The 144,179-nt window shown below is 46.4% G+C and overlaps 1 protein-coding gene across 1 annotated transcript; it reads right to left on the bottom strand.

The window, feature by feature from the left end:
• Positions 1–42,144: 42,144 nt before the first annotated feature.
• LOC137525968 (up-regulator of cell proliferation-like) lies at positions 42,145–106,171 on the bottom strand. Its single transcript, XM_068247178.1, has 7 exons — positions 106,111–106,171; positions 93,084–93,483; positions 74,384–74,473; positions 56,565–56,642; positions 56,407–56,451; positions 49,312–49,356; positions 42,145–45,781 (listed from the first exon to the last, which is right to left on the bottom strand). Exons 2-7 carry the CDS (start codon positions 93,358–93,360, stop codon positions 42,963–42,965), a joined length of 3,354 nt encoding a protein of 1,117 aa, XP_068103279.1. The 5' UTR covers positions 93,361–93,483; positions 106,111–106,171; the 3' UTR covers positions 42,145–42,962.
• Between the last annotated feature and the right edge of the window lie 38,008 nt (positions 106,172–144,179).

The raw sequence follows: 144,179 nt of genomic DNA, 5'->3' as shown, positions 1-144,179 counted from the left end.
CCTTTACTCATTTATTACCCCCCCTCCCATCACGGAAACAAAAAGAAGTATTTTCAATCTCTCTTCTGATTATTGGTGATCTGCAGTATCACCAATAATACAGATGCTGTACATGATTATGTGGTGATCTGCAGAATCACCAATAATGCTAGTATAGCAATACACAGGACAACCAATGTGAGATAAGTGTTTGGTGCAACAGTAGTGAGGAGAGATAGAATCTCCCGAGGAGCGGGTAAAATTATGTAGAACAAGTATACTGATCACCCGAGGAGCGGGTGATTCAGACTGTACTGTAGCCACTATCACCTGAGGAGCAGGTAGAGAGGATAGTACTGTAGTGACTATTCACCTGAGGAGCAGGTGATTCAGACTGTACTGCAGCTACTGATCACCTGAGAAGCAGGTGATTCAGACTGTACTGCAGCTAGTGTTCACCATTAGGAGCAGATGATTCAGACAGTACTGCAGCCACTGATCCCCTGAGGAGCAGGAGATTCAGACTGTACTGCAGCCAGTGAACACCTGAGAAGCAGGTGATACTGGTAGAGGATCCCTCACCAGTGAAGGTCACTGGCAAGGATAGAAGAGTCAGACAGGCAGGTTTGGCAACGAGCGGACAGAGACGGTACAGAGACAGAGAGCTATATCAGAGTAGTGTTTCAGGCAGAGTCGGCAACTATATCAGATAGGCAAAGGTACAGGATCAGTAAGCAGAAGAATAGTCAGGCTAGCAGAAGGTCATAACAAATAATACAATTCAATTAGTACTTTCAGCTATCAACAGAATCTGGCTAAGTGTGGATCCCCAGCTCCTGCTGGTTCTAGCACACTTTGGGATCTGACTAGGTCTGAGTGCTAACACGTAGCATTTCGCAACAGCAGACAAGGAGCAACTGACAGGCCTGTCCTATATATACTCAGCGCGCTCCAGTCACTCAGCCAATCCAGAGCATAGCTGGAGTCAGCTGACTGAGTGATCAGCTGACTCCCCTTCTAGATGCATAAAGGTCCTGTCGATCGGGGCGCGCGCACGTAGCCCTCAGTCTATGAGCGATAGAAGGACTAGGCAAAGCACCAGCATGTAACTGCGTGGCGGAAACTGTCGGCTGCGACGTGGAGATAGCCGCCATGCCGCTTGCAGTTGCGGCAGTATCTCCTCTATCCAGTACTCTTCCTACCCGGTTTCTCAGGATGTAACTCGTGAAACGCTTTCTTTAACTCCTCCGCATGCATGTGACAATCCGGCACCCAAGTTCTCTCCTCTAGACCATAGCCCTTCCAATAAACCAGGTACTGTACAAAATTCTGCAACAATCGAGAATCCAGAATGTTCTCGATTGCATACTCAGGTTGATCGTCAATCATCACGGGGGGGGGGGGGGGGGGGAGTGAGGAGTCTACATGCACAGCGGGTTTCAGCAAAGAAACATGGAATGATCTCACACCTCTCATGCTGGCTGGGAGATCAACTGTATATGTAACATCATTAATTCTTTTAGACACAGGGTACGGGCCTATAAATCTTGGTCCTAGCTTGGGTGACGGTTGTTTCAAGGCTAAATGTCGAGTAGACACCCACACCCTATCTCCTGGGGAAAACTTCCACTCTACTGACCGTCTCTTATCTGCCTGTTTCTTCTGAGTCTGGAAAGCTTTCCCCAGATTTCTCTTCACTAAGACCCAAATCTCCCTTAATGCCCTTTGCCAATCTTCCAAGGCCGGAAAGGGAGAAGATACCACTGGCAAAGGAGAGAACTTGGGAGATCTTCCCAAAACCTCCTGAAATGGGGAGAAACCTGAAGAGGAGCTCTTCAGGTTATTATGCGCAAATTCCGCAAATGGTAGGAACTTGACCCAATCTGATTGCGCATCTGCCACATAACACCTAAGAAATTGTTCCAGTGACTGGTTAACCCTTTCGGTCTGTCCATTGGTCTGTGGGTGGTAGCCTGATGAAAACGAAGGGTCCATATTGAGCTGATGGCAAAAGGATCTCCAAAATTTCGACACAAACTGGACTCCCCTATCTGACACTACATTCTCCGGAATGCCATGCAGCTGGAAAATTTGCCGGATGAAGAGATCAGCCAATTCCTGGGCCGAGGGGAGTCCTTTCAGAGGTACGAAATGAGCCATCTTACTGAACCTATCAACTACCACCCAGATGACCATCTTGCCCTCAGAGCTGGGGAGTTACCCCACCAAGTCCATAGACAAATGAGTCCAGGGTTCATTTGGCACTGGTAGAGACTGAAGGGTACCCACAGGTGCCTGACGAGATGGCTTACTTCTGGCACACACAGAGCATTCTCTTACAAACTCCTTGCAATCGAGTGCCAACGATGGCCACCATACACATCTAGACAACAGATCCTGAGTTCGAGCAGCTCCAGGATGCCCTGCATTCTTATGGGTATGAAATCGTTTCAAGATTTGTAAGCGAAAGGGAAGTGGCACAAAGAGAACCCCTTCGGGTTTCCCTTCTGGGATGTCTTGTTGGCAAGGCCCTAAGGTAACTGCCCAATCCTCCCAGGTTTCCGTGGCCGCCATCACCAGTCTTTGAGGTAGAATGGTCTCATGGGCTGCAGGCTGAACTGTCTCAGGTTCAAAACACCTAGAAAGTGCATCTGCCTTGACGTTCTTACTCCCAGGAGTATACGTAATCACAAATCTGAACCTTGAAAAGAACAGGGACCAGCAGGCCTGTCGGGGACTAAGTCTTTTGGCCCCTTCAATGTACTCCAAGTTTTTATGGTCAGTATAAACTGTGATTGTATGCTCTGCTCCCTCTAGCCAATGGCACCACTCTTCAAAGGCTAACTTAATGGCCAGATGCTCCTGATTGCCAATATCATAGTTCCTCTCAGCTGGAGAGAACCTACGAGACAAGAAGGCACAGGGATGGAGCTTGCCTTGTAAACCAGAACGCTGAGACAGTACAGCCCCAACCCCAACCTCTGATGCATCAACCTCAACGATGAAGGGGAAAGTGACATCCACGTGTCTCATAATGGGAGCAGAACAAAATAGTTTTTTAAGCGTAGCAAAGGCAGACTGTGCCTCTACCGACCAATGGTAAGTGTCAGCCCCTTTTTTGGTAAGGTTGGTTAGGGGCGATACCACAGAAGAGAACCCTTTAATTAACTTCCTGTAGTAATTGGCGAAGCCAAGATATTTTTGGAGTGCCTTCGATCAAACAGGTTGAGGCCAATCCAATACCGCAGAGACTTTCTCCGGATCCATGGAAAGGCCGGACATGGAAATAATATATCCCAAAAAAGGGACTCGAGTGACCTCGAAGAGGCACTTCTCTAGCTTTGCGTACAATGAGTTCTGCCTTAATTTACGTAACACAAACTTTACATGTTTACGATGTTCCGAATATTCCCAGAACCTCCCTAAACACCTCATTAATTAATTCTTGGAAGATGGCGGGCGCGTTACACAGCCCGAAGGGCATGACCAGATACTTGTAGTGCCCGTCGGGCATGTTGAACGCAGTCTTCCATTCGTCACAGTCCCTAATGCGTACCAGGTTGTATGCCCCTCGAAGGTCCAACTTAGAGAAAATACTGGCATTGGTCACATGAGCAAACAAATCGTCTATCAAAGGCAGTGGATAACGATTTTTCGCTGTGATCTTATTTAACCCCCGATAGTCAATACAAGGTCTGAGCCCACCGTCCTTCTTCTGCACAAAAAAGAACCCAGCTCCCGCTGGAGATCTAGAAGGACGGATGAAGCCCTTGGCCAGATTTTCCTTAATGTTTTCTTGCATAGCCAACTTCTCTGGTCCAGACAAATTATAGAGATGACCTCTAGGAGGCATACAACCTGATCTTAACTCAATAGGAAAATCGAAACTCCAATGGGGTGGTAGTTTATCTGCTGATTTGGGACAAAACACGTCAGCCCTTTCACCTGAACCTTGGTGGCACAAACAGCAACTCTCTCCAAACAATGATGATGGCAATGGGTTGACCAGCTCTGTAGCTGACCTGACGCCCAGTCAATCTGAGGGGAGTGAAGTTGCAACCAGGGCATACCAAGGATAATAGTAGAGGTTGCCATTTGCAGGACAAAGAACTGTAATTCCTCTTTATGTAACACCCCTATATTACACAATACCAAAGGGAGTCTGGGAAAGAGGCTGTCTACACTGTAACGGAGAGTCATCTACCGCTGTGATCAGAATCTGACGGTCTAAAGGGAGTATGGGAATCCCCAATTTTTTTACAAAGTCATAGTCTATAAAATTGGCTGCAGAGCCGGAGTCCACAAATGCCTCTGTGGGTGTGGTCTGACCTTCCCAGGTAATGGAGCAAGGAAGGAGCAAACGATTATTGTTTAGAGGTAGAAACGGCTCGCCTAGGGTATTACCTCTGACTACACCTTGGCGACAGCGTGTTCCGACTTTAGGGCAATTCTAGACAATGTAACCCTCCTCAGCACAGTATAGACAGAGTCTTTCTGACCTTTTGCGATTCTTTTCCACTTGCGTCAACCTAGCGTGACCGATCTGCATCGGCTCGTCTGGAAGTGACGAGGGTGGAGAGGAGGCGTAGGAGACAGATCTAATAGCGTTTCTCCCACAAGTCTGTTTTTTATAGCGCAGGCGGCGAGCTACCAAAGAACTACTGCCAAAGACATTTCTTCGTCTAGGGATTTAGGTTCAGGATGTCCTGACATCAAATCAGAAACTGCATCAGGCAATCCTGACAGGAAACCGTCTAACAACGCATATGTTTCCCATCTAGCTGACGCAGCTCACCTCCTAAACTCGGCAGCATAAACTTTTACCGGATTACGGCCCTGCCTGAGAGTCTTAAGTTTCCTCTCAGCCATGATAGCAATATCCAGATCGTCGTATATAACGGCCATGGCCTTAAAAAAATCCTGAACTGAGGATAACGCCTCATGCTCTGCGTGAAGACTATATGCCCATGTTTGTGAATCTCCTGACAAGAGGGTTTTTTGTAAATGTTACCCTCTGGTTTTCAGATCCTGACAAATTGGGCCTCAACTCAAAATAAGATAGCACACGATTTCTGAAATTCTGAAAGTCAGTTCTATGCCCAGAAAACTTTTTGGGTACGGACATTCGAAGGTCGGTGACTGGAGGGGATCGCACTGTATCAATAGTCGTTTGAAGTACCTGAACAGTCTCAGACAGTTGAGTGACCTGAGTCTGTTGGGTAATAATCACCCTGGCAAGATTGTTTACCGCGGTGGTCAGGACTTCAACGTGGCTACGCAGTGCGTCCATAATGTTTGGTCTGCTGTTCTGTAACGATTAGTGTCAGCAAAACAGATTTTCTGATTATTTATGATCTGCAGTATCACCAATAATACAGATGCTATACCTGATTATGTGGTGATTTGCAGAATCCCCAATAATGCTAGTATAGCAATACACAGGACAACCAATGTGAGATAAGTGTTTGGTGCAACAGTAGTGAGGAGAGATAGAATCTCCCGAGGAGCGGGTAGAATAATGTAGAACAAGTGTACTTGTTCTACATTATTCTATACTGCAGATCACCCGAAAAGGTGGAAACTGCCGGCTGCGACGCGGAGATAGCCGCCATACTGCTTGCAGTTGCGGCAGTATCTCCACTATCCATTACAGCTTTGTTCAGTCAGGTTTTTTAGTCTCTTTCTGATCTCGGAAATATCGCTGTTCTCCAAACCAGGATTGGCCTCTGGAAACTTTTTCTTATCCGACCGACATCTCCATCTCTGCTGCCAGCATCTCAGCTTTCTCGATTCCATATTGCCAAACACTGAAACCGAAATACAAACAAATCAATTCTTAAGAATTTGGGTTTCGCCCTGTTCTGTTTCTGCTTAAACGGTCTCTAGGAACTGGTAATGTATCTCATGCAATATTTTTTGGTGGACATAATAATATGTTAGCAGATATCTTAGCAATAGGCATCTTAATCATATCCTTTTTATATGTAATTTTTGTATATTCTCTGTACATTATCACAAGAATACATTATATTTACTGATAATTCTCTTGTCTGCGTGTTCTGTTTATTTCAACCTGGGATATGCTAAAACAAATATATGCAAGTTTTCAGTGGCTTATTACCCATTGATATTAACAGATTAAAGTAGTAACGCTAAATGAAGAGTTGCACTTCTTTCTGTTAATAATCCTACCTAATGTGTAGGAGCTGGCATTTTGGCGCCCACCGTTGTATATCCCTGGAATAGAACAGAACTAATTAAGATATATTCTTTCTGTTTCGATAGTCAAGGAAACACTTTTTTGTGCACAAACTATAAAAAAGAATAATGGCTACTCCTACAGAGGATATTATAAATCTTTCTGCGCTAATAAGAGCGATGCCGAAGGAAGCTCAGAAGCTTAAATCAGGAGGGCTCCAAGTGTTATATCTTGCTTTAAGACAACAATACGAAGGGTTAGACAAACTTGAAGATATTGTTGGATTACAAGGTTTTTTGCAGACAACCGTGGAGGATAAAATAATTTACATTCCACTTCGTTTTAAAATGGATGCAGATGAATATGTTCTGGTTTTCTTGGAATTGCCTAAACTACAAAAGATTGAGTTTACTTGTGAAATTGATGCTGACACAGTTGCAGATATCTTTGAGGACGATATTGCAAAATTACTACCTTCCTTGGCTTTGTTGGGACCTATACTTTTGAAGAAACACTTTTCTGATATTGATATGGGATTGTTACAAAATGTTCATATACCAAAATACGAGGAATTACTGGATGACCTGTAGCAAACTGGATATGACTTTGTCCGTGGATTATTGGATTCTTTTCTCACTTTGCAGCTGCACGGCGACCCTGAAAATGCTTTGCCAGTTGCTTCGGGAATTCCAAACTCCTGCACGTAGGAGTGGGGGCTTGCTTCATTATAACACACTTTCTCCCTCTAACAAGCTTTTTTTGCAGCGAAAATTAACCCCTCCGCTCCCTGTGTTGACACCACAAAAACCACTTCAAACTACTTGGAATACAGGAGGCATGATGTGTGATTTAAAAACAAGAATGGAAGTTTGCCTTAAAATGATGGGACCTTTGCATAATAAAACTCCTAAAGAATTACCGTATTTTTCGGAATATAAGACGCACTTTTTCTTCCCCAAAACTAGGGGGAAAAAGTGGGTGCGTCTTATATTCTAAAGGTACGGTATTTGGGCCCCAAAACATACTTACCGGTTCCTGCAGCCGCGATCCTGTCCTCCTCCGTCTGACTGCCGCCATCCAAGGGTCATCTGAGGGTCCCAGCTGTGGTCATCTGAGGGTCCCAGCCATCCCATCCAGAATCCCGGCTCTTCAGTGTCCCAGTCGCCAGATCGTCTTCACTGCAGACAGCAGCCATGCGGTAATCACGCGCTGCTGCCTCGCCGACACCCTCCATGGTAACGGCGTCCTCTTCCTAGTTACGGTGCCCCCTTCTGTGTGACGAGCGGCGCATGACTTCAGGCGCACGTGCGCCGGGGTCACGCATGACGTCAGGCGCACATGCGCTGCTCGTCACACAGAAGGGGGCACCGTAACTAGGAAGAGGACGCCGTTACCATGGAGGATGTCGGCGAGGCAGCAGCGCGTGATTACCGCATGGCTGCTGTCTGCAGTGAAGACGATCTGGCGACTGGGACACTGAAGAGCCGGGATTCTGGATGGGATGGCTGGGACCCTCAGATGACCACAGTTGGGACCCTCAGATGACCCTTGGAAGTCGGCAGTCAGGCGGAGGAGGACAGGATCGCGGCAGCAGGATCAGGTGAGATGCTGCAGGGGCAAAGTGTAGTGTAGTTTGTGTTGGGTGCAGGATTTAGTTAGTGTAGTGTAGTTTGGGTTGGCTGCAGGGGTTAGTTAGTGAAGTGTAGTGTAGTAGTGTAGTGTAGTTTGGGTTTCTACAGGGGTTACTTAGTGAAGTGTAGTGTAGTTTGGGTTGGCTGCAGGGGTTAGTTCGTGTAGTGTAGTGTAGTTGGTGGGGGCAGCAGGGGTAAGTGAAGTGTAGTGTAGCAGGATTTAGTGTAGATGAGCAGTTCAGCTTAGATAGAGACAGTTTTGGGGGGTTTAAAGGTCCATAAGACACCCCTGCAACATAGACGCACCTAGGTTTAGTTTTTTTTATTTTCCTGATTTTTGCCTTCTAAATCTAGGTGCGTCTTATATGCCGGAGCGTCTTATATTCCGCAAAATACGGGTAAGTCAGAAAATAGCATTGCATTCAGGACAGCTGGACTTAATTTCCAGGGATTTAAATCTTGCGGATTTTACTCTACTCACTAACATGCTTTTACCCCCAGGTATCCTAGGTCCGCAGGAATCTTTTTCTACTTGGGTTGGTATATCTGCGGCCATCCAGAAGAGAGCAAGTGGACAGAGTGGAGTTGTTGATTTATCTACGAACGCAAAGGAGGTTCTAAAGACTTCTGGGATTTTATCTGCTGTGGATATAATTATTGCAAATACTGCTACACTGACACAAGTTTTGGATTTCTTGTGTGCTATAATTGAAGACACTGGGGTCAAAGGAGCTCTGACTATGAGGCTTGGCTATGGATTTACAACTCAGGATGTAAAAATGGCGATAACTGAAGTTTGGAGGTCTTTTCGTATGCCTCTTGTGCCAGAGGTCAAAGTGGACAAACATAAGCAGCTAAAGGACACTCCTAAAACTGTGAATCAAAAACCGCCACAACAACATCTACAACAGCAACAGAGAAATCCACCTCGTCAGCCTAGACCTTTCTTCAATAACAACCGATGGAGAGATGATCGCCGAGGATACCTGTCTGGTGATTACCGTGGCAATTGGAACAAGCAGTCGAGAGGGGGTCAGGCTGAAAGTTTTGTTCCCCCTCCCATGCCTGACCATTGGCAACGAAATAATCAAGGACAGAAGAACCAGCAATTCTCTGATGACAGACCCCATGTGCAGAAAAAGCCTAATCCAGTAAAAAATAAAAAACAAACTCCTGAGAATTACAAAACCAACAAAAGACTACAGGAAACTGCTCCACCTGTCTCATCTGTTACACAGCATGGAGGGAAGACACAGCCTACTGTTCCAGATAGCACCTGGGCTTGAGTGGAAAAGAGCACTTGTTGATACAGGGACGGAGGTGAATATACTAGCACAATACTTTGCTTCTTGGGTACCGGATGGCTCTTTTAAATGGCTAAATACTATGCATGGAACTTCTGCAAAACACAAACAGGGAACTATAACCATCTTTTTTAAGGGCATAAAACAGGCAAGAACTATCACAGTCCTGCTTTTAGAAAGATCTGTTTCTGAAGAGGAATATGACCTTATCCTGAAACCGGATGATGCTTGTTTCTTACCTGTTTTCCAGGATACTAACCATTTGTTTCTAGGTACTTTTTCCGAGGATATGAAAAAATATTACACTCCTGAGACGTTGGCCTTTTGGGACAAATTGGATCGGCATGATGCCCTGCAATTATATCCTGAACACTGTGGTATGGATTTAAATTGTGACATTATCCCGCAAATGATAAAAACTGAACCTGTGCCTCAAAAGCAATATCCGATACGGAAAGGACTTTATATGGCAGTTAAGCATAATCTTGATTTGCAGGTTATACAAGGAATAATTGAGAAAAAATCAAGCCCTTATAATAGCCCTTTAACCCCTACTTTGAAAAGTAACGGAAAAATCCGCCTTCTGGTGGACTACAGACATTTGAACCGCTGTACATATAGAGTTAGTACACAAAATTTGAATGCCACTGCTACAATCGATACCATACCCAGGAAAAAAATATAAAGCAATCTTGGATTTATCCAATGGATTCTGGTCTATACCCCTACATAAGGACTATAGTGATTACACTGCTTTCTCGTTTGGAGGATCATCTTATGTTTATAAAAGATTACCGCAAGGCCACAAAAATTCACCACCAATATTTGCTGGCAGAATACAGGAGCTCATGGCTGGAATCAAAGACACAGTAGTTTATATGGATGATCTTTACTGCACTTCAGACACTACAGGTGATTTGATGGCTACTGTTACTCTCATCTGCAAAACTTTAGCTCTCAATGGTTATGTACTTAAAGAGGAACTCCAGTGAAAATAATGTAATAAAAAAAGTGCTTCATTTTTACAATAATTATGTATACATGATTTAGTCAGTGTTTGCTCATTGTAAAATCTTTCCTCTCCCTGATATACATTCTGACATGTATTACATGGTGACATTGTTACTGTGGGCAAATTATGTAGCTGTTTCTAGCTGTTCTGCTTTAACAGACAGTTGTAAACAGCCATTTCCTGTCTGTGAACATTGTTACATTGTGGCAGTTTGCCCAGAGTACCGTACGGTACCAGAGCCTCTTGTGGGAGGGGTTTCAGCACAAAATCAGTCATACAGCGCCCCCTGATGGTCTGTTTGTGAAAATCATTATATTTCTCATGTAAAAGTGGGTATCAGCTACTGATTGGGATAAAGTTCAATTCTTGGTCGGAGTTTCTCTTTAACCCCTCCAAAAGCAGGATTGGATTCTGCAGTGTGGAATTCCTGGGCTTTGAAATCTCTTCAGATGGCAAACTTTTGACTAAAAGTTTTCAACAAAAACTTGTGGATATTACAAAACCTGCAACTGAGAAGGAATTACAATCCCTTTTAGGACTCTGTAATTTCGTCAGGAGAACAACACCTGTTTTTGCCTCACTTATACGTCCTTTATATGAACTGTTGAAGGGGGGATTTACAAAAGACAAGTGGACAGCGGAACATGATACTATGCTAACTGAGTTGAAACAGACTTTAGCAAGCCCTGAAGCTCTGGCTTCCAGAAATGATGCTGCAGATATGGAAATTCATGTTATGTCAAATAATGCTTTTTTCATGGGCAAAATAACTAACAGGCATGAAACACAGCCTATCTTATGGTTTTCTAAAGAAATGATGCCAGCTGAAAAGAAATTTGCACGGACTGAGCAAGTGCTAGCCTGCATACAGTATGCACTCAGTAAATATAAAGACATGGTGGGAAGGACATCTATATTTTTACTCCAGTCCCAGAGCTGCAGGCTGCAACCAAAGCATCTGTGAGTGACTCTAAAGCACTTCATGTCAGGTGGGTTCAATGGGCTAATTCTCTGAACAATGAACAATTACATTTCATCTATTCTAATCAAGACTTCTCTGATTTGCCGTTCTCTGAATCCGACACTGTTTATATTCACACCTTTGATGTAGTTTACTACATGGACGATTCTGCACGGCATGCACTTGGCACTAAATCTGCATATAAAGCCGCTGGAGGATTTTTAAAAGGTACATTTATTAATGACTTTTGTTGAAGAGTACAGAAACATTAAATCCTTGAGAGACAACAGTGCACAGAATGCTAAGATTATGGCAATGGAAATGGCTGTGACTGATGCTAGGCAAGTGCCTGGAAAGATATTAACCACTTCTGTGCCAGGGGGTGGTTTTGCTGATTGGTGCTGCGTGGGCTCTCCAGCCCGCAGCACCGATCAGCTGGCAGCCAGGGCGATCGGACTTCCCCCCTTTTTTCCCCACTAGGGGGATGTCCTGCTGGGGGGGTCTGATTGCCGCCGGCTGCTTGCGCTTGCGGGGGGGGGCTCTTCAAAGCCCCCCTCCGCAGCGCTTCCTGGCCTCCTTCCCCTTCCCTCCCTCTCTCTCCCTCTGTGAGCGGCGCAGGACGGAGTTCCGTCCTGCGCCGGATAGGCTTCAGCCTATCAGGTGCCGGCGGTCCCCGGCCAATCAGAGGCCGGGGATCGCCGATCTCCTCTACAGCGCTGCTGCGCAGCAGCGCCGTATATATGTAAACACCGGGGAAGATCTTCCCCGTGTGTTTACATTTACCCTGCGAGCCGCGATCGGCGGCTCGCAGGGTGTTCACGGAGACACGCTCCGTGAACTGACATGGAACGGCCGCTCATGCGAGCGGCCGTTTCCATGCAATCCACTTCAGGATTCAGGGGCGTAGTTAAGCGTACGCCGAATCCTGAAGTGGTTAATCTGCTCTGATTCCTGCTATGTGATAGAGGGAATTCACAATAGGGAAGTCTGGTTGAAAAACAATTTCCTGACCTGCAAAGGAGCAAAGGTGAAGAATATAGACATTTGGAAAAACATTTTTTCTCATGTGACAGCAAACATGACATTTCTGCATGTGAAGGGACACACTACTGAAGGCATTCATTCTCAAGGAAATTCCCTGATAGATGATGGTGTTCAAGCACTCACTAAAAGAATGACACTAAGATCTTCTATGCAAGACTTTGACAAAATCCTAAGAGGGGAAGAAGTTAAAGGTTACCCAAAAGACTTTGATTATGTTAAAGACAAAGATTCTTTGAACCTCTTAGTTGGAACTCAACATGGAATTAAAGTGTGTCCCCCACCAGACTGTAGAGATGAGATTTTGCTCAAATGTCATACTTCAAAAACGCCACACTTCAACTTACAGACCATGTCCAAGGCATTATCTGATTACTGGTGGCCCGGTATGAAACGGGACATGAATAGGACTATCCGCTCATGTTTAATATGCCAAAAAGTCACTACACAATACAAGAAGAAAGGCTATGTAGGTAGGCTTGAAATAGGTGCTCAGAACTTGTCTCTTCTATATGCTGATCACATAGGGCCATTAGAATCAGTTAAAGGATTTTCTTATATTCTTACAGTGATAGATTCAAAGAGCAGATATCTGTTTGCATTTCCACAGAAGAGACTGACAGTAGAGAAGACTTGTGAGTTGATTTCTCAACTATGGTCCATTGCTCCGTTTAAAAAACTAGTCACTGATAATGGGCCTGCATTCTCTAACAAATTACTGCGTGAACTGTCAGCTAAGCTGGATTATATTTTAGGACACTCTATACCAAATGCGCCTGAAACTAATGGGATGATTGAAAGGATCAATGCTGAAGTAAAAGACATTGCAGAAAATGCTTCTAGAAGAAAATTCAGACTGGTTAAGTCTTTTACCTAGAGCAGTGCAGTGCATCAATACTAGATTAACTAGCACTAAAGAAACTTCTAGTTTTGATAGTTTGTTCCTAGAGCTGTATATAGTCCACCAAAAATTGCATGACATGCATAACTACTGTTTTACTCCTTTAGGTCCAGATCAGAGTGCACTGTTGCCTCCAATTGGATCATCTGTGCTAGTGAAAACTTTGCACAAAAAGCCGCTTGAACCTGCATGGAATGGGCCTTTTTCTGTTGTTGACCACGTGGAAAACAAGGCAGTGATCGTTACTGATTCTTCTGGGAAACGACGGACTGTGTTTTTTGAACATGTCAAACCCTTCTTCTCACAGTAGACTGCTGGATGTTATTTTTACCAGAATAAGAAGATCTAGAGACCATGGCTTTGATGCTTCTTCTCCTGGAATTTCTGTGGATGTGTCACCTTCCTGCACCGTTGAGCTGCCTGTGTCTACTACGGACCATGGGATTACAAAATCATATTTTAAAAGGATCCTTTGGTTGCTTAATCCTTTTGACACATATTTTTTGAATTTGTTGCTGTATTGGCTATGGCTGTGGATTGTTCTGGTTTTCATCTTTGGAATACATATATTTTCTCCACTTTATGCGGATTACAAAATACATGGGAGTCCTGATGGGGAACCTAATACCAGGATTGCAAGGAAATTGCTTTATACAGAGGAGTTTGCATTTGTGAAAAGTCCAGCAGTGGTTCATGATAGATTGGCTAAGCCACTGCACTCCATTCCTGAGGAAACAATACAGAAAATGGTTTTGCGTTTTAACACGGAGGCCCTTTTTCCTGCTTCAAGCGAAAATAAAATAGAGTGTTTTGCACATACTGAAGAATTTGAAACTTACAGCTATTGAAAGAACACAGACATCTTGGAACAGAGAGGATTACTTTTCGTCCTGGTGCGATAAGGAATATGGGTCTCTTTATCTTTCCAAACAGGATGTACCTTTGGATCTGAATGAGGATTTGCCAGTTCAGATCTGTGCAAAAAATTGGAGGGATGGCAAGCCTGGATTGTTCCCTTGGTTACAGCATAATGTTTGGCCCAGGATTACTGATTCTTTTGTACCTCTGGTTCTTTTTGATTCTTGCCAGTTGGATTTATCTTGTCCTCTTCTTCCTCCGAATGGTACAGAGGCGGTGTTATTGCTTAAGAGGATGCTTCACAAGGTTGTGTCTACGGAATTGCCCTGGATTGACCTTTATTGCAGGTATCCTTAATTGATGCAACATCTTAGCCCTATTCTTCCATATGCTACTTGTGACAATTTTACTACTCAAGCTCTTCAATTTCATACAGTCAAGACGTCAGTTGCATGGCCAAAAAGTATGGCTTGTTCATTGCCTTGTGATCTTTCAACTCACCTATGCCGCATGAATCAAAATGGTGCACCGGAGAGTATGTGTGAGTCAGCCTAATGCATGTAGAAGACGACAGTGGTTTTCACATGAAGGTGGGATTTGTACAGGTGTTTTGCAAAGGAATTACTCTGGTTCCACTGTTATATCGGTAATTACAACTTTACACACTATTCCAGGTTATCTGCCACCACCTCTGTATTCTGAGACAGGGGAACTCACTAACTGGCTATTTCTCGACCTGCATATAAAAACGGTTAAAACACGCTGTATTCTGTCTAGCCAACAACAAACAATAGTAGCGTCTCTCCAGAGACCGGGGATCAGTTTCTGTGTATGCTGAATAATAGGGTAGCTGGAATAACAACTGACGATAGCGTCGGTTTATTGAAAGCAATATAAATAATTAATATATACAGAAAATTAATAAAATCAACAATTATTGAGACATGAGATAACACAGTATGAAAATAAAGGGGAGAAAAAATACTTAGTTTCATGGAAAATGTCCTTTTGTGGGAAAATCATCAAGTCCTTGATTTCAAGTTCCGCAGAGTTCTTTGTTTCAGCTAAGTTCAATCAAAATGGTCACCACTTGTTCCTCACGGTGGCCGTGTGTTCATGAAGGTGGAAAAATGGAGGAATAAAGGAGTGGTTCCTTGCAAACACTTTTGAACAATGCCCACCTTTGGGTGGAGCCTCAAGTACAGCCCAGGGGTTGGACAGGGGCGGTGAGCTCCCTGGAGGGGTGCTCTATGCCCACCAAATATGACATTTGCCATATCTCGGCTTACGCTTTCTGCACACACATGACCATCACATATTCATATTTCTCAGGACTAGGCCAGTTTATGATACCAAACTTGGGCATGTTTGCATGCCCGGTTAAAAAACGGTGGAATCCCCCGAGTTCTGGTTATGCCAGTGGCCCCAATTTAAAATCAAAATACTCACAAGATCCGGACCAGCAGAATGATATAACTTTCACATTTCTCACCTGAACGGTATTCTTTAAATATGCAAAAAACCATATACAACATTCATTTCTTCCTGCTTTTTGCTGCAGCCAGGATGTCTAGTTTCAAGCTGTGACTAGCCTTCTTGGGATCACTCTGTATGAAAGGGACCTTTTGGTTCCTTTAACCACTTCAGGACCACAGTCTTTTCGCCCCTTAAGGACCAGAGCCTTTTTCTCCATTCAGACCACTGCAGCTTTCACGGTTTAATGCTCGGTCATACAACCTACCACCTAAATGAATTTTACCTCCTTTTCTTGTCACTAATACAGCTTTCTTTTGATGCTATTTGATTGCTGCTGCGAGTTTTACTTTTTATTATATTCATCAAAAAAGACATGAATTTTGTCAAAAAAATGACTTTTTTAACTTTCTGTGCTGACATTTTTCAAATAAAGTAAAATTTCCTATACATTTGAGCGCGAAAGTTATTCTGCTACATGTCTTTGATAAAAAAAAAACCATTCAGTGTATATTTATTGGATTGGGTAAAAGTTATAGCGTTTACAAACTATGGTGCCAAAAGTGAATTTTCCCATTTTCAAGCATCTCTGACTTTTCTGCGCACCTGTCAGGTTTCATGAGGGGCTAAAATTCCAGGATAGTACAAATACCCCCCAAATGACCCCATTTTGGAAAGAAGACATCCCAAAGTATTCAGTGAGAGGCATGGTGAGTTCATAGAAGATTTTATTTTTTGTCACAAGTTAGCGGAAAATGACACTTTGTGACAACAACAACAAAAAAAAAAAGTTTCCATTTCTTCTAACTTGCGACAAAAAAAAAATGAAATCTGCCACGGACTCACTATGCTCCTCTCTGAATACCTTGAAGTGTCTACTTTCCAAAATGGGGTCATTTGTGGGGTGTGTTCACTGTCCTGGCATTTTGGGGGGTGCCTAATTGTAAGCACCCCTGTAAAGCCTAAAGATGCTCATTGGACTTTGGGCCCCTTAGCGCAGTTAGGCTGCAAAAAAGTGCCATACATGTGGTATTGCCGTACTCAGGAAAAGTAGTATAATGTGTTTTGGGGTGTATTTTTACACATACCCATGCTGGGTGAGAGAAATATCTCCGTAAATGACAATTTTTTTATTTTTTTTACACACAATTGTCTATTTATAGAGATATTTCTCCCACTCAGCATGGGTATGTGGAAAAATACACCCCAAAACACATTATACTACTTCTCCTGAGTACGGCGATACCACATGTGTGGCACTTTTTTGCACCCTAACTGCGCTAAGGGGCCCAAAGTCCAATGAGTACCTTTAGGATTTCACAGGTCATTTTGAGAAATTTCGTTTCAAGACTACTCCTCACGGTTTAGGGCCCCTAAAATGCCAGGACAGTATAGGAACCCCACAAATTACCCCATTTTAGAAAGAAGACACCCCAAGGTATTCCATTAGGAGTATGGTGAGTTCATAGAAGATTTTTTTTTTTTGTCACAAGTTAGCGGAAATTGATGTTAATTGTTTTTTTTCACAAAGTGTCATTTTCCGCTAACTTGTGACAAAAAATAAAATCTTCTATGAACTCACCATACTCCTAACGGAATACCTTGGGGTGTCTTCTTTCTAAAATGGGGTCATTTGTGGGGTTCCTATACTGCCCTGGCATTTTAGGGGCCCTAAACCGTGAGGAGTAGTCTTGAAACCAAATGTCGCAAAATGACCTGTGAAATCCTAAAGGTACTCATTGGACTTTGGGCCCCTTAGCGCACTTAGGGTGCAAAAAAGTGCCACACATGTGGTACCGCCGTACTCAGGAGAAGTAGTATAATGTGTTTTGGGGTGTATTTTTACACATACAGATGCTGGGTGGGAGAAATATCTCTGTAAATGACAATTATTTGATTTTTTTTTACACACAATTGTCCATTTACAGAGAGATTTCTCCCACCCAGCATGGGTATGTATAAAAATACACCGCAAAACACATTATACTACTTCTTCTGAGTACGGCGATACCACATGTGTGACACTTTTTTGCAACCTAGGTGCGCTAAGGGGCCTAACGTCCTATTCACAGGTCATTTTGAGGCATTTGGATTCTAGACTACTCCTCACGGTTTAGGGCCCCTAAAATGCCAGGGCAGTATAGGAACCCCACAAGTGACCCCATTTTAGAAAGAAGACACCCCAAGGTATTCAGTTAGGGGTATGGTGAGTTCATAGAAGATTTTATTTTTTGTCACAAGTTAGTGAAAAATGACACTTTGTGAAAAAAACAATAAAAATCCAATTTCCTCTAACTTTTGACAAAAAATAAAATATTCTATGAACTCATCATACACCTAACAGAATACCTTGGGGTGTCTTCTTTCTAAAATGGGGTCACTTGTGGGGTTCCTATACTGCCCTGGCATTTTACGGGCCCAAAACTGTGAGTAGTCTGGAAACCAAATTTTTTTAAGATGACTGTTCAGGGGTATAAGCATCTGCAAATTTTGATGACAGGTGGTCTATGAGGGGGCAAATTTTGTGGAAGCGGTCATAAGCAGGGTGGCCTCTTAGATGACAGGATGTATTGGGCCTAATCTGATGGATAGGAGTGCTAGGGGGTGACAGGAGGTGATTGATGGGTGTCTCAGGGGGCGGTTAGAGGGGAAAATAGATGCAATAAATGCACTGGGGACGTGATCGGAAGGGGGTCTGAGGGGGATCTGAGGGTTTGGCCGAGTGATCAGGAGCCCACACGGGGCAAATTAGGGCCTGATCTGATGGGTAGGTGTGCTAGGGGGTGACAGGAGGTGATTGATGGGTGTCTCAAGGTGTGATTAGAGGGGGGAAATAGATGCAAGCAATGCACTGGCGAGGTGATCAGGGCTGGGGTCTGAGGGCGTTCTGAGGTGTGGGCGGGTGATTGGGTGCCCGCAAGGGGCAGATTAGGGTCTAATCTGATGGGTAACAGTGACAGGTGGTGATAGGGGGTGATTGATGGGTAATTAGTGGGTGTTTAGAGGAGAGAAGATCTGCGGGCGATCTATTGGTGTGGGTGGGTGATCAGATTGCCCGCAAGGGGCAGGTTAGGGGCTGTTTGATGGGTGGCAGTGACAGGGGGTGATTGATGGGTGGCAGTGACAGGGGGTGATTGATGGGTGATTGACAGGTGATCAGTGGGTTATTACAGGGAATAACAGATGTAAATATTGCACGGGCGAATTGATAAGGGGGGGTCTGAGGGCAATCTGAGCGTGTGGGCGGGTGATTGGGTGCCCGCAAGGGGCAGATTAGGGTCTAATCTGATGGGTAACAGTGACAGGTGGTGATAGGGGGTGATTGATGGGTAATTAGTGGGTGTTTAGAGGAGATAAGAGATGTAAACAATGGATTTGGGAGGTGATCTGATGTCGGATCTGCGGGCGATCTATTGGTGTGGGTGGGTGATCAGATTGCCCGCAAGGGGCAGGTTAGGGGCTGTTTGATGGGTGGCAGTGACAGGGGGTGATTGATGGGTGGCAGTGACAGGGGGTGATTGATGGGTGATTGACAGGTGATCAGTGGGTTATTACAGGGAATAACAGATGTAAATATTGCACGGGCGAATTGATAAGGGGGGGTCTGAGGGCAATCTGAGCGTGTGGGCAGGTGATTGGGTGCCCGCAAGGGGCAGATTAGGGTCTAATCTGATGGGTAACAGTGACAGGTGGTGATAGGGGGTGATTGATGGGTAATTAGTGGGTGTTTAGAGGAGATAAGAGATGTAAACAATGGATTTGGGAGGTGATCTGATGTCGGATCTGCGGGCGATCTATTGGTGTGGGTGGGTGATCAGATTGCCCGCAAGGGGCAGGTTAGGGGCTGTTTGATGGGTGGCAGTGACAGGGGGTGATTGATGGGTGGCAGTGACAGGGGGTGATTGATGGGTGATTGACAGGTGATCAGTGGGTTATTACAGGGAATAACAGATGTAAATATTGCACGGGCGAATTGATAAGGGGGGGTCTGAGGGCAATCTGAGCGTGTGGGCGGGTGATTGGGTGCCCGCAAGGGGCAGATTAGGGTCTAATCTGATGGGTAACAGTGACAGGTGGTGATAGGGGGTGATTGATGGGTAATTAGTGGGTGTTTAGAGGAGATAAGAGATGTAAACAATGGATTTGGGAGGTGATCTGATGTCGGATCTGCGGGCGATCTATTGGTGTGGGTGGGTGATCAGATTGCCCGCAAGGGGCAGGTTAGGGGCTGATTGATGGGTGGCAGTGACAGGGGGTGATTGACGGGTGATTGACGGGTGATTGACAGGTGATTGACAGGTGATCAGGGGGGATAGATGCATACAGTACACGGGGGGGGGGTCTGGGGGGGGGGTCTTGGGAGAATCTGAGGGGTGGGGGGGTGATCAGGAGGGAGTAGGGGGCAGATTAGGGACTTAAAAATAAAATAGCGTTGACAGATAGTGACAGGGAGTGATTGATGGGTGATTAGGGGGGTGACTGGGTGCAAACAGTGGTCTGGGGGGTGGGCAGGGGGGGGTCTGAGGGGTGCTGTGGGCGATCAGGGGGCAGGGGAGGGGGAAATCAGTGTGCTTGGGTGCAGACTAGGGTGGCTGCAGCCTGCCCTGGTGGTCCCTCGGACACTGGGACCACCAGGGCAGGAGGCAGCCAGTATAATAGGCTTTGTATACATTACAAAGCCTATTATACTTGTTACATGCGGCGATCCGGGTGCTAGTAACCCGCCGGCGCTTCCGAACGGCCGGCGGGTTACAACGAACGGTGGGCGGAGCCAGTCCCCGGCGGCTGATCGCGTCACGAATGACGCGATCGCCGCACAGCCACTCCCGCAGCCGCCCCCGCCGATGGGCGTATTGCGGTCGTTTGGGCCCGGTCTTTGCCGCCGCCCATCGGCTGGGGGCGGTCGTTAAGTGGTTAATTAGCATCGGAATGTGAAATCAGCTGGGACAAGCTTTGCCTTTACACCTCTGGCTAACAGGTCACATGCACCAGGTTTCATGAAAAGAACCCTGCTGCTCTTATGAAGACAGCAGAGACCCTCCAGGCTGGACTGAATGGTATCCACAGACATGAGATTCTGATTTGGCAGTGCAAGGCAATCGAGGCAGGAGACCGATTGCGGTTGCGTTTGCGTTTCTCACGGCTGTTCCGTGACAGATGTGTAAACATAACTTCCGTGGAATTTATACTTCTGAACAATCACAAAAAGTAAAATTGATCATGAAGACATTGGTGGAACAAACTGTGTTGCATTTAAAAGTTGTGGAAGATGATCTTTTGCCTACATTTCCCCCATCCCTGCTGCCTTCTACTACTAAAAAACCTGCTGTTTTGAAACCATTTCTGGATATGGTTTCAAGCGGGGGTCGGAGTTCCCCTGTTTCTGAAATAGCATTGAACTATGTACGTGAACAAGAGGCCTTGCATCAGGTGATGATTTCACTTTTTACCCTGGCAGATGAAAATGATATACATTTGGCAGAAGCAATCCTTACTAACCGGAAAGCAATAGAAATCACGTTGAAAGAGTTAATTGCAGTGAGACAGGACATTGAGGAAGAACTTCAAACCCTTATTTTGTGGGACAGGTTCCAGCTGGTGTTCAGTGATCTAATTAATGGTAGAGTACCTTGGCAATTAATGGAAGAAGATGCATGGATTTCTGAATTGTCATCAAATACATTGAAACAAGCTTATATGAGACAGCATGCTAAACTTTTTGTGAGACAGCTAAAGATAGTAAAGACTGTGGGAAATGTTTTTACCACTGGGATGGCGTATACCTGTATCATCGACATGGATATAATCATTCCAAAACCTGATATGTTTTTGAACATTGCTGGAACATAATAATCACGGCATAGTATTATTTACAGAAACAATGGACAAAGTCTGAGCTGAAGGTTGATGTGAATTATATTTGTGTCAAGAACCTTGAGCCCACTTGGATACAAGCAGATGAGTGTTCCTCTACAGATACCACCAGCTGCAGAAGTATCAAAATTATTACCACCTCATGTTTAAGAGACAATGAATGCCCAGTGCAGATCACCCAAGTCAAAGACATTGTTTCTATCCAGCGTAGACTCTACAATGGAACATATATTATCCTTCTAAAAGAGGGGGCGTGTGGTCTGGAGCCAGGTGTCTCATATTTGGTAAACAGTACCTCAAGGTTCACTTGTGGCGAAATTCATCTGCTGCCTGTACCCCAACAAGAGGAGGTATATCTGAACCTCACGCAGCACGTTCCGCAGGTTCAGCACAGAGACATCAAACCTTAAACACATCTGTTTTACCTGGAATACTCAACTCTTTCGCTAATGGATCACTGACTTTAACTACTGCAGCAGGCATCTTAGTCACCAGGGTGACCTCCAAAGCAGGATCCTTTCTACGCGGATTGTTTTCAGTTGGAACACCAATACTTTTTATAATAATAATTGTTTGCTTAATAATTCTCTTCCGAAAATGATTCCAAGAGCTAAAGGAAAAAATGGCATCATGCTTCATTTACGATTATGATGCAGCTGGATTGTGGAGCCAATATGTGAATAATGTTTATGCAACTGGATATCTCACCGTAAGGGATTGAAGCCAGTTCTGGAGAACCAAGAATACCGGACATTCTGTATGTCTGAAGAAAGGAAAATACACCTTGACAAAGTAAAAACTGGAGTATTTCAGTGTTCAGTTGGATTGATGCATGAACATTGTCAAAGCGTGTTTTGGGATACCCTTTATGATCTACATCTGAAAAAGGATAAAGTTTGTGCTGAACAGAGTGGAGAAACTTAACGAGCAAAATATTATGCACCACTGGCTGGCTTGTAAGCCTGAGGAATATACTGCTTCAGCTACTACTGCAGTTATAGATGGCAAAGAAAGGGCATCAGTAATAGTAGTAGCCTCAACTTCTGCTTTGCCACAAAAGTATCCTGCCTCATCTGGGACTGAGAATGTGGGAACAATAGACCTAACAAGTGCTTCATCAGCTGCTGAAGAGGAAAGTGAGCAAAGGATTTCTGAGACTGAGAATGCATTGATTGAGGATATATTGCAAGCTTCCCCAGGACCTGGAGAGTTTGGAGATCTTGATTTCGAGATACCCATGCCTGTGGGTGAGGAGGAGGAGCTGCAATGTCTAGAGCGATACTTGGAAAGCGAAGACGATTATTCTCCTACCATTCCTTCCAAGAGAAGATTTGAAGATTGACACCTTCAGGGGGGGGGGGGGGGGGGATGTCAAATATATAACATTGCATTTTTTCCCTATTTCATTAATTTTTATCTTTTGATTTTCGTTTAGGTCATAGACTCTAAATTACTGTTGAAATGATTAATAATCAGTTCTTGTATACCCAGTTTGTGTATCTTGCTTAAAGTGTAATGATGTGAAATTATTCTCATTTATTCCCACGCTGAGAATGACCTAACCAATAGCTGAAATATTTTAGCAAGCACATTAGCTAATACTTGGCAGAGGTCTCCTAGTATGACTCATAGGTTAGAAAGAGAAAGTGAAAGCAAATTGCATTCCAGAAATTATTTCTGGTGATGTAATATGCTATGACATACGCGTATGTTAATCAGCAGGAGGAGTTAGATTTCTTGCTTTGTTCTAACATTATAAAAATAGGTAACGAGAGAGAGATTTTTAGGCTGCTGCTGCTTCTGCTTAAACGGTCTCTAGGAACTGGTAATGTATCTCATGCAATATTTTTTGGTGGACATAATAATATGTTAGCAGATATCTTAGCAATAGGCATCTTAATCATATCCTTTTTATATGTAATTTTTGTATGTTCTCTGTACATTATCACAAGAATACATTATATTTAGTGATAATTCTCTTGTCTGCGTGTTCTGTTTATTTCAACCTGGGATATGCTAAAACAAATATATGCAAGTTTTCAGTGGCTTCAGTGGCGGACACAGCCAGCAGTGGGCCCCTGTGCAAAATATCAATTGTGGGCCCCCCTGACCTGCGGCGCGCGAAGCGCGCCGCGGCAAAAATGGGCGTGGCTATAACCTGCAGCAAAAAATGGGTGTGGCTATAACCTGCGGCAAAAAATGGGTGTGGATAGAACCTGCGGCACGTAGCGCCGCGGCAAAAAATGGGCGTGGCAATGACCGGATAAGGGCGGAGCTAACTGTAATTTAAAGTGATCCCGGGGTGAGAGTGATATGGAGGCTGCCATATTTATTTCCTTATGCCCAGAAAATACGTGCAATGATGTCGGCAGATATGCCCAGAAAATACGTGCAATGATGTCGGCAGATATGCCCAGAAAATACGTGCAATGATGTCGGCAGATATGCCCAGAAAATACGTGCAATGATGTCGGCAGATATGCCCAGAAAATACGTGCAATCAGGTCGGCAGATATGCCCAGAAAATACGTGCAATGATGTCGGCAGATATGCCCAGAAAATACGTGCAATCATGTCGGCAGATATGCCCAGAAAATACGTGCAATCATGTCGGCAGATATGCCCAGAAAATACGTGCAATCATGTCGGCAGATATGCCCAGAAAATACGTGCAATCATGTCGGCAGATATGCCCAGAAAATACGTGCAATCATGTCGGCAGATATGCCCAGAAAATACGTGCAATCATGTCGGCAGATATGCCCAGAAAATACGTGCAATCATGTCGGCAGATATGCCCAGAAAATACGTGCAATCATGTCGGCAGATATGCCCAGAAAATACGTGCAATCGTGTCGGCAGATATGCCCAGAAAATACGTGCAATCATGTCGGCAGATATGCCCAGAAAATACGTGCAATCTTGTCGGCAGATATGCCCAGAAAATACGTGCAATCAAGTCGGCAGATATGCCCAGAAAATACGTGCAATCAAGTCGGCAGATATGCCCAGAAAATACGTGCAAGCAAGTCGGCAGATATGCCCAGAAAATACGTGCAATCGTACGTGCGATGACGGGTACATGAACTTAGCAGCAGTTAATTCAGCAGTTGACATCAACAGGGAACTTTGAGTAAAGCCCTGTCTCCTAATAAAAAATTATGCGCTATTTACTATACATATAGAAGATATTAGATAGTGAGCTCCTCTGAGCACAGTCAGTGTCGTGACTATGTACTCTGTAAAACGCTGCAGAAAATGTCAGAGCTATATAAATACATAATAATATGATAAGACATTCAACTATGACTATGGTAGGAGTAGTGTGAGCTCCTCTAAAGGACAGTGAGCGACATAACGATGTACTCTGTAAAGTGCTGCAGGTGGGTGGGTGGGCTAAACGATTACCTGGTCGGGAGGGTGGGTGAGCTAAAAGATTATCTGGTCGGGAGGGTAGGTGGGTGTGTGGGCTAATAAAATTACCTGTGAGGGTGGGATGTAGGATTACCTGGGTCTGGGTGGGTGGAGGATTACCTGGGTCTGAGTGGGTGGGTGGGCTATAGGATTACCTAGGTCTGGGTGGGTGGGCTATAGGATTACCTGGGTCTGGGTGGGTGGGTGGGCTATAGGATTACCTGGGTCTGGGTGGGTGGGTGGGCTATAGGATTACCTGGGTCTGGGTGGGTGGGTGGGCTATAGGATTACCTGGGTCTGGGTGGTGGGTGGGCTATAGGATTACCTGGGTCTGGGTGGGTGGGTGGGCTATAGGATTACCTGGGTCTGGGTGGGCTATAGGATTACCTGGGTCTGGGTGGGTGGGTGGGCTATAGGATTACCTGGGTCTGGGTGGGTGGGTGGGCTCTAGGATTACCTGGGTCTGGGTGGGTGGGTGGGCTATAGGATTACCTGGGTCTGGGTGGGTGGGTGGGCTATCGGAATACCTGGGTCTGGGTGGGTGGGTGGGCTATCGGAATACCTGGGTCCTTTGGGCTATAGGAATACCTGGGTCCTTTGGGCTATAGGAATACCTGGGTCTGGGTGGGCTATAGGAATACCTGGGTCTGGGTGGGTGGGCTATAGGAATACCTGGGTCTGGGTGGGTGGGCTATAGGAATACCTGGGTGTGGGTGGGTGGGCTATAGGATTACCTGGGTGTGGGTGGGCTATAGGATTACCTGGGGGTGGGTGGGCTATAGGATTACCTGGGGGTGGGTGGGTGGGCTATAGGATTGTCTGGGTGGGTGGGTGGGCTATAGGATTACCTGGGTCTGGGTGGGTGGGCTATAGGATTACCTGGGTCTGGGTGGGTGGGCTGTAGGAATACCTGGGTCTGAGTGGTTGGGTGGGCTGTAGGATTACCTGGGGGGGCTGTAGAATTACCTGGGGGTGGGCTGTAGGATTACCGGGGGGGGGGGGGGGCTGTAGAATTACCTGGGGGGGCCTTTAGGATTACCTGGGGGTGGGCTGTAGGATTACCTGGGGGGCGGGCTGTAGGATTACCTGGGGGGGGGAAGCTGTAGGATTACCTGGGGGGCGGGCTGTAGGATTACCTGGGGGGGGGGGGCTGTAGGATTACCTGGGGGGGGGCCTGTAGGATTACCTGGGGGGGTGAAGCTGTAGGATTACCTGGGGGGCGGGCTGTAGGATTACCTGGGGGGGGGGGGGCTGTAGGATTACCTGGGGGGGGGGGCTGTAGGATTACCTGGGGGGGGCCTGTAGGATTACCTGGGGGGGTGAAGCTGTAGGATTACCTGGGGGGGCGGGCTGTAGGATTACCTGGGGGGCGGGCTGGTCGGTCTGGGAGGGTGAAAGATAAGGTTACCTGGTGGGTGGACTATTTGCAGAGGCTGGGAGGAGGGCCCGATCACTCCCTCACCTCGGCGGGCCCCCCTCCTGTTATGCGCGGCGCCGAGCGGGAGATACAGCCAGCTATTAGTCTCCGGGCTGCAGCAGACACTAGAGCACCAGCCGCCTGTCCACTCCTGTCTCCTCCTCAGCAATACCGCTCTGCACGCACTGAATCAGGAAGTAGTGCAGAGCGGTATTGCTGAGGAGACAGGAGTGGACAGGCGGCTGGTGCTCTAGTGTCTGCTGCAGCCCGGAGACAATAGCTGTATCTCCCGCTAGGCGCCGAGCATAACAGGAGGGGGGCCCGCCGAGGTGAGGGAGTGATAAGAGTCGGGCCCCCCGGGGATAAAAAAAACTAAAAAAAAAACAAAAAAAAAAACGCCTGCAATACATAATGGGCCCCTCAAAAACGGAGCTTGAGGGGCCCCTGTGCGCTTGCACGGCCTGCACGGCCGTATGTCCGCCACTGAGTAGCTTAATACCCATTGATATTAACAGATTAACCTCCCTGGCGGTAAGCCCGAGCTGAGCTCGGGCTATGCCGCGCAGGAGGATTTCTCCGGCTCTACTGGGGCGATTCGCCCCATTCAAAGTGCTGTGCGCGCAGCCAGCACTTTGCTAGCCGTGCGCACAGCTTGATCGCCGCCGCTCTGCGGCGATCGGCCGCACGTAGCGGCGAAAGAGGGCCCCCCCGCCAGAGCCCTGCGCTGCCCGGACCAATGAGTTCCGGGCAGCGCTATGGGCCGGATCGGATGCGCCTAACGTCAGGACGTCGGCTGACGTCCATGACGTCATCCCGATCGTCGCCATGGCGACAGGAGAAGCCAAACAGAGGAACGCGTTATATACGCGCTCCCCTGTTTGCTATTAGTGCCGGCGACGATCGCACTAGAGGGACACATGCGCCCTCTAGTGGTGTTTCATGTAGCTACCACTCTGGTAGCTTTACATGAAACTAAAAAAAAAAAAATTTAAAAAAAAAAAGGATTTTTGCCCATGTGGCAAAAAAAATTAACCGCCAGGGAGGTTAAAGTAGTAACGCTAAATGAAGAGTTGCACTTCTTTCTGTTAATAATCCTACCTAATGTGTAGGAGCTGGCAATCCCCCACTTGTTGCTGCTACCTGCAGACTGCTTTTCAGTTGAGCTTACAATGCTCTTACTAATTTTCATTTTTACTTACCTAGAACTTCATTGATCGCAACCAGCTCTGCTAGAAGTCCTGTTTGTTGTACCCTCTGACCAATGTTTGCCAATGCTTATACCTCTATACATGCCCAAAAAATGTCTACCTCCCTGTAGGAAGGTGTGCTGTGCACTTTAACTACACAGGGTTCAGGGCTACGCATGCCAGCTTCATATGCCTGCATGAGAATCACTGAATGCCCACTAGGTAGGTAGTCCTATGGCAAACATTCTACTGGTAGACTCTGTAAATAGCAACTCCTTGCTTCTTTGTAATTGCCCCTTGAACTGCTTTCAGTTCTGTTCTTTATGTTAAAGGACTTACGAGGTGAAAATTAACTTCTGAGAAAAACAATTATACCTATCCTACTTCTCCTAAAAATGACTTTTTAAAATATCCCACAGTTTTATTTTATATTTGAATCTAGTTTTTACGTTTTTACTGTTTCATTGTCTCTGCTCAATGACACCTTCATTGGAGTATGCCAGAGCTCAAATCTATGAATTATTGACCCTTTTTATCTCTTTTCTGCTCTTAAAAGCCATTTATTGACAGAAAAATGTTTTATGGCTGTAATTGCTTATCAGTGAGGTTTATGCTATAGTCTGACCCAGTCCGACCCGGTCCCGACCCAGACAGAAATTGTCACTTGCATACTTGATGTTTAACTTTTAAAGGCAGAGAAAGAAAAAAAGGAACAAAGCATAGTTATTTGTGTGCTCGGCACTGTACATACACATGTCTATCTCATCATGTCACATGTCACCTCGTAACTTGTCCTTTAATCTTGATAGGAGCTGTAAAAAATATATTTGACCAATCATTGGCCAAGGAAATAACACACAAACAGCCCAGCATCGACCTCTTTGTAAATCTCTGGTCCTGTCCACGACAAAAAAAAAAAACGTTTACCGCTCTGCAGCTGCAGCGATGGACACCTGGATTGGTCAACTCCTTTCTTTCCACCACCTGTACACCCTTATGTACTGTTCCCCCTTTCTCTATTGGGAACTCATGCTGCACCGCTGGTTAACCACCTATGGACCGACGTAGTTTAATTCTACGTCCAGCAGGTGGCAGCACCGTTCTGACTGGACGTATCTTCTACTTCGATCCCTTTCAGGGCTCTCAGAAGCACTGCGGGCATCAGATGAATGTAACAAAGTTGTCATTAGACAGCTTTGTTACTAAGTAACAACCAGGAGCCTGGCTCCTGTACATGTGATCGCTGTGAGCCAATCACAGCGATCACTCTCACAAGCAGCTGGTCTGCCTGCCTCTCCCTGACAGAAAGAGACACGCAGTGCTCCACGGAGCAAAAATGTGAACTGTAAACACTTTTAAACACTATTATTAACCCTTTGATCCCTTCCCCAGTGACTTCTTAGTGATATATATATATATATATATATATATATATATATATATATAGATAGATTTCTTTGTGAACAATAGATCTATATATCTGTATATAGATCTATATATTTTCTGTACATATATAATATATAGATCTATATATCTGTTTATATAGATCTATATATCTGTGTGTATACAGTATATAATATATAGATCCATATCTGTGTATATTGATCTATATTTCTGTTATAGTTTGTTAACGCTATAACTTTTACCCAAACCAATAAATATACACTGAATGTTATTTTTTTTTTATCAAAGACATGTAGCAGAATAAATTTGGACAAACATGTATATAGAAATTTCACTTTATTTAAAAAAATGTCAGCACAGAAAGTTTTGATGAATATAATAAAAACTAAAAATCGCAGCAGCAATCAAATAGCACCAAAAGAAAGCTGTATTAGTGACAAGAAAAGGAGGTAAAATTCATTTAGGTGGTAGGTTGTATGAGCGAGCAATAAACCGTGAAAGCTGCAGTGGTCTGAATGGAAAAAAAGGCTCTGGTCCTTAAGGGGGGTAAAGCCTGCGGTCCTCAAGTGGTTAAGGTGCATCACTTAAAGGAATAATCCCATAAGTAACCCTGTCCAGATACCACCCTGATCCGCTCTTGCAAATCATTCCCCGGGAAATATCTGATATCTATGTGTCTCCATGTACTGTACCTTGCTTGAAGACACTTCCTATGACCTCAGTAACTATGATTGCCTCATAGCAACTGCTTGTTTCACATATTGTGGCATTCTTTTCCCCCATGCCTAGACTCTGGGAAAATAATCTGGAAGCAGATACTCAGTAGAGTGTCTTTGCCACCTCTATGGATCCCCCGATCAGCTGCCCCGTGCAAGGTGCCCGTTTGCACAGCCCTGATGTGGATCCCTGGCCCACTCGCTGACATGACTCTAGCTTGCCAGCTTCTATGAGCATTGAGGGCGTGCCTTTTCGTGGGCTTTTCCAGCACCCCCCCCCCCCTCCACCTACGTTAGCTTTATACATCACGAATGTTGGGGCAGCCCTTCCCTGAGCTGTGTCACCATTTTGGAAACTGGAAACTGCCAGACATTGATCGTAATACAAAACTTTGACAAAAAACAATGCAAACACATTGACATTTTTAAAACATGATTTACCCTTCAGGACATCTTACATTTCCTCGTAACATTCAGACACACAAATCCTGCATCTTTAAACTTCGCTCAAACTCTCGGGTACATACACGCGTACTCCTACTGCTATGCTCTCACAGCCATAAAAAAAAAGTGGCCATCTTGTGGCCATATAGTAAAACTACATCTACATACATTTTTCATATAAATTTACACATATTATAACATTAAAAATTAACTGTTTCGCAAAACCAAAAAATTACCCAAATAAAAATTTTAATGAAATTATAAGCTTGTAAATAGTGATTGACGCAAAACTGAAAATGCACCTTTATTTCCAATTAAAATATTGGTGCCATACATTGTGATAGGGACAAAATTTAAATGGTGTAATAATCGAGACAAACGGGCAAATAAAATACATAGGTTTTAATTATGGTAGCATGTATTATTTTAAAGCTATAATGGCTGAAAACTGAGAAATAAATGTTTTTTCATTTTTTTCTTACTATTCCTGTTAAAATGCATTTATAAAATAATAATTCTTAGCAAAATGTACCACCCAAAAAAGCCTAAGTAGTGGTGGAAAAAACAAGATCTAGATCAATAAATTGTGATAAGTAGTGATAAAGTTATTAGCAAATGAATGGAAGGTGAAAATAGCGCTGATGCATAAGGTGAAAAATCCCCGCGGGCTGAAATGGTTAATGTACTTTGCATTTGTTTGACTTTAGAAAATATGAAAACACTAGATGTTTACCGAAAAGGCTGCCTCTATGTCTGTACATCAGTGGACAGATAAACCCTCTGACCTTGTGTAAGCAGAAACACACTGTTCTGCAGTGATTCTAGAAATCCTCCTTAAAGGGAGACTCTGCAAATCAAGTCTTTTAACTAAACTCAGTTAAAGTAACTGAGGCCTACGAATTCAACATATAATACTTAAATTCTAACAGTACACTTTAAGCCAGGCTGGATATATTGAAACATCTCTTTTTCCAGGTGCACATGGCTGCTGTTGCCGATTTGATGTTTCACTGCCCTTTTATCAACCTTCACTGATTCACTGTGTTCTCCAGCCAGCAAAATGTCTTAGTAAGTCCATAAGATTTCATTTTATTATTAAATATTTTATCACAATCTATTTTTTACATTTTCAAAAAAATTTTTTACTCTGAGTTTTGAATTATGACTAAATGGCATGAATATTCCAAATCTCCTCCAGTACAGAGACCATTAGGACATATCTGCAGAGAGGAGGACATGTATAGGGGAAGAACGGTGACACAAGAAGTGATCAATAAGCTGATTTCTCTCTACCTTTACCTCTATTCCATATAGAATGCATCTCTTATGCTCTTCAGAGCTTGTTCTTTAGTAATATTCTTCCAGCTGTGTGGCAACTTAACTGGTTTTCTGTCATGAAATACCGCAAATTGCTCATTAAACTTCACAAAAATGTATTTCCAGTAATCTGAGGCTGTGGTGGTGGGATCTGGCTGGATGGCCCAGTCTGGGTAATATGAACGGTACTCTTTGTATGGATGCCAATTACACCCTGTGTCTGAATTACTAAATTTGGCATCAGATACAACCAATGTTGAACATATTTCACTGGATTTTTCTTCTGGCCAGATGTGTCTGGTAAATCCTGACAATCCTGCAGGTCTGTGGATAGAAGCAAAGTGCTGCTTGTGTTTAAAACCTCCATCCTCACAGAGGACCTTACAGAATGGACATTGCTTCCCACAGTCACACACCTTCCAGAACAATTCATCATGAGGCTTCACTGTCATATTGTATAGTAGAGTGGTGATATCCATATCCTGCAGCTCTGATAAGATTTGTGTCCATGTATCCACTAGGAAGAGCTGAATGTCAGAAGAGAACTGGGGCACAGGAGAAGTGTTCTGGAAAGTGATGACTTTCATCTCATTCTGTGGAATAACCAACTCATGTCATTTTTCAGCATGTGCTGAGAAATGCTTCTAAATACCGAGGCTTCAGTCTCTCCAAACAGAGATTTGGGTCATTCTCAGTAATGAACTTATCATGCATCGTCTGAAACTCTTGGGAGGCTCTTCCAAGAATGTGAAGCTTGATGTCCAGTTCACAATAAAAGAATTCAGGTTCTTTTAACATCTTTAGAAAGTACTGCATCGATCATGCGTAGTAACTCCTGGCAGTAGAAGTCATTATAGTCCTCTGCAGAGCTCACTTTCTCTCTGATGTATGTGTCACACTTATGTATTAGAGCAGCAGATACATCTTTTATATGTTCTTCGGGATCATAATTACTGTGGTTAATGTAAGTGACTGTGATGAAACGCGGAAAAGCCGCTGTCTCTCAAGGCGAGGCGGCTGTTTCCGCGTCCAGCATGGCGTCACAACGCGGAAAAACGCTGCATGCCGCTTAGGCAGAGCGGCGGAATCCGCATTGGGAACGGCGGAATCCGCATTGGAGGCGGCTCCCGCACTCAGTTCACTGGATACATTGCAAGACAGTACTGGTGTGGCTGGGACTGATAGTCCACCAAGATTCAGACTTACACGCGCGCGAGCACAGAGGCAGAGTTTAAATAGCAGTTAGAAGGGAGTCGGCTGACCAGCTGGGTCAGCTGACAAATTCCACTGCTCCCATTGAACCAGCAATTAGGGAGGTCCTGGAAAGGTCCTAGAGTATATATACTGCTGGTTGTTCACTTGCTCTTTGTCTGGCGTGCAATCACATATGTGGGAGCACCCAGATCCGTAGTCAGATCCGCAAGTGTGCCGGGACCAGCTGGAGCTGTAATCCTACACTTAGCTAGATTCTGTTGATAGCTAAAGTACTAGTTTGATTGTGATTATCTGTTATGACTTTTGCCTGCCTTGACTATCCTCCTGAACTCTGATCTTGTACTTCGATATTTCTGATACTCTGTTGCCGAACCCCGGCTCGTTCCTTGACTCTGCTTCTGCCTCCTGATTTTGTACCCCGATATATCTGATACCCCGTTGCTGAACCCTGCCTGTACTTTGACTCCGCCTTTGCCTCCTGATCTTGTACTTTATCTGTCCGTGTGTGTACTACCTGGCTTGTCCGACCTCGAGAACCGACCTTACCGTTAGAGACGGTTCCTCGCACTGTTAGCGACCCTTCCTCCTGAGGGTCACTTTCAGACTATCCTTCCTACTGTCAGTCTGACTCCTCCCGTCTTGGAGAGCTCAGGTCTGCGGAAGGAATCTGTGCAGTACTCCTTGCTGCACTGAGGCCTAGTCCTCAAAGTGTTACTGTTACACCAAACACTACACTCTACTCAGGTGAACAGAGGTTAGCTAGTATATCGGATTATCAGTGATACTGCAGATCACGTATAATCTGGTATACATCTATATTCCCAGTGATTCTGCAGATCACTGGTAATCAGATCCTCTCTGTGCTTCACCGATCGTTACAGAACTCCAGACCAAATACAAAATGGACGCAAACACTGATTGTCTGGGTGTACTTGCCACTTCGGTGGACAACATCAATCAAGTACTGGGCGCCCACATGACTCTTATTGATGCCCTATCAGGGTCTGTACAAACCCTCCAGACATCAGTGGATCATGTGCGATCCTCTCCTAGCTCTGACATACGTATGCCTGTACCTGAAAGCTTTTCCGGCCACAGATCTGACTTCTGGAATTTTAGGAGTATTGTCCTATTTTGAGTTGAGACCCCAATCTTCGGGTACTGAGACCCAGAGGGTCACGTTTATAAAGACTTTGTTGTCCGGCGACTCCCAGTCTTGGGCATATAGCCTGCCCACCGGAGACAAAGCTCTTACCTCTGTAGAGGAATTCTTTAAAGCTATGGCAGTAATTTACGACGATTCGGACCTTGCTTCGACTTCTGAGCGGAAGCTCAAGCTTTTGCGTCAAGGCGAAGGTCCGGTCGAAGATTACGCGGCCGAGTTTAGGAGGTGGTCAGTTACGGCCAGGTGGGACACTTACGCCCTATTAGATCGTTTCTTGTCAGGGCTGTCCGATGAGGTCTCTGATTTGATGTTAAGCCAGCCCGAGCCCAGAACAGTCGATGAGGCCATCTCAGCGGCCATCCGAATCGACCGCAGGCTGCGCTACCAAAAACAGACCAGGGGTAGTTCCCGTGTCAGAGGGGTATCTTACACTACGGTCCCAGTGACTCCACCTCCTACTATTTCACCTTCTCCCGTCTTGCCTCCATCCGAGCCGATACAGATTGCTCGGTCAAAATTGACCCAGGTAGAGCGAAGACGGAGAATGACCGAACAGCTGTGTCTGTACTGTGCTGAAGGGGGGCATATAGTACAGAACTGCCCTAACAAGCCGGGAAGATGCTACCGTTTAGGAGTGGTAGGGGGTAGCACCCTAGGTGCCCGGCTCATACCCTTAAACGAAAAACGTTTGCTCCTTCCCTGTATGATTACATGGGGGGACAAATCTGAAGCCACAGAAGCCTTTGTTGATTCAGGCTCCGCGGCTAACTTTATGAGTTCAGAGTTCGCCGAAAAATTGGGCATTCCGCTCACCTCAGTAAAACCACCTATCCAGGTTACTGCTGTGGACGACTCCCCGCTGCAAAGGGACCGTCCGCTGTCTCAGACACCAGAGGTGGAAGTCACTATTGGGGTTCTGCATAACGAAAGTCTAAGTTTCTTTGTATTACACATGACCACCTCCACAATTGTTTTAGGAATGCCCTGGCTGCAGCTCCATTTGCCACAGATTAATTGGGCTACAGGACAATTAACTAGTTGGTCAGACTTCTGTTCCCAACAGTGTCTAGGGAAGGTGACTTTAGGTCAGACCAAGTTGCATGTGGAGGGGGTTCCCGAGCAATACTCCGAGTTCTCGGATGTATTCTGTCCCAAGGCTGCTGACAAGTTACCTCCTCATCGCCCTTTCGATTGCCCCATCGATCTCTGTGCCGGTTGTATGCCCCCTAGGGGTCACCTGTATAATTTGTCTGGACCAGAGAAAATAGCGATGCAGGAGTACATTCGTGACAATTTAGCCAAAGGGTTCATTCGCCCCTCCCGGTCGCCTGCAGGGGCCGGTTTCTTTTTTGTTAAGAAAAAAGACGGAGGGCTGCGACCATGCATCGACTACCGTGGCCTCAATAAAATCACGGTGAAGAATCGTTATCCGTTACCATTGATAGACGATTTATTTACGCAAGTCACGAACGCTAAGATCTTTTCAAAATTAGATCTGAGGGGTGCATACAACCTGGTCCGCATTAGAAAGGGTGATGAATGGAAGACGGCCTTCAACACTCCCGACGGGCATTACGAGTACTTAGTGATGCCCTTCGGGTTGTGCAATGCGCCAGCCGTCTTTCAAGAATTAATCAACGAGGTATTCAGGGAGGTGTTGGGTAGATTTGTACTAGTATACCTGGACGATATACTAATCTATTCCAACAACCTCCCCGAGCACAGGGTCCACGTTAAATTCGTGTTGGACAAATTGAGGCAAAATATGCTGTATGCCAAGGTGGAGAAATGTATTTTTCGAGGTGACCACTGTCACATTTTTAGGGTATGTGATCTCCACCTCAGGCCTGTCAATGGATCCTGCCAAGGTCACAGCTGTCCTGGAATGGCCACAGCCAGTGGGGTTGAAGCCCCTGCAAAGATTTTTAGGTTTTGCGAATTACTATAGGAGGTTCATAAAGGGATACTCCACGATGATTTCCCCTCTTACCAGTCTCACAAAAAAGGGGGCAGATACCAACCACTGGTCTCCTGAGGCTGTGGCAGCTTTTTCTCACTTGAAAAAATTGTTTTGCTCTGCACCCATATTGAGACACGTAGACACCTCTTACCCATTCATTGTGGAGGTTGATGCCTCGGAAGTTGGAGTAGGGGCTGTGCTGTCTCAACGCTCTGGGCTGCAGGGGAGGTTGCACCCGTGTGCCTATTTCTCTCGGAGGTTTTCACCGGCAGAGAAAAACTACGACATAGGCAACCGGGAACTTCTGGCCATTAAATTGGCATTTGAAGAATGGCGCCACTGGTTAGAAGGGGCAGAACACACGATCACGGTGTATACTGATCACAAGAATCTGGAATACATCGAGGGGGCTAAGAGACTAAGTCCCCGACAGGCCCGTTGGTCGTTATTTTTTACGAGGTTCAGATTTATTATCACATACACTCCAGGCAGCAAAAACATCAAGGCAGATGCCCTGTCCAGATGTTTCGAATTAGAGACAGCACAGCCCCCCGCTCCTGAGTCCATCATCCCGCAGAGGCTGGTGTTAGCAGCCACAGAGACCTGGGAGGATTGGACAAAGGTTTTGGGTCCCTTTCAGCAGGATGTCCCTGAGGGAAAACCGGAGGGGATCTTGTTTATCCCACTGTTTTTTCGTCTACAGGTCTTACAAATGTTTCACGCCCATAAGAGTGCTGGTCACCCTGGTGCTGCCAGAACGCAGGATCTGATTGCCAGGTGTGCATGGTGGCCTTCTATGGCAACAGACTGCAAGGAATATGTCAGGGAATGTGCGGTATGTGCCAAAAGTAAACCCTCCCGGCAGGCACCTGTCGGTACCTTACAGCCTTTACCCGCCCCGAGTGAACCATGGACCCACTTGTCCATGGATTTTGTGGGTGAGCTCCCCAGGTCTGAAGGCATGTCGGTCATTTGGGTGGTAGTCGACCGCTTCAGCAAAATGGCCCATTTCGTGCCTTTGAAAGGACTCCCCTCGGCCCAAGAATTGGCTGACCTATTCATCGTCCACATTTTCCGGCTGCACGGCATTCCGGAGAACATTGTGTCCGATCGGGGAGTCCAATTTATCTCTAAATTCTGGAGGGCATTTTGCCACCTAATGGGCATGAAGCTGTCTTTCTCGTCAGGCTACCACCCACAGACGAATGGGCAGACTGAACGAATTAATCAGTCTTTAGAACAGTTTTTAAGATGTTACGTTGCGGAGGCACAGAATGACTGGGTGAAGTTTCTGGCTTTTGCAGAATTTGCGCAGAATAATTTAAAGAGTTCTTCTTCTGGTTTTTCCCCATTCCAGATTGTGACAGGGAGGTCGCCCAAGTTCTCCCCTTTGCCAGTTGCCTCTTCTCCGTTCCCAGCGCTGGAGGATTGGCAGAGGTCACTCAGGGACAATTGGGGAATTGTTAGAGATAATTTGCAGAAAGCGTTCCAAAGTCAAAAGGGTCAAGCGGACAAGAGACGTTCCATGGAATGGAAGTTTCAGCCAGGGGATTTAGTCTGGGTGTCCACACGTCACTTGACCCTGAAGCAGCCTTCTGCCAAACTGGGCCCCAGGTTTGTGGGTCCGTTTTCTGTGACCAAAAAGATCAACAACGTCACTTATACCGTTGATCTCCCCGCCAGCATGCGTGGGGTGAGATCATTTCACGTATCCCTGCTCAAACCTGCAGTCCATGTGGGCCCTACTCCTCCTCCTCCTGTCCTGGTGGATAGTCATCCTGAGTTCGAAGTAGAGAAAATTTTGGACTCTCGCATTGTCCAGAACTCGGTACAGTATCTGGTACACTGGAAGGGATATGGCATTGAGGAGAGACAGTGGGTACCGGGGACTCGCATGCATGCGGATGAGTTGAGGGAAGAGTTTCATGCCTTACACCCCGAGAAGCCTGGTAGGAGTTGTCCGGAGTCCACTCCTTGGGGGGGGGGGGTTACTGTGATGAAACACGGAAAAGCCGCTGTCTCTCAAGGCGAGGCGGCTGTTTCCGCGTCCAGCATGGCGTCACAACGCGGAAAAAACGCTGCATGCCGCTTAGGCAGAGCGGCGGAATCCGCATTGGGAACGGCGGAATCCGCATTGGAGGCGGCTCCCGCACTCAGTTCACTGGATACATTGCAAGACAGTACTGGTGTGGCTGGGACTGATAGTCCACCAAGATTCAGACTTACACGCGCGCGAGCACAGAGGCAGAGTTTAAATAGCAGTTAGAAGGGAGTCGGCTGACCAGCTGGGTCAGCTGACAAATTCCACTGCTCCCATTGGACCAGCAATTAGGGAGGTCCTGGAAAGGTCCTAGAGTATATATACTGCTGGTTGTTCACTTGCTCTTTGTCTGGCGTGCGATCACATATGTGGAAGCACCCAGATCCGTAGTCAGATCCGCAAGTGTGCCGGGACCAGCTGGAGCTGTAATCCTACACTTAGCTAGATTCTGTTGATAGCTAAAGTACTAGTTTGATTGTGATTATCTGTTATGACTTTTGCCTGCCTTGACTATCCTCCTGAACTCTGATCTTGTACTTCGATATTTCTGATACTCTGTTGCCGAACCCCGGCTCGTTCCTTGACTCTGCTTCTGCCTCCTGATTTTGTACCCCGATATATCTGATACCCCGTTGCTGAACCCTGCCTGTACTTTGACTCCGCCTTTGCCTCCTGATCTTGTACTTTATCTGTCCATGTGTGTACTACCTGGCTTGTCCGACCTCGAGAACCGACCTTACCGTTAGAGGCGGTTCCTCGCACTGTTAGCGACCCTTCCTCCTGAGGGTCACTTTCAGACTATCCTTCCTACTGTCAGTCTCACTCCTCCCGTCTTGGAGAGCTCAGGTCTGCGGAAGGAATCTGTGCAGTACTCCTTGCTGCACTGAGGCCTTGTCTTCTAAGTGTTACTGTTACACCAAACACTACACTCTACTCAGGTGAACAGAGGTTAGCTAGTATATCGGATTATCAGTGATACTGCAGATCACGTATAATCTGGTATACATCTGTATTCCCAGTGATTCTGCAGATCACTGGTAATCAGATCCTCTCTGTGCTTCACCGATCGTTACAGTGACTAATCTTTTGAAAATTCTGTTATCAAGATAGTGTTTATTTATATCTATTTTGAATTCAAGCTGAGCATTGTCTTCTAGGTTTGTCACACTCCATAATGCTTGATTTACAGCTGATCCCTTATTACTCATGTTCTTCATCAGTTGCTGCAGCACAGATTTATGGATAATGCGTCTTTGTAATTCCTCTATCCTTAGATCAGTCATTGTCTTCTTCCACATCTCTTCAAATTCCTTTACCAACTCTGCTTCACTCAACCTCTTATTCTTCTCTCGGCATCTCCTGAGGAGATCAGTGATTTTGCCTTGTATTAGTTTATGAAAATTGCTCTGAATATTCAGAATTTTGAACCTTCCTCACTAGAGTGGATAGAAACAGCCTCATCACACTTGCTACGAGCTTTTCTTTCCAATTCTTTACTCAGAGATGCTGTGCTCAGGACAAATTCTTCTCTGTATTGTTCTATAAGATAATCATTTTCACATGTGTTATCTAAGTAGATTTCTAGTGATTTCAGCATTTGGTTTTTACCATGAAGCAGCAAACTGCTAAGCTCATTCCTGAATCCTGAACACAGATCTTCATTTAGACTCTCTTCTGACTGATTTCTAATAACTATCTCTGTGTTCATCAGTCAATCATGGACAGATTTCCAGAACTCCCATTCCCACTTTGAGAATTGTACAGACAGTTTATAATGAGCATCTGCCACTAAACTGTTCCTGAAGCGGAATATACCGTATATACTCACAAGCAAGCTGACCCGCATATAAGCCGACCCCTCAACTTTTACCTGAAAAACCAGGAAAAAAATGATTGACCCTCATATAAGCCAAGGGTAGGAAATGCTGGCTGTGTGATTCCCCCCAGTGTGTCCTGGTATAGCTAGTATAGTGCCCAGTAAGGGTAGGTGGTGCCTCAGTATAGCTAGTATAGTGCCCAGTATAGCTAGTATAGTGCCCCAGTATGGCTAGTATAGTGCCCAGTATAGCTAGTATAGTGCCCAGTATAGCTAGTATAGTGCCCCAGTATAGCTAGTATAGTGTCCAGTATAGCTAGTATAGTGCTCAGTATAGCTAGTATCGTGCCCAGTATAGCTAGTATAGAGCCCAGTATAGCTAGTATCGTGCCCAGTATAACTAGTATCGAGCCCAGTATAGCTAGTATAGTGCCCCAGTATAGCTAGTATAGTGCTCAGTATAGCTAGTATAGTGCTCAGTATAGCTAGTATCGTGCCCAGTATAGCTAGTATAGAGCCCAGTATAGCTAGTATCGTGCCCAGTATAGCTAGTATCGAGCCCAGTATAGCTAGTATCGTGCCCAGTATAGCTGGCAGTTGGCTGATGGTGTAATGGTTAAGGGCTCTGCCTCTGACACAGGAGACCAGGGTTCGAATCTCGGCTCTGCCTGTTCAGTAAGCCAGCACTTATTCAGTAGGAGACCTTTGGCAAGTCTCCCTTACACTGCTACTGCCAATAGAGCGCGCCCTAGTGGCTGCTGCTCTGCTCTGGCGCTTTGAGTCCGCAAGGAGAAAAAGCGCAATATAAATGTTATTTGTCTTGTCTAGTATAGTCCGCAGTATAGGTAGGTAGTGCCCCTCCACCCAGAGCCGGATTAAGGCCAAATGGGGCCCTAAGCAAAGTAGAGGATTTGGGGCCCCCCATGAACTGTGGGTCGGCTCGCAGCCACTTGTACCCCAGGCCTTTCATGGCACAACCCACTGCTGCCACCTGTACTACTCACTGTTCTGGCACCTGGAGTGCGCTGTCACATTGAGCATGCAGCACGTTCAGGAGGAGGGAGGTGGAGGACCAATGAGGTCAGCAGCGTCTGCCAGCCACAGTGAGCAAGCTGACGTTAGTCACATAGTGCAGGGTGCACGCTGACTCTGTGGGCTGGAGTGGAGAGCGTCTTGTTACAATAGTAACGGCAACGATCATCCTTTCGGAAACCGTTCAGCGATGCCGCTGCGGCAGGCTGGCAGGTAAAAGAGCTCCTCCACTGCCAAATGATTACATGTTGTGGCCTCCTAGCCACAGCGGCAGCTAGGGTATTTGGCTGATCATCTTCTGACAACTCCACACCCCCCCCCCAAAAAAAAAATCATTTGAGGGGGTTAAATGTTAAGTGCAACAACGTTTTGGGGACATGGCCACTCTGACATTGGACAAGAATAGGCTGGTCGAGCACGTCGGCCGGAGATCTAGCAGCATGTCTGATCGATACATGCAATCACCCCAAATTGGTTGCATTGTCGATCGGGCATGCTCTTGGGGGCAGGGCAACGTTGCCAACCAGATTTAAAAATGTTGATGGACAAAAGGCTCAAAAAATCTAGACACTCAAAATTTTAGATGGACAAGGGCAGAGATAGTGGATGGAACTAAATCAGTCTAAGGCACTTTTTTTTTTACCCTTTTTAAGCTTAAAGAGAACCTGTAACAAAAAAGAAAAATGTTCCCCTGGGGGGTACTCACCTCAGGAGGGGGAAGCCGCAGGGTCCCAATGAGGCTCCCCCCCTCCCCTGTAGCTGCAGGCAGTCCAGCGCTGGCTCCTCCGAAGTGTCCCGGAATCCTCCCTCAACAAGCGCTGATATATTTACCTTTCCTAGCTCTAAGGGTATCGGCTCTCCGCCTTGGAGATAGGCGAAAATAGCCGATCTCCGTCGGGTCTGCTCTACTGCGCAGGCAATTTGTGCCTGCGCAGTAGAGCGGCCCGACAATGATTGGCTATTTCCGCCTATCTCCGAGGCGGAGAGCCGATACTGCTCCTGCACTGGAGCCAGGAAGGTGATTATTTACATCCCCGCTGTTTGTGGAGCTTTATCGCCGCTGCCGCGGGACCGAGGTGGACGGGGGAAGCCTCAATAGGATCCGGAGGATTCCCCCGCCCGAGGTGAGTACCCCCCAGGGGAGTTTTTTTTGTTGTTGCAGGTTTTCTTTAAAGGACAACTAAAGTGAGCGGGATATGGAGGCTGCCATCATTTTTTCCCTATTAAGCAATACCAGTCTCATGGCTGTCCTGCTGATCCTCTGCCTCTAATACTTTCAGCCATAGACCCAGAACAAGGATATGCAGATCAGGTGTTATTTAGACACTACTGCAGCCAAACAGACCAGCTAAGTTGCCAGGCAACTGGTACCCGAGATGTGGAAATAAAACGATTTTATACTCACCCAGGGCTTCCTACAGCCCCATGAGCATTGAAGCGTCTCTCACCGCCCTCCCAAGTGCCTCCGGTCTGCTGCAATCAGCCCTGGTAACTGGCTCAGTTGTGCCAGCCGGCTCTTCTGCGCATGCCCACCGTCGCCCATGTGCAGAAGTTCCGACTGGCACACCTGATCCAGTTACCGGGGCTGATTGCAGCAGAACAGAAGGCGGTGAGGGATGCATCAGTGATTATGGGGCTGGAAGAAGCCCCAGGTGAGTATAAAATCTTTTTATTTCTATATTTCACGTTTAATGTAAAAGGAAATAAATATGGCATCCTCCATATACCTCTCTCTACCATTGTCCTTTAAAGGTCGCTGTAGGGATTTTTGCATCTATCAGGCTTCGGGGAGCAGAAGAGATCACACTGAATGCTACAGAGACAGGGAATACAGGGAATCACAATGGGTGCTGCTGGTAGAAAGGGCAACATTATTATATACATGCAAAGCAACTACAGTATATGGAAAAATGCTATTGCAAGATGTGATCCAAAAAATAAATATGGCTTGAACAAATGCAGTCAAAAGTAATCCCAATAACTGTTTGTTACACATGCTGATAAAGTAAATGCAATGCCAGAGCCTTGAAAACACCACATCTAAGTTGGTGAAAGGGTTAAGTACCCCCCTCCCCTATATAACCAGAGAGCAGCCAGGAGGGGAATGCATAAGATAAGCTCCTCACCGCTGTGTGTGCAGAGCCCTCAGCCCAGTTCTCTCTGCGAGGAGGGGAATACGAGTGAAGAGATCCAGGACAGCCAGCGAGGGAAACTGCAATTTGAGCCTGCCGCCAAACACATGGAGGAACTAGGAGCTATCCGAGCACAGTAAGGAGAGAGAGTGGGCGGAGCTTATGTCCGTAGGAGACGTTCAGCCAGTCAGTACACCAGTCACTCACAGGCAGCGCAGCCCAGCCCACAGTGCTCAGAAGAATCAGCAGCTGCTGTGCTGTGCCCGAACTTCCGGAATGTGGGCTTTTTGACATCCTGGTTACCCTGTAAACCCGGAGCTCTCTGCCTATTGCGGACACTGTATAGAAACACCAAATTACATGCTGATGGGGCCCCTTAGACTCCGAACGGGGCCCTAATCAGCTGCTTGAGGTGCCTGGTTGAAGATCTGGCTCTGCCTCCACCCCCACGGCCGCCGCTGCTATTAGCTTACTTGGCGGCTTCCTCTATTCCCCTCTCAGTCTCCTGCTCGCCCTGTGTAAATAATAATTCATAGCAGATCGCCCCACGGCGGCTGCCGAGTGATGAGGGAGGAAGCCGTATAGAGAGCGGCTTCTTGTAGAGGGGATGTGTTTCGCCACGGGGGGGCTCTCGCGGACCAACATGACTCGCAAGCAAGCCGACCCCCCAACTTTTGGCCCAATTTTTGGGTGTCAAAAATTTGGCTTGCTTGCGAGTATATACGGTAAATGTCTCATGTTTTACAGCATTCCGTAAACTTCCTATCCACATTACAAAGTCAGGAATTGTTAAAGGCTTATGCTGTGATTTCTTGCTTTTTAGAAATGTTAATATATATTTTTTCAGCTCATAAACCTGCTCACTATACCCATAATTCACTGGGGCCATTGGTGGCACACCCAGCCAGAGTCCAGGAATGTACCAGTTGTCTTTCTCCAGATCATAGTCCATCACATCACTGAAGGCTTTTATCTCACTTTTCTTTTCCATTTCTGCATCTACCTTTGTAATTTCGTTCAGCTGTTCAAGGAGTTTCTCCCTGTCTCTCATATTCTTGTCATAAGCAAACACATCACTGACATTCTGATACACAAATTGACAGTTAGGCTTCTTCCGGATTTCTTTCATTCTTAAAAATACATGACCCACAATTTTTAGTATGTCATGCATTTCTGTTGTGATTTTCATGGAAATATTGACTAAGGTGATATCACTTAGCCCAGTTACTAGTGTTGCCAACTCATTGTCATGTTCATAGCTGTCCTTCAGTGAGTCCAATTTTGGAGCTTTTAACCCCTCTGTGTCAACAATCATGATAAACTCACAGTCCAGATCCACCTTGAAGTTTTTTTTCACAGGAAGAAGAGTCATGAAGGCCCCTCTTGAGCATTTGCCACTGGCCACCGGGAATTGCGAACCAAACATGGTGTTCAGAAGGGTGGATTTACCTGTACCTTGTACACCCAACACAGATATCACTCTCATTCTGCAATCCCCCCCTGTTTTCTTGTCTAGCTGAGTTAGGACATCTGTTATCCATTGCAGAGGGATGTTGAGAACATCACCGTCCATCAGCTCCAGTGGGAATCCCTCTAACAAGAGATCAGCTGCAATTCCTGGGAGTATATTAAATTGTCTTTGGCTTTCAGCAAATCTTTTTTCTTTATGCATGTAACATTCGGCCTCATAAAGCTGCCCCATCTCACGTAGAAAATGTTCAATTCCTAAAGAGCCTTCAGAGATTCTCTGGTCCAGTTTTCTGAGCTCTTCTCTGTTAATGGACTTGTTGTATTTTTCTCTGTATTCAGCTTCTAATGTTGATATATAACATCTAACAACTGAATCAAGTCCAAATTTCATCCATTTCAAGAAATATTGCTTTTCATTCTCGGACAAGTGAGTCATGGCATTAATAAAAAGCACAATACTGTCAGGCAGGTCATGACCGTATTGTGTCTCATGTAGTAAAAAATGTTTCTGTTTCAGTTCACATAGATATTGTTCTTCACCTTTGTCCCCCCTATTTACCATTCTGCACAGTTCCTTTTCTACTTCAGATATTTGTCTCCATAGGTCTCCCTGTAACCTCATTGTCTTTTGTTTATATTCAGCCACATCCCTTATTTCTTCTGTTATGCTATTAGCCCATTGTCTGGCTTTCTGGCATTCAGGAATGTTCTCATCTACATAGATGGGCAATCCATGAGTTTCGCTCTCAAGATTTCTCATACTAATTATGTTTTGATCATTGTTTAGTGAATGAATAAGTCTACTTTGAAGCTTATTTACAATTCTAGCCTCATTCATATCACTTCCATTTATTATCATCTTGAATCTTGGACTTAAATCGTGAAATGTCTTCAGTGTCTCTGTGCTCACCTGTTGGCCAGGACCTGGAGTAACAATGAAGTAATACTGGGTGTTGGTGGTGCTGCAGGATGCTAACAGTGTGAATTCCCTCTCAGACATGCTCTCCATGAATATAAACACAGCTGATGAGACTCGAGTCAGAAACATGAACTGGTTCCAGTTGGATTCCAGATCTCCACGTAGGTTGGTTACAGCAATAGGTTGTGGGAAAACATCAGACTTACCAGAGGGAAAATACCACGAAATTTCCACCATTCCATCACATATTTTCTTCCTGATATTTCCCCCTTCCATATTAATATGTATGAAGAAGTCATTAGTTTGCTGAGCTGGTTTAAGGATCTGATTCAGAATTTTAGATTTGGATAGTTTTGTTTTTCCCAGTCTGACAAAAGAGAAGATCGGCATGGAAATATTCAGTACACATTCCTCTCTAAACCCTTTACTGTCAGCCAATGACAGAGGTCTCCACATCTTTACTATGTTCCTCAATGACCACATCATAAGGGTGCAGTGTGACCCATCCCCAGCAGGGAGCAGCAGAGGAACTGCAAACTGGCACATGGCCATTCTTGTTACAATCTCCTGTTGTAAGAAAGCATCTGAGCAGTGCAGGAGGACACACAACACATCCAGCGGGTGGATACACTGTGATACAGAACATTGTAAAGGCAGATCAGAAAGCACAAACAAGTCATTTTCATAATGTGTCTCCAACATCTCTGTGTTTCTGGCAGTTGTGTTTAAAGCCATTATTTTGCGAAGGAAGCACCAGGGGAGATCTTCTACACTCTGATGCTGAATATCTGTGAGATCTTCTGCTCCGATGCTCCAAACATCATTCAGGGTCAGTTTTGAGCTCAGAAACTTCGTCATATTTAACCTCTGTACAAGATCTCTGAATTCATCGTATTTGTCTGAAAATAAAGAATATATAATATTATATTTTTTTTTGTTAAGATCACAATTTACAAACCCAAGCAGAACCCTGGTTGGAGAAACAATTTTCTCTTTTGAAACATTCATGATATACAGAATACATTGAGTTCTATTCAGCTCAAACGTTGTCAGTTTGCTGCACACTTATTATATTAACCAGTTGATGCATTAAAAATCCTGTTAGCTCCTGTTTAAAAGGAAGGTCTGAGGAACAAAAAAACAAACAACAAAAAAAAAAAGACATCCACTTACTCCGGGCTTCATCCAGCCCCTGGCAGCCAACCTGTGCCCTCGCCGCAGCTTTGTTGGCTCCCGGTCCCCTCCGGGGCAGATGCCAACCCCGCCAGGTCGGCAACTTCCTGCATCTCCCTGCGATCCACTGTGCAGCTCACTGAGTCACACTGACATCATCCGGGCTGTTCTGCGCAGACGCAGAGCTACTGTGCCTGCGCAGTACAGTCCGGATGACATCAGCGTGACTCTTAGAGCCACTCGCACAGGTGCAGTTTGCATCTTGCGCCAGAGGGGACCCCGGACCACCAGCATTGAGCAGAGCTGCAGGATGGGCACAGGACAGCTGGCAGGGGCTGGAGGAAGCACCAGGTAAGTGGATTTTTTATTTTTATTTTCAAAGTCCTCGGATGTGTCCTGTAAAGTGGGATTGTCAGCCACAAAATCAAATTTCATTTAAAGCACTGTATTTGTAATGCTGCCAGGAATCTCACCCTGCAGCGCAAGCACTCCAATCTATTCAGAACTGTCTCTGCTGTAGTTATCTTTTCTCAATCACTCAGCCTCTATTCTATGCCATTGCCAAGGAGAAAGCTTGTCACCTCTCCTCCCACATTCCTGCTCCTCATTGATTGGTCTGAGCACACTTCAGTGTGACAGGCTGAGGCTACAACATGATCCTGTGCTCACACGTGTTTACAAGCAAGCCAGAGATGACTGTGCATATTGATGGAGAAAAGAAAAAACTGAAGGGAGGAAATGACATCAGGATTTGTTTTCAGTCTATGGCAAAAAGAGATGGAGACTGCTAGGAACAGAATTCTCTTCATCTACTTAAAAAATAAAAAGATTGAGTATTTATCTACTGTACATATATGTGTGTTTTACTGGCATAGTATGGCTGATCCTGCTTCTTTAACTGCAAACAAAATACACATTTTTTGGTCGACTATTTTGCACTTGAAATTGTGGCTGCAGAGATGCCCTTAAGGTTTAGGAAGTTTGCGGCACGCTCAATGGAGCTTGCCACGAACTATTGGTTCGCAAATTTTCATGGTAAAATTCATGAACACGAAATTGAAATTGCAATGTTCAACCATCTCTAATTCAGGACAGCCACATCATCCCTGATTTACTTGAAGTTTCACACATTTATGCCCTTAATAACAAACACTATTGTAAATTAAGATCCTGTCCAGGTTATCACTTAAAGTGAACCTCCAGACTGAAAAATCTACCCAGCAGCACTGAAAAGGGTTTGTGTTTCTTTAACAGTTTCACAGTATCATAACTTTGTTTTTCTTACATAAGCCTTATTTTTAGCTACACAAAAGCTAAGCTCCGCCCCATCAAATAAAACTGCCCAGGCATTTTTCCCCTGATTCTGTGCAAAGCATGATGGGATTTCGTATGTTTTTATTCATGTTGCCTAGCAACTGGGAGGGGTGATCAGGACAGTTGAACCTGTCTCTCATGCTCCCTGTCACCTCCTTTCAACCAAAAAGATAGCTGCCCTCACGAAATCATGAACACATTTGCCTGTTCTTTTAAAACAGGGTGGGTAAGAGAGTATATTACCTATCTATTTTAATTAACATAACTAATGTAACATAATGATAGTATGTTTGTTTAGGCTGAAGTTGCTCTTGAAGTGCAAAATCCATCCCAGAGGTTCCTTGGGGCTGGAGAGCAAAAATTGTTAGTAGGGAAGGGTGAGCTCAGCTTACATGTCACCAAAATCATTCTCACGTGGAAATTTTCACTGGACTGGTTTTTAAAGAGATTTTATGGATTTTCCCAAGGTACACATTTTTACAGAAATGTGGACTTTCTAGAAAACGTGTTTTCTCATGCCAATTGATTTCAATGCATTAGATGCAAATGTGTTTTCACATGCATGGAAAAATTATAGTGAAACAAAAAAGGCCATATTCACTAATGGTCAATGAGAACTGGACATACTGAAGATTGCTGTTAAAGGACAACTGTAACAAAAGGTAAATGGAGGGTTGCCATACGTATTTCCTTTTAAACAACGCCAGTTACCTGGAAGCCCTGCTGATCCACTGCCTCTAATACTTTTATCCATAGCCCCTGAACAAGCATGCAGCAAGATCAGGTGTTTCTGACATTACTGTCAGATCTGACAAGATTAGCTGCATGCATGTTTCTGGTTTTATTCAAACACTACTGCAGCCAAATAGATCAGCAGGGCTGGCAGGCAACTGTTATTGTTTAAAAGACATAAATGTGGCAGCCTCCATATTCTACTCACTGCATTTGTCCTTTAGCCTTTGCTTCAGTCGTAATGGATCCTTTTTGGATTTTTGGACGTTATGGCTTTCAGTGTCTTATGTGACACAATTTTCACCACTTCCTGACCTGAACATAAATAAGTTACAACGAGGGAAAGCACAATGTTCAAGTTAAATAGATGCAGCCCCATGACATTTGGTGCGACAAGACGCCAGGTAAAATAACCTTAATAGGAAAACAGACAGCTCTACAAACCCCAAAAGATTTGTATCCCTTTCTATACTATCCACAACTGAAACTTTTTTCCCCTTAGGATTTTGGCAGTAAGGAACTGGTGGTGGAATTTAGGCACAGGTTTAGTTAAAGTTTGAATATTGGAGCTCTTGGGTAAAAACATGTTCTGAAGAAATGTGTTCCTGTTGTTATTTTGATTTTAGTTAAAGCGGACCCAAACCAATTTTTTTTTTTAATTCAATCTATTTAGTTGCACCATTCTGACAAATACAAAGATGAATAAATACTTATTCAGGCCTATGAGCATTTCAGTGCATGCTTTTCACCCTTCTCTTTTCATAACTAGGGTTATACAGGTGGCAGCCATTACTTTTGAGCTTAGTAGGAGGTTTTAGATCAAGGGTGTGTTTGTCATCAACTACCCTCCCTCACAGGGGCGTCATCTATGTGACATCTCACACAAGCTGAGATCACCTCCTCTGTGACATCATCAGTAGCAGCCTGTGTTTTGTTTTTGTTTCTTTATCTCCTCTACCAGTCTGCCAAATTGTGTCCCGGCAATATGAAAGGAAGGGAGGGGTTCCTCCAATAAAATATAAAATATTTAAAGTTTGTCCCCATGCAGCTGAAAAAAGGCTGCTCTTTATTATTATAATTTAGAAAATAGATTTTATTTCTGAAATCTTGTATTTTTAATTTGGGTCCACTTTAATTTACATTGTTTACATCATTTACATCTGTTCATGCATGAAGCCTCATGTGTTCCCACTGGACAGATCATACTAACCCGGCTCTGGTTGTCTTCTGCTGCTCCCATCAGTGAGGTCTCCTCCTGGAGTAACAAGTAACAATATCATGTAAACATGAATAGGAACACATCACTTAAAATTAATTTTACTTTGAAATGTAGTCTTATATTTCTAGCATGTATGGGGGCTTTACTATTAAAGGGAACCAGAGACGAAGCACCCTTGTGTATTTTACCATAGAAATCAGTGGGAACATTAGAGAAAACATTTACCATGCTCTCTGTTCCATCCTCACTGCTAAAAGTGTCTGTTATCTAGCTGAGATAAGAATCCCAGACTGAGCATTGATTCTGGCTTTGCTATAATGACTCAGCTATAATGATTCCTGAGCAAAGCCAGCAGGGGGCAGGCTTGGACTTGAAGACAGCAAAGAACACAGTCTCAGCTATAATTATTCTGTAGCAAAGCCAGACCGACTGCTTAGTCGGGATTCTTATCTTAGAGGTGATAACAGGCAAATTAAACAGAGAACAATGTAACAAAGAGCAGATTAGGTGTTTACTGTCATGTTCCCACTGATTTATAAGGTAAAATACATGAGGTTGCTTCATCTCTGGTTCTCTTTAACCGTTAAATTTGACAACCATTGCCAATTATTTCAAAATAGCTGTTCACAGTACACAAAAAGCATTTGTGTAAAATACATATTTTATTAGTGACTATTTTGCACTTGATCCCCCTCCGGCTCCGCCATGCCACTGTCTGGGTGTTTGGACATGTTGTATAGCTTTTTAAAGAAATTGTGGCTGCACAGATGCCCTGAAGGTTTCAGAAGTTCAGAAGTGCCATTAAAATCAATGGAGCTTGCTGCGAATGATCAGTTTGCAAATTTCCATCCATTCCAGATGTTCCCTGGGGCTGGAGAGCAGAGATGGGGAGTAGGGAAGGGTGAGCTGACATTTGCATCAAAATCATTCTCACATGGAAATTAGAATTTTCACTGGACAGAGATTGTATGGATTTTACCAAGGTGCACGTTTTTACAGAAATGAGGACATAGTTACATAGTTACATAGTTATTTTGATTAAAAAAAGACATACATCCATCGAGTTCAACCAGAGAACAAAGTACAACACCAGCCTACTCCCTCACATATCCCTGTTCATCCAGAGGAAGGTGAAAAAAACCCTTACAAGGCATGGTCCAATTAGCCCCAAAATTGAAAAAAATTCCTTCCCGACTCCAGATGGCAATCAGATAAAATCCCTGGATCAACATCATTAGGCATAACCTAGTAATTGTAGCCATGGATGTCTTTCAACGCAAGAAAAGCATCTAAGCCCCCTTTAAATGCAGGTATAGAGTTTGCCATAACGACTTCCTGTGGCAATGCATTCCACATCTTAATCACTCTTTCTATAAAGAACCCTTTCCTAAAAAAATGGCTAAAACGTTTTTCTTCCATGCGCAGATCATGTCCTCTAGTCCTTTGAGAAGGCCTAGGGACAAAAAGCTCATCCGCCAAGCTATTATATTGCCTTCTGATGTATTTATACATGTTAATTAGATCCCCTCTAAGGCGTCTTTTCTCTAGACTAAATAAACCCAGTTTATCTAACCTTTCTTGGTAAGTGAGACCTTCCATCCCACGTATCAATTTTGTTGCTCGTCTCTGCACCTGCTCTAAAACTGCAATATCTTTTTTGTAATGTGGTGCCCAGAACTGAATTCCATATTCCAGATGTGGCCTTACTAGAGAGTTAAACAGGGGCAATATTATGCTAGCATCTCGAGTTTTTACTTCCCTTTTAATGCATCCCTAAATTTTGTTAGCTTTAGCTGCAGCGGCTTGGCATTGAGTAAGATTACTTAACTTGTTGTCGATGAGTACTCATAAGTCCTTCTCCAAGTTTGATGTCCCCAACTGTATCCCATGTATTTTGTATGGTGCTAGACCATTGGTACGACCAAAATGCATGACTTTACATTTTTCAACATTGAATTTCATCTGCCATGTATGTGCCCATATAGCCATCCTATCCAGATCCTGTTGCAATATGACACTATCTTCCTGAGAGTTGATGATTCTGCACAATTTTGTATCATCTGCAAAAATAGCAACATTGCTCACTACTGCATCTACTAGGTCATTAATAAATAAATTGAAGAGCACTGGACCCAGTACAGACCCCTGTGGGACCCCACTGCTAACAATCTCCCATTTTGAGTATGATCCATTGACCACAACACTTTGTTTTCTGTCCATTAGCCAGTTCCCTATCCATGCACACAGACTCTTTCCCAGTCCTTGCATACTCAAGTTTTGCACCAGACTTTTGTGGGGAACAGTGTCGAAGGCCTTTGCAAAGTCCAAGTATATCACATCTACAGCATTCTCAATATCCACATTAGCGTCCACTACCTCATAAAAGCTGAACCGGACCTGTCTTTAGTAAACCCATGTTGATGCTGAGAAATAAGATTATTTTCTACTATGAAGTCATGTATAGTATCTCTTAGTAACCCCTCAAATAGTTTGCATACAACTGATGTTAAGCTTACAGGTCTATAATTTCCTGGATCTGATTTTTTTGCCCTTCTTAAATAATGGGAAAACGTGGGCTGTACGCCAATCCACTGGGACTCTGCCAGTTGAAAGAGAGTCACAAAAGATAAGATAAAGGGGTTTATCTATAACTGAACTTAATTCCCTTAGGACCCGAGGATGCATGCCATCTGGGCCAGGTGCCTTGTCTATTTTTAATTTATATAGTCTTGCCTTCACTTCTTCCTGCGTTAAGTATTTAATATTACAGTTGGAAGATTGAGACTCTTCTGCATCTGTAATTTGCAACAGTGCTGTTTCCTTTGTAAAGACAGAAGCAAATAAAGCAATTAATAACTCTGCCTTACCTTGGTCACCCACCAGTGAGTTCCCACCCTCATCCTTTAGGAGTCCTATACAGTCAATCTTTCTTTTTTTAGAGTTGATGAACTTGTAAACCTTTTTTGGGTTAGATTTGATATCCCTAGCGATTTGATTTTCAGCTTCGATCTTTGCCAGTCTAATTTCTTTTTTACAATTGTTATTGCACTCCTTATAATTGCTTAGTGCAGCCTCGGTCCCCTCCTGTTTTAGGACCTTATAGGCATTCTTTTTCCTCTTCATTTTATCTCTAACCTTTCTATTCATCCATAGAGGCCTTTTTTTTTTATTCCTAGACATTTTGTTTCCATATGGGATATACATACTACAATATTGATTGAGAATAAGTTTAAAAGCTTGCCATTTCCCTTCAGTGTCCTGCCCTTGTAGTACATTATCCCAGTTCACCAAACTTAGTGCCTGCCTAAGTTGATTGAACTTTGCTTTTCTAAAATTCATAGTTTTAGTAGTCCCGCTGCCCCGTGGCCTATCAGTCACCAGATCAAACGTTATCATGTTGTGATCACTATTTCCCAAATGTTCTTGAACCTGCACATTTGATACATTATCTGGTCTATTAGAAAAGATCAGATCCAGTAACGCATTCCCCCTAGTTGGTTCCATTACCATTTGAGTCAAGTAATCAGGGCTGTGGAGTCGGAGTCGGAGTCGTGGAGTCGGAGTCGTGGAGTCGGGCAATTTTGGGTGCCTGGAGTCGGAGTCGGGAAAAAATGCACCGACTCCGACTCCGACTCCTAATGAATTTGTAACTGTAATTAAAATAGAAAATATGATAAAATGTTTTATTTCTCAGATAATAGTCATTAAAAATAATGTATATATACAGTAATAGCTATGATTAGTCCACAAAAATGAAATAAACCAATCAAAATTAGTTACTTGTGCTGCTTCAATAAAGCAGTCCCCGTATTTTTAAGGTCAGATATACATATCTGATTGTGACTGTATATATGATGTGTGCACAGGAATCTCTTATATATACTAAATAACATCTATGCTGTAAGAATAAAGCCTGATGTGTAGCTGTGTCACTAATAGAGATGGTCAACGAGATGGAAATAATTCTGCATTGATGCTGATTTATGCAAATGTATGCACTCCCTTTGCTGATGAAATCAAATAATTTGATATGTTATTAAAATTTGGTTTGGTGACTACAAATTAAAGGGTAACTGAGACGGATGAAAAGTAAAGTTTTATACATACCTGGGGCTTCCTCCAGCCCCCTTCAGGCTAATCAGTGCCTCGCTGTCCTCCACCACCCGGATCTTCTGCTATGAGTCCTGGTAATTCAGCCAGTTAGCGCTGTCCGGCCGCATGCCGCTCCCACAGCCAGGAACATTCTGCACCTGCACAATAGTGCTGCACAGGTGTAGTATGCTCCTGGCGGCGGAGTGTGTGCATGCGCACTACGCCTGACTGGCTCAAGTACCTGGACTCATAGCAGAAGATCCAGGTGGTGGAGGAGGACAACGAGGGACTGATTATTATTATTATTAGCAGTTAAGAGAAGAATTTCATGTTACATACTTTTAATCAACAAAATTGTAATATGCAAATTAGAGGAGTCGGAGTCGTGGAGTCGGAGTGGGAGTCGGTGGAATCCTAAACTGAGGAGTCGGAGTCGGAGTCGGTGGATTTTTGGACCGACTCCACAGCCCTGCAAGTAATTGTCCTGTAGTGCTGCCAGAAATCTGCTGCTTTTACCAGAATGGGTAGCCTCAATACTCCAGTCAATGTCTGGAAAGTTGAAGTCGCCCATAACTATGACCTCATTTTTACTTGCAGCTTTTTCAGTCATCTGTAGTAATCGAAGTTCTGCAGCTTCATTAATATGAGGTGGCCTGTAGCATACCCCAATAAGCAATTGGCAACTTTTATTTCCACCATGAATATTTACCCAAACGGACTCCACATCTTCGCAATCTTCCTCCATCTCATCGTTGAGGACAGCTGTAAAAGAATTCTTAACAAATAGACAAACCCCTCCACCTTTTTTCCCTGTTCTATCCTTCCTAAACACATTGTATCCCTCTAAATTAGCTATCCAGTCATGGCTTTCATCCATCCATGTCTCGGTTATTCCCACAATGTCATAGCCTTTGTCATTCAGAATGAACTCTAGTTCGTCTATTTTATTTGCAAGGCTCCGAGCATTGGTTACCATGCACTTTATATTTTTACCACCACATTTACCAATTTTGTTTACATGAAATGGGCTACTTGAAGTTTTACCAACCTCCTTAATCTTTACACTGTCCCCGCCCCCCTCCCCACCCCCCATAATGTTAGGCTCCCACTGTCTTTTTACCTTATCTTGTCTACGTATTGAGACTTTATCCTCCCGCCTCCCCCCAGATCCTAGTTTAAAATCTCCCCCAACCGTTTAACCATCTTCTCCCCCAATGCAGCTGCACCCTGCCCATTAAGGTGCAGCCCATCCCTGCTGTAGAACCTGTAGCCAACTGCAAAGTCTGCCCAGTTCTCCAGGAACCCAAACCCCTCCTTCCTACACCAATTTCTCAGCCACTTATTTAACTCCCTCTGTCTCTCAAATGTAGCACGTGGCACTGGCAGTATTTCAGAGAACACCACCTTGGAGGTCCTTGCTTTAAGTTTATCTCCAAGTACCTGAAAATCATTTTTGAGGACCTTTCATCTCCCACTAACTTTGGTGCCAATGTGTACCATGACAGTCGGGTCTTCCCCAGCCCCACCCAATAATCTGTCAATTCTTTCCGCTACATGCCGAACCCGAGTACCCGGGAGACAACAGACTGTACGGCATTCATGGTTTCTTCGACAGATTACCCTATCTGTGCACCTAATAATTGAATCTTCTACCACCAGTACCTGTCTAGCCTTAGCTGCACTCCTATTCCCTTTCTAGTTACAGCAGTCTGCCCCTTGGTTGCTAAGGGGCACATCCTGCTGCAGCATTGCTATTCCAGAATCATCCTCCCCAATATTACGCAAACAAGCATACTTATTAGGGAGGGACAACTCGGGACTAGCCTCCCTGCCACTTTCTAGAAAACGTGTGTTTTCATGCCCATTGACTTCAATGCATTATATTAAAGTGTGTTTTTACATACATGGAAAAATTGTAATTGTAATTTTTTTTTCATTCAAATTTTTATTTGGGTAATTTTTGGTGTGGGAGGTAAACAGGTAATTTTAAATGTAATAATGTGGGTTTATTTTTTTAAAAAAATGTATGTAGATGTAGTTTTACTATGTGGCAACAAGATGGCAACAGTGAGGTTTTTTTTTCTTTTTTTTTGCTTCCAGGAAGCACTAGGCATATGGGAAACTTATTTTTTTCAGAAAGACTGCGACCTCTGATAAGAAGCCGTCAGTTTTTCTGCCAGGGACTTAGATCAATGAATGGGAACTATGTTCCCATTTATTGATCTCTGGGCTAATGGGAGGGGCAGCACGGGAGCGCGTGATCGCGCGCAGGAGCACGTAGCAGCGCGCATCAGCACAGCAGCAGCTGCCTGGACGTGACAATCACGTCCAGGTGGCAGGAATGGTTAAAGAGAATATGAAAATTATCTCCAAGGAGATAACTCAGGAAAAAAAAAACAATTGCATATGGGCCTCTATATCTCATGTGACATCATTTTCACCACTTCCTGATATGATAAAAAAAATTAGTAGATTCTATAACAGTTACAAAAAGTGTAAGAGCATTTTGTTGTAGATAAAAGAATTGGAACTTCATTAAGTTTTTATTGCTGCTGTTCCCAATTTCCTGTTACCACCAAAGTTCAAGTTAAAATGATGCTGCCCCATGACATTTTCTATGACAAGACACCAGGTAATATAGCCTTAAAACAGCTGTACAAACCCCAGAATATGTTATCCTTTTCTATACTATTTATAACTGAAACTTTTTTTTCTCTCAAGGATTTTGGCACTTATGTATTGCTGCAGAATTTAAGCACAAGTTTAATTGGAGTTTTAATTTTGGACCTCTTGGGTAAAAACAGGTTCTGAAAAAATACGTTCCCGTGGTCCCTGACAATCCATTTGATTTTAGCTAATTTACATCATTCAGTATTGAAAACAAAACAAATGATTTAATTGTATTACATATTCTAAGGGCAATAAGAGCATCTTTCCTTTACATCTGTTAATGCTTATGGCCTCATGTGTCCCCACTGGACAGATCATACTAACCCGGCTCTGGTTGTCTTCTGCTGCTCCCATCAGTGAGGTCTCCTCCTGGAGTAGCAAGTAACAATAACATGTAAACATGAATAGGAACACATAACTTAAAATTAATTTGACTGTGAAATTTAGTCTGCGCAGCTAATGGAGAAAAAGCTCCTGAATACCTTCATCAGGATGGACTCCTTCCTGTGATCTGGTGTGACATGAATGGACATGAAAAGGCTCGTTTATACCCGTGTTTCCTGCAGAAAAAAAGATACAATATTTTAGGTGCTGTAGTATCAGAGGATGACTACTGAGGAAATCTGATGTTACTGAGCATAGTGATCAATTTGAGGCACCCAAAAATATATAAAATAGTTAAAAATGGTTTAAAAAGGAAAGGTGCAGCTGGTTTACCTCTCCCTTGCAACACAGAGCAGCCAAAGTGCAAATATAACTCAACTGAATAGTCTAGACTTAATTGCACAAAAGTATGGTCATACAAAACGTTTCTCTGGCATTTTCCACTTCATCAGATTAATAAAACTAAATAAAAGTGTCTACTGGCCCATATAGATTAGATTTGATCACCTCAAGTCATCTGATCTATGCTGGCCAGTAGGAATGATCGGAACAGGCGATTTCCGATATCGCGGTAATTCCGCCTTCCGCTATAACAAAATTCCCCACCACTACATTCCGGCGGAACAATTTCCACAATGTTAAAGGGAACCTAATGCATGCTTCCTTTTAAACAAATACCAGTTCCCTGGCAGTCCTGCTGAAAACTTTGGCTTTAGTGTGTAACGATTGTGGAACTTTCTCCGTGATCAGCGCACAACGCGTGCGCTGACACGGCGGAAATCCTCCACAAGCGTATATTTGCAGGCACCCAGCAAAAGGTGCTACGCACCCGTAGAGGGAAAATTCCCTTTCGGCAGATGGCGCTGGGGAGTGCAAAGGAACCAATCCTCTGTACCTCCACAAATGCCAGACAGGAATTGTACGAAGCGCAGAACGCAATCGCAAGAGAGGCGATTGCGAATGAGATGAGCAAAGGGACAGGTTGTATGTGTGTGCGCCAACCTAGTCGCCACCCCGCGACAGTGCACACACAACAGCAGATATGAAACAGGAACGCGATCGCGAGAGGTGCGATCGCCAGACGTGACACAAGGCAGATCAGAACAGAATACGAGGTTAGCAAAGGCACAGCAAATAATACAATGAGGAGATACGGAAAATAACAAACGCTAGCTAACCGGGAACACCGCACTCATTCGCAACAGTGCGCGCGGTTATGCGCGGTCTCCACGTGATAAGCACAATAGAGACAAGCACGCCTAACTAACCATTGACAGACAAACATGAAACAGAGGACGCGAGCGCTTGCTTAACGGTGACCTCACCGAGCCTCCAGCAAGCGTAGCAGACAAGACAGACACACGAAAACGGACAAGCGAGAGATAGGATCCACAGCACTAGCGAAAAGTGGCTAGCGCGATCCAGGTACAGAGTAGCAGAACAGAAGGATCCACAGCACTAGCGGAAAGTGGCTAGCGCGATCCCAGGAGACAGAACAGAAGGATCCACAGCGCTAGCGAAAAGTGGCTAGCGCGATCCAAGGAGACAGAACAGAAGGATCCACAGCGCTAGCGAAAAGTGGCTAGCGCGATCCCAGGAGACAGAACAGAAGAGATAGCTGGTAGCAACCGCTGCACCAGCTATACTCCAAGAACAGAGATCAGAACCATTTCCTGTCGACCACCGTTGGGACAGGACAATGGCAACAGAACAAACAAACAGATATGCAATCCTAACTGCACTAAGGAAACCTGCCTAGTGCAGTATTCCAGGAATTACTCTAAGCTGATCTTCAAACAGAGAGTAAGGCTGACACTCCCCAGAGTGTATCACAGGAAGACTCCTTATCCTTATGACCAGCCAAGCATTGTGGGAAAGACATAGTACTTATAGTACATGCCTCCAATGAATGTGGCCAGGCAATTTGCATGACAACGTATGCAAATTCCTCTGCAAGCACAAGCTGCAAAACTGACAGAAGCTCTTCTTTCCAGAGTCCTGCAGCATGCAACCCTAAACAATGGTCAAAAAGCTGCCTGCCTGCACAGGCAGCTGAGCAGATCATCACATAGTGGTGGCTGAATCACAATCCCAATTACAATTTTTTTTTTGGAGCAGCAGGAGTTGTCGTAGGCCATGGGACCTAGAGGTGGTTCCACAGCAGTCATTACAAATTTTGTTTTGAACAGCAGGAGTTGTCGTAGGCCATGGGACCTAGAGGTGGTTTCACAGCAGTCATTATATTTTTTTTAGAGCAGCAGGAGAAGTTGTAGGCCAAAAGCATAGGGTTAGGATAGAATATAACGTCGGACAGCTGCAAAAGCTGCATTTTTATGATCTTAAAAGGAAAAATATGCGATGATAGTGATAGGCAGCAGAGTGTTAGAGGGAGACCATTTGAGGCTTGGAAAACAGCAAATTTTTAATTTAGTCTTTCTAATCTTCATCATGAATCAGTGAGAGGGGCCTTGTAATTATCACTGATCCATTACTCGTTCATTTTAATGAACGTTAGTATGTTCACATTGTCTGTGGACAGACGGGTCAGTTGGTCGGTGACCACCCCACCTGCAGCACTAAATACTCGCTCAGAAAGAACACTGGCGGCGGGGCATGCAAGAACCTCCAGTGCATACTGAGCGAGTTCAGGCCAGGTATCCAGTTGTTTTGTCCAATACTCCATGGGGTCATCATTACTCTCCATATTGTCTGGAGCACTGTCCGACCCCAAGTAATCATTCACCATATGGGCCAGCTGCTGGCAGTGACTACTTTGCCCGCTGGTGGTGCTGCTGCTGCTAGAAGGAGTATCTGGCATTGGCTGATAAAATTCCTTCAACATACTCAGCAGGTTCACAGATTGTCTAATGGTGCTGCTGCTGGGAGTGGGACCACCAGACCTTTGCTGAGTATGAGGCTTGGTAGCTTGGGCCCGGGATACAGGTTCAGGAAACACCCCACTCCAAACATTTCTCCACCTCCCTCACAGTTCCTTCCCGCACCCACACTCCCTCCCTCATTCCCATCCAGACCTCTCACAAGCACACCATCCCTCTCTCCTGCGCCCTCTGGAATGCTAGATCAGTCCGCAACAAACTCACTGAAATCCATGACCTTTTCCTCTCCAACTCCCTCACCCTCCTTGCCCTCACAGAGACATGGCTCACCCCCTCTGACTCTGCTGCAGCAGCGGCCCTCTCCTATGGGGGACTTCACCTCAGTCACACCCCCAGACCAGAAAACAGGTCTGGGGGAGGGGTGGGGCTGCTCCTCTCCCCGTCCTGCACTTTCCGTGTCCTCACGCCACCCCCTTCTTTAAACTTTACATCCTTTGAGACACATGTTATCCGCCTCTACCATCCCCTTCCAGCAGTCATCGCAGTCCTTTACCGCCCCCCTTCCACCTCCATTAAACAATTCCTGGACAACCTGGCCTCTTGGCTCCCACACATCCTCTCCTCTGACCTCCCCACAATCATACTTGGGGACTTCAACATCCCCATGGACAGTCCTTACTCCCCTGAAGCCTCTCAACTGCTCTCCCTCACTACTTCCCTTGGCCTCTCCCAACACACCAATTCCCCCACCCACCGCACTGGCCACACTCTCGACCTGATTCTCTCAAAATCCGCTACCCTCCCCAACCTGGACATCACACCCTTCCCCCTCTCCGACCATCACCTTCTCTCTTTCTCCATCTCCCCATCATCCTCCCCCAACCCTCCACCACCCTCAGGTCGTTGGCAGAGAGATTTGCATAACCTAGACCCAACTGCACTAGCCAACCCCCTCCACTCCCTCACATCCACCCTCCCAAACGTTACCTGCCCAAACCAAGCCGTGGCCAAATACAACCAGGCCCTTTCAGCAGCCCTAGACATTGCTGCACCCCCCACATTCCGCCCCAGCCGTCCCATCAACCCCCAGCCCTGGCACAATGCACACACTCACAACCTCCAAAAACAGACACGCACCTACGAACGCAAATGGAGGAAATCCCGCAACAACTCCAACTTCTTGGCGTACAAGGCCAACCTGCAGCTGTTCTATACCGCATTAACTGATGCTAAACAAAAATACTTTGCTGCCTTGATCGGATCCCAAGCCTCCAACCCTCGGCGCCTCTTCGCCACCTTCAACTCCCTCCTTAACCCCATCACTCCTCCCCCCACCTCCGCCCTCTCAGCCACTGATCTGTCCACCCACTTTACCGACAAAATAGCCAGCATCCGACGGGAAATCTCATGCCTCCACTCCACCACCTCTTCCTCCCCCACCAATACCTATTCCCCACCCCACCCACCACTCACTGCCTTTACTCCTATCACAGAGGACCAAGTCAGCCGTCTCCTAGCCACTTCTCCTGCCACCTCCAGCCCTCTAGACCCTGTGCCATCCAAATGCCTCCGTCCTCACTTCCCTGTTTTGGCTCCTGTCCTCACCACTCTGTTTAACCTCTCCCTATCCACGGGTACCTTCCCCTCTGACTTCAAACAGGCCACTGTACTTCCCCTACTTAAAAAACCCTCACTAGACCCCTCACTTCCATCCAGCTACCGTCCCATCTCCTTACTCCCTTTTGAAACTCCTAGAGCGTTTAGTCCACCAACGCATGACCCATTACCTTGACTCCAACTCCCTGTTTGATCCCCTACAATCAGGATTTCGGCCAGGCCACTCCACCGAGACTGCCCTCACCAAGGTCGTCAATGACCTCACGCTTGCCAAGGCCGAAGGAAAATACACTATCCTTCTCCTCCTAGACCTCTCCTCAGCTTTCGACACTGTTGATCACTCCCTGCTACTCCAGTCCCTGCAATCTGTGGGTATCCAAGACCGTGCCCTAGCATGGTTTTCCTCCTACCTCTCAAATCGCTCCTTCAAGACCTCCTTCAATGGTTCCTCCTCAACCTCCTTCCCACTTTCAGTTGGGGTCCCCCAAGGCTCTGTTCTTGGTCCCCTGCTGTTCTCCATTTACACCGCCTCCATCGGAAAACTCATCTCCTCTCTGGGTTTCAACTATCACCTATATGCAGATGACACCCAGATTTACCTCCATACCACTGACCTCTCCACCACCACCATGGAGAAGGTATCCTCTGGTCTCTCAGCTATTTCATCGTGGATGTCTGCCAGGTTCCTAAAATTAAACCTGGATAAGACTGAGCTCCTAATCTTCCCGCCCCGTGCTGCTTCACCCCCCACTGACCTCTATGTCACTGTCAATGGCACAATCATTCATCCAACCACACAAGCCCGCTGCCTGGGTGTCACCCTAGACTCGGCCCTCTCCTTCACCTCCCACATCCAAACCGTAGCTAGAGCCTGCTATTTCCACTTACGCAACATCTCCAAGATCCGGTCTTTCCTGACCCCAGACACTACCAAACTCCTTGTCCATGCCCTCATCATCTCCCGCCTGGACTACTGCAACTCCCTCTTGTCAGGCCTTCCTCAAAACCGCATCGCCCCCCTAAAATCCATCATGAACGCAGCAGCCAGACTCATCTACTCCTCCCACCGCTCTGTCTCCACAACTCCCCTACGCAAATCCCTTCATTGGCTTCCAATTCACTTCAGAATCAGCTTCAAGATCCTATGTTTGGCATACAAATCCTTACACAAGTCCTGCCCAACCTACATCTCTGACTTGGTCAGCAGATATACACCTGGCCGCCCACTTCGCTCCTCCAACGACCTCCTCTTAACCACCCCACGCATCTCGCACTCCCATGCCAGACTGCAGGACTTCACTAGAGCTGCCCCCATCCTGTGGAACTCTCTCCCGCTGCCCATCAGGCTCGCTCCCACCTTCAACACCTTCAAAAAAGCACTCAAAACTCACTTCTTCAAGGAGGCCTACATCAACTCAACACTACCCTAATCCTTTCTGCCAATAACTTCTTGATGCACCCCCTCCTTTTGTGTCACCAGCCCCTCCCTCTAGATTGTAAGCCTTTAGCAGGGCCCTCTTCCCTTGCGTATCATACTTGACTATGTGCACTTTACCCAGAATTTGGAACTGGTAATTTTTTACCACTACCATTCCAGTTTATGATCTGGCATTGTACTATTATCTGCATTGTGTTGCGTATCTTATTGCTATTACCTGTATTGTTGTATCTATGGTCTGTTACCTGTATTGTTCTGTCAACCCTGTTATGATTGTCTGTAATCCTATTTATTGTACAGCGCTGCGTAATATGTTGGCGCTATATAAATCTAATAAATAATAATAATAATAATAATCTTCTACCCAACGAAGAAGGGCATCCCGGATGTGGCTCATCCTGGCGTCTGCTTGGGAGGGGGGTATGAACTGCCGCATTTTCCCCTTGCACCTAGGATCTAAGATGGTGGCATGTCGAGCCTTGATTTTAAAGTTTTAATCCGGGGGTCCTTACGGAGGCACTGGAGCATATGCACAGCCATAGAGAAGAGATGTCTTCCATTAATCACCTCTTCCTGGCTGTCAGAACTGTCGTCTTGCTCCAGCTCCACATCAGAATCTTCTTCCCACCCCCGGACAATGGGCTCTTCCGCTTCCACAAGCTCTGCCTCCTCATCCAGGACTTGAGCATGCTCACTCACTCCCCCACTTGGCTGACCACTGTTCAGTAGGGCTTCCTCCCCCTGTCCGAGCACTTTGTCAAGAGCCTTGTTTAGCATGAAGACAACAGGGAGAACTTCTGATATGCTGCAGTGCTCCTCACTAGTGTTGGGCGAACATCTAGATGTTCGGGTTCGGGCCGAACAGGCCGAACATGGCCGCGATGTTCGGGTGTTCGACCCGAACTCCGAACATAATGGAAGTCAATGGGGACCCGAACTTTTGTGCTTTGTAAAGCCTCCTTACATGCTACATACCCCAAATTTACAGGGTATGTGCACCTTGGGAGTGGGTACAAGAGGAAAAAAAATTAGCAAAAAGAGCTTATAGTTTTTGAGAAAATCGATTTTAAAGTTTCAAAGGGAAAACTGTCTTTTAAATGCGGGAAATGTCTGTTTTCTTTGCACAGGTAACATGCTTTTTGTCGGCATACAGTCATAAATGTAATACATATAAGAGGTTCCAGGAAAAGGGACCGGTAACGCTAACCCAGCAGCAGCACACGTGATGGAACAGGAGGAGGGTGGCGCAGGAGGAGAAGGCCACGCTTTGAGACACAACAACCCAGGCCTTGCATGAGGACAAGAAGCGTGCGGATAGCAATTTGCATTTTGTCGCCATGCAGTCATAAATGTAATACAGATGAGAGGTTCAATAAACAGGGACCGGAAACGCTAACCCATCACAGATGTTCATTGTTCATGTTACTTGGTTGGGGTCCGGGAGTGTTGCGTAGTCGTTTCCAATCCAGGATTGATTCATTTTAATTTGAGTCAGACGGTCTGCATTTTCTGTGGAGAGGCGGATACGCCGCCGATCTGTGACGATGCCTCCGGCAGCACTGAAACAGCGTTCCGACATAACGCTGGCTGCCGGGCAAGCCAGCGCCTCTATTGCGTACATTGCCAGTTTGTGCCAGGTGTCTAGCTTCGATACCCAATAGTTGAAGGGTGCAGATGGATTGTTCAACACAGCTACGCCATCTGACATGTAGTCCTTGACCATCTTCTCCAGGCGATCGGTGTTGGAGGTGGATCTGCACGCTTGCTGTTCTGTGTGCTGCTGCTGCATGGGTGTCAGAAAATTTTCCCACTCCAAGGACACTGCCGATACCATTCCCTTTTGGGCACTAGCTGCGGCTTGTGTTGTTTGCTGCCCTCCTGGTCGTCCTGGGTTTGCGGAAGTCAGTCTGTCGGCGTACAACTGGCTAGAGGAGGGGGAGGATGTCAATCTCCTCTCTAAAGTCTCCACAAGGGCCTGCTGGTATTCTTCCATTTTGACCTGTCTGGCTCTTTCTTCAAGCAGTTTTGGAACACTGTGTTTGTACCGTGGATCCAGAAGGGTATAAACCCAGTAATTGGTGTTGTCCAGAATGCGCACAATGCGTGGGTCGCGTTCAATGCAGTCCTAGGCCGAAGAGGTCATAGCCTAGGGTCACAAAACCTGTTTATTTGGGCAATTTCAATGGTGGCGAGTCTGACGTACATAAATCGCAGCAATGGCCGTTAGCAACGTCTGAATCTCACGAAATGTCTCATGCAGGTAGAAGACATATTGTTAGACTTGGATTCCAAAGATGGGGTCCCTACATCTCTGCAAACCAGAGTTACAGGGCTCCAAATTTGGTAAAATCCCCCATAGGCTTTCATTGGGCCTCCTATTTACAGTTCCAAAATCTCACATCTTTTCAAAGGGCAATTACTCAGCAGTGGCAAATTTTCTAGCATTGTAGGGACCCTTAGGGGGAACATGACTGGTGAGTTTCGGGCCCCTAGGCCAAAGAGGTCATAGCCTAGGGTCACAAAAACCTGTTTATTTGGGCTATTTCAATGGTAGTGATGGTGACGTACATAAATCGCAGCAATGGCCGTTAGCAAAGTCTGAATCTCACGAAATGTCTCATGCAGGTAGAAGACATATTGTTAGACTTGGATTCCAAAGATGGGGTCCCTACATCTCTGCAAACCAGAGTTACAGGGGTCCAAAATTGGTAAAATCCCCCATAGGATTTCATTGCCTCCCTATTTCACTTTCCAAAATCTCACATCTTTTCAAAGGGCAATGGCTCAGCAGTACCAAATTTTCTAGCATTGTAGGGACCCTTAGGGGGAACATGACTGGTGAGTTTCGGGCCCCTAGGCCGAAGAGGTCATAGCCTAGGGTCACAAAAACCTGTTTATTTGGGCTATTTCAATGGTAGTGATGGTGGCGTACATAAATCTCAGCCATGGCCGTTAGCAACGTCTGAATCTCACGAAATGTCTCATGCAGGTAGAAGACATGTTGTTAGACTTGGATTCCAAAGATGGGGTCCCTACATCTCTGCAAACCAGAGTTACAGGGGTCCAAAATTGGTAAAATCCCCCATAGGATTTCATTGCCTCCCTATTTCACTTTCCAAAATCTCACATCTTTTCAAAGGGCAATGGCTCAGCAGTACCAAATTTTCTAGCATTGTAGGGACCCTTAGGGGGAACATGACTGGTGAGTTTTGGGCCCCTAGGCCGAAGAGGTCATAGCCTAGGGTCACAAAAACCTGTTTATTTGGGCTATTTCAATGGAAGTGATGGTGGCGTACATAAATCTCAGCCATGGCCGTTAGCAACGTCTGAATCTCACGAAATGTCTCATGCAGGTAGAAGACATATTGTTAGACTTGGATTCCAAAGATGGGGTCTCTACATCTTTGCAAACCAGAGTTACAGGGGTACAAAATTGGTAAAATCCCCCATAGGCTTTCATTGGGCCTCCTATTTACCGTTCCAAAATCTCACACCATTTCAAAGGGCAATGGCTCAGCAGTGGCAAAACTCACCAGTCATGATCCCCCTAAGGGTCCCTACAATGCTAGAAAATTTGGTACTGCTGAGCCATTGCCCTTTGCAAAGATGTGAGATTTTGGAAAGTGAAATAGGGAGGCAATGAAATCCTATGGGGGATTTTACCAATTTTGGACCCCTGTAACTCTGGTTTGCAGAGATGTAGGGACCCCATCTTTGGAATCCAAGTCTAACAATATGTCTTCTACCTGCATGAGACATTTCGTGAGATTCAGACGTTGCTAACGGCCATTGCTGCGATTTATGTACGCCACCATCACTACCATTGAAATAGCCCAAATAAACAGGTTTTTGTGACCCTAGGCTATGACCTCTTCAGCCTAGGGGCCCGAAACTCACCAGTCATGTTCCCCCTAAGGGTCCCTACAATGCTAGAAAATTTGGTACTGCTGAGCCATTGCCCTTTGCAAAGATGTGAGATTTTGGAAAGTGAAATAGGGAGGCAATGAAATCCTATGGGGGATTTTACCAATTTTGGACCCCTGTAACTCTGGTTTGCAGAGATATAGGGACCCCATCTTTGGAATCCAAGTCTAACAATATGTCTTCTACCTGCATGAGACATTTCGTGAGATTCAGACGTTGCTAACGGCCATTGCTGCGATTTATGTACGCCACCATCACTACCATTGAAATAGCCCAAATAAACAGGTTTTTGTGACCCTAGGCTATGACCTCTTTGGCCTAGGGGCCCGAAACTCACCAGTCATGTTCCCCCTAAGGGTCCCTACAATGCTAGAAAATTTGCCACTGCTGAGTAATTGCCCTTTGAAAAGATGTGAGATTTTGGAACTGTAAATAGGAGGCCCAATGAAAGCCTATGGGGGATTTTACCAAATTTGGAGCCCTGTAACTCTGGTTTGCAGAGATGTAGGGAACCCATCTTTGGAGCCCAAGTCTAACAATATGTCTTCTACCTGCATGAGACATTTCGTGAGATTCAGACGTTGCTAACGGCCATTGCTGCGATTTATGTACGTCAGACTCGCCACCATTGAAATTGCCCAAATAAACAGGTTTTGTGACCCTAGGCTATGACCTCTTCGGCCTAGGACTGCATTGAACGCGACCCACGCATTGTGCGCATTCTGGACAACACCAATTACTGGGTTTATACCCTTCTGGATCCACGGTACAAACACAATGTTCCAAAACTGCTTGAAGAAAGAGCCAGACAGGTCAAAATGGAAGAATACCAGCAGGCCCTTGTGGAGACTTTAGAGAGGAGATTGACATCCTCCCCCTCCTCTAGCCAGTTGTACGCCGACAGACTGACTTCCGCAAACCCAGGACGACCAGGAGGGCAGCAAACAACACAAGCCGCAGCTAGTGCCCAAAAGGGAATGGTATCGGCAGTGTCCTTGGAGTGGGAAAATTTTCTGACACCCATGCAGCAGCAGCACACAGAACAGCAAGCGTGCAGATCCACCTCCAACACCGATCTCCTGGAGAAGATGGTCAAGGACTACATGTCAGATGGCGTAGCTGTGTTGAACAATCCATCTGCACCCTTCAACTATTGGGTATCGAAGCTAGACACCTGGCACAAACTGGCAATGTACGCAATAGAGGCGCTGGCTTGCCCGGCAGCCAGCGTTATGTCGGAACGCTGTTTCAGTGCTGCCGGAGGCATCGTCACAGATCGGCGGCGTATCCGCCTCTCCACAGAAAATGCAGACCGTCTGACTCAAATTAAAATGAATCAATCCTGGATTGGAAACGACTACGCAACACTCCCGGACCCCAACCAAGTAACATGAACAATGAACATCTGTGATGGGTTAGCGTTTCCGGTCCCTGTTTATTGAACCTCTCATCTGTATTACATTTACATGGCGACAAAATGCAAATTGCTATCCGCACGCTTCTTGTCCTCATGCAAGGCCTGGGTTGTTGTGTCTCAAAGCGTGGCCTTCTCCTCCTGCGCCACCCTCCTCCTGTTCCATCATGTGTGCTGCTGCTGGGTTAGCGTTACCGGTCCCTTTTCCTGGAACCTCTTATATGTATTACATTTATGACTGCATGCCGACAAAAAGCATGTTACCTGTGCAAAGAAAACAGACATTTCCCGCATTTAAAAGACAGTTTTCCCTTTGAAACTTTAAAATCGATTTTCTCAAAAACTATAAGCTCTTTTTGCTAAATTTTTTTTTCCTCTTGTACCCACTCCCAAGGTGCACATACCCTGTAAATTTGGGGTATGTAGCATATAAGGAGGCTTTACAAAGCACGAAAGTTCAGGTCCCCATTGACTTCCATTATGTTCGGAGTTCGGCCATGTTCGGCCCGAACCCGAACATCTAGATGTTCGCCCAACACTACACGTGACCCGTTCGGCCAATCACAGCGCTAGCCGAACGTTCGGGTAACGTTCGGCCATGCGCTCTTAGTTCGGCCATATGGCCGAACAGTTTGGCCGAACACCATCAGGTGTTCGGCCGAACCCGAACATCACCCGAACAGGGTGATGTTCTGCAGAACCCGAACAGTGGCGAACACTGTTCGCCCAACACTACTCCTCACTGACCAATGTTGTTGCCTGCTCAAACGGCTCCAAGACTTTGCACACCTGTCCAATCAGCTGCCGCTGGTCCCCAGTAATGTAGTCCAGTGGCCCTGTTCTGGAGGAAGATGTCTGAGACAGGTATAGCCTGACCGCCATTCGCTGCTCCCACAACCTCCCCAGCATTTGGAGGGTGGAGTTCCACCACGTTGGACAATCAGAAATAAGCCTGTGCTGCGGCAGGCTATGGTGGTGCAGCAGCAGTTTCAAGGCCGTGGTGGCGGTTGCAGAGCGACGGATGTGGGCTGATACTTTTCGTGCTGAGGCCGCAGCGTTCTTCAACCCATCAAAAGTTCGTAAAAATTTCTGGACTACAAGGTTGAAGACGTAGGCCAAGCAAGGTAGCCACCTTTAGAAATGGCGGCCAGCATGTTGGCACCATTATCAGACTCCACTACCCCTGTCTCCAGTTTTCAGGGGGGACAGCCACTGCCGAATTTGATCCTGTAAGGCTGCAAGGATTACCGATCCGGTTTGCCTGTTCTCGGCCATGGATTCAAGTTTCAGCACTGCTTGGCATCGATGGTGCTGCAGACCAGTGTAGGAGCAGGACCACTTGCTGGGAGGCTCAGCAACGGCGGACTGGCCTTGGACAGAACAGGTAGCAGAGGGAAGTAGGATAGGCCTTCCCTTCAACCCACGTGGCGGCACCACCAGCTGAGATGCCCCAGATCTTGCACCCTCCTCAGCAGCACCATGGAGGGTGACCCAATGGACGGTAAAAGTTAGATACTTTCCCTGCCCATGCCTGCTGCTCCAGCCATCCATAGTGAAGTGCACCTTGCCACCAACAGCGTGATCCATAGACCGGCCGACACTCCACAATGTGCTGGTGAAGGGCAGGGATAGCTTTCCTGGCAAAATAATGGTGGCTGGGGATCCGCCATTGTAGAGCAACACTGTTCATCAGTCTGCGGAAGGGGGCACAGTCCACAAACTGGTAGGGCAGCAGCTGTTGGCCCAACAGCCTGGCAAGGAACGCATTATTTTTGACAACAAACTGATCAGTTGCAGGGTGCATCTGCTTCCTCTGCAACATTTCCAGCACAGAGGCCTGACACTGGAACACTGGTGATTCAGAGGAAACCAACAAGGGTGATGATGAGGTGCTTCCTGAGGTCTGGAGCCCTCTTCCAGCCTGGCATGCAGAGGGATTTGAAGTGGAATGGGACTGAGCAGGTTGGAAAGGGACAGGACGACTAGAAAAAGAAGAGGAGGGGCCTGTTGCTGCTGCTTTTCCTCAACCCATCTTATTGTAATTCTTTACCATTCGAACTCCCGTCTGTGGTGGTTGCGCAGATGGCTTATCAGCCCTGAAGTGCCGAAGCTGCTGCCCGATTTGCCTCTGCTCACCGATTTATGGCACACAAAACAGACTGCACTGGATTCATCCTTTTCCAGAACAGTAAAATAATTCCATGCAGGGGACGTGCGTGCACGTGGAGCAGTGGTGCGACCTGTTCTAGCACGTTGATGCTCAGCATTGGACTGGTGGGTACTGACAGATGGGAAAGCACTTGCAGGCTGCTGGCCAACCGTCTGCTCTGTTTTTCCATGCTGCTCATGCCTGCTAGTGCCTAACACACCAGATAGCAACCACGTTGGACCAGCCGCCTCATCATCCAAAACATCATCCAGTTCAACCAAAGCACTGGAACCCATAAGTGACTCTTCTGGACCCTCCACCTGGCCACAAAAAACCTCTGTAGTTGACTGGTGGTGATGTAGATTGGTGGTGACACAAGCTCCCAGTTGTGATGGACTACTGGATGAAGAAAACACATGGGCCATTTCTGTCACCACAGAACCCACCACTTCTTGGGACCTTGGTCCCATGGTCTCCTCCAATGCCTCATCCCAATCCTTCCGCACATCTCTCTCATCAACATAGGTGTGCTTTAATTCTGGAGGAGAGTACTGGGAGGAAGCAACCTCGTCAAGAGAAGCAGCTGCGATCGGGTTCTCGTCATGAGGAACCTGCCCACTACTGGTGCTGCTGCCACTAGCTTCAAGTTCCTCACACTGGGTAGAGGGTTCCTGATCGAAATAATTAACAACTCTGTTCGCCTGCTGCTCTGTCAAAGTTTTCCTGTGTTCGAACACAGGGAAGAGATCTCTGATCAGGGCGGAACGCTTCCTGCTGCTGCTGCCACCCTCAACCTGATCACGTACTTGACGTGATCCGCCAACACCACCATCACTCCATTTTCTTTTAGGAGTGGCAGGAAATTGCTGCTGCTCTTGCTCCATTTTTTTGGGGCCAAAAACTTTATTGGGGAAGGGGTATGAGCGACAAAACCAAAGTAAAATAAATCCACCTAACGAACTAAAAAACAGATAAGAAAATAAGGGGGTGAAAGAAAGAAAATAAATCAAAAACAAAATAAAGGAAAAAAAAATGAACTTAGAAAAAAAAAACAGAAAAACTTGCACTACACTCAACTAATCAATCACCTAACTCTCTCACTCTGTCAAACACTAAGCCTGCGGCCTGGCTGGCTCTCTCTAACCCTCTCCGCACAGCAACTAGTAGCACACTACACTACAATCTATCACTCAACCTAACAATCTACTGTCACTCTCTCACAAATACACCTACTACTGTTAATAGCTCACACCCAGTCTAATTCTCTCTCACAGTCTTTAAAAAGACTATTGTTTTATTTTGAAACAACTAATATGGGTTTGTCTCTCCAAAACACCAGACTGAAACCCACAAGCTTCGAGACTGTCACACCTCTCTTATATACAAAATGGGTGGGATAGGTAGCTAGGAGCTGGTTGCTAACATAGGATTAGTTGTTTTTTGTTAAGACGCTAATTGGTGCAGAAATTCCGTTTTTAATGCAAAAATCAGCATGTTTTAAGATTCTGTTATGGGTCTATTCCTTCCGATCCTTCTGATTGGCTTAAAAATTCTGCCTAACAGTAAATGCAGCTTTTACACGCTCCTGATTAAATTCCGACAGAATTCTGCATAGAAATTCCGCTATTTTCCGATTACCGCTATAGAAAAAAAAAAAAGCACAGGAAACTGATGTGCTAGCCCTCAGAAGGGCTGTTTGGGGTGCTTTCAGAGCAAGTGAGGAACAAGAACACAGGCCTAGCTAATGCTTTCCCTACCTATCTGCAGCAAATTTGACCCTGCTCTCAATAACAGTAGCCAGCAGAGAATGAATCCAATATGGCCACCGCAACCACTTTTTAATAGGGAGGTGGGGGTCCAGGAGGGGGTGCTAGCTGATTGGCTGCCACGTTTCTGCTGAATGTGAGGTAATGCGTCAAAGTTTAGCTCAATGATGATGTATAGGAGGCGGGTCGAACGAGCCAAATTTTCGCTGTTTGCCGCAGATGCAAACAGCGGAAATTCGCCTGGAACTGTCTGCCGGTGGCGAACAGTTCGGGCCATCTCTATCTACAACAAGTGCAGCCAAAATGCCCCCTCTATAAATAACACTGCCTCTGCTCCTGCTTCCCTATACAGCCTTTCTCCTACATAAGTGCAGCTAGCATGTTCCCACCATAAATAGCACGGCCTCTAGTCCTGTCTCCATTATAACCAGAGTTGCCCTCCTTCCCAATATGCCCCTTCCCCTCCATAATCACCACTATATCCACTCCTTTCTACTCATAAAACCAGTACTAACTCCTTCACGCCATATACATAAGTGCAGGCAACATGCATCCCTATAGCCAGCAGTGACTCTGCTTCTGCCTCCCCATAGGCATGTCTTGATTTGGGGCAGGGCCACAAGGGCCATGGCCTAAGGTACCAGGAAGCAAGGAGCAGGAAGTGGCCTGACACAATCAGTAGCAGCCACAGACCCATGTCACTGTGCACACTCCCCATCTTCTGTTCACCCAGCCTAGTATGCAGAGTATACCGGGCGCAGCGGTAGCTATGAATCTCTGACCTCATCCAGGCACTGAGGCAATGTCAATCCTTTCACCGCTCACTTCTTGCGTGGAGTGCCCGGCATTTCCATTTCCTTAGGCTGTGTGTAATCACTCGATACAGGAGAAGATGCTGGGCAGAAGAAGTGAGCGGTACAGCACACGCTCATTTGAAATGAGAAAAAAGCTAGGCTAATGCTGAGCATATACACTGCTGTATATACTGGGCTGGTGGAGCAAAGGAGGGGGGGAGCACAGGACAAAGGGAATGGGGGTGGGGGATGTGTGCCAAGGATGGGGGCGCACAGAACAAGAGGGGAGCACTGGAGGAAGGCAGCACAGGACAGGGGGAGCACAGAACGGAGGGAGAACAGGACAGAGCGAGAACAGAGCAGGGAGAGCACAGGATGGAGGTAGGACAGGACAGAGGAGCACAGGACGGAGGCGCACAGGACAGGGGAAGCACAGGACAGAGGAGCACAGGACGGAGGCGCACAGGACAGGGGAAGCACAGGACAGAGGGAGAACAGAGCAGGGAGTGCACAGGATGGAGGTAGGACAGGACAGAGGAGCACAGGATGGAGGCGCACAGGACAGGGGAAGCACAGGACAGAGGGAGCACAGAGGTGGCAGGAACACAGGACAGAGGTAGCACAGGAAGGGGTGGAGGGGGGTTGTTGACAGTGGGCCATGGGCAGTAAAATGTACAAATCCATCCCTGCTCATGGGCCTGGTTCATGAACTTATGGTAAGATTGCTTTGTGCAGGTAGCGCTTTGTAACTTTACCGTTACTTCCTTTAAAAAAGTACAAAGCGTGTTAACCTAGGAATTCTCACAATACTTGGGTAATGTAGGTCGCACTGATTAGGCAACCCATGCTTTGCTGTCATTGGTAGGAATGGTAAAATTGCTGTGCCATCCATTCATAACTATGGCAGATGGCTACAATCAATTTTTGCTCTTTGCTCTAGATATTCTGGAATCCTAAAGGCCCATACCTACTACGCAATTTTTCCAACGATTTTTCCGATGACCGGCGACAAGCAATTATTTCCATGATCTCATGATATGCGGTGATAACGACCATCATGGCTGATCGGATCTTTAAGATCTCTGACGACTCCATAGAGAATACCACAATCTGTCTATTAGTGTAACTTCCCACATGCGTCCGTCGTGTGACGTCGTATGTACCCGCCGGCCAGATCATGGAACATTCGTCATCAGGGGGATGTCGCTGGATCCATTTTCCTCTGGGGGGTGGTGAGTACTTAGTATTTACACCACCCCTGACAAACCTTTTGGAGGATAATGCTTGTTTACGAAAAGTACCTCTGCTCTTCATTTTTTAAAGAGAACCCGAGGCGGGGTTCTGGGAATGAAATCTATACAAAGAGGCTGGGTCTGGCTATAGTGCCCAGCCTCTGTTGCTAATTGAATCCCCCGTAAGTCCCCCCTGCGCTCCGCTCTAGCCCATAAATTACAGCTGCGCTGTCGGGCAATGTTTACCTTTCTAATGTCACTCACGCCGCTCTCCCCGCCTCCTGCAGAGCGCCGGTCCCCGCCCACGTCCCTTCCCTCCAATCAGCGGGGAGGGAAGGGACGGGGCGGGGACCGGTGCTCTGCAGGAGGCGGCGGGAGCGGCATGAGTGACACTAGGGAGATAAACATAGCCTGCTGCGACACGCTGTGTGTCGACAGCGCGGCTATAATTTATGGGGGAGAGCAGAGCACAGGGGGGATTTAGGGGGGATTCAACTAGCAACAGAGGCTGGGCACTATAGCCAGACCCAGCCTCTGTGTATAGATTTTATTCTAAGATCCCCACCTCGGGTTCTCTTTAACTCAGAAATTCTGTTTTGAACGCAAAATAAGTGTATTAGTAGCATATTGTTTATGTCTGCGTGTGGTATGTCTGCGTGTGTGTGTGTGTGTGTGTGTGCGTGTCTGTCATTACAGGCTTTATAGTCTTGGTGACAAACAGTGTAGTATATTTATATGGGACTCACCTGATGAGAGATATAAACTAACCAGACCACGGGAAAATGATGTCAGATAACCTCGTACGGATGGCAGTGTGAGGAATGTTGGTCTCTGAACTGAAAAACAAAGTTCTGTGTTATTATTGTTTAAACAAAGAAGAATGTTGCCGCCTTCTACAATAAATTACAACTGGTTACACATTATTTCTTAACCAACTCCCAACTGTATTCCTAAGTCACTTAATAAGTATTGCTAAATGTATGCCTGGATCTTTATGGACATCAAGGAACGACTCTCATGTTCACTGAAGCTATGCAATTCAATTCAACAGGAGGCACCCAGGAAAAAGTAAAACACTTTAAGAACAATAAAATCAATCAGAGGCGGCTTACCTCAAAGATGTTATGGATAAAAATGCAAGTTTATTTGTACTATGGCAACATGTTTCATGAGTGCATGTGGCTCATTTCCTGAGGACAGTGCCCAAAAACATTTCCCAGTCAAACGGCTTGTACTGTCACCTGTGCAACCACACATAAAACATTTGAACATCAACACCATTTCTCCTGTTCCAAATTCCTGTTCCTGCTCTGCCGAGGCATCCAGCTGACACAGCTGAGAGATCAAATTACAGTTGTGACTAGTCATATATGAGGGGAAATTAGGCTAAACTCTCTAAATACATACTGGGTGCATTTCTCTATGCTTTTTTTCTGTCCTGTGCAAGAGTTCAGGTCCATTTTAAAGGATATCTGAAAGCTGCATATAAAGCTTTACTTACACGGGTCTTCTTCTAGCCCCTTGAAGTCCCTTGCCATAGTTCTGCTGTGCTCCAGTTCAGCTGCCCCCTCAGTAATGATTGGCTGCTGCACATGCATGGGAGTGCACGCACAATGCTATGGCACATAACACTCTCAAACACAGGAGCGCGATCACAAGTGGCAACCACCCGTGCATGTGCAGAAGCTGCCAACTCATAAGCAATCATTGTGGAGGGGGCAGCTGAACACTGGAGCACAGCGGAACTGTGGCGAGGATCCCCATGGACTTCAAGGGGCTAGAAGAAACCCTTGGTAAGTAAAGCTGTAAAGTATATGCAGATTCCACCTCAGATTAGTGAGGAGCGTAACAACCTAATTACGATTACGCAAAATTTAGCGTAATTTGCATAATTATGATTTGGGCTGTAATTGAAAATTCGTAATTTTGCTAAATCACACCAAATTTCTCATTTATGCAAAACTTCATAATTCTGATTGTTTTTCGTAATTCTGGTCGTTTCCGTAATGGAAACAAATCAGAATTTCGTGTTTAATGTGGAAATTCGTCCGTTCTCGAAATTGTGTTACAGCCCAGAGCCTCCTGATACATTTAAAGTGACAGCTCGTGCAAGAACCTTTGTATTATCAGATATTGCAAGGCCCAAAAAGAAGTGTCTCAGGATGCATGACCACTAAGTGCACCTTGACAAAGAGCACCTGTCTTAGAAGTGGCTGCAGGTAGAGCCTCCTGATACATTTAAAGCGACAGCACACGCAGAAGCATTTGCATTATTAGTAACTGCAATCAATTGAGTGACTTTCCTGAGTTTAGTAATTACTTAAATTTGCATAATTACTATTAGAAATGCAATTACATCTATTTTCATAATTAAAATAACCAGGGTCGGACTGGGCCACCAGTAACACTGGAGAAAAGATAGAAGACCGAGAGCCCAATATAGTGTAGTATGTATTAGTGGGGGATGGGAATAATGAAAGTAAGTAATATACTCACAAGTCAGGGTTGCCCCAAGCGCAACCACTGAAAACGCAGGTGGGGAGAACAAGCCTGTCCCCACTCAGGAGTAAAACGTCGCTCTCTGTGGATAGAAGAATAGTAGGGCAGGTCACCCTTCCACCAAGGGTGGACTTCTGGATACGTCAAGATGTACAGAGGCGCCGAAAGAGTAAAAATGGCTAAAACGTTAAAATGTTTTGGTCGCGGTGGTGGACCGGCCGACCATCAACGGACAACAAGGCTGTTGTTTTTCAATACATATATACAAAATTTATTTAGAAAGCTCCCAGCAAATAGTCGCAACGCGTTTCACGGGCATCAACCCGCTTCTTCAGGCAATAGGGGGTAGGAGCAACAACACTGCAAATGACAGAGATACATAGCTAGCATCAGCAAACATACTGTGTGTGTTACATAGTACACAGTTAGTGAGTTATATATACACATGATTTTTCTGGTATGAATAGTGTTAAAAATTATATATTCACGCTGACCAGTCATAAAACATAATTACACCTGTGTAAAACATTGCTTGTTGCAGAATATGTGTCCTTAATGTAGGGACGTTTGGGGTAGTGACAGTGTATGATTACCGTGGGAAGAATCTATTTGTGGGCTGTGCTGGCTTCGTAGCACTAAGTGCTGCTTAATAATGGAGTGATGGCTACATGTAGTAGAGAGCGTGGTAGAGTGAGAAGGATACAACAACATGATAGTGCTATACTATTGCCTGGATGGGGGGGAAGTATACACTTACCAGCGTCAAGTCTGAATGAAGCTTGGCACCTCTGTGTCAGTAGATAGTGTGTAATGGGTTTATGAGGAGAATATGGGCGGTGCCGAGGGACGTGAGGGGGGTGTGGCGATGTGAGGGGCAGGATAGGCTGCCTACGTTGATTGGTCAATGCGGAGGGGATGGGCAGGGCCCCTCAGTGACCGTTATGTGTGCGCTGAGTCTAATGTGTGCCAGTGATCTGCGCGGGGGATTATGGGGCGAGTATAACGTGGCGCTGTGCTAGTGCGCATGTGCGCGCTACGTCACAGTGCTGTGGAATGTGTGGAACGCATCACACACTTCCGTACTTCAGCTTGGCCAGTCAGGGGAAGGGGAGGGGCGGAGAGAGGAGGCATGTTCACACATGATGAGCTTCAGTATACAGGCTATGTATACTGTTTAAGACCTCCACGTGGTAAAATAGTTTTTTCTAAAGGAAGCAATTAATCCCCGTTTGTCCCTATATTAGTTTTTTTCCCCCGTGTAGCTTTGTTAATATTTTGGTTATACTCTATATAAAGCGCTGCTGCCCTCCAGTGGTCAATATAAAAAAAAAAAACACACCTCTTGCAATATCGTATGCTCTTAGGGGATGCATATACAACTACATTGTGACAATATGTTTAAGCCGGACATTGTTAATAACATACAACTTTTATCCTCTAAAACTTAATAACACCCTGTCTGCTTTTGGGTGATTTTCAGGATCATAATTGACTTAAACCAAACATAAAATAACATAAGAAACGTAAGAACAGACGTAAAATGTAGACATAAAATAAGACATAAAAATTCGGTACAATTTGACATTAAAAAGTCTTGTGATTATTAAAAGGAGAGGACGAATAAAATCTGGACGAGATCTGTGATAAGATGATATATTAATATATTAATATATTTTCTCCAGCTGCTCATTAAGGCCGCCTGGAGTGAGTGATTTTAAGATTTGGATCCAATACATCTCACGTGCTTTTAGTAGCTCAAACGAGTTGAATCGGTTTTGTGGAATTGTATCAATGAGTGTGATGTGGAATAATTCCGGGTTACTGTCGTGGTGGGTGGTGAAGTGTCGCGATACGCTGTGCAGGGGGTATTTTTTGATAATATTCCTTTTATGTTGTCCAATTCTTGATCTTGCGGGTTGAGTGGTCCTACCCACATATTGGAGCTGGCATGGGCATGTGATGATGTAAATTACATATTTTGACTCACAGTTGAGGTGGTATTTGATTTGGTACTCTGTTTTGGTGACCTGGGAATGAAATGTCGAGGCCCGGTGGACAAAGCTGCAGGCCAGGCATTTTTTGTGATTACATGGGGCTGATCCTGTGGGGAAATCTATTGGGGTAGGGGTGGGGTCATCCTGAGGTGTGCGTAGCCTACTAGGAGCCAGTATACCGCGCAAATTGGGGGCACGCCTGTACGTGACCGCTGGTTTTGGAGTAAGGATAGGGCGGAGGTGGGGATCCTGAAGTAGGATTTCCCACCTTTTGTAAAGTATATTCCGGATGGATGAGTGTTGGGCGCTGTATTTTGTGATGAACCGGGGTATGTCATTAATCTGGGAATTGTTGGTGGGGGATGGAGGATTCTGCATTCTGGCTTTATGTTGTGCGTCTTTCAGTAGTTTTTTGGGGTATTTACGGTCTATGAATTTTTTGGTTAAGATTTTAGATTGGGTATTGTATGTCTGTGTCTCTGTGCAATTGCGGTATATCCTTCTATATTGGCTGTACGGGGTGTTTCTGGTCCAGGGTCGATGGTGAAAACTGTGGTAATGTATGTAATTATTGGCATCGACTGGTTTGAAGAAGGTTTTGGTTACTATACGAGACGAGTGAGTGTATAGGACAAGGTCCAAAAACTCTATAGAACCGGGGTCATGATGAAAGGTGAACTGCAGGCCTGCTGGATTTGAATTGAGATATTCGACAAAAGACGGGATCAGATTGCTTGGGCCTTTCCATATAAACACTAAATCGTCGATATATCTTTTGTAAAAAATGATGTTACCAATAAAGGGGTTATCATTGTACATTTTTAGCTGTTCCAGGTATCCCATTGCCAAATTTGCATATGAGGGCGAGAATGAGCTTCCCATCGAAACTCCGTTTACTTGCTGGTATATGTTGTCGCCGAATGTAAAGAAATTATTATGTAGAATAAATTCAACACAGTTTATAAGGAAAGTCTGTTGAGTTATGGGCATGTCGCTGTTCCTTTGCAGATAGTATTGTAGGGCAGTGAGTCCGAAGTGATGTGGTATGTTGGTGTAGAGGGATGTTACGTCGCAGGTCAGCCATGTATAATCATCTTGCCATGGTATATGTTGTAAAAAACTGATGAGGTGCTGAGAGTCCTTGATGTACGAGGGGAGGGTTTGTACATGGGCCTGTAGGTGTGTATCAATGAATCTGGATAAGTTGCTGGTGACTGAGTCTATTCCTGAAATAATAGGTCTTCCTGGGGGTTTATGGAGGTTTTTGTGTATTTTTGGAAGATAGTAAAAGAACGGAGTTTTGGGATGGGGATTAATGATGAAATTTCTTTCATTTTTGGTGACAATGTTATTGAGTAGAGCATTGTTGATAAAGTCTTTGAGGGTTTTGTTGAGATCTATTGTGGGGTCTGTGTCCAGTAGGGTATAATGTTTAGGGTCGCTTAATAGTCTGGTGGATTCCTCTAAATAGTCTGTCCTATTAAGAATGACAATCCCTCCCCCCTTGTCTGCGGGCTTGATAATGATGTCAGTATTGTTACGTAGGGTTTTCAGGGCTACCTTTTCGGATGGTGTAAGGTTGGATTGTGGGAGAGAGTCGGGGGTAAATAATTCTTGTAAGTCATTGAGAACCAGGGAGTAAAATGTGTCGATGAAATTACCCTTAGAGGCGGTCGGGTAGAATCTTGATCGGCCCTTTAGGTTGGTACTGATAAATTTTTCCACGGCCATGTCTGCAGGAGATACTGTAACTAATGGGATAGAGTCATTCGCGGTGATAATTAAGTTGGTTGGGTCTAGGGGTGGTGCGTCTTGGAGTTTCTTTATTGCAAAGTGTCGTTTTAAGGTGAGTTTACGGATATATGTGTTAAGGTCGCTGAATAGTTCAAATAGGTCAGAGTTGTTCGTGGGACAAAATGAGAGGCCTTTTTCTAGAAGGTTGGATTCTTGTTTTGTTAGGATGTGGTTGGACAGATTGAAGATGCTTCTTTTGTGATTTGTTGTGTTATTGGACGGGTCGGTAGGGATAATTGTTGCTAACGTTTGTTTCTTTTTTCTTTTGCCTCGGCATCCTCGTTTTCTGTATCTGATAATTGGCGTTTGGATTTCCGGAGAGGTTGCATTACTGTGCGGGTTGTGATGGGGCTGGGTAATTGGGTGGACAGGAGGTTCTGGGAGAGAGAAGCTGGTAGGTCTAAAAAAGACGAGGACATGTTTATGTTATGAGTTCCCTCTATTGGCGCTATTTCTGTGGGTTCAGAGTTTTTTTCCTTCTGAGTAGTCTGTTTGGGACTCAAACTGGTGGGTGGGTGATCTGGGGGGCACCGTGGTGGAGTAGGTTGACTCGGTGATGAGGTGGGGCTGGAGTCTGATGTGTAGGTACTAATTTGTGATATCCTTAGGTCGTTAATGGAGGGGTTTTCTTCAGGGTTGAGAGATGGTGGGGAGGGATGGTTAGCTATGGGGGGTATTTCGGCGGGGGTCTCGCTTAAGACCCATTTTTTGAAGCTAAACTTGAAGGAGGAAGGTAAAGTAACGTTTTTGACTGTTGTGTGGTCAACTCCAATATGTGGGTTCCTGGGGGTGATATCTGCAAGTGGAGAATTAGTGGAAGGTGGGGGTCGTTTAGAGAGTGTGGGGCGTTGAATCTTGGATATACCTTTATCCTGGATGGGTTTTGTGTAGTTGAAGCTGTGAGGTGGTGGTGCTGCAAGTGTGGGTTGGTTCATGGTGCCTGTGGGTAACGGAGTGTGAGGTGGTGGTGGATGTGTTGGGTCGGCCGCTGGGGTTGTGAAGGTGAGGGGAGGGGGTGGGAATGGTGGATATTGGATCTGTGTGGGCTTTGGGATGTTCAGGCTCATTAATGGGGGTGGTGGTATGGTGGGACCAGTGTTCGGTGTGGGTGGAACTGGAGGGTTTGGTATAAATCGTGGTTTGCGTTCCCGCTCTCTGTGTTCGGCATATGCCAACCTGTCACGGTTTAATTTCTTAAGTTTGGTTTCGGTGGTGTCCTGCTCAAATCGTTTGAGTCTAGAGGTGAGGTTGGATAATAGTGGATAGTATTGGGGATTGGTTTTGTGTTGGGCTATGTAGTCTTTACAATCATTAATATTTGGTTGTAGTTCAAGAACAAGGGATTTCCTTTTTTTGATAATTCTCTCCATGATGCCCTGGGTGCATATTTCTAAATAATTATAAAATTCTGTGGTGAACACAGTATCTTTTGGAAATGCAGACAATGTTTTTATGCGAATGCCATCTGGGGAGATTTTTTCGCTTATATATGTTTCCTGCATGGCTACATCAGCTAGATTGAAAAATTCATCTTTCAGGGCAGACTCCAATTTTTGGAAAGTGGGTTTCAAGTCTATATGGGGAATGTTATCGGGATTTGGGGAGTTAATAGTGGGTTCTGTTGTAGGTGAATTGTTCATTTTAAATTGTGCCAACAGGACTTTTCTGTGTATGGTGTGTTCTTCAAGGAAATCCATTTTCTGATGGGCTGCAATCGAGTCTGGGTTGCCGTGTAGTCGTCGGAATACTTGGCCAAGCGTACTTGCAGAATATGAAAAGATAGAAGACCGAGAGCCCAATATAGTGTAGTATGTATTAGTGGGGGATGGGAATAATGAAAGTAAGTAATATACTCACAAGTCAGGGTTGCCCCAAGCGCAACCACTGAAAACGCAGGTGGGGAGAACAAGCCTGTCCCCACTCAGGAGTAAAACGTCGCTCTCTGTGGATAGAAGAATAGTAGGGCAGGTCACCCTTCCACCAAGGGTGGACTTCTGGATACGTCAAGATGTACAGAGGCGCCGAAAGAGTAAAAATGGCTAAAACGTTAAAATGTTTTGGTCGCGGTGGTGGACCGGCCGACCATCAACGGACAACAAGGCTGTTGTTTTTCAATACATATATACAAAATTTATTTAGAAAGCTCCCAGCAAATAGTCGCAACGCGTTTCACGGGCATCAACCCGCTTCTTCAGGCAATAGGGGGTAGGAGCAACAACACTGCAAATGACAGAGATACATAGCTAGCATCAGCAAACATACTGTGTGTGTTACATAGTACACAGTTAGTGAGTTATATATACACATGATTTTTCTGGTATGAATAGTGTTAAAAATTATATATTCACGCTGACCAGTCATAAAACATAATTACACCTGTGTAAAACATTGCTTGTTGCAGAATATGTGTCCTTAATGTAGGGACGTTTGGGGTAGTGACAGTGTATGATTACCGTGGGAAGAATCTATTTGTGGGCTGTGCTGGCTTCGTAGCACTAAGTGCTGCTTAATAATGGAGTGATGGCTACATGTAGTAGAGAGCGTGGTAGAGTGAGAAGGATACAACAACATGATAGTGCTATACTATTGCCTGGATGGGGGGGAAGTATACACTTACCAGCGTCAAGTCTGAATGAAGCTTGGCACCTCTGTGTCAGTAGATAGTGTGTAATGGGTTTATGAGGAGAATATGGGCGGTGCCGAGGGACGTGAGGGGGGTGTGGCGATGTGAGGGGCAGGATAGGCTGCCTACGTTGATTGGTCAATGCGGAGGGGCGTATCGCGACACTTCACCACCCACCACGACAGTAACCCGGAATTATTCCACATCACACTCATTGATACAATTCCACAAAACCGATTCAACTCGTTTGAGCTACTAAAAGCACGTGAGATGTATTGGATCCAAATCTTAAAATCACTCACTCCAGGCGGCCTTAATGAGCAGCTGGAGAAAATATATTAATATATTAATATATCATCTTATCACAGATCTCGTCCAGATTTTATTCGTCCTCTCCTTTTAATAATCACAAGACTTTTTAATGTCAAATTGTACCGAATTTTTATGTCTTATTTTATGTCTACATTTTACGTCTGTTCTTACGTTTCTTATGTTATTTTATGTTTGGTTTAAGTCAATTATGATCCTGAAAATCACCCAAAAGCAGACAGGGTGTTATTAAGTTTTAGAGGATAAAAGTTGTATGTTATTAACAATGTCCGGCTTAAACATATTGTCACAATGTAGTTGTATATGCATCCCCTAAGAGCATACGATATTGCAAGAGGTGTGTTTTTTTTTTTTTATATTGACCACTGGAGGGCAGCAGCGCTTTATATAGAGTATAACCAAAATATTAACAAAGCTACACGGGGGAAAAAAACTAATATAGGGACAAACGGGGATTAATTGCTTCCTTTAGAAAAAACTATTTTACCACGTGGAGGTCTTAAACAGTATACATAGCCTGTATACTGAAGCTCATCATGTGTGAACATGCCTCCTCTCTCCGCCCCTCCCCTTCCCCTGACTGGCCAAGCTGAAGTACGGAAGTGTGTGATGCGTTCCACACATTCCACAGCACTGTGACGTAGCGCGCACATGCGCACTAGCACAGCGCCACGTTATACTCGCCCCATAATCCCCCGCGCAGATCACTGGCACACATTAGACTCAGCGCACACATAACGGTCACTGAGGGGCCCTGCCCATCCCCTCCGCATTGACCAATCAACGTAGGCAGCCTATCCTGCCCCTCACATCGCCACACCCCCCTCACGTCCCTCGGCACCGCCCATATTCTCCTCATAAACCCATTACACACTATCTACTGACACAGAGGTGCCAAGCTTCATTCAGACTTGACGCTGGTAAGTGTATACTTCCCCCCCATCCAGGCAATAGTATAGCACTATCATGTTGTTGTATCCTTCTCACTCTACCACGCTCTCTACTACATGTAGCCATCACTCCATTATTAAGCAGCACTTAGTGCTACGAAGCCAGCACAGCCCACAAATAGATTCTTCCCACGGTAATCATACACTGTCACTACCCCAAACGTCCCTACATTAAGGACACATATTCTGCAACAAGCAATGTTTTACACAGGTGTAATTATGTTTTATGACTGGTCAGCGTGAATATATAATTTTTAACACTATTCATACCAGAAAAATCATGTGTATATATAACTCACTAACTGTGTACTATGTAACACACACAGTATGTTTGCTGATGCTAGCTATGTATCTCTGTCATTTGCAGTGTTGTTGCTCCTACCCCCTATTGCCTGAAGAAGCGGGTTGATGCCCGTGAAACGCGTTGCGACTATTTGCTGGGAGCTTTCTAAATAAATTTTGTATATATGTATTGAAAAACAACAGCCTTGTTGTCCGTTGATGGTCGGCCGGTCCACCACCGCGACCAAAACATTTTAACGTTTTAGCCATTTTTACTCTTTCGGCGCCTCTGTACATCTTGACGTATCCAGAAGTCCACCCTTGGTGGAAGGGTGACCTGCCCTACTATTCTTCTATCCACAGAGAGCGACGTTTTACTCCTGAGTGGGGACAGGCTTGTTCTCCCCACCTGCGTTTTCAGTGGTTGCGCTTGGGGCAACCCTGACTTGTGAGTATATTACTTACTTTCATTATTCCCATCCCCCACTAATACATACTACACTATATTGGGCTCTCGGTCTTCTATCTTTTCATATTCTGCAAGTACGCTTGGCCAAGTATTCCGACGACTACACGGCAACCCAGACTCGATTGCAGCCCATCAGAAAATGGATTTCCTTGAAGAACACACCATACACAGAAAAGTCCTGTTGGCACAATTTAAAATGAACAATTCACCTACAACAGAACCCACTATTAACTCCCCAAATCCCGATAACATTCCCCATATAGACTTGAAACCCACTTTCCAAAAATTGGAGTCTGCCCTGAAAGATGAATTTTTCAATCTAGCTGATGTAGCCATGCAGGAAACATATATAAGCGAAAAAATCTCCCCAGATGGCATTCGCATAAAAACATTGTCTGCATTTCCAAAAGATACTGTGTTCACCACAGAATTTTATAATTATTTAGAAATATGCACCCAGGGCATCATGGAGAGAATTATCAAAAAAAGGAAATCCCTTGTTCTTGAACTACAACCAAATATTAATGATTGTAAAGACTACATAGCCCAACACAAAACCAATCCCCAATACTATCCACTATTATCCAACCTCACCTCTAGACTCAAACGATTTGAGCAGGACACCACCGAAACCAAACTTAAGAAATTAAACCGTGACAGGTTGGCATATGCCGAACACAGAGAGCGGGAACGCAAACCACGATTTATACCAAACCCTCCAGTTCCACCCACACCGAACACTGGTCCCACCATACCACCACCCCCATTAATGAGCCTGAACATCCCAAAGCCCACACAGATCCAATATCCACCATTCCCACCCCCTCCCCTCACCTTCACAACCCCAGCGGCCGACCCAACACATCCACCACCACCTCACACTCCGTTACCCACAGGCACCATGAACCAACCCACACTTGCAGCACCACCACCTCACAGCTTCAACTACACAAAACCCATCCAGGATAAAGGTATATCCAAGATTCAACGCCCCACACTCTCTAAACGACCCCCACCTTCCACTAATTCTCCACTTGCAGATATCACCCCCAGGAACCCACATATTGGAGTTGACCACACAACAGTCAAAAACGTTACTTTACCTTCCTCCTTCAAGTTTAGCTTCAAAAAATGGGTCTTAAGCGAGACCCCCGCCGAAATACCCCCCATAGCTAACCATCCCTCCCCACCATCTCTCAACCCTGAAGAAAACCCCTCCATTAACGACCTAAGGATATCACAAATTAGTACCTACACATCAGACTCCAGCCCCACCTCATCACCGAGTCAACCTACTCCACCACGGTGCCCCCCAGATCACCCACCCACCAGTTTGAGTCCCAAACAGACTACTCAGAAGGAAAAAAACTCTGAACCCACAGAAATAGCGCCAATAGAGGGAACTCATAACATAAACATGTCCTCGTCTTTTTTAGACCTACCAGCATCTCTCTCCCAGAACCTCCTGTCCACCCAATTACCCAGCCCCATCACAACCCGCACAGTAATGCAACCTCTCCGGAAATCCAAACGCCAATTATCAGATACAGAAAACGAGGATGCCGAGGCAAAAGAAAAAAGAAACAAACGTTAGCAACAATTATCCCTACCGACCCGTCCAATAACACAACAAATCACAAAAGAAGCATCTTCAATCTGTCCAACCACATCCTAACAAAACAAGAATCCAACCTTCTAGAAAAAGGCCTCTCATTTTGTCCCACGAACAACTCTGACCTATTTGAACTATTCAGCGACCTTAACACATATATCCGTAAACTCACCTTAAAACGACACTTTGCAATAAAGAAACTCCAAGACGCACCACCCCTAGACCCAACCAACTTAATTATCACCGCGAATGACTCTATCCCATTAGTTACAGTATCCCCTGCAGACATGGCCGTGGAAAAATTTATCAGTACCAACCTAAAGGGCCGATCAAGATTCTACCCGACCGCCTCTAAGGGTAATTTCATCGACACATTTTACTCCCTGGTTCTCAATGACTTACAAGAATTATTTACCCCCGACTCTCTCCCACAATCCAACCTTACACCATCCGAAAAGGTAGCCCTGAAAACCCTACGTAACAATACTGACATCATTATCAAGCCCGCAGACAAGGGGGGAGGGATTGTCATTCTTAATAGGACAGACTATTTAGAGGAATCCACCAGACTATTAAGCGACCCTAAACATTATACCCTACTGGACACAGACCCCACAATAGATCTCAACAAAACCCTCAAAGACTTTATCAACAATGCTCTACTCAATAACATTGTCACCAAAAATGAAAGAAATGTCATCATTAATCCCCATCCCAAAACTCCGTTCTTTTACTATCTTCCAAAAATACACAAAAACCTCCATAAACCCCCAGGAAGACCTATTATTTCAGGAATAGACTCAGTCACCAGCAACTTATCCAGATTCATTGATACACACCTACAGGCCCATGTACAAACCCTCCCCTCGTACATCAAGGACTCTCAGCACCTCATCAGTTTTTTACAACATATACCATGGCAAGATGATTATACATGGCTGACCTGCGACGTAACATCCCTCTACACCAACATACCACATCACTTCGGACTCACTGCCCTACAATACTATCTGCAAAGGAACAGCGACATGCCCATAACTCAACAGACTTTCCTTATAAACTGTGTTGAATTTATTCTACATAATAATTTCTTTACATTCGGCGACAACATATACCAGCAAGTAAACGGAGTTTCGATGGGAAGCTCATTCTCGCCCTCATATGCAAATTTGGCAATGGGATACCTGGAACAGCTAAAAATGTACAATGATAACCCCTTTATTGGTAACATCATTTTTTACAAAAGATATATCGACGATTTAGTGTTTATATGGAAAGGCCCAAGCAATCTGATCCCGTCTTTTGTCGAATATCTCAATTCAAATCCAGCAGGCCTGCAGTTCACCTTTCATCATGACCCCGGTTCTATAGAGTTTTTGGACCTTGTCCTATACACTCACTCGTCTCGTATAGTAACCAAAACCTTCTTCAAACCAGTCGATGCCAATAATTACATACATTACCACAGTTTTCACCATCGACCCTGGACCAGAAACACCCCGTACAGCCAATATAGAAGGATATACCGCAATTGCACAGAGACACAGACATACAATACCCAATCTAAAATCTTAACCAAAAAATTCATAGACCGTAAATACCCCAAAAAACTACTGAAAGACACAACATAAAGCCAGAATGCAGAATCCTCCATCCCCCACCAACAATTCCCAGATTAATGACATACCCCGGTTCATCACAAAATACAGCGCCCAACACTCATCCATCCGGAATATACTTTACAAAAGGTGGGAAATCCTACTTCAGGATCCCCACCTCCGCCCTATCCTTACTCCAAAACCAGCGGTCACGTACAGGCGTGCCCCCAATTTGCGCGGTATACTGGCTCCTAGTAGGCTACGCACACCTCAGGATGACCCCACCCCTACCCCAATAGATTTCCCCACAGGATCAGCCCCATGTAATCACAAAAAATGCCTGGCCTGCAGCTTTGTCCACCGGGCCTCGACATTTCATTCCCAGGTCACCAAAACAGAGTACCAAATCAAATACCACCTCAACTGTGAGTCAAAATATGTAATTTACATCATCACATGCCCATGCCAGCTCCAATATGTGGGTAGGACCACTCAACCCGCAAGATCAAGAATTGGACAACATAAAAGGAATATTATCAAAAAATACCCCCTGCACAGCGTATCGCGACACTTCACCACCCACCACGACAGTAACCCGGAATTATTCCACATCACACTCATTGATACAATTCCACAAAACCGATTCAACTCGTTTGAGCTACTAAAAGCACGTGAGATGTATTGGATCCAAATCTTAAAATCACTCACTCCAGGCGGCCTTAATGAGCAGCTGGAGAAAATATATTAATATATTAATATATCATCTTATCACAGATCTCGTCCAGATTTTATTCGTCCTCTCCTTTTAATAATCACAAGACTTTTTAATGTCAAATTGTACCGAATTTTTATGTCTTATTTTATGTCTACATTTTACGTCTGTTCTTACGTTTCTTATGTTATTTTATGTTTGGTTTAAGTCAATTATGATCCTGAAAATCACCCAAAAGCAGACAGGGTGTTATTAAGTTTTAGAGGATAAAAGTTGTATGTTATTAACAATGTCCGGCTTAAACATATTGTCACAATGTAGTTGTATATGCATCCCCTAAGAGCATACGATATTGCAAGAGGTGTGTTTTTTTTTTTTTATATTGACCACTGGAGGGCAGCAGCGCTTTATATAGAGTATAACCAAAATATTAACAAAGCTACACGGGGGAAAAAAACTAATATAGGGACAAACGGGGATTAATTGCTTCCTTTAGAAAAAACTATTTTACCACGTGGAGGTCTTAAACAGTATACATAGCCTGTATACTGAAGCTCATCATGTGTGAACATGCCTCCTCTCTCCGCCCCTCCCCTTCCCCTGACTGGCCAAGCTGAAGTACGGAAGTGTGTGATGCGTTCCACACATTCCACAGCACTGTGACGTAGCGCGCACATGCGCACTAGCACAGCGCCACGTTATACTCGCCCCATAATCCCCCGCGCAGATCACTGGCACACATTAGACTCAGCGCACACATAACGGTCACTGAGGGGCCCTGCCCATCCCCTCCGCATTGACCAATCAACGTAGGCAGCCTATCCTGCCCCTCACATCGCCACACCCCCCTCACGTCCCTCGGCACCGCCCATATTCTCCTCATAAACCCATTACACACTATCTACTGACACAGAGGTGCCAAGCTTCATTCAGACTTGACGCTGGTAAGTGTATACTTCCCCCCCATCCAGGCAATAGTATAGCACTATCATGTTGTTGTATCCTTCTCACTCTACCACGCTCTCTACTACATGTAGCCATCACTCCATTATTAAGCAGCACTTAGTGCTACGAAGCCAGCACAGCCCACAAATAGATTCTTCCCACGGTAATCATACACTGTCACTACCCCAAACGTCCCTACATTAAGGACACATATTCTGCAACAAGCAATGTTTTACACAGGTGTAATTATGTTTTATGACTGGTCAGCGTGAATATATAATTTTTAACACTATTCATACCAGAAAAATCATGTGTATATATAACTCACTAACTGTGTACTATGTAACACACACAGTATGTTTGCTGATGCTAGCTATGTATCTCTGTCATTTGCAGTGTTGTTGCTCCTACCCCCTATTGCCTGAAGAAGCGGGTTGATGCCCGTGAAACGCGTTGCGACTATTTGCTGGGAGCTTTCTAAATAAATTTTGTATATATGTATTGAAAAACAACAGCCTTGTTGTCCGTTGATGGTCGGCCGGTCCACCACCGCGACCAAAACATTTTAACGTTTTAGCCATTTTTACTCTTTCGGCGCCTCTGTACATCTTGAAGTAACACTGGAGAATTCCCGGTAGGCCTAGCCCTTTTATTTTAAATGGGCCCTCCCAGGCCCTGCCGAGCAGCAGGAGGGGGTAGCAGCGCAGGAAAGGGGGGCTTGGGCACAGAGTGGTGGGGAGAGGGCCCAACTCCCCCCTCCCTCACCTGGGGGACCCCTGTTCTGCACTCCCCCCTCCAGAATGGCAAATGGCAGTGGCCGGGCAGGGAATTACTTATTTCTTCCATGTTCCAGGCGCCGGGGATCTGCGTCACTGCACGTCACGTGTCTGCCGTCTCTAATGCCTCTCACTGTACTTTCTGATTAGCGGAAGTAAAGTGAGCGGCATTGGAGATGGAAGACACGTGACGTGCAGTAACTGCGGCAGAACACCAGCATCCGGATCCAGGATAAGGTGAGTCTTTCCCCACCCACTGCCACCAGCCCACCACTGCACTAAAAACTGGAGGGGAATGCAGAAGGATGGGGGGGCAGGTAAGGGAGGGTGGAGTTCGGCCCCCTCTTCACCGCTGTGTGCCAGCAAGCTCCCCCCTTCAGGCTACCTATACAGGGGACACCTGTAGCTAACTACCTATACTGGGGACACATATAGCTAACTACCTATTCTGGGGACACCTATAACTTGACACCTATAGCTAACTACCTATACTGTGGACACCTATAGCTGGCTACCTATACTGGGGGACAAATACAGTATACTCAGGCTCTAGGCCCTTCATATGGCACTTGTCTCAGGCCCTGGCCCTGCATACTCTAAGGCCGCCCAGCATTGCAGGCAGTAGCACCCAGCAAAGCACCCAGCCCTCCCCAGCCAGCCCTGTCTACCTAATACTGATGTATATGGGCACATGGCTACTTAATTCTGTTTTCTGGGGAACATGGCTACTTAATTTATGTATACACAGGGCCCATTTGGCTAATAAATTATTTTATTTTGATGCACCTGGCTACTTAATTATTTTATCTGGAGGTGTGTGACTACTTAATATTTTTCTTTAGCAGCATTTGACTACTTGATGAATTATCATGAGGCATGTTACTACTTGATTATTTTATCTTAGGTTTATCTGGTCAGACCCACTCTCTGTCAATAACACTGCTACTTATTTTGTGTATTTTTGAGTCTGCCCATGACCCATCATGACCATGCCCATTCCCATTTTTTTTCTGTGCACGCCGCAGATCTCACAGACTATTCCCTACCATAGTCTAATGTCCTACTAAATTATGTATTTATATAGCACTGTCATCTGCGCAACATTTACAGAGTACAAGCGTATGTGAGCCCAAACGGGGGGGGGGGGGGAGGGGGAGGGAGGTTGGTGGGCCCCAGGCTGAAACATTCCTGGTGGGCCCTTAGTGTCCCAATCCAGCCCTGAAAATAACTGTTTCTATAAAAAACACGAAATTACGTGTTAACCTTTTTAGGAATGAATTGGCGTGGAAGCGGACAGTCTAACGCCGATCGGCATGCAGTCCCGAGGGCATGCTTTGCAAGAGATCGCGTGCACCGATGCACGCATCTCCGCTTGAATGATGGAGCTCCGCCATCAGTCTCCCAGTGGCGATCGCCGCTATGAGACCGTTAGATGGGCAACCACGTATTGCGGTCGTTTGGGCCCAGCCCTTGCCGCCGCCCATCGGCTGTGGGCAGTCGGCAAGTGGTTAAGAGAGCGACCAACAAGCACAGAGAGACCTGTTGCAGCCAAGTGGAGATGGTTATTCTCCATGTGCCCTGTTGGTTGTTTGACCTGTTTTTTTGTGAGTGTCATTACACCTTAAACAGATCTTCCTATTAGCTAAACATACTACACCAGTTGGTCTCCTGCTGTCTCTGTGTTTACATTTGTAAGGTTTTGCTTCCGTATATCTCGGGTCCCGCTGTGCCTTATGGGTGTAACTATGGAGATAATAAACATGTGACATCATATAACTTGGCATGTTATGCTGGGAATACACAATGAGTTTCTGCAGCAGATAGATGGGTTTGATAGATCATTTCCAACATGCCTGATCTTACGTTCGATCGTTTTGCCACTCGATTTCTGAGCGGCAGAAACGCATTGTGTATTCCCAGCATTAGTTTTGCTGTTGATGTGAAGCACACCTTGATTAGGCAAATTTGAGCAAAATATCACCAGTTTTCTGTTCTGGGCTATGGTAATTTTCACCTTAGTCAGATCTGTCTGTTGCACTGTCTGGAAAACATGTGTTAAAGGGTTAATGTCTTACTGACTGACAGCTAAAATACTTGAAAATACCCCGTGTTAGGAAGACAATGTGACATAGTTTTTTTTCTGGTATAGGAACTCTTTAGCTCTCTTTGGCCCACTCCATAAAGGTTCACATTATTTCCGATAACAGTCCATTTTTTACAAAGGCACATACAGACATGTGGATGGATCCAATGTCACCTATAGGGTCTATAGAGAGATGTCCATTGTGAAAGTATCCATCATATCATCTGCGGAGGCAGAACATAAAGCCCTGCTCCCGACACTGTATGCCTTTTTTGCAAGCACTGCATGGAAAACGGACATACTAGATGGACATAGCAGATTGAACACTGGGATCCACTGTAACTGGCCACAAGGAGAGCCTGGCGTAATGTGAACCTATCTTTTTTTGGTGCAGGAGAGGAGGCGGGGAGAGTCCGCTATTATACTTAGCCACATGGCTAATTAATATTGTTTTCTTCCTGGAGCGGCCACTGATTGGCTGACGGGACCACGTGATGCGGAGTGTTCCGATCACGTGGTCTCCACAGCAGACTATAGGACAGAAAAGGCACACCAAGAGCTGCATAACGCAGCTCTAGGTAGCGTCCTCCTCCAACACCACCAGGCGTTGCGTTAGGGCACGTTATGCGACCTTAACGTAGCCCCAAACACAACGTCCTGATGAGAAAGAGGCCTTAATCTGTAAAGAAATAGAAGTCCATTGCCGATGCTGTTACGCGATCCATTACCTTCATACATCGGTGACAATATAGTCTGTGTCCACTGAATGTTTTATTTACCTTTGCCTAAGTCTCTGCGGAGTCTTTCTTCCACTGTCCTCTCATTAATGTGACATAGAACTTCAAGCGTGAGGTCACAACTATAGGAGGCTCCATAGAAGTCAATAAGGAGATCAACAATCATATCTGCGCTGGCTTTTTCTAGACGACCTCTTGGGATGGTGTCTCCATCCTTAGCCTCTACATCAGTGAGCTTTCTTCTGAATTTGTGTAGTGAATTGGATTCCAGGTCCTCCAGAGCATACAGAAGGACATCTCTCACTGTCCTCTTCATCATCTACTTTATGTGGCTTGTTTCTGCTTAGAAACACAGTCTCCTCCTTACCCACTATTGACCATCTAAGCGTCTCATTCTTCATAGGCACTTAAGGTCTGGTCCTTCACTGCCCAGAAAGTGCACCTGAAACAAACAAAAAATAAATAATTGTGAAAAGAAAAATTGCATTCATGGTGTCCATACTTTAAAGTGCAGCTGAACATTTTTGAAAACAAAAGCAATGGGTGATCTCCTATCACAAAGACAATTCCACTCATACCTGTTGACTAAACATCTCTTTTTTACTGATATCTTCTACAGATAAAAATTGTAAATGTCAATAGTGTTGGCTTTTTTCAAAACCTTGCTGTGAGGTTTAGCTTAAACACTTAAAGACCTGTTTACAAGAAAAGGGTGGTAATACGATAGACATTTCTTTGTTTGCCTGTGGACTGCATCTTAACGATAACCATATTTATAAAAAAAGGAACCAGTTTAATTAAGCAGCAATCAGTACTTGTTTACCTGCTGTAATCATACTAAAATGGTGACATAAAACATCAGTTAGGCTGTGTTCCCACTTGAGAGTAAAACGGACATATTTTGTCCATTTTACTGCATCACAAAACTGACAGTAAACGGCTCCTGTTTTATATATTAAAGCTGTTCACACTTGTTAGTCTGCAATGGATCAGTTGGATTTGTTATTATAAGTGGACCGCACTTCTGTGCAGTTCGCGATAATCCCGGACAGGTGGAAGCATTCCCCACACATCTGCCCCGGGCTGCAACCAGTCCACATTGGACCATCAGTGTGGACACAAGTGTCCGCTCCTGCTTGCCGCACGTGGTCCAACTACAAAGGCTGCAGATGGGAATCAGGCCTCACTTTAACCCTCCTGGCGGTTTGTCAAAATCCGCCAGGGGGCAGCAAATACGTTTTTTTTTCTTTTTCATGTAGCGAGACGAGGTCTCGCTACATGATAGCCGCTGCTCAGCGGCATCCCCCCAGCCCCTCCGATCGCCGCCGGCGATCGGAGATCAAGAGATCCCGTTCAAAGAACGGGATCTCTTGGAGGGCTTCCCCCGTCGCCATGGCGACGGGGCGGGATGACGTCACCGACGTCATCGACGTTGTGACGTCAAAGGGGACTCCGATCCACCCCACGGCGCTGCCTGGCACTGATTGGCCAGGCAGCGCACGGGGTCTGAGGGGGGGGGGGGGCGGCTGCGGCGCGACGGATAGCGGCGGATCGGCGGGTAGCGGCGGCGATCGGACACTGCACGCAGCTAGCAAAGTGCTAGCTGCGTGCAGCAAAAAAAAAAATTATGCAAATCGGCCCAGCGGGGCCTGAGCGGTGCCTCCCGGCGGCATAGCCCGAGCTCAGCTCGGGCTTACCGCCAGGAGGGTTAAGGGGACTTCAGTTCAGGAAGTGGCAGACAAACAGCTCTTTTCTTTTAGCAAATATAATGGTGTCTAAAAGTTTGTAAACCATTTACATATTTTGGTATTTTTATGTGAATGTCACTTAAAGGGGAACTGAAGAGAGAGGTATATGGAGGCTGTCATGTTTATTTCCTTTTAAACAATACCAGTTGCCTGGCAGCCCTGCTGATCCTCTGCCTCTAATACTATTAGCCATAACCCCTGAACAAGCATGCAGCAGATCAGGTGTTTCAGTGGTTCAGACTTATAAGTCTGATCTGACAAGACTAGCTGCATGCTTGTTTCTGGTTTTAATCAGATACTACTGCAGAGAAATAGACCAGCAGGGCTGCCAGGCAACTGGTATTGATTAAAAGGAAATAAACATGACAGCCTCCATATACCTCTCTCTTCAGTTCCCCTTTAAAAGAGTATCTGATTTTCAAATAAGTCCTAAAACCCAATAAAGAAAACCTAGCTAAAGAAATGAAATAACAAATATTACATTTGGTCAAGTATTTATTTTATTCAATAACATATCTGGCTGTGGCTAGTGATGGCCCGGACCGTTTGCCGACGAACAGTTCCCGGCGATCATCAGCCATTCATCAGCCAGCGAACAGATTGTGAAGTTCGAACCACCCCGTTATGTTTGCATGAAGCCAATGTTGCTGACCCCTTGCCCCAGAGTCAGCAGACATATGGCAGCCAATGAGGTATCTCTCTTGCTGTTCTGTGTGCCCAGTGCACACTTTAGCTGTTGGAGATCTGTGCTGCTCCTAGTAGAGCACCGACTAGAGCAGGGCTTTTCAACCCATGGTACGTGGTGGTACTTTGCCACCTGCAAGGTGGTATGCGCACCGCTGTCTGCTGCACTGCCTCCCCGGCTCCTGGTGCTGTCCCCACCGCCCCTACCTGAGCCCCACTCTCCTCCCCACAATACTACCAGATCTCAGATCAGCGGCATAGCAGATGGCACGCATGCTACTCACACCTGGTGTACTACGAATGCAGAAGTGATGTCATTGGTCGCTTCCATATTCGTAGTACACCAGGCGCGAGTAGTGTGCGAGCCGTCCCTGTCTCTGCTATGTCGCTGATCTGAGGTCTGGTAGTATTGTGAGGAGAGTGGGGCTCCGGTAGCAGCGTCAGGGGAGAAACCAAGAGCACAGCAGTGACAAGGAGGACCAGACGCTTGCAGCCAATCTGAGGACAGTAATGATGGCAGAGGCACCCATTGCACCTTGATCCCCCTGCGCACCCTGACCCAGCCTGCACCTTGATCAATCCTGACCCAGCCTGCACCCTCATCCACCCTGCGCACCGTGACGGAGTCTGCATCTTGACCCACCCTGCACCTGGTCACTAACCCAGCCAGCACCCTGACCTAGCCAGCATCCTGCACTCTGACCCAGCCTGTACCTTGACCCATCCTGCGCACCCTGACCAAGCCAGCAACCTGCGCCCTGACCCAGCCAGCCCCCTTTACCATGACCTAGCCAGAACCCTGCACACTGTACCCTGAGTCAGAACCCTGACCAAGCCAGCAACCTGCACCCTGACCCAGCCAGCACCCTTTACCCTGACCTAGCCGTAACCCTGAACACTGAATCAGCCAGCACCCTGACTCACCCAGCACACTGTACCCTTAGTCAGCACCCTGACCAAGCCAGCAACCTGCACCCTGACCCAGCCAGCACCCTTTACCCTGACCTAGCCGTAACCCTGAACACTGAATCAGCCAGCACCCTGACTCACCCAGCACACTGTACCCTTAGTCAGCACCCTGACCAAGCCAACAACCTGCACCGTGACCTAGCCAGCACTCTAAACCTGCCAGAAGCCTGCATCCTGACCCACCCTGCACCCTGACACAGCCAGCACCCTGCAACCTAACTCAGCCATTACTCTGACCTAGCCAGCAACCTTCATCCTGACCCAGCCACCTTCCTGTACCCTGACTCAGCCAGCACCTTGACCTACCCAGTGCCCTGCAGCCTGACCCAGCTAGCACCCGGCACCCTGATCCAGGCAGCACCCTGCCCCCCTGGGTCAGGGTTTTTCAGTAATTTTAGATCCCTCCTGTAAAATGAAGCAGCTAAAATTGCAGCAAAAACCTGACTCATCTAAAAAAAATTGCCATGTGATACAAGTGGTAGGGTATTTTATGGTTAGTTGTTTGTTTTTATGTGTTCTTTCTAGCTAATTGTGGTCGATCCCTGGCAGTTAGCTCCTCCCACAGCCTGTCATGACCACATCCATTTTTTGCCGTTTTTGCAGAGTCACTGGTGGTACATTAAAAATGCCATGTGATAAAAGTGGTACAATCTTTATAATGCTGTAGAAAAAAAGAATACAAGCGCTCCTTCAGATCACACACTTTGGGCCTGATTCACAAAGCGGTGCAAACTTTTTCGCGGACTTTTGCGCGCGCAATTTGCCGCGATTCACGCGATTGCGGAGTTTTGCGCGGCTAATTTCCGCGAATCCCGCGAATCGCTGCAAATTGCGTGCGCAAAAGTCCGCGATCGCGCAAATCGCGGCAAATTGCGCGCGCAAAAGTCCGCGAAAAAGTTTGCACCGCTTTGTGAATCAGGCCCTTTGTCAGCTGCTTCTGGTAACCACTCCAATATGGTTGTACAAAATAACCACAGCACTTTGGCACTTCCCTTTACGCTCTGTAGGTCACCACAGTGCTCACAAATAAACATATGTAGGTGACCATCACCAGAGAAAAAGGCACGAAAGATTGATCACTCCCTCTTCAAAGAAAACCACATTTATTCCAGTCCAATACAATTAAGTATACATTCACTTACTTCAGGGGTTCTTTTAACAGGGACCCTTAGCATAAAAAACGCATGTAGTGTGACAGCGCACATAGATAATCATCAAAGTGTTGGTGTCAGCATGCCCAGTCCCCAGTTCCTACTAGTTTTGGCCTTCCGCCGTCCTTAATTGTATTATACTGGAATAAACTTGTGGTTTTCTTCGAAGAGGAAGTGACCAATCTTGTGTGCCTTTTACTTTGGTGATGGTCACCTGCATATGTTTATTTGTGAGCACTGTGGTGACCTGCAGAGCGTAAAGGGAAGTGTCAAAGCGCTGTGGTTATTTTGCACACCAGTATAATGCATAGCTCCCAACTGTCCCTCTTTCAGAGGGACAGTCCCTCTTTGGAAGCCCTGTTCCTCTGTCCCTATTTCCTCATCATTTGCCCCTCTTTCAGGACTTTGTCCCTCTTTCAATGTAAATATATATATTTCTTTACTAAAAAATGTGTTTGATTGACTCTAAACTTTATTCCCATCCTTTAAATTGATATATTACTAATTTTAAAATGTTACTATGAAGGAAAATGAAGCAGGATAGAAAGGACCAGTGTGGTTTGAATTATAAAACAACATATGTTTCTTATGAAATCTTTATGGTATGCGTGACTAGGGGTGTGACGGAGGCGTGGTGATGGGTGTGGCAGGGGCGTGGCTTAAGTGTCCCTCTTTCTCATCTCAAAAAGTTGGGAGGTATGATAATGCTGGGTACACACGATGCGGTTTCCCGCTCGATTTCCCGGTAAATCGACTATTTCCGACATGTTCGATTGGGTTCTGATCGATACAGCCGTCGATTTTCTCATGTTAAGTATGCAAAAACGATGGCTGTATCGATCGAAACCCGATCGAACATCGGAAATAATCGATCTCGCGGGAAATCGCATCGTGTGTACCCAGCAGAAAGGTTGAAAAGCCCTGGACTAGAGGACCTGTGTTTTTTTTTTTGTTTGTTTGTTTTTTTTGTTTTTTTTTTTGTGCTTCTTATGCTGTGCACTGTTTCCGACTTTGGTGTTCGGCTAGACTGCTACTTGTAGTTCACCAGCACAGTGCACAGGGCCGGACTTAGGTTTCACAGCGCCCTGAGTGAAACCTGATTTTTGTGCCTCCTTCATCCTCATCACGCACAGTGCTGCTCGGATACCCCTTTTCAAAATCCGAATCCGATTCGGATCCGGATACCCCGCTATCCGATCCGGGTCGGATATCCGAATTCAAAATTTTCCTATCCGAATCCGATTCGGATATCCGACCCTAGTATCCGACCGGATTCGGATATCCGAATTGAAACCCGGAAGTGGCCTTTAAATTGCTTTTAAAAGGTTTGTAAGGGTCAATTAGGCATGTAGCATCATTCTTTTTCAAAGGGGAACACTAATTGATGATGTGGGGACTTAAAATCCCCCCCCCCCACAAAAAAAGGCTGTCAAAGGGCCAAGTGCAAAGTGCCAAATGCAAAGGGCCAAGTGCCTAATGCAAAGTGCCAAGTTCAAAGGGTCAAGTGTCAAGTGCAAAGGGCCAAGTGCAAAGGGCCAAGTGTCAAGTGCAAAGGGCCAAGTGCAAAGGGCCAAGTGTCAAGTGCCAAATGCAAAGGGCCAAGTTCAAAGGGCCAAGTGTCAAGTGCAAAGGGCCAAGTGCAAAGGGCCAAGTGTCAAGTGCAAAGGGCCAAGTGCAAAGTGCCAAATGCAAAGGGCCAAGTTCAAAGTGCCAAGTGTCAAGTGCAAAGGGCCAAGTGTCAAGTGCAAAGGGCCAAGTGCAAAGTGCCAAATGCAAAAGGCCAAGTTCAAAGGGCCAAGTGTCAAGTGCAAAGGGCCAAGTGCAAAGGGCCAAGTGTCAAGTGCAAAGGGCCAAGTGCAAAGGGCCAAGTTCAAAGGGCCAAGTGTCAAGTGCAAAGGGCCAACTGCAAAGGGCCAAGTGTCAAGTGCAAAGGGCCAACTGCAAAGGGCCAAGTGTCAAGTGCAAAGGGCCAAATGCAAAGGGCCAAGTTCAAAGGGCCAAGAGCCAAATGCAAAGGGCCAAGTTCAAAGGGCCAAGTGTCAAGTGCAAAGGGCCAAGTTCAAAGGGCCAAGTGACAAATGCAAAGGGCCAAGTGACAAATGCAAAGGGCCAAGTTCAAAGGGCCAAGTGTCAAGTGCAAAGGGCCAAGTTCAAAGGGCCAAGTGTCAAGTGCAAAGGGCCAAGTGCCAAATGCAAAGGGCCAAGTTCAAAGGGCCAAGTGTCAAGTGCAAAGGGCCAAGTTCAAAGGGCCAAGTGTCAAGTGCAAAGGGCCAAGTGCCAAATGCAAAGTGCCAAGGGCAAAGTGCCATGTGCCATGTGCCAAGTGCCAACATGTGCAAACACGTGCAAAAATGTGCAAACACATGCAAAAATGTGCAAACACGCGCAAACATGCAAAAATGTGCAAACACATGCAAAAATGTGCAAAGTGCAAACACATGCAAAAATGTGCAAACACATGCAAAAATGTGCAAACACATGCAAAAATGTGCAAACACGCGCAAACATGCAAAAATGTGCAAACACATGCAAAAATGTGCAAACACATGCAAAAATGTGCAAACATGCAAAAATGTGCAAACACATGCAAAAATGTGCAAAGTGCAAACACATGCAAAAATGTGCAAACACATGCAAAAATGTGCAAACACATGCAAAAATGTGCAAACACATGCAAAAATGTGCAAACATGTGCAAACACATGCAAACACGTGCAAAAAATGTGCAAAGTGCAAACACGTGCAAAGTGCAAAAATGTGGAAAGTGCAAACACGTGCAAACACGTTCAAAGTGCCACACATTTTTGCACGTGTTTTCACGTGTTTGCACATTTTTGCAGTTTGCACGTGTTTGCACTTTGCACGTGTTTGCACTGTGCATGTGTTTGCACGTGGCACTTTGCACGTGTTTGCTCGTGGCAGGCAGGCAGCACCTGGCCTGGTGTGTGTACAACACACACACAATCACATAGCAGCTGCAGCAGCACTGCAGCACACACTCTAAATGTCACATTTATGACATCAATCAAGCAAATGAATGATTTAACTATACTGTAGTGATAGTGAAGGGGTTAATCACTGAACAGCTTAGGTTTATAACTATGTACAGCCCTTTGTAGGGCACCAGCAATGGAGCAGGAGCATGTCTCTCAGGAAGCATTCAGCAAGCCAGGACGATCTGTCTCATCATGGCAGCCCTCTTATTATACCAGGGGGGCTGGCCAGTGTTCCTTTCTGTGATTGGGAGCCAGGGTTTAGGCTGGGAGGCCTCTGATTGGCTTAATGAGGTCAGGTGGGGCTGGCCAGGGTTCCCCTCTGTGATTGGTTTCTGGTGCTTCTGCTGGGAGCCCTCTGATTGGCTCCCATGACGTCTGGACCTCATGCAGTGTTTCACTGGTCCGGATATCCGCGGATAGCCGGACTATCCGCGGATATCCGTATAGCCCAGCCAACTATCCGCAGATAGCTATCCGGATACTGGACCAGCTATCCGGAATCCGGATCCGATCGGATAGGCCTAAAAAAGTCGGATATCCGAGTCTATTCGGATATCCGGTATCCTGTTGAGCAGCACTGATCACGCATGCGCGAGCACACACACACACACGCACACACACAGGCCCATATGCAATTCATCTTTTCTCCTGAGATATCTCCTAGGACAGTGGTTCCCAACTATTTTGACGTCATGACACATCACGCCAAATACTCAGATCTCTGTGATACGTCACATATGTATAATAGGAAAAATACTATTAATAACCACGAATGGATGGAAAGAGTGCATTATCCTGAATTTACTTAAGAATGAAGGCTAGAACCTTTCAGGGCCCGTTTCCACTAGTGCGGTGCGGAATCGCCGCATATCACCGCTGACAAAATCGCATGCGGATGCGATTCTGCATGCGTTTTTTGCCGCGATTTCGCATGGGCAGGGTATATGCGATTTTAACCATGTCACTGCCTGTGTCAATTTACATTACTTTCAATGCGAAATCGCACTCGAAATCGCGGGAAAAAACGCATGCAAAAAACGCATGCGATTTCCCTATTAAATACATTGCCTGCGATTCGCCTGCATTCCACACGCAGGCGAATTCTGCAGGGTCTATCCTGCACATAAAAACGCAAATGAAAACTGACAAGTGGAAACAGTCCCATCCACTTGTATTGCTTATGCGAATCCGCATGCGTTGTCTGCATGCGGATTCGCGCTAGTGGAAACGGGCCCTCAGGAATATTAATAAAAACAATCAGTGGGACAGTTAGCCCCCCCATTTAGAATGATATCACAGCACCGACAATTTGCCCCACGTGTTATAGCTGCAGTGCGCCCCCCAATATAGGTTGCCACGCATAGGTGCCCCCAATATAGGAAGTCAGTTGAAGGTCTCCATCGCCCCCATAGGTAGTCAGGCGTAGGTGCCTCCAGTATAGGTAGCCATGTGTTGGTGCCCTCAGTAAAGGTAGCCAGCTATAGGTGCCCCCAGTATAGGAAATCAGGTGTAGGTGCCCTCAGTATAGGTAACCAGCTACTAACCAGCTACTAAGCGCCCCCTTGGAAGCCGGCGCCCTGAGCGACTACTCCGGTCGCACAGGTCAAAGGCCGGCTATGACAGTGCACCACAGCAACTATATTCTCATTTGTGGTCTTTTCATAAACCTGTCACCTGAGTTAAGTGGCATTCAGTAAAATAAAAACAAAAAAACCCAAACACCTGAGTGTCCACCGCTACTCTTACCTTTCCAGTACTGCCCTGTATAATGCTGGGTACACACGATGCAATTTCCCGCTCGATCGGCAGGATCGATCAATTATTTCTGACATATTCGATCGGGTTTCGATCAATACAGCCGTCGATTTTGCATACTTTACATGAGAAAATCGACGGCTGTATCGATTGAGACCCGATCGAACATGTCGGAAATAGTCGATAAAGCGGGAAATAGTCGATCAAGCGGGAAATTGTGTGTACCCAGCATTAGACCTCACTGGCACTGCAGTTCATCATCACTGGCAGGGCCTTTATTTTAGTGATTTTTGCACATTGCATAAACCTAACTGTCACTAGTGATGAGCGGAAATTACACCTGTGTGTAATTATGCATCGTAAATCAACATTGTAATGCAAACTTTTGGGGAAAATTGTAATCCATTTCCTATGTAATAGTAATATTTCATAATTTCGCATATTTTTTGCAACATTTTTGCGTAATTTGCGACACCTTTTATCGGTTTATAGCAAATCCCCCATACATACTATTGGTACCAAAATTGCAACATATGTTAAGGAGAACTGTGAATTTTTCAAAAAGACCTTGTAGTTTTTGAGAAAATCGATTTTTAAAATGCAAAGAAAAATGGTTTTTAAACTGTCATTTTTCTGAGTTTAAAAAACATTTTTCCTTTGGATTTTTTTAAGATTTTCTCAAAAACTATAAGGTCTTTTTTGGAAAAATCTTTTTTTGACTTGTACCCACTATTCTCCTTAACATACTGTATGTAGCAATTCTGGTGTCAATAACATGTATGGGGACTTTGCTATTCACTGCTAAAGTCGGCATGAAATTACGCAAAAAGTACGCAAAATATTACACAAAATTACGAATGACTATACAAAATCCATTGAATTTACAAATAATAATTACATATGGGCAGAACTGCGTAATTGGCTGATTACGATCATCTCTAACTGTCACCTGAGTTAAGTGACATTCAGTTAAAAAAAAAAAAAAGCATCGTTTTCCATTTATACTGGCTTTAGGATAATTCTCTCTTTTGAGCCCTTTTCCTCTCGAGTCCTTCTCTCTCGGCTACCGCAAAATGGGATGCATACACTTTTATTCGCTGCGCGCTGTGTGCTACCTGATTGGCCAGCCAGTGGAGCAGAGCTATTGGCCAGGGTGCCTCCACCAGACTGCTACCTCATTGGCTGCCATGTCTAATGATATTGCCCACTGCTATAGACGTCATTGATGTGACCTACCACTTGACACACACACACACGCACACTCACATATACAAGCACACACACCAGTGTTGCCAACCTCGGAAATACGTTTTTACTGACAAAGCACAAAAAATTTACTGACAGAACACTTTTTTTACTGACATCTAATATTATTGAAATTAAATGAAAGGTATCACACATGCGCCCTTACGCGCAATACACCGGCAACCACGTGGGGCGTGAATGATGAAGAAGAGTGCAGTGGCGGACACCGGACATGTGACGTAATAATGCATGGCATCCGGGGGGGCTTTGATACATTTACATTTGGTGGATGCAACTGGGGGTTTCCTTCACATTTGTTCTCGATTATCGCAGCCCTTATCACTGCCCGCCTGATTGAGCATGCCAACCTGAGATTTCCCAGCATGTCCGATTGATACATGCAATCGATACATGCAACCGATTTCGGTCCAAAATTGGTTTGTCAACTAGGCATGCTCTTGGTGGCACTGATTTTTGTAATATCAATAATAATTGTCTTATCTGATGGTTGATCGGCCGCCAAGTCTACAGATGTATGGCCACCTTTAGCTAGAGCAGTGTACATTCCACAGTGATACGTGAACTGATAAGCGGTAAGTGCTGTGATCTAAGAAAGAGAGAGGGTTTTTTTTACTGACACCACAAATTTTTTTATGGACTTTACTGACAGCCCAGATTTGTTGACTTTTTACTGACTGTCAGTAAATTTACTGACGGTTGGCAACACTGACACACACTCACACACGCAGCATGCACGCACACACACTCTCTCTCTTTCTCTCTCTCTCTCTCTCTCTCTCCCTCCTTCTCTCTCTCTCTCTCTATCTCTCTTAGTGATGGGAAGTCCGGCTCTTTTCAATGAATCAATTCATTCTATTCAATTCATTAAAAAGAACCGGATAATGAACCGACTCATTTGATTCATTTCACTGGGGAAGGTGTGGCTAGCAGTAACTAGTTGCCTGTCACTCCACTCCACTGCTAATTGGCCCAGACATCTATTATTCCTCCTCCTGGCTCCTTATCCTTCAGCTGTGTGCACCGGGCCCTTTTCTACTTGCTGCGTTTTTGCCAAAAAATGCAAAACGCATGCGTTTGCTGATTTTCAGGCCACGTTATCATCAAACGCGGATGGGCGTGCGTTCGGAACACAACGTGTACAAACGCACGGCATCTGCGTTTCTATGTGTTGCGTGGCTGATCACATTCACTGAAAGTGAATGGGGCAGCTGCGCGTTTTATTAAAAAATGCGTGCAGCATGCGTTTGCGGACCGCACAGTGTGAACATCAGTGCAGTCTATGCACTTTCCGATGTCATGCGTATCTGCCTCCTGCACGTGTTGCCGAAATGCAGACGGCAAAGCGTGCAGTGTGAACGGGGCCTTAAAGAGAAACTCCAACCAAGAATTGAACTTTATCCCAATCAGTAGCTGATACCCCATTTTACATGAGAAATAGAATGCTTTTCACAAACAGACCATCAGGGGCGCGGTGTGACTGATTTTGTGCTGAAACCCCTCCCACAAGAAGCTCTGAGTACCGCGGTACTCCTGGCAAACTGCCACAATGTAGCAATGTTCACAGACAGGAAATGGCTGTTTACAGCTGTCTGTAAAGCCAGAACAGCTAGGAGCAGCTACATAACCTGCCCACAGTAACAATGTCACCATGTAATAAATGTCAGAATGTAAATCGGGGAGAGGAAAGATTTTACAATGAGCAAACACTGACTAAATAATTTATACATAATTATTGTAAAAATGAAGCACTTTTTTTATTACATTATTTTCACTGGAGTTCCTCTTTAAGTGCAGCCTGTTTAAAATAATAAACCTGGGTGGCCTTTTCCACCACTGCGTTCTGATTAAAGAAAAAAACGCAAATGCATGTCTGTGCAATTATGATGCGTTTTGCGTTTCAATGCAAAGTATAGGAACACATGAAAAACGCTTTGCGTTTTGTATTGATTTAACCACTAGTATTTATTTTCAAAAATCAAGACACTTGTCAATCAGAAAAATGCAAACACATTAAAAAACGCATATCAAAATTGGTCAAAAATGCAAACGCATAACAAAACGCACAAAACATGCACATCAAAATTGGTTTTGCAGTGGAAAAGGACCCAGTGCAGCTGCGGTTCCTGAATCATCCATTGAACTGATTCGGTTCAGTGTGATGAGTCGGATCACTCGACTCACAGGAAGGAACCAGCTTAAATGAACCAATCACTCATGAACCGGACATCACTCCTCTCTCTCTCTCTCTCTCACCCTCCCTCCCATGATCTTTCTGTCTATGCCACCATAACCTCTCTCTCTTCCCCCCTGAGCTTTCTTCCTTCTCTTTGTCACCCTGACACTTTTTCACCCCGAGATTTGACCTCTCTCCTCCCTGCCACATTTCTCTCTTCTCTTTTCCTCCTTGCTCTCTCTGCATCTCTCATACTTCCTACAGCACAGCTTTGCTAGCAATTGATAATAAAGTATCATGTAATAATAATAATAATTTGAGAAGTCACCCGTAAGTTTCCATGAATGTTGGTAGCCTGACAGCTTCTGCTTTTGTGCTTCAATTTCCTGCTTTTTAGTTTTGAACCTGGAGGACTTTTAGTTACTTTCATTTTAAGTGCTGCGGGTGTGTTTCACATACTGATCTAATCAACAAAAGGTTTTTGCACCAACTATAGTATTTTCATAGCTCTCAGTATAACAGTAATAACAATGATAACCATGACATTGCAGTACAGTTTTTTTTCACACTATCCACATTCAAATTAATGTCAGTGTACTGTTCATGTTTTTAGCCCTTCCCCACCCCCATCGTAGTGGAACAGTCTGCAGGACCTATGACATTGCATAGAATAGGAAGAAAGAGTAGAGGTGGAATAACAAATGTGTATTTTGAAAGTACTAACTTCCAGGGCCTGATTTGTACTTCGTTCTGCCCCCTGACAAACAGCCTAACCCCTCCCCCCCCCCCCCCCCCCCTTCCAACACACACACAATTTATCCACACCTTTCCCCCAGAAAGCACAGCTGGGTTACCCAGATTACAGAATTTAATAGCCACTATACCACCTGGATACAAGTCACAACTCTCCCCTATGGGGTACTCACCTCATCAGGGGGGAGGCCTCTGGCCTGGATAAAGCACTTCAAACAGCCCTATTGAGGGCTAGCACGTCGGTCTCCTGTGTTTTTTGTAGGGTTGCCAGGTGTCCGGTTTTACACCGGACAGTCCGGTTTTTGTGCGCTGTGTCCAGTGTAAAAAAACATGCTAAACCGGACAATTAAGTTGTCCGGTTTTAGAGCCCCCCCCCCCGCAGCGCAGGAGGAGAACAGCGCAGCAGAGAGAGAGCTGGGAGCAGCGGTGGAGAAGGGGGTCAATCTCCCCCCCCCCTTCCCTCACCTTAGGGTGCTCTCTCTCCCCCGCTGTCTCCTCCAATATGATGTGCAGGGCTGGCGAGTGGCTGCAGGCGGAACTTACCTCTGTGTCGCTCCAGCGCCGGAAGTTCGGGTCCCGCAGCCGCTGAGAATCTCATTCATGAGCCGGACAACACTATCAGTCTGAATAGTGTTGTCCGGCTCATGAATGATTCGGATCTTTGATCCGGATCTTTTTTGAGTCGAAACTCAGCGGCTGCGGGACCCGAACTTTCGGCGCCTGCGACACAGAGGTAAGTTCCGCCCGCAGCCACCCGCCAGCCTGCACATCAATATTGGAGGAGACAGCGGGGGAGAGAGACAGCACCCTAAGGTGAGGGAAGAAGGGGGGGGAGATTGCCCCCCTTCCCCCCGCCCCTGGCTACCTATTCTGGGCACATATAGCCCCTGGCTACCTATTCCGGGCACATATACCCCCTGGCTACCTATTCTGGGCACATATAGCCCCTGGCTACCTATTCTGGGCACATATAGCCCCTGGCTACCTATTCTGGGCACATATAGCCCCTGGCTACCTATTCCGGGCACATATACCCCCTGGCTACCTATTCCGGGCACATATACCCCCTGGCTACCTATTCCGGGCACATATACCCCCTGGCTACCTATTCCGGGCACATATAGCCCCTGGCTACCTATTCCGGGCACATATAGCCCCTGGCTACCTATTCTGGGCACATATAGCCCCTGGCTACCTATTCAGGGCACATATACCCCCTGGCTACCTATTCTGGGCACATATACCCCCTGGCTACATATACTGGGACATATATACCCCTGCCTACGTATACTGGGACATTTACACCCCTGCCTACATATACTGGGACATATATACCCCCTGGCCACATATACTGGGCACATATATCCCTGGCTACATATACTGGGAACACTGGCTGTTTGTCATTATGTGCGTTTAGTGGTGAAAAGCTGTCTCTTTTGTGCATTTACTGGTGAAAAGCTGTCTCTTTTGTGCATTTACTGGTGAAAAGCTGTCTCTTATTATGTGCATTTACTGGTGAAAAGCGGTCTCTTATTATGTGCATTTACTGGTGAAAAGTGGTCTCTTATGTGCATGTACTGGTGAGGACAGTTAGTGACATGGCTATGTACTCTGTAATGTGCTGCAGAAGATGTCAGTGCGATATAAATACTGTAAAAAACATTTTTTAAAAAGCCCATTGCTTAGCCCCACTCTACATAAAAGTGCGCTTCTGACTCCGCCTCTAACTCCACCCCCTGTCCGGTTTTCTCCATCAGCCGACCTGGCAACCCTAGTTTTTTGTATGTGACACTCCACAGCCCACTAACACCCAAAGCTGTTCATAATGTGATTTCTGCCCTTTAGGGATTAAAATCGGACTTTTGTCAACTCCTTAATTTCTGGTGGGATTTTTGGCATGGATTCCCCTCCGGCATTCCCCCATCCAGTTGTTAGTCCCTTTGAAACCAGTTTTCCATCACTTTTGAGGCCAAAAACATTCTTTATAGATTTTAAAATTTCCTTGCCCATTGAAGTCTATGGCGGTTTGCCAGATTTGCCTGTTCACGAATATTTGCGCAAGTTCACATTTGCTGTTCGCGAACGGAAAATTCTATGTTCGCAACATCTCTACTGCACAAGCACAGGCGGTCCAGCCCGGCTTTTTCCAAAGAAAGCCGGACAGGACTGAGCTACTGTGCCTGCACAACAATCTGTTTTTCAGGGGTCCCAATGCAGGAACGCAGGGGCGGGGAGGGGGATCCTCTTTTGGATCTGGAGGCTTCCTCCAGGTGGGTGAGTACCCCAAAGGGGAACTTTTTTCTTTACAGGTACACTTTAAAGTTGACCTGAACTCTTGCACACGACAGAAGGAAGACATAGAGAAATGCACCCTGTATGTATTCAGAGAGTTTAGTCTGTTTAATTCCCCCTCATCTGTGTCTAATCACAAACTGTAATTTGATCTCTCCCCTGTGTCACATGACTGCCATGGCAGAGATGGAAAATACGCTCATTTGAAAGCACAGGCTGTTAAAGAGACTCGGGAGGAGGAAGCCTAAGGGTCCCAATGAGGCTTACCCCATCCCTGTAGTTGCAGGCAATCCAGCGCTGGCTCCCCCGAAGTCTCCTGCAATTAGTGTTGAGCCGAAATTTTCGAAATTTCGCGTTACTATAATTACGCATGCAAAATTTTCTATTACGATGCGAAATTATGGTAGCGTAATTGCCATTAAAATCGTAATTGAAAATACCGTAAGCGTAATTTTCAACACGTAATTTCGCGTTTCGTTCATAACGTAATTTCGTGTTAAACCATAACGTAATTTCGCATTTCTTCGTAATTTCGCGAATTTCGTAATTACTTGTTAGCTATAAAAAGAAGGAAGCCTTTTCTCCGCCCACAGCAAAAACAGAGCAGGTTAAGGTATGCTAAAGCACATGTGGACAAGTCAGCCTAATTTTGGAATAAGGTGCAGTGGACTGATGAAACTAAAATTGAGTTATTTGGGCATAACAAGGGGAATTATTTGTGGAGGAAAAACAACGCAGCATTCCGTAACGCGAAAACTACGCGAAAATTAACGCTTACAGTAATATGAACTATCGCGAAATTACATTATGTAACTACGCTTACAAACGGTTGCATGCAAGGCAAACGTAATTTCGCGATACCCACTGTAATGCGAAAATTACGCGGAAATTACGCTTACGCGGAATTTCGCGAAATCCTTCTTCATTACGATTATGTACTTACGGCCATAATCATAATTACACTAATTACGCGAAATTTCGCTAAATCGTAATTAAGTCATTACGCTCATCCCCCGACAAGTCTGACAAGCAGAGATTTATTTACCTCGCCGGGATCCAGCACCGGTGCAGTAGCAACTCTTCCGTCGGGTAAGGCGGAAATAACCGAACCCAATCTTATCCGCTCTACTGTGCACACGCAAAAGGACTCGCACCTGCACAGTAGAACGGATCGATCGGGTTTGGCTATTTCTGCCTTACCCAAATGAAAAGCAGCTACTGCACCTGCGCTGGATCCTGGCAAGGTAAATATTTACATCGCCGCACTTCGAGGGACCCGGGCAGGCCAATGGAGGCACAGAGGAGGACGGCGGAAGCCTCGTTAAGATCCAGAGGCTTCCCCCCCAAGGTGAGTACCCCCCAGGGGCGTTTTTTTAACTACAGGTTTTCATTAACAATAGTGGGTTGATTCACAAAGCTGATAACTGTTATCGCGGCTGTGAAAAAGTGCTTTGTGCGCTTTTTCGTGCAAAAAAACGGTTATCTCTTGCAAAAAATCTCGTTTGCGCTATAATGCGAATTTAGCGCGCGTTAACCTTCATGTTCACACGATAACGCGAATGTATCACACGAACATGGAACGCTAACACTCAAAAATTTGCGTTATCGCACGGACGCAAATTTTTGCGTGTGATAACAGTTTAAACAGAGCTAAAACTCGTGTGAAGAATTTTTCACAGCGTGATAACAGTTAACACGCTTTTGTGAATCGAGCCCTATGTCTGCTTCTATGAATCAGCAAGTAGTGGTGCTCAGCAGAGCTCGAATATTCGAGTAGCTCGAATATTCGAGCTCTTTTTCAGCTATCCGAGCTCGGTATTCGAGCTCCGAATAGCTGTAGCTATTCGAATGGGCTATCCGAGTACACTCGAATAGCCCATTCACTATTCGAGCTATTCGAGCAAACGGCGCTATTCGAGCTCGGTACCGAGCTCGAATAGCGTCATAGCCCAGATTGATGTCCTTAGAGCCAATCAGAGGGCTCCCAGGCCCTCTGACGGCAGCCAATCACAGAGGGGGACCCTGGCCAGCCCCTACCCTATAAATAGCGGCCGCCATGTTCCGTTTCTCCATGCTTGCCTGAGACTTGTACAGAGAGAGAGTTGCTCCTTTGTGCTTTGGCTTAGCAAGTGCTCTATTGTGATCATTTACCTAGCGTTTTTGCTCACCTACACCTGCCATATACACCTATATTGTTGTTAGTTAGATAGACATTGTATTTTAGTTAGTAGCTTGTGTGTTACATTAGAGACAGGCAGCTGCTGCAAGCTTACAGGTTTAGGCCTCAGGGGGGCCTTGCCTCTGTGGGCAGCTGTCCTCTGTTTATTTCTCTCATCTATACCAGTATTTCTGCTGTCCTTTACTAATAGTATTGTAGTTATACTGTACTAGGAGTAGGACACTCACTGACTGTCACTGTTTATAGGCTACTAGCTAGCTCCTGCGTGTGTGCACTCACTCACTGTGTGTACATACTACACACACTCTATTTCCTTCTGATTACTGATAGATTATTGTTAGTTAGTTGTACTTACTGTTACTACTTACTCTTACTGTACTAGGAGTCTAGGACACTCAGTCAGACAGTCACTGTGTTCATAGGCTACTAGCTCCTGCGTGCGGGCACTCACTGTCTGAGTGTACACACACCACCCACACTCCATTTCCTTCTGATCGCTGATTGATTATTGTAATTAGTTAGTTCTACTTACTGTTACTACTTACTCTTACTGTACTAGGAGTCTAGGACACTCAGTCACTGTGTGTTCATAGGCTACTAGCTCCTGCGTGCGGTCACTCACTGTCTGAGTGTACACACACCACCCACACTCCATTTCCTTCTGATCGCTGATTGATTATTGTAATTAGTTAGTTCTACTTACTGTTACTACTTACTCTTACTGTACTAGGAGTCTAGGACACTCAGTCACTGTGTTCATAGGCTACTAGCTCCTGCGTGCGGGCACTCACTGTCTGAGTGTACACACACCACCCACACTCCATTTCCTTCTGATCGCTGATTGATTATTGTAATTAGTTAGTTCTACTTACTGTTACTACTTACTCTTACTGTACTAGGAGTCTAGGACACTCAGTCACTGTGTGTTCATAGGCTACTAGCTCCTGCGTGCGGTCACTCACTGTCTGAGTGTACACACACCACCCACACTCCATTTCCTTCTGATCGCTGATTGATTATTGTAATTAGTTAGTTCTACTTACTGTTACTACTTACTCTTACTGTACTAGGAGTCTAGGACACTCAGTCACTGTGTTCATAGGCTACTAGCTCCTGCGTGCGGGCACTCACTGTCTGAGTGTACACACACCACCCACACTCCATTTCCTTCTGATCGCTGATTGATTATTGTAATTAGTTAGTTCTACTTACTGTTACTACTTACTCTTACTGTACTAGGAGTCTAGGACACTCAGTCACTGTGTGTTCATAGGCTACTAGCTCCTGCGTGCGGTCACTCACTGTCTGAGTGTACACACACCACCCACACTCCATTTCCTTCTGATCGCTGATTGATTATTGTAATTAGTTAGTTCTACTTACTGTTACTACTTACTCTTACTGTACTAGGAGTCTAGGACACTCAGTCACTGTGTTCATAGGCTACTAGCTCCTGCGTGCGGGCACTCACTGTCTGAGTGTACACACACCACCCACACTCCATTTCCTTCTGATCGCTGATTGATTATTGTAATTAGTTAGTTCTACTTACTGTTACTACTTACTCTTACTGTACTAGGAGTCTAGGACACTCAGTCACTGTGTGTTCATAGGCTACTAGCTCCTGCGTGCGGTCACTCACTGTCTGAGTGTACACACACCACCCACACTCCATTTCCTTCTGATCGCTGATTGATTATTGTAATTAGTTAGTTCTACTTACTGTTACTACTTACTCTTACTGTACTAGGAGTCTAGGACACTCAGTCACTGTGTTCATAGGCTACTAGCTCCTGCGTGCGGGCACTCACTGTCTGAGTGTACACACACTAAATTTACTTGTGATTACTACTGATTATTGTAACTGCTAGTTGTACTTCCTGACTGTTACTACTTACTTACTGTACTAGGGGACACTCACTCAGTCACCTCACCAACCAACCCACTCCATTAAAGTACCCCACTTTTCACCCGCCCTTTTAAAAAACTTTTGTCTATACGCCCAAAACATTGAAGATGTCTGGAAGTGGCAGCCAGCGCGGTTTGGGCAAGGGGAAGGGCAGCAAGGGAATCAGGAGGAGAGGGAGCAGCATTGTGGCAAGCCGCGGCCGCGGGCGCGCCACCATGCACAGTTCCGCAGCAGCAGCAGCAGCGTCAGTGGCTAACATTCCTCCCATAGCCACTGGCCGTGGACGCCTTGGGCGCCGCCCAGCAGGAGCATCTGCAACTCACGCTGCAGAGACACAGCAGCAGCAGCGTGTAGCACCTGCTCCCATTTTCCTCCAGCCGGGTCGGAAACGTCCCATTGAGGAAAAGGATGCAGACACTGTGGTGCAACTCATGACGGAGGATGAGCAGCCCGCCATCAGCTCTGCATCCGAGGCCTCCACCCTCACCACCACCACCACCCCTGTTCGCAGCAGCCGCCCAGCAGGGTCTGGGGAGGAGGCCAGTTCACCGTCACTCGCCGACCTGTCATTCAGCAGTCTTTTGACCCCAGGCATCATGAGTAAATTGTCTGCTGTTGTTGGCGATCTTGAGGAGGAGATGCTGATGGGCACTTTGGGAGATGAGGGATTGGACAGCAAGACTGTGGCGACAGTCAAGCAGCCCATCCATGCATCAGGAGAGGAGTTTGGGGGGTCCTCATCCCAGCAGGACATGTTTCAGGAGGGGGAGGATGATGATGACCCGGTGACAGACAGAGACTGGGTGCCACCACCTCCAGGGGATGTCGTCCTCAGCAGCTCTGAGGAGGAGGAGGAGGATGCGCTTGTGGGCCTTGCAAGGAGGCGCATCATTGCAAGCATTGGCAGCGTCCCACACCCTGCTGGTGTCTCAGGCTCAGCAGCAGCAGCATCAGCCAGTACCACCACCAGCCGCACCCAAGCCCCCCCCCCCAACCACCACAGGGAGACAGGCAGCAGCGCTTCCATGCCGTAGGGGGATGTTTAAGTCACCAATCTGGCGATATTTCACCATGCCCACTGTGTACAGCAAGTACGCCACTTGCAACCACTGTCAGCGGAAGTTGAGCAGAGGTGCAGACCCCTTAAAGTTCTGCACCAGCTCGCTCATCAACCACCTTGCGGCTAAACATTTCCACCAGCATGAGGAGTTCCAGAGGCTGAAGGCATCTGGTGCTGGCAGTGGCACCACACCCATCACTGCACAGCCTTCAGCAGCAGCAGCAGCAACAGCAGCCACCCGCCCTCCTGCTCCTCCAGCAGCACCAGCAGGAGTGCGGAAACGCACTGCTCCTCCCCCCTCTGCAACTCCTGCCGCCGACACTGAGGCCTGTTCTGGCAGCCAGTCCTCAGTGGCCTCCTCTGCTGTGTCTGCTGATTCCCGTGTCAGCAAAAGGCCACGCCAGAGCCTTTTGAGCGAGTCCTTCCAGGGGGTGGTTAGGGCTCTGCCTCCCAGCAGCCGTCGCGTGCGGCAGCTGAACGGCTTGCTGGCACGGGCCATGTGCTCCCAACTCCTGCCGTACACGCTCGTGCAGGAGGGGAGCGACATTCGTGCGCTGCTTGCTTGCGCAGCCCCAGACTGGCAGCTCCCCAGCAGACACTTTTTCTCCCGCAAGGCCATTCCTGCACTGCACCGCTTTGTGATGGCCAATGTGGAGCGAGGGCTGGAGCACGCGGTTGGTGAAAGGGTCCACGTCACCATGGACTCCTGGAGCAGCCGCTTCGGGACAGGCCGCTACCTGTCCTTCACTGTCCACTGGGTCAGCTTGGTGGAAGGGGGTGAGGATGGGAGAGCAGCAGCGGGCACAGCAGCAGCAGCAACACAGTGGGTGGTGCCACCCCGCAGGCTCAGGGGAACTGCAGCAGGTTCCTCCGATCCTCTGCCATCCTCCGGCACACCTGGCCAAACCCCCCGCCTCAGCAGCAGCGTGAAGGCCCGCCACTGCCAAGCGCTGCTGCACTTGGTCAGCCTTGGGAAGACCAAGCTGACGGCAACCCATGTGTTGGCCAAACTCCAGGAGCAGGAGAGGATTTGGCTGACCCCCAGAGGCCTCAGAGTCGGAGAGGTGGTGGCCGACAATGGGGCCAATCTGGTTGCCGCAATACACAGGGGAAACCTGACCCACATCCCCTGTCTTGCCCACGTGCTGAACCTGGTGGTGCAGAAGTTCCTGCGCACCTACCAGGGGATGGGCGAACTGCTGGAAACGGCAAGGAATGTTGTGCGTCACTTCCGGCGCTCGGCTGCAGCCTGTGCGAGCCTGGAAGACGTGCAAAAGGAGCTGGATCTGCCACGCCATCGGCTGATCCTTGACGTTCCGACTCGCTGGAACTCCACCCTGGCGATGTTGGAGCGTCTGGTTGAACAGAGGCACGCTGTCAAACAGTACCTTGCCCTGGCCACTGTTTCCGCAGCTCTGAGAAGGGACAAGACCAGCAACTTCCCGTCCATCGTCCCCGATGATGACTGGAGGCACATGCAGCAGGTGTGCTTAGTGCTGGCTCCCTTCCTGCAGGCCACAAACATGGTGAGCAGGGACCATGCTATGGTCTGCGAGTGGGTGCCCCTGGTTTCTCTGCTGAACAGGGCCCTCGATGCTTTGCTGGAACAGGGAGCGGCAGCCTTGGACCAGCAGGAGCGGCAACCAGCTGCGCAGTCCACCTCTGAGGGGGAGGAGGAGGAGGACTTGGTGGAGGTCCCTGACCTGGCTGCTGATGAGGGGGATCAGCACAGCGCAGCTGAGTTGGTGCGGGGGTGGAGAGAGGATGAGGCAGCAGAGGAGGAGGATGAGGACAGCACTGACGTCGATGTGCCAGCAGACGTGGCCCGCCTCTTCCCAATGGCAGCGCACATGCTGACGTGCCTGCGCAGGGACCCCAGGGTGATCCAGATGAAGCAGAGGGAGGACATCTGGATCAGCATGATGTTGGACCCACGCCTCAAGGGGAAGTTGAGCCAGTTCCTGCCGCCTGCAGGAGGAGACCCAGCGCAACAAATAAGGAGCTTGCAGCAGGCCCTTGTTGAGCGCTTGGAGGAAGCCTTCCCCCAGCCTTCCACCCCCACTGTCCAGCAGCCAGCACAGAGGCAGCAGCAGGTGCCTGCATCCAGCAGCAGCAAGCGCCCCACAGACCTGCTGTCTCTCAGCCACGAGCTCTACAGGACTGTAGAGGCTCCGGCAGCAGTGACTAGAGAGGAGATGCATGCAGCAGCATCCTCCTCCGGTCACAGCCAGCGCCTGACCCGCATGGTGGCTGACTACATGGGGTCGTACAGCGGGCTTGACAGCGATGCCCCTGTTGATCCCATGGAGTATTGGGTCAAGCGCATGGAGATCTGGAGCGAGCTGGCGCAGTACGCCCTGGAAGTGCTGTCCTGCCCCCCTTCCAGCGTGCTGTCCGAGCGCTGCTTCAGTGCAGCTGGTGGCGTGGTCACCGAGAAACGCTCACGTCTGTCTCACAAGTCTGTGGACAGACTGACGTTTCTCAAGATGAACCAGGCGTGGGTGGAAGGCGAGTTCCTGGCCCCTGTTGTCGGCGAGAGGGGGACATGAACTGGCTGCCGGAACCATCGTTAATGTGCCTTACCACCCTTTACCACCTCCTGGCTCCTGCTCACTAAGCCAGCCTGGTTCACTTTGACTATTACGTCGCCTGCAGCCACACATTTTACACCTACAGTGGGCTGCTGTGTACTGCCCTTCTGCTGTCTGTCTGTGTTTCCCACTGCCAGGGTACACAGATGATTTACCTTCTGCTGCCACTCTGCCACCAGCTATTACGTCAAACAATAGCTATATTGGTTGCAAAACCAAAAACCAAAAAACCATAAAAAAAAAAAAAAGGTTTAATTTTTCTGAGGTGCCCGGGTTGAAAACTGTGTTGTCCCAGTTGTGTATTGGACACAATGTGGGCTGCACAACCGCTGTCTGGGACCTCCTGTTGTGTTTATTTACAGCCCTGGTATCACCGCTAGGTACCAGGGCTATTATGTCACGCTGCCTACCTGCTGCCACACTCACACTGCTCCTCCATACCTCCTCCTGCTGCTGCTGCTGCTGTCTGTCTGTGTTTCCCACTGCCAGGGTACACAGATGATTTACCTTCTGCTGCCACTCTGCCACCAGCTATTACGTCAAACAATAGCTGCTCGCCTACTCCTCCATTCCTCCTCCTGCTGCTGCTGTCTGTCTGTGTTTCCCACTGCCAGGGTACACAGATGATTTACCTTCTGCTGCCACTCTGCCACCAGCTATTACGTCAAACAATAGCTATATTGGTTGCAAAACCAAAAACCAAAAAACCATAAAAAAAAAAAAAAGGTTTAATTTTTCTGAGGTGCCCGGGTTGAAAACTGTGTTGTCCCAGTTGTGTATTGGACACAATGTGGGCTGCACGACCGCTGTCTGGGACCTCCTGTTGTGTTTATTTACAGCCCTGGTATCACCGCTAGGTACCAGGGCTATTATGTCACGGCGAGCTGCCTGCCTCATTGACTGCCTGCTGCCACACACTCATCCTCCTCCTCCTGCTGCTGAATTTACCTCCTGCTGTCTTTGTGTTTCCACTGCCAGGGAGCACATACAATGGCGCTTCCAACATGCGTGCGCCCACCAGCTATTTGTTACGCTCAAAAATAGATGCATTTCTTTAAAAAAAAATTGAAAAGAGAAATACGTGAAGAAGAATAAGACTATATTGAAAAGGAAGGAGAAGAAGAAGAAGAAGAAGAAGAAGAAGAAGAAGAAGAAGAAGAAGAAGAAGAAGAAGAAGAAGAAGAAGAAGAAGAAGAAGAAGAAGAAGAAGAAGAAGAAGAAGAAGAAGAAGACGATATAGAAGAAGACGATATAGAAGAAGACGATATAGAAGAAGAAGAAGAAAGATAAAGAAGAAGAAGAACAAGTATATACAGTAACACTACTGAACAAAATTAAGGACACAACTTCTCTTTCCACATTTTTTTTTAAAGGAACATCCCCACATAATCACTTGCTGTTGTTACTTGGAAAAAAAGAGGTTTCTTGCATCATTCACCCTCAAAACAAGTGTTGGAAGCTATTTAAGGCCAATTCGAATAGTCAGCTCGAATAGTTAGCTCGAATACCGACTCGAATAGTGAGCTCGAAGTCCGAGGTCGAATCGAATAGTAAAAATTATTCGACTCGAATATTCGAATGACCTCGAATAATTTACTATTCGAATTCGACCAAACTCGAATTTTAAAAAGGGGTATTTGAGCACCACTGTCAGCAAGTAGAAACAGAGCAGATTTATTGCAAGATTTGTATCAGCTGGAACAAAGAAAAATGTTTTGCTTAAAGGTTTTTATGCCGCTGCTTATCTTTTAGAGCAGAGGGGATGTTCTGAGTTCAGGTCCACTTTAAAGGACTTACGAGGCGAACTGGCCCCAAAAAGTTAAATACCTGTATGAAATATCAATGCACGGAGGGCGCCGTCCGCCGGGTCCCCGCATCTCAATGTGCCCCCCCGGCCGGTCCCGACCTCACAGCCCGGGTCGGGCTCTCCTTCCTCCAGTAAGATGGCCGCCGGAGCTGGCCGCGGCTGCGCAGTCCGCATATGTGCGGCTGCGCAGCTCTAGGGCCTCCCCCCCAATCCACGCAACAATAGCGTGGATTGGGGGGAGGCACTAGAGCTGCACAGCCGCACTCGCGCATATGCGGATTGCGCAGCCGCGGCCAGCTCCGGCGGCCATCTTACTGGAGGAAGGAGAGCCCGACCCGGGCTGTGGGGTTGGGACCGGCCGGGGGGGCACATTGAGATGCGGGGACCCGGCGGAACGGCACGGAGGGCGCGGTCGGCGCCCTCCGTGCATTGATATTTCATACAGGTATTTAACTTTTTGGGGCCAGTTCGCCGCGTAAGTCCTTTAAGAAGCCATGGCCATTGGCCACTCTAGATACAAGAATCAAGTAGCTGTGTGCCACAAGATTAAATAATACAGTAGTCACATGCCTCCAAATAAAATAATTCAGTAGCTAGGTGCCACAGGTTAAAAAAAAAAATAAGTAGCAACATTTCCCCAGATAAAAGAATGATGTATTCACATTCCTCAAGATAAAAGTAGTCACACGTATCCAGAGAAAATAATTAAACAGTCACATGTCTCCAGACTAGTAGCAGTAGAATATTGTACCGTGCTGGCCACCCGTTAGGCTACTTTCACATTAGGTCTTTGTGGTTTGATGCAACGTTAAAGTCGCACCGCAAACTAACAACGCAACGCGGCCAAAACGTCGCAATACAGCGTTACCAATGCATACAGCATATACAGTAGAAAATACAGGCAATGAAGAGTATGTCGTCAAGTCTTATTAAACATGTGCAAACAGTCTAACGCAGCTAAAAACGTGTATAACGCACAGCATGCAGCACTTTCACTTAATGTTGACACCAACGCAACGTGTGCACTATGAACAGGCAATTGATTTTTCATCGCTGTGAAATATTCTGCGTAACGTGTTGGTTTAACGTGCGACTTTAACGTCGCACTGTGAAAGAAGCCTAAGGCTACTTTCCCACCAAGACGTTGCGTTTTAGGGGACGTTATGGTTGCATAACGTGCCCCTAACACCACGCATGGTGGTGTTGAAGTTGGACGTCAGATTGAGCTGCGTTATGCAGCTCTCAAAGCAGCTCCAGGTTAGTGATAGGAAGTCCGGATCTTTTTAAGTATTCGGATCATTAGAATCGGATCATTGAAAAGATCCGGATCTTTGAACCGAATCATTTGAATCATTTTACTAGGGAAGCAGACTGTGTGAAATAACTAGCAGGACAGGACTTTCCCTGCAGTAGTGTGAGTGTGTTGCTCCTGACTTCCAGGAGCCGTCTCTTCAAGCTGCTTTTCAAGCCGACTTTGGAGCTTTCTTTCTGGGCACTGTTTGACCTGAAGTCCCTGCTCCGGGCCTTGCCGGGCAGGGACTTGTCCTGATGAGTCACTCTGACGAAACCGGTAGGGCGTGGCTTCAAGCGGCAGACAGGAAGACGCTTGCTGAGCGGCGGTGAGGACGTCCAAATGGTTTTATGATATGCGCATACTATTTTATCAAATGTGAGTGTAACTTTTAATCTTTTATGATGGAATAAAGACGGTATTACGCTATGTGAGTTATATATCAGCCCTGCAGATATTACATTTCACATCTGGATGAGAGCCCCTATACTGACACCAAAAAGCGCTGATTGCTGGTCCTTGTGAGGTCAGCAAGATATCTGGTGAGCGGTTAGGGGTATCTGTTTGGTCTGGTGGCAGTTGTCAGCACGGGCACTAAGGGTGGAGGTCGTTCACTGTGAAGAGGTGTATTCACTCTGCACCACATAGACTTTAGAAGCACTGTGGATTATAACAGATTCACGCTATGTACATTGGCCTTCTTTTCTTTTTGAGGAACAAGTGCAACTAAAGCTGAGGTGCCGGTGTGAGGAGGACAGACTGGGAGTTCATCGGAAATGCGTATTTAGCTGATCTGTGGCAAATCAGCCTCTATACATCGGTGAGAGTATGTATTTCTGGCAGAGATTGGGAAAAGCGGCAAAATATGGTTGTTACTGATGCTCATGTTAATGAGACGGTAGTTCAGGAGGTGGAACCAGGGGGGGATTACTCAGGCTTGCATCTGGTGGGCATGGGTGACCCCGATTGTGGTCGCCAGTTGGAGTTTAGGGCAGGTGGGAGGAGAATGATGGTGGAAGATGATAAAATTAAATGTTTTGATTTTCAAGGTAGACAGACCTTTATGGCGACCATTTTTGGGTTAAGCCCTGATGCCCCCAGGTACAAGCCCCCTTCTCCCCCTGTTTCCACTTCTAATGTGGCTGAGGAGGTGTCTGGTGGGGTGGTTGAGGTGGGTGTGGAGACAATTGAGGGTGGAGAGGCAGAGCCTCCAGAATTGGAGTATGTAACAAGGGGGGGTTTCCCAGAGTTGGGCCCGGCTGCGAGACCGGGGGCCCTTAACTCCATGGCAGCCTCAGCCAGGGGCACATCTTCTGTAAAACCAGTCTCATATTCCAGGGCGGTTAGAAGTACTGCTTTAGGGAGGAGGGTCCTGGCTCCCCTGGAGACAGAGTCGGAGGCCTACACCCCAGGCCGATGGAACGTTGTTCGCCTTAAGTGGGAACCCCCTTCTGCAATTCCCACAAAAAGGGAGTTTGTCGGTTATTTGTTCGGCCTGGGGTTTAGGCCCGCCGATTTATTCGCGATCCTGGCTCCAGGGGATTCACCGCCCTACTATGATGTGTCCTTTCTTTCGCAGCAGGGAATGGAGGCCTTCTTAGAAAAAAAGATTGGGGGAGTCCCTGAACGGGCAATGGCATGGGTTCTCTGTGGTGCCCCTTTCAAGACAGTCCTTAGAGAGGAAGGCACACATAGTAGTCCAAAACGAGAGTATCCCGGTGCGTGACTTGATGACTTGGGTTCAGCACTACGCAGACCTCATGTCCCCGCCCCACAGGGTCCTGGATGACCTGGGAATCTGGTGGGGGGAATATGAGGTGGCGATCAAACTCCGCATCAAGGAGGGAGTCGTCACCCATATTCCCCGTTCTGCCCTTATAGGGCGGGACAAAGTGGTCACTTTCTATCCCGGTCAGCTCAGGACCTGTAACAAATGTGGTAAGCGGGGCCATCTGGCGAGCGGGTGCCCAGATCCGAGGTGCAGTCGGTGCCAGGAGTTCGGGCACTCTGCATCCGCGTGCAAACGCATAAAATGCAATTTCTTTTTTGAGTACGGACATCCGTACAAAGCGTGCCCGGTCTCCTGGAACACGATGCCCTCGGATCTCAAGAAGGCCATGTTGGCCCGTATGGAGTAGGGACAGGACGCCCCAGTGCCAGATCCTCACTACTTGAGTTATTGGATTGTGCTGTTGACCATTCTTCTGTTGCCCCTCCCTCGGTTCCTCCTCCAGCCAGCATGGCCCTTGTAGGGCAATCTGGACCCAGGTCATCGACTTATGTCCGGGATGCTTCTCGTGGCGGGTACTCTCCTCCCAAGGAGCAGCGAACCAGGTCTACTAGATCTGGTGGGGATAGGAGAGGTGGTGGGACTAAGGGCCCTACCCCTGCTCCAGGAGATCCCCCAACAAATCCTCCTATTCCGCAGCCTCGGAGGAGAAATCCTCCCAAGGGGGTTTCTTCCTCTTCCCTCTCTTCACCTGCTGACCCTCTCCCTTCCCCTCCCGATCTCCCTCCCCCCTCCACTCCTCCTCCCCCTGACCTTCCTCCTCCCGCTCCTCCTTCCCTTGCCTTTCCTTTACCTTCCCCTGTTCCTACCCTTTCTTCTCCCGTTGAAGGTGGGGCTGCCTCCCTGCCTGTCAACGTGATTTCGATTTCAGGAGCCTTTGTGTTTTCGCCTCCCGAGCCGACGGGTGCTTCCTCCGCCCCTTGCAGGAGGGAGCACCTGTCGGCAGAGGAGAAAGAATATCTCGAGCAGAGGTTCAAAATCAAGAAAAAAAGGAATACTGGGTCAAAGTCTGCACCTCGGTCCTTCTCTGAAGAGAAGAGACAGACGCTAAGGCAGACAGTTGAGCAGAGGAGACAAGAGAGTAGAGACCTGAAACTCTCAAACAGGTTTGGTGTTTTGGCTGCCTCCCCCCTTTCATCGGAAGAGGAGGAGATGGTGGTCGAGACCCCTGAAGTTGTCTGAGGGGACATGGTCCTATGTGTTTATGTCCTTTTCTTTTTGTTGACGTTGTATTTTTGTTTTAGTTTTTGTCTACTGTCAAAAAGAGTATAAAGGGAAACCTAAATTATTCTGATGGCTGTTCCCCCACCACTCATGCTGGCAACGATCAACGTTGCCAGCATCAAAATGACCAGGGCTCGAAAATTGGCTTTTTCGATTTTGGCTGCCCATGAGGCTGATGTGTTTTTCCTGCAGGAGACCAGGCTCACCTCTTTGGCTGACCTTTGGCTAGCTGAGAGGGACTGGGTGTCTGGTCCGAGTTTTTGGTCTCTTGCGGGAGAGCCTGGTAGTGGTGTGGCGGTCCTTTTTAGGGCCGACATGGTAACGTGCCGGCGAGTAATTGAGGTAGAGATGGGTAGGTGTCTGGTCTTGGACGTCTGCATGAGGGGGCAGGATCTCAGGCTAATCAACATCTATGCCGACCCCAAGTCTAAGGGGGAGAGAAAGCGCCTTCTTATGCAGATCAGGCCATACCTTTTTTCAGCCTATCCTGTGATCCTGGGTGGTGATTTCAACACCGTCACTAGGGCCAAGGACAGGGCAAGGGCCCAGGTCCAGATAGGCGTAGATGGTAAGTATTTAGCAAGATTAGTTGATGAGGCGGATCTGGTGGATGTGCACGTTCGTCACTCCCCAGATCTCACGGGGTTCACCTTTTATAGAGGTAGTGCTAGGTCTAGGATAGATAGATTTTTTGTTTCAGAGGGCCTCATCACTTCAACTCCTAAGTTGTTGGCAGTGGAGTTCTCGGATCACCTTATTCTGTCGGTGGGCTTGAATGCTTCGAATGCTCCTCCCAGAGGTCGGGGTATTTGGAGGATGAATTCGTCCCTGCTACTGGAAGATGAGGTGAGACAATCCTTTGAGGAGTTTTTTCAAGCACAGGTTTCCATCCTGGACTGCTTTGACAATAGGTCTGAGTAGTGGGAGGAAGTAAAAAAACGTGCTGTGAGATTTTTCAAGGGTCTAGCGTCCCGAAGGAGTATTGGTAGAAATCTAGCTTACCAGCGTCTAAGGGAGAGGTTGACTGTTCTCGTCTCTGAGGGCGGAGATCCGGGGGAGATCTCTGAGGTCAAACTTCAACTTAGGCAGCAGCAGTATGACCGGCTGGCTTCTTTAGCTCTGGAGAGGGATCATGGTAAATACCGCTCGCCTGACCCTTACCAGAGTTTTAAACAAAGTGCAGCGCTTAAGACGGTCATCGGTCTCAGGGATGGCTCGGGATCTCTGGCAAAGTCCAGGGCAGAGATTCTAGCCATCGCTAGAGGGTTTTACGCTGATCTGCTTGGGGAGAAGCCACTTGACCAGGCGAGGATGGAAGACTTCTTGGCTTCCACGCCGGGTCTGGAAGATGTTGATATTTCTGCCATAGACTTGACTACGGAGATTACTGCAGATGAAGTAGCGAGAGCCATTGCTGGCCTCGCACCTAAAAAGACCCCGGGTCCGGATGGACTGACGGCTGAGTTTTACAAGGCCTTTGTGTCCATCCTGGCCCCTCAATTGGCTGGTGCGTTCAACGATTGCCTTGCTGGGGGCCAGTTACCACCCTCCATGAGGCAATCTGCAGTAATCCTGTTGTCAAAAGGTCGTGATCCTGAGATGATTGAGAATTGGCGTCCCATCAGCCTTCTCAATGTCGACAGGAAGATCCTGGCGAAAATTTTGTTCTGGCGGTTGTCCCAGGTGACAGATGTGCTTTCTCGCCATCAGCACTGCTCTGTTGTAGGACGAAGCACGCTCTCAGCACTGTTAGCTGTCCGGGAAGTCCTGGAACGGTGCAGGGCTGATGGTTGGGGAAAATACCTGCTGACGTTGGATCAGTCCAAAGCCTTTGATCGGGTCAATCATGAGTACCTATGGCAGTTGCTTACTGTGTATGGTTTGCAGGGGGGGTTTGTAGATTGGCTGCAAACTTTATACAAGGAGGCTGAAAGTTTTATGCTGATCAATGGATGGATCGGCCAGCCTTTTGAGGTGAGCTCTGGGGTCCGCCAGGGTTGTCCGCTGAGTTCTCTACTATACGTGTTTGCCATCGACCCCTTCGTGAGGAGGCTAGAGGGCAGCACACTTGGTGGGGTTCCAGTGGGCATCTCTGGTAGCTCATCTCTGAAGGTGGTGGCTTATGCCGACGACGTTACTGTGGTGGTCTCAGATGCAGAGGAGGCGTTGGTGGTTGCTGAGGAGATCACCAGGTACTCATTGGCATCTGGTTCGAAGATCAATCCGGATAAGTGTGAAACTTTCTGGATGGGTAAAGTTGGAGAGTCCTTTAGACTTCCTGGGTCTTTTCCCTTGCCTCAGGAAGAAATTAAGATTCTTGGCATCAAATTCGGCCCAGGCGATTATGGCCTGCGAAATTGGGAAAGCAAGCTGTCTGATGTCGACAGGAAAGTAACTCGCTGGAAAGGTTGGAGTTTGACCTTTAGGGAAAGGATTGACCTGATCAAGACTTACCTGATACCAATATTGTTATATGTCAGTTATGTCACAATTTTGCCAGCATCCCTGTACACCAGGGTCAATGGCCTGTTTTTCCTATTGTTATGGGGAAACAGGCTAAACCATGTGCGCAGGAATATTACTTACAAAGCTAGGCGGGAAGGTGGCTTAGGTATGGTCAACCCGATCGTTTTTTTCTCCTTGATTTTTATTAAACGCAACATTGGTAGTTTGTTGTTGGAGAACCCGCCTAGCTGGGTAGGTATCTTCCAGACTTGGTGTGAGCCTTTCCTTAGAGAATGGAAGAGCGGTGGCCCAGTGAAAAATCTGAGAGCACGTCATGGCTACCTTCCGACCTATGTCTTGCCTTGTTTGAAGAAACTGCAGCAGTGGGGATTGATGGTGGAGGACATCAGATCGGTCGACAGGAAAGTCCTGTCGGCTAGGTTGGTGGACTCTTACTTTCCTGACTCACTGGCTTTGAGGGATTGCCCAGGCACAATTATGGAGGAGGGCTTGCGTTTGTTGAATTCGCCGCGGGTTCCGAATAAATTGTGGGACATCGCCTGGCTTACCTTCCAGGGCAAACTTTACGTTGGAGGGAACATAAAGTGTCGGCAGGTGGCAGAGCGTGGTTGTCCTCGACAGGGGTGTGCTGTTGAGGAGACCATGGACCATTTCCTGATGTCATGCCCTTTCAACGTGGAGGTGTACAAACAGGTGGGGAGGGCTCTGAATATCCCGTTTCTGGCGCATCTCAGTTATGCTGAGTGGGCCTATGGAGCGTTCAATCAGCGCCAGGGTTATGATTTGAGCACTTTATACGTAGTCAGCTTAGTGGTTAGGAGACACTTATGGTTGGCACGATGTGACTTAGCTATTAGACAGCGAGACTTGCCCGTCCAGGTGGTGGTGAGCACTATTCTCGGTGAGGTGAGGAATATTCGGTTCTTGGAGAGAAAGAAACTGGGGAGAGGAGCTTGGGTTCTGGCGTGGCAGAACATCAAGCCTCCTTAAACTGGTGGAGGTCTCTCCTGGGTGTTAGCTTGTCTGTCGCTTCTCTTGTACACCTTAGATTTTTTTTCTTTGACATTTTTTTGAAGTCTGGCCGCAGACACAAGGGGAGTGTCCCTTTGTGCTTTTCTTTTTAGTTGTTGGTGTGGTTTTGTCCTGTGTTTGGGGTTCAATTTCTTTTCAGTCTTGTCTTGTGTAGTGTCTTCTAGTCTTATGCACTGGCTTATTGGTCGGGCGTAAAAGTCCTGCGGTATGTATGTGGAATGTATGGTGTAATGTGGGTGTTGTCCTTCACTTTTTGGGTGGTGGTGTATGTTATATGTCTTTCTCTTTTCTTTTCTTTTTTTTTTGTCCTGTTTGTTTTGAATGATGTGATGTAGGTTTTGACTTGTGTCCTTTTGGGTGGTGGTTGGTGTTATGTGTTTTATTTTTTTCTTTCTGTCTGGTTGTCCTGTTTGTCTGAATGTAGATGAGTGATGTCTCCTCAGCAGCTATACTTCTGTAGTATGGAACAGTTTCTTGTCCACAAGTTATGTGCATAGCACAGTTTTGTTCCTTGATTTGTATTTTCTTGGGTACATTGACAGAGTTTTTCTGTAATCCTGGCGTTGTTTCAGTTGTATTATGATGTGGGAAAGATTATTCCCTGATTATATTTGTTTCCTTACTTGTATTGCATACTTTTTATATTTATTTCATTGTATGCTGTATGATGGTATTTTGATTTACAGGCATACTTTTATCTTATTTATTATTCCTTGTATGCTTTAAGTTTGTTGATTAATAAAAAAAATGTCCCTGCACTGTACATTCTGGATGTTCCTGTTTCTTCCAGACAGACATCCACTGTGAACCGAATCTTTCATTGTGATGATCCGGATGATTCGACTCACAAAAAAGATCCGGATCAAATGAACGATTCGGACAACACTACAGTCCCCCCACCAGTCTCTGCAGTGCAGTAAATATTAATTAGCCATGTGGCTGGCAGCGGAGGACGAGGGGAGACCTCCTCCTCCAACATTACTGAGCATGTGCAAGCAGTCTAACGCTGCTTAGCCCAGTATAACATACAGCATGCAGCACTTTGTTTATACGTGCTGCGTTACTATGTAACACAACGTGGGCACTGTGAACAGCAGCATTGATTTTACAGTGCTGTGAGTTAGGCTGCGTTACTGGCTGCTGTAACGTGGGACTTTAACGTCCCACTGTGAAACCAGCCTAAAAGCAAGAAGTTTTGAATCAGGATGATGCCATTTATTGGCCAACTTAAAGCAGTAGGATTAGCCATACTATGCCAGGGAAAATAACACATACAGTATATCTATATATATAAAATCGGATGTATGTATGTATGTGTGTATGTGTGTATAGTGGCTTGCAAAAGTATTCGGCCCCCTTAAAGTTTTCTACATTTTGTCACATTAGTGCCACAGACATGAATCAGTTTTATTGGAATTCCACGTGAAAGACCAATACAAAGTGGTGTACAGGTGAGAAGTGGAACGAAAATCATACATGATTCCAAACATTTTTTACAAATCAATAACTGCAAAGGGGGGGGGGGTGTATTTATTCAGCCCCCTGAGTCAATACTTTGTAGAACCACCTTTTGCTGCAATTACAGCTGCCAGTCTTTTAGGGTATTTCTCTACCAGCTTTGCACACCTAGAGACTGAAATCCTTGCCCATTCTTCTTTGCAAAACAGCTCCAGCTTAGTCAGATTAGATGCACAGCGTTTGTGAACAGCAGTTTTCAGATCTTACCACAGATTCTCAATTGGATTTAGATCTGGACTTTGACTGGGCCATTCTAACACATGGATATGTTTTGTTTTAAACCATTCCACTGCTGCCCTGGCTTTATGTTCAGGGTCGTTGTCCTGCTGGAAGGTGAACCTCCGCCCCAGTCTCAAGTCTTTTGCAGACTCCAAGAGATTTTCTTCCAAGATTGCCCTGTATTTGGCTCCATCCATCTTCACTAGAGGTGTAGCGAACGGTTTCACGGCGAACGGTTCCAGGCGAACTCAGGCGAACTTTTGGGGAAGTTCGATTCGCCCCATAATGCACTATGAGGGGTCAACTTTGACCCTCTGCATCACAGTCAGCAGGCACATTGTAGCCATTCAGGCTACACTAAGCCCTGGAGCCCCACCCCCCCTTATATAAGGCAGCCTCCGGCGGCCATTACAGTCACTCGTCTGCCTGCTATTAGACAGACTAGGGAGAGCTGCTGCAGACTTGTTCTTCTTGGGACAGATTAGTTAGGTTCTTGGCTGCCTAGCTTGCTCCTGGCTTAATATTATTGCTTTTACAGCACCCCTCAATAGCTCTTTTGAGAGCTCCTCCTGTACTTTTTTTTTTACTGTGTGTCAAACTGACACTTTTGTTGCATGCACAGCCTTGCTAATTGACAGTGTGTGGGCCACTGCCAGCAGCCCAGCACATTCAGTGACTGACTACCTGTTGTGTGTGACAGGGAGCTGCACATTGTACTGCCCAGTACTGCATATACCCAGTACCTGTTGTGTTTACTTAACCCACCTCATCACTGCATATACCTAGCTTTGTGTTGAGTGAACCCAGCTCACTGCATCTAACTACCTGTTGTGTTGAGTGAACCCACCTCACTGCATCTAAGTACCTGTATTGTTCAGTGAACCCGGCTCACTGCATCTAACTACCTGTTGTGTTGAGTGAACCCACCTCACTGCATCTAAGTACCTTTACTGTTCAGTGAACCCAGCTCACTGCATCTTACTACCTGTTGTGTTGAGTGAACCCACCTCACTGCATCTAAGTACATTTATTGTTCAGTGAACCCAGCTCACTGCATCCTACTACCTGTTGTGTTGAGTGAACCCACCTCACTGCATTTAAGTACCTTTACTGTTCAGTGAACCCAGCTCACTGCATCCTACTACCTGTTTTGTTGAGTGAACCCACCTCACTGCATCTAAGTACCTTTACTGTTCAGTGAACCCAGCTCACTGCACCTTACTACCTGTTGTGTTGAGTGAACCCACCTCACTGCATCTAAGTACCTTTACTGTTCAGTGAACCCAGCTCACTGCATCCTACTACCTGTTTTGTTGAGTGAACCCACCTCACTGCATCTAAGTACCTTTACTGTTCAGTGAACCCAGCTCACTGCACCTTACTACCTGTTGTGTTGAGTGAACCCACCTCACTGCATCTAAGTACCTTTATTGTTCAGTGAACCCAGCTCACTGCATCCTACTACCTGTTGTGTTGAGTGAACCCACCTCACTGCATCTAAGTACCTTTACTGTTCAGTGAACCCAGCTCACTGCATCCTACTACCTGTTTTGTTGAGTGAACCCACCTCACTGCATATACCTAGCATCCCCCCGAGATGGAGAAAATGGACAAACCAGGTAGAGGAGGAGGTAGAGGAAGACCCAGAGGAAGGCCACCAGGCACCGGCAGGTCTGTGCGAGGTGGTGTTGCTGTGATTTCGTGCGGACCTGGCCCAAAATACAGTGCTCAGAAGAAGGCACGTGCCATCACTTCCCAAATCGTGAGGAGGTGCTTGAGTATTTAACACAGAACACCTCATCTCCCGCAGCCACCAGCGCTACAACAAGCACCACATCCGCTGCATTTGACACTTCGCAGGAGTTATTTGGTGGTGGTGGTGAAATCACCGATTCCCAGCCACTACTGCAACAACAAGAAGAAGGCGCAGGTACACCACCCCCTACGTCTGAGTTAGGTGGCGATAGTATGGACGTAACGGTGATGATGAACCACCTGAAGTTGGTGCAGTTGAGGAGGTGTCTGAGGAAAGCGAAGCTGGCCAGGAGGATTATGATGACGATTATACGGATACCACATATGTTCCCGGAAGAGGAGATGACCAGGGGGACAGTTCAGAGGAGGAGTCAGAGAGGAGTAGGAGGAGACGACTCCATGATAGAAGCAGAGGGAGCTCGTCCTCAGAAACAGCTGGGGGCAGTGTCCGGCGCCATGTATCGCCAGCTATGGCCAGCCAGCCAACATGTCCTTCAACGTCAGCTGCTGATGCCACCGTAGCGCCATCACCCCAGGGGGGCTCAGGGGTTTGGAAATTTTTTCACGTGTGTGTCTCAGATCGGAGCAAAGCCATCTGTTGTCTCTGCCAGCAAAAATTGAGCCGTGGAAAGGCCAACACTCACGTAGGGACAAGTGCCTTACGAAGGCACCTGGAGAAAAGGCACAAACAGCTATGGCAAGAACACCTGAGGAAAAGCAGCACCCCTCAAAAGACAAGCCACCCTCCTTCTCCTCTTCCTCCTTCAGGTGCATCGTCTTCATCCACTTTCTCCCTTTCACCTTCACAGCCACCCTCCTCCACACCGCCTCTTCCCTTCAGCGGTTCCTTCTCCTCTGCCCACAGCAGTACCCAGCTGTCCATGAAGGAAGTATTTGAGCGTAAGAAGCAAATGTCTGCCAGTCACCCTCTTGCCCGGCGTCTGACAGCGGGCGTGGCGGAACTATTAGCTCGCCAGCTATTACCATACAAGCTGGTGGAGTCGGAGGCTTTCCGTAAGTTTGTGGCCATTGGAACACCGCAGTGGAAGATACCAGGCCGCAATTATTTTTCACAAAAGGCCATACCCAAACTCTACCGTGCAGTTGAGAGGCAAGTGGTGTCATCTCTGGCACACAGCGTTGGGTCAAGAGTCCACCTGACCACGGATGCCTGGTCTGCCAAGCACGGGCAGGGCCACTACATTACATACATAGCCCATTGGGTCAGCCTGGTGACCGATGGCAGCAAGCAGGGAGTACGTGGCTGCGCAGCGGACCGACTTGTCACACCTCCACGGCTTGCAGGCAGGCCTCCAGCCACCTCCTCTCCACCTGCTATCACCGCTTCGCTATCGTCATCCTCCTCCTCCTTGGCTGGTGCCGCGATCTCCTCTCCAGCTACACAGCCCCAGCACCCCAGGGCCTATGCTGCATGCCAGGTACAACGGTGTCACGCAGTGTTAGACATGTCTTGCCTGAAAGCGGAGAGTCACACTGGAGCAGCTCTCCTGGCTGCTCTTAACAAACAGGTGGAGCAATGGCTGACCCTGCACAAGCTTGAGATCGGCAACGTGGTGTGTGACAATGGCAGCAATCTCATTGCTGCGTTGAATTTGGGAAAGCTGACACACATACCCTGCATGGCACATGTGCTTAATCTGGTTGTGCAAAGATTTGTGTCCAAGTACCCAGGCTTAGAGGACGTCCTGAAGCAGGCCAGGAAGTTGTGTGGGCATTTCAGGCGCTCTTACAAGGCCATGGCACGCTTTGCGGAGATTCAGCATAGAAACAACTTGCCGGTGAGACGCCTGATTTGCGATAGCCCGACTCGCTGGAATTCCACCCTGCTGATGTTCTCTCGCCTGCTAGACCAGGAAAAAGCCGTCACCCAGTACCTGTATAATTACAGTACAAGGACACAATCTGGGAGGATGGGGATGTTCTGGCCCAACAACTGGACACTGATGCGAAATGCATGCAGGGTCATGGAGCCCTTTGAGGAGGTGACCAAACTGGTGAGTCGCGATGTGGGCACCATCAGCAACTTGATCCCCTACGCCTACTTCCTGGAGCGTGCCGTGCATAGAGTGGTGGATACAGCTGTGGAGGAGCGTGAACAAGAAGAGTTACGGCAGCAGGAGTCGTGGGAGCCATTTACACACGAACCCGATGTTTCCACAACACCTGCGGCAGCACAGAGGGGGGTGGGAGGAGGAGGAGGAGGAAGAAGAGGAGTTGTGTGGGAAAGGAGAGGAGTCAGACTCTGATGATGATGGTGATGATGAGGAAGGTGTTTCTGTGGAGGAGGAAGAGGCGGCGGAAGGAGAACAACCGCGGCAGCCATCACAGGGGGCTTCTGCTGCTCCACGTTCCCGTGGTATTGTTCGTGGCTGGGGGGAGGAAGAGGAGTTGCGTCCCGTCACTGAGGAAGAGCAAGAGGAGATGGAGAGTACGTCTGCATCCAGCTTTGTGCAGATGTCCTCTTTCATGTTGTCCAGCCTGTTGAGGGACCCCCGTATCAAAAAACTCAAGGCGAATTACCTGTACTGGGTGGCCATGCTACTAGACCCTCGGTACAGGCACAAAGTGGCGGACCTGTTACCAACTCAACAGAAGGCCGAAAGGATGCAGCACTTGCAGAACAAGCTGTCGATGATGCTTTACAATGCATTTAAGGGTGATGTGGCTGCACAACGCAATCAAGGTACCACTGGCAGTAACCCTCCTCCTCCCAAGTCTACGCAGGCAAGGACAGGACGCTCCAGCGATCTCAGGGTGATGTCGGACATGCGGACGTTCTTTAGTCCAACTTCTCGCCATAGTCCTTCCGGATCCACCCTCCACCAATGCCTGGACTGCCAGGTAGCCGACTACCTGGCCTTGAGTGTGGATGTAGACACTGCGAAAAGCGACGATGAACCCTTGGACTACTGGTTGCGCAGGCTTGACCTGTGGCCAGAGCTGTCCCAATTTGCCATACAACTTCTCTCTTGCCCTGCCGCAAGCGTCCTGTCAGAAAGGACCTTCAGTGCAGCTGGAGGCATAGTTACTGAGAAGAGAAGTCACCTAAGTCACGACAGTGTTCAGTACCTGACCTTTATCAAGATGAATGAGGAATGGATCACGGAGGGCTACTGCACGACCGAAGACTAAGTCAGTCCCCACACACAGCATCTCTGCCTGCAGGCCGCTTGACTGCCTTCTCCGCCACCACCAACAGGGTCAAGGACTCTAGGCGGATTCCTGAATTTTTAAGGCCGCTGCTAGCAGGGGCGCTACACTAATTTTTTTGGTGCGTGTACATGCCTGCCTAACTTTTCTGGCTGCACTGCGGGCGGCTGCAACAACAAAACAAAAGGCATGTACATGTGCCCATCCCCCTTCGTGATCATTACCTTGCCGCAGTGAAGGGGCTTGCGTATCACAATGAAGCAATGACCGCCGGCTATTTGAGTGTCTCGGGTGGGGGTGGCACACAAAAGATAATAAGGTCGTTGCTTCATTGTGGTCAGACCAAATTTGATCAGCTGGACAGTCACTGTTGTTCTATCATTGAGCTACCACAGCCCGGCGACCATATGGGCTTGAAAAACGCCACGGCCTACATTCTGGCCACAGTGCGCACCAGTCCAGCACAGCCATCACTACGCAAACAGCTGTTTGCGCTGCGTTACACAGTGAGTTTGGTGTGTCAGTGTGAAGCAGAACTCTAATTACACTCCCTGATTGATGTATACCCATGCAAGATGTTTGAAAGCCCTTTAGGCCTGCAATTTAGCATTCAATGTGATTTCAGCCCTTAAAATGCTGCTTTGCGTCAAATCCAGTCTTTTCCCCGGGACTTTGGGCATGTATCCCACTCCGCCATGCCCCCCTCCAGGTGTTAGACCCCTTGAAACATCTTTTCCATCACTTTTGTGTAGAGATGAGCGTAATGACCTAATTACGATTTTGCGAAATTTCGCGTAATTAGTGTAATTACGATTATGGCCGTAAGTACATAATCGTAATGAAGAAGGATTTCGCGAAATTTCGCGTAAGCGTAATTTTCGCATTACAGTCGTATCATGCCGTAATTTCGCATTAAACGCTACCGTAATTTCGCGTTAAACCGTAACGCTCCGTATAATATAAAAAAGCCGCCGACTTTAAGGGTTAATAGCAAAGCCCCCTTAAATGCTAAGAGCCTCAAATTTGGAGAATATATTAAGGAGATCAGGAGGAATAAGAGGAAATTTTTTTTTTTCAAAAAGACCTTATAGTTTTTGAGAAAATCGATGTTAAAGTTTCAAAGGAAAAATGTAAACATTTAAAAACCCGCCGACTTTAACGGTTAATAGCAAAGCCTGCTTAAAGTTTAGGAACACCAAATTCCCAGGGTATATTAAGGGGATCAGTGGGAATAAGAGGAAAAAAATTTTTTTCAAAAAGACCTTATAGTTTTTGAGAAAATCGATTTTTAAGTTTCAAGGGCGAAAATGTCTTTTAAATGCGGAAAATGTCAGTTTTTTTTGCACAGGTAACAATAGTGTATTATTTTCATAGATTCCCCCAAGTGGGAAGAGTTTTACTTACTTCATTCTGAGTGTGGGAAATATAAAAAAAAACGACGTGGGGTCCCCCCTCCCAGACCTCTTTAACCCCTTGTCCCCCATGCAGGCTGGGATAGCCAGAATGCGGAGCACCGGCCGCGTGGGGCTCCGCACCCTGACTATACCAGCCCGCATGGTCCATGGATTGGGGGGTCTCGGAAGGGGAGGGGCAGCCAAGCTTTCCCCTCCCCCTCCGAGCCCTTGTCCAATCCAAGGACAAGGGGCTCTTCTCCACCTCCGATGGGCGGTGGAGGTGGAGGCCGCGATTTCCTGGGGGGGAGGTTCATGGTGGAATCTGGGAGTCCCCTTTAAAAAGGGGTCCCCCAGATGCCCACCCCCCCTCCCAGGAGAAATGAGTATAGAGGTACTTGTACCCCATACCCATTTCCTTTAAGAGTTAAAGAGAATCTGTACTCTGAAATTCTTACAATAAAAAGCATACCATTCTATTCATTATGTGCTCCTGGTCCCCTCTGTGCTGTTTCTGCCATTCTCTGCTGCAAACCTGGCTTGTAATTGCCAGTTTTAGGCAGTGTTTACAAACAAACTAACCAGCTTCTAATAGGCTCAGCTAAGCAGAGTGTGTTAGTCACACAGAGCCTGCAGGGGGTGTGTACAGCTTCTAGCTAATCACAAGCAGCCCTGCACATTCCAGTCTGACTGCCTCAGCCTGACTGTGCCGACTATAGAGAGAAGATTAGATCATATAACAGAGATAACACAGCTACTGTGCAATTAGGAAAAGCTGCAGTAAGCCAGACCACATTAGAAAAGGCATAGGAACTTATAGCATAGAAGAAATAAAGATAAACAATTTGTTACAGAGTCTCTTTAAAGTAAATAAACACACAGACACTTAGAAAAAGTATTTTAATTGAACAAAAAACATAACCACGAAAAAAGTCCTTTAATACTCTTAATTAACCATTAATACTTACCTGTCCCTTTAAATAAATGATCCCTCGCAATATCCTCGGAAATGTTCTATCAGTTACAATGTAACTTTGTTACATTGTAACTACGCCGCACCCGACGCCACTCGCCGCTCAGCCGCCGCATACGCCTCCGTGCAGGACGCTAAGTCCCCGCAGCTCCCGCTGTCCACCCCGCCCACATCTGTCACCCACATGTCACCCACATGTGGGTGACATGTGGGTGACATGTGGGAGAGGCGGGGAGGGCAGCGGTGGGAGAGGCGGGGAGGGCAGCGGAGCCGGCGGGGACTTAGCGTCCTGCACGGACCCGACAGAGCTCTGAGCTATATAGCTCAGAGGTCTGAGAAGCATCTTTGTATTTGGGCTCCAAGGAGCCCCATTGGTCCTTAGCAGACCAATGGGGTTCCTTCAAATCAGAAGGAACCCCATTGGTCTGCTAAGGACCAATGGGGCTCCTTGGAGCCCAAATACAAAGATGCTTTCGAGAGCTCTGAGCTATATAGCTCAGAGCTCTGTCGGGTCCTGCAGCACAGACGCTGAGGCGGCGGCGGCGGTGAGTGACGTCGGGTGCGGCGTAGTTACAATGTAACAAAGTTGTTACATTGTAATAACTTTGTTACATTGTAACTGATAGAACATTTCCGAGGATATTGCGTGGGATCATTTATTTAAAGGGACAGGTAAGTATTAATGGTTAATTAAGAATATTAAAGGACTTTTTTCGTGGTTATGTTTTTTGTTCAATTAAAATACTTTTTCTATGTGTTTGTGTGTTTATTTACTTTTAACTCTTAAAGGAAATGGGTAAGGGGTACTACAAGTACCTCTATACTCATTTCTCCTGGGAGGGGGGTGGGCATCTGGGGGACCCCTTTTTAAAGGGGACTCCCAGATTCCACCATGAACCCCCCACCCAGGAAATCGCGGCCTCCACCTCCACCGCCCATCGGAGGTGGAGAAGAGCCCCTTGTCCTTGGATTGGACAAGGGCTCGGAGGGGGAGGGGAAAGCTTGGCTGCCCCTCCCCTTCCGAGACCCCCCAATCCATGGACCATGCGGGCTGGTATAGTCAGGGTGCGGAGCCCCACGCGGCCGGTGCTCCGCATTCTGGCTATCCCAGCCTGCATGGGGGACAAGGGGTTAAAGAGGTCTGGGAGGGGGGACCCCACGTCGTTTTTTTTTTATATTTCCCACACTCAGAACGAAGTAAGTAAAACTCTTCCCACTTGGGGGAATCTATGAAAATAATACACTATTGTTACCTGTGCAAAAAAAACTGACATTTTCCGCATTTAAAAGACATTTTCGCCCTTGAAACTTAAAAATCGATTTTCTCAAAAACTATAAGGTCTTTTTGAAAAAATTTTTTTTCCTCTTATTCCCACTGATCCCCTTAATATACCCTAGGAATTTGGTGTTCCTAAACTTTAAGCAGGCTTTGCTATTAACCGTTAAAGTCGGCGGGTTTTTAAATGTATACATTTTTACTTTAAAACTTTAACATCGATTTTCTCAAAAACTATAAGGTCTTTTTGAAAAAAAAATTTTTCCTCTTATTCCTCCTGATCTCCTTAATATATTCTCCAAATTTGAGGCTCTTAGCATTTAAGGGGGCTTTGCTATTAACCCTTAAAGTCGGCGGCTTTTTTATATTATACGGAGCCTTACGGTTTAACGCGAAATTACGGTAGCGTTTAATGCGAAATTACGGCATGAACGAAACGCGAAATTTCGCGTTGAAAATTACGCTTACGGTATTTTCAATTACGATTTTAATGGCAATTTCGCTACGCTAATTTCGCATCGTAATCGCAAATTTCGCATGCGTAATTATAGTAATGCGAAATTACGAAAATTTCAGCTCAACTCTACTTTTGTGGCCAGCATAATTTTTTCTATTTTTCAAAGTTCGCCTCCCCATTGAAGTCTATTGAGGTTCGCGAACTTTTACGCGAACCGAACTTTCCGCGAAGGTTCGCGAACGGGGTTCGCGAACCGAAAATCGGAGGTTCGCGACATCTCTAATCTTCACATCAACTCTGACCAGCTTCCCTGTCCCTGCTGAAGAGAAGCACCCACAGAGCACGATGCTGCCACCACCATATTTGACAGTGGGGATGTGTTCTGAGTGATGTTCAGTATTAGTTTACCGGCACACATAGCGTTTTGCATTTTGGCCAAAAAGTTCCATTTTGGTCTCATATGACCAGAGCACCTTTTTCCACATGGTTTCTGTGTCCCCCACATGGCTTGTGGCAAACTGCAAACGGGATTTCCTATGCTTTTCTGTTCACAATTGCTTTCTTCTTGCCACTTTTCCCTAAAGGCCAACTTTGTGCAGTGCACGACTAATAGTTGTCCTATGGACAGATTCCCCCACCTGAGCTGTAGATCTCTGCAGCTCATCCAGAGTCACCATTAGTGTTGGGCGAACAGTGTTCGCCACTGTTCGGGTTCTGCAGAACATCACCCTGTTCGGGTGATGTTCGAGTTCGGCCGAACACCTGGTGGTGTTCGGCCAAACTGTTCGGGGTTCGCCCGAACTGCTGAATGCCTGGCCGAACAGGGCCCTGTTCGGCCGAATACTGCCCCCCTATGGGGTCGCAGGCATAAGGGGGGAGCATGCCCCGATCGCGGGGGGGGGGGCGGAAATTCCCCCCACCCCCTCCGCTAGCGCTCCCCCCTCTGCCCGCTTCCCCATACAAAAGTTTGGCGAAAGTAGAATAGTACCGGTGGTGGTGGTGGCCTGGCATTGTGAAGTGAGTGAGGAGGAGGAGGAGTCCGGAGAGTTACGCGTTGAGGGAGGCCGGGCAGCGGGCGGTTCAGCGGTAGTACCCTTGTGGTACTTCCGCCCTTTCTCTGACCTCACGTCCTCTGCATACGAGGGTACGCGTCACGCGTACCCTCGTATGCGTCATCACGCAGAGGACGTGAGGTCAGAGAAAGGGCGGAAGTACCACAAGGGTACTACCGCTGAACCGCCCGCTGCCCGGCCTCCCTCAACGCGTCACTCTCCGGACTCCTCCTCCTCCTCACTCACTTCACAATGCCAGGCCACCACCACCACCGGTACTATTTTACTTTCGCCAAACTTTTGTATGGGGAAGCGGGCAGAGGGGGGAGCGCTAGCGGAGGGGGTGGGGGGAATTTCTGACACCCCCCCCCCCGCGATTGGGGCATGCTCCCCCCTTATGCCTGCGACCCCATAGGGCCCCCAAAAGCGGGATGTTCGGGGAGTTCGGGGTTCGGCCCGAACATGCCGAACATCGCGGCCATATTCGGCGAACGTTCCCGAACCCGAACATCCAGGTGTTCGCCCAACACTAGTCACCATGGGCCTCTTGACTGCATTTCTGATCAGCGCTCTCCTTGTTCGGCCTGTGAGTTTAGGTGGACAGCTTTGTCTTGGTAGGTTTACATTTGTGCCATACTCCTTCCATTTCTGAATGATTGTTTGAACAGTGCTCCGTGGGATGTTCAAGACTTTGGAAATATTTTTGTAGCCGAAGCCTGCTTTAAATTTCTCAATAACTTTAACCCTGACCTGTCTGGTGTGTTATTTGGACTTCATGGTGTTGTTCCCAAGATTCTCTTAGACAACCTCTGAGGTCGTCACAGAGCAGCTGTATTTGTACTGACATTAGATTTCACACAGGTGCACTCTATTTAGTCATTAGCACTCATCAGGCAATGTCTATGGGCAACTGACTGCACTCAGACCAAAGAGGGCTGAATAATTACGCACACCCCACTTTCCAGTTATTGATTTATAAAGAATGTTTGGATTCATGTATGATTTTCGTTCCACTTCTCACGTGTACACCACTTTGTATTGGTCTTTTACGTGGAATTCCAATAAAATTTATTCATGTTTGTGGCAGTAATGTGACAAAATGTGGGACTTCAAGGGGGCCGAATACTTTTGCAAGCCACTGTATGTGTGTATGCATGTGTGTATGTGCCGAGATCACTCGAAAACGCCTTGACCGATTTGAACGAAACTTGGTATACAGATCCCTTACTACCTGGATTGATATGTTCTGGGGGTCTTGCGGCCCCCCTGCACACCTGGGCGGAGCTACAAACAGCTAATCAGATTTCACCCATTCATGTCAATGGGAAAAATGGAAAAGGCTGCCATTCTCACAGTAATCAAGCCAGAGTCCCCACACTTGGCACAGTTGGTCACCTGGTGACCGAGGTTACAAATCCAGGAAAATTGGGCAAAGCATAAAACAGCCAATCAAATTTCAGCCATTCATTTTAAATAGGAAAATGTAAATTGCAGCCATTCTTACACTGTTAATCGCAGGGTTTTCAAACTTGGCACACTTGGTCACTGGGTAAATGGGATTAAGATTCAGGAAAGTGGGTGGAGCCTACAACAGCCAATCAAAATTCACCTATTGTTTTTTAAGGGGAATATTTAAACTGCTGCCATTCTTACACTGTTAATGGCAGAGGCTTCAAACTTGCTACAGTCAGTTATTGGGTGACTGGGGTCCAAATTCACTAAAGGGGAGGGGCCATGTAATGATCCACTCAGCTGTCTGCACAGACAGACAGCTGTTTGACCATTCCTTAAAGAGAACCCGAGGTGGCATTGCATTACGTTAGTGGGGCACAGAGGCTGGTTGGGCACACTAACACCAGCCTCTGTTGCCCCATCTTGTGCCTCAAATACCCCCTGCTCGCCGCTATACCCCCGCAGTGCTGGCGACACACAGCGTGTCGCCAGCACAATGTTTACCTAAGCGCTGTCTGTCAGCGCCTCTCCCCCGCATCGCCGCTACCCGCCCGTGTCCCTTCCCTCCCGCTGATTGGAGGGAAGGGACGAAGGCGGGTAGCGGCGATGCGGAGGAGGCGGGGGAGCGGCACTGACAGACAGCGTTAGGGTAAACATTGTGCTGGTGACGCGCTGCGTGTCGCCAGCACTGCGGGGAGTATAGCGGCGAGCAGGGGGGTCTTTGAGGCACACGATGGGGCAACAGAGGCTGGTGTTAGTGTGCACAACCAGCCTCTGTGCCCCACTAACGTAATGCAATGCCACCTCGGGTTCTCTTTAAGTCTGAGGGCTGCAGGTCTCTGGAAAAGAGACCTGTCTTTGCTTTGCAAGTTTCAGACCTGCTCTGCTGCTGAGGAATTTGCATGCATTAGTTATGCAAATTGCCTACTTGCCTCCTTTGAAGGCTGGCAGTGTAAATACCATGTGATCCCAGAGTCCTTGGCTGCTCATAGAGGTTTGTTCCTGTTGGACTCACCTGGAGTGTCAGGCACTGCTATCTTAGTATAGTTATTTCTTGGGGAGTGCTCCTTGCATTCCTAGTTAGTGCAGTCAGTTTGTGTATAATTTGTACTGCCTATTCTGTCTTGTCTTGTCTGTCGCGATTGCGCTGTCGCCAGTGGCGGTTGATAGCGAATCGCTCTGTCTTGTTTGGATCGCACTAGCCTCTAGCGTTAGTGGCTGTGGATCCTTCTGATCTAAGTTCCTGGAGTGTAAGCTGGAGCAGCGGTTGCTACTGGCTACCTCATCTGTCTGTCTTGTGTGGATCGCACTAGCCTCTAGCGGTAGCGGCTGTGGATCCTTCTGATCTGAGTTCCTGGAGTGTAAGCTGGAGCAGTGGTTGCTACTGGCTACCTCATTTGTCTGTCTTGTCTGTTTGTGCTCATTTGTGTTACTTGTGACTAGTTAGGGTGGCACGCTTATCACTGGGCGCCTAACGCGCGGTGATCATGCAGAAAACGCGTTCGCTATTGCGAATGAGTGCGGTGTTCGCGTTTAGCTGGCGTTTGTTATTTTCCTTATCCTCTGATTGTTGTTTGCTGTGCCTTTGCTACTCTCGTGCTCTGTCCTGCTCAGTCTGGTGTCACTATTTGGCAATCGCCATTCTTGCGATTGCGTTCCCACTTCATTTCCACCGTTGTGTGTTCACCGTCGCTGGGTGGCGACTAGTTTGGTGGACACACATTGATTCTGTCTCTGTGCTCATTCTCTCTTTGGTGGCTATCTTGCCTTGTGTTGCTTCTCTTCGTACAATTTCTATCTGGCATTTGTGGCAGCGCAGAGGGTTTATTCCTCTGCACTCCACAGCTCCATCTGCCGGTGGGAATTCCCCTCTACTGGTGCTTGCACCAAAAGCTGGGTTCTAGTATCTTGACACGCTTGTGGAGGACTTCCACAGTGTCAGCGCACATCTTGTGTGCTGACCACGGAGATATCCCACAATCGTTACAGGCCATAAACAGCCAATCAGATTTCCTTGGTGGATAAACTGCTTCCATTCACACATTTTTGATGCCAGGAACCTGAGAGCTCACAAACTTGTTAATAATTTTAAAAAGGACTATAAAAACTAATGCAATCTCAAAAAGGCAGAAAAAAGATCTCTGAAAAAGCTTTATTGACACATGTAGAAAAACATCAAAACACACGATTCTTCAATATCACAGTGATAGGTCTTGAAAACACATTAGATTGGTTTGGATCAACAAACGGTTGTAGCTTTTGCGGGTATTTAACTTCAAGGCAACGACACATGTTCGTTTCGGGCTTTTATATAAAGTTGTATGTGCCCTTCATCAGGCCGTGATACCCAATTCTAAAGATAAGAACAATACATGACAACAAATTAAAATCGCAAAATACAGTTCCTCAAATACGACAAAAAAATTGTCGCAAAAGAAAAGAACGCACCACCAAATAAGGTTTATAGCATGTACACCAGGTTCAATCCAAAAACCTACATGCCTAAAAAACCTAGATAGCATATACACCTAGAATTAAAATATGTGAAAAAGACGAGACCAAAGATTATAATCCCTTAGGAATGTGTCAAGATGAAGATAAAATAAGCAAAGAAGGAAGCAAAAACCAAGAAGAAATTCTCAAAATAGACCAACTCATGAAGACTAGTAAATATCAGTCCTCATGTTCACAAGCTGGTCACCAGAGAAGAGAAAAAGATATATATATAATACGCAAAGCCTTACTGGACCAAAGATTTTCATGTTAAGATAAGAAAAATAATCGACAAACCTGTGTAGCTCAACCAAAGGAAGGAAGACCAATCAGGCATCAAGAGCCATATACTGGGGGGCGTCTGAACTCACCAGACGCACAAAACCTAAAAATAAAAATATATAAGAGCTAAAAGGAGCCCATCCCCATGCCATATAGTGCCCAAGCATGTACCACAAAAAGGAGTTTCCTATAAACCAAATCACAGAGGAAACCCTACAACATGTATAACCCAAATTCAACTACCTTGATGTAATGCCCAACATATGAGCATATAGACCCATATAAGGCCTCAGATCATGCAACCATATGTGCAAATACAAACAAGCCTCTGTAGTACTCATGCTCTAAAGAAACTACATATTTATATATATACTATATACCTATATCCCTGCAGAAAACAATATCTTTAAATTATACAGCAGATGGCACAGTCTCAGTAATAAAAAGCAAGGTTCTCTGCACAGAGATTTTATACTCAGCTACAGTAAGCTATAGGACACGAGTACGCAGCAGAGACAAAACATCAACCTTCAAAGTTCATACAAAGGAAGCTGACCCACTCACAAAATAGAACAAACACATAGATAAACTTACTTTCCCAACGGCTGTACTCAGGTGCTGCAAGGTGGGAACCCAATTAGAAATGGCATCCAGTGCCATTTAAATATCCCACCAGGCACTGCTGTCCAAAGGAGGTCAGCCAATCCAGAGCTCACAGGAGCAGGGCCACGCTGGGACGCATCCCTGACCCGGACATAAAGTCCGCGCAAATAAGACGGCTCTCCTGACTCACGGAGAGCAGTAAGGAAGGCGCCGCCCCCTTCTACCGGAAGCGATGTCACAATTCCACGGGCACCAATAAGAATACACCATGAGGGAAACCACTCGTAACCACGCTGGAGCGCAGGAAGAGGTATGTATCTGATAGGAGAACCAATAGAAATGTACTATAAAGTAAACCACTCGTAACCACGCCGGAGCGCAGAGAGGTATGTATATAATGGGGGCATGTTTCGCATAGCATGTATTTACATCCAAAAGATAGAAATAATTATAAAAGCGCCATACAGACATAGCAAAGATCTAATTTGAAAAGTCTATTTTGAAATATTATTTAGAAGCTTAAACATGGGCGATATCAAAGGCAAAGCTCCCCACTAGGGAAAAAATATTAAAAATAAATAAATAAAATAAATAAATAAAAACCAATCAGTAAAGAAACATTTAAAGGGGCATAATATAAATTAATACAGAAACATTTAAAGGGACATAATAGGGATTGCTACAATGGGAACAATCCCATAATACCTATAAATCCCACCAATACAAAACAATAAAAAAGACCAAAACGTAAAAGATATGCATTATGTCACATGCCTGGGCACCACATTGGGAATAAAAAATAAAAAATACCGGGATTCCAGAACATTGGTATGAGCCACACAGCAGTGGTGATGATCATGATGAAGAGTCCACAGTCCAGATTACCTCTGAAGAAAGAAACTACAAGGAAAGAGTGAAAACAAGAAACAAATTTTATAAATGACAAAACGCATAAAGTGTTAAACAGACACCATTATCTACAACGGTCTATATTCAGCATTGAGTCCAGCTGGAATCAGTGTCTGTAAAAATCTGATCCAACGGGCCTCTTTATGTAGTACATTGTCGTCCAGGGTTGCAGATGTGGTCAATCGACATTGGCCCATCTTGCGGTCTATCAGTGCAGAGATACCGGCATTTAAATAGGTTCCCATGGTGGCCTATAAGAGAGCACAGTCGATAAGGGACCACTTAATCAGGGCGGATATGGGATCCTGCAAAGTTGGGGCTCAGAGACTTCTGGCACATGTGCGCAAGGGTACGTTCCCATGTTTACATTGCTCATGTTGCCAATTGGTTTTAAAGGGGAAAAGTATTGATCATCCCATGAAAGGGTTTCCAGTTAAATTTTCTCATTATGCC

The sequence above is a fragment of the Hyperolius riggenbachi genome, chromosome 7, assembly GCF_040937935.1.
Source record: "Hyperolius riggenbachi isolate aHypRig1 chromosome 7, aHypRig1.pri, whole genome shotgun sequence".
Taxonomy (NCBI): domain Eukaryota; kingdom Metazoa; phylum Chordata; class Amphibia; order Anura; family Hyperoliidae; genus Hyperolius; species Hyperolius riggenbachi.
Note: the sequence above shows the minus strand (reverse complement) of the source record. Positions and strands in the feature narration are given on the sequence as shown.

Excerpts from the sequence above, each read along its gene's own strand:
- LOC137525968 (XM_068247178.1), bottom strand. The coding sequence starts at position 93,360 with ATGATGAAGAGGACAGTGAGAGATGTCCTTCTGTATGCTCTGGAGGAC. Across the intron at positions 74,474-93,083 it reads CCGCAGAGACTTAGGCAAAG|TTCAGAGACCAACATTCCTC; the intron begins GTAAATAAAACA and ends TTTGTTTTTCAG. Across the intron at positions 45,782-49,311 it reads CAGAAGACAACCAGAGCCGG|ACAAATACGATGAATTCAGA; the intron begins GTTAGTATGATC and ends CTTTATTTTCAG.